The sequence below is a fragment of the Panicum hallii genome, chromosome 5 (genome assembly GCF_002211085.1).
Source record: "Panicum hallii strain FIL2 chromosome 5, PHallii_v3.1, whole genome shotgun sequence".
In the NCBI taxonomy this organism is placed as follows: domain Eukaryota; kingdom Viridiplantae; phylum Streptophyta; class Magnoliopsida; order Poales; family Poaceae; genus Panicum; species Panicum hallii.
In genome coordinates, this window is record NC_038046.1 from 10034971 (window position 1) to 10156866 (window position 121896).

At 47.5% G+C, this 121896-nt stretch overlaps 20 protein-coding genes and 2 pseudogenes across 25 annotated transcripts; 9 read left to right on the top strand and 13 right to left on the bottom strand.

Annotated features, from left to right (window-relative positions):
• The first annotated feature begins 2558 nt into the window (after positions 1 to 2558).
• LOC112893676 (lysM domain receptor-like kinase 3) lies at positions 2559 to 8056 on the top strand. The gene is made up of 11 exons (XM_025961130.1): positions 2559 to 3311; positions 4338 to 4412; positions 4768 to 5058; positions 5289 to 5434; positions 5515 to 5604; positions 5714 to 5819; positions 6716 to 6867; positions 6949 to 7046; positions 7136 to 7283; positions 7457 to 7564; positions 7684 to 8056. Exons 1-11 carry the CDS (start codon positions 2669 to 2671, stop codon positions 7846 to 7848), a joined length of 2022 nt encoding a protein of 673 aa, XP_025816915.1. The 5' UTR covers positions 2559 to 2668; the 3' UTR covers positions 7849 to 8056.
• Positions 8057 to 8398: 342 nt separating this feature from the next.
• Positions 8399 to 9219, bottom strand: LOC112893678. Its single transcript, XM_025961134.1, has 3 exons — positions 9015 to 9219; positions 8773 to 8927; positions 8399 to 8688 (listed from the first exon to the last, which is right to left on the bottom strand). Exons 1-3 carry the CDS (start codon positions 9168 to 9170, stop codon positions 8658 to 8660), a joined length of 342 nt encoding a protein of 113 aa, XP_025816919.1. The 5' UTR covers positions 9171 to 9219; the 3' UTR covers positions 8399 to 8657.
• A 36-nt stretch (positions 9220 to 9255) lies between these two features.
• LOC112893677 (acyl-coenzyme A thioesterase 13-like) lies at positions 9256 to 10750 on the bottom strand. Of its 2 annotated transcripts, XM_025961133.1 has the most exons (4): positions 10352 to 10555; positions 10114 to 10254; positions 9844 to 10009; positions 9256 to 9747 (listed from the first exon to the last, which is right to left on the bottom strand). In XM_025961133.1, exons 1-3 carry the CDS (start codon positions 10553 to 10555, stop codon positions 9848 to 9850), a joined length of 507 nt encoding a protein of 168 aa, XP_025816918.1. In that variant the 3' UTR covers positions 9256 to 9747; positions 9844 to 9847. The 2 variants fall into 2 exon arrangements, with proteins under 2 accessions (XP_025816918.1, XP_025816917.1); XM_025961132.1 differs by having other exon boundaries at positions 9272 to 10009; positions 10352 to 10750.
• Positions 10751 to 13994: 3244 nt separating this feature from the next.
• LOC112895064 (probable glutamate carboxypeptidase LAMP1) lies at positions 13995 to 17936 on the top strand. The gene is made up of 12 exons (XM_025962933.1): positions 13995 to 15106; positions 15209 to 15276; positions 15558 to 15639; positions 15789 to 15881; positions 15974 to 16129; positions 16213 to 16275; positions 16405 to 16492; positions 16683 to 16772; positions 16852 to 16940; positions 17054 to 17170; positions 17258 to 17398; positions 17489 to 17936. Exons 1-12 carry the CDS (start codon positions 14045 to 14047, stop codon positions 17669 to 17671), a joined length of 2232 nt encoding a protein of 743 aa, XP_025818718.1. The 5' UTR covers positions 13995 to 14044; the 3' UTR covers positions 17672 to 17936.
• Positions 17937 to 20254: 2318 nt separating this feature from the next.
• On the top strand, positions 20255 to 25153 carry LOC112895291 (probable glutamate carboxypeptidase LAMP1). Its single transcript, XM_025963241.1, has 12 exons — positions 20255 to 21358; positions 21445 to 21512; positions 22359 to 22440; positions 22749 to 22841; positions 22932 to 23084; positions 23285 to 23353; positions 23606 to 23693; positions 23784 to 23873; positions 23963 to 24051; positions 24158 to 24274; positions 24376 to 24516; positions 24596 to 25153. The coding sequence occupies exons 1-12, from the start codon at positions 20336 to 20338 to the stop codon at positions 24776 to 24778; spliced, it is 2196 nt and encodes a 731-aa protein (XP_025819026.1). The 5' UTR covers positions 20255 to 20335; the 3' UTR covers positions 24779 to 25153.
• Positions 25154 to 32868: 7715 nt separating this feature from the next.
• On the top strand, positions 32869 to 34336 carry LOC112894098 (annotated as a pseudogene).
• Positions 34337 to 34383: 47 nt separating this feature from the next.
• LOC112894099 lies at positions 34384 to 37372 on the bottom strand. The gene is made up of 2 exons (XM_025961702.1): positions 36685 to 37372; positions 34384 to 35324 (listed from the first exon to the last, which is right to left on the bottom strand). Exons 1-2 carry the CDS (start codon positions 37317 to 37319, stop codon positions 34640 to 34642), a joined length of 1320 nt encoding a protein of 439 aa, XP_025817487.1. The 5' UTR covers positions 37320 to 37372; the 3' UTR covers positions 34384 to 34639.
• A 6557-nt stretch (positions 37373 to 43929) lies between these two features.
• Positions 43930 to 45274, bottom strand: LOC112893784 (profilin-A). Its single transcript, XM_025961278.1, has 3 exons — positions 44835 to 45274; positions 44558 to 44695; positions 43930 to 44465 (listed from the first exon to the last, which is right to left on the bottom strand). The coding sequence occupies exons 1-3, from the start codon at positions 44955 to 44957 to the stop codon at positions 44331 to 44333; spliced, it is 396 nt and encodes a 131-aa protein (XP_025817063.1). The 5' UTR covers positions 44958 to 45274; the 3' UTR covers positions 43930 to 44330.
• A 664-nt stretch (positions 45275 to 45938) lies between these two features.
• On the bottom strand, positions 45939 to 49147 carry LOC112894026 (glucan endo-1,3-beta-glucosidase 13). Of its 3 annotated transcripts, none has more exons than XM_025961591.1 (4): positions 48828 to 49147; positions 47181 to 48455; positions 46390 to 46420; positions 45939 to 46299 (listed from the first exon to the last, which is right to left on the bottom strand). In XM_025961591.1, exons 1-4 carry the CDS (start codon positions 48880 to 48882, stop codon positions 46173 to 46175), a joined length of 1488 nt encoding a protein of 495 aa, XP_025817376.1. In that variant the 5' UTR covers positions 48883 to 49147; the 3' UTR covers positions 45939 to 46172. The 3 variants fall into 3 exon arrangements, with proteins under 3 accessions (XP_025817376.1, XP_025817375.1, XP_025817377.1); XM_025961590.1 differs by having other exon boundaries at positions 45939 to 46302; XM_025961592.1 differs by lacking the exon at positions 45939 to 46299 and having other exon boundaries at positions 46386 to 46420.
• A 2322-nt stretch (positions 49148 to 51469) lies between these two features.
• Positions 51470 to 54805, bottom strand: LOC112892386. The gene is made up of 5 exons (XM_025959567.1): positions 54516 to 54805; positions 54314 to 54359; positions 54040 to 54210; positions 53778 to 53897; positions 51470 to 53680 (listed from the first exon to the last, which is right to left on the bottom strand). The coding sequence occupies exon 5, from the start codon at positions 52535 to 52537 to the stop codon at positions 51470 to 51472; it is 1068 nt and encodes a 355-aa protein (XP_025815352.1). The 5' UTR covers positions 52538 to 53680; positions 53778 to 53897; positions 54040 to 54210; positions 54314 to 54359; positions 54516 to 54805.
• Positions 54806 to 54961: 156 nt separating this feature from the next.
• On the top strand, positions 54962 to 55908 carry LOC112891962. The gene is made up of 2 exons (XM_025958979.1): positions 54962 to 55347; positions 55438 to 55908. The coding sequence occupies exons 1-2, from the start codon at positions 55097 to 55099 to the stop codon at positions 55730 to 55732; spliced, it is 546 nt and encodes a 181-aa protein (XP_025814764.1). The 5' UTR covers positions 54962 to 55096; the 3' UTR covers positions 55733 to 55908.
• Positions 55909 to 56119: 211 nt separating this feature from the next.
• On the bottom strand, positions 56120 to 63447 carry LOC112891960 (endoribonuclease YBEY, chloroplastic-like). Of its 2 annotated transcripts, XM_025958975.1 has the most exons (12): positions 62667 to 63447; positions 61471 to 61722; positions 61281 to 61376; positions 60615 to 60783; positions 60409 to 60492; positions 60220 to 60320; positions 59479 to 59571; positions 58774 to 58845; positions 58088 to 58207; positions 57949 to 57999; positions 57355 to 57543; positions 56120 to 56550 (listed from the first exon to the last, which is right to left on the bottom strand). In XM_025958975.1, the coding sequence occupies exons 1-12, from the start codon at positions 63060 to 63062 to the stop codon at positions 56383 to 56385; spliced, it is 1791 nt and encodes a 596-aa protein (XP_025814760.1). In that variant the 5' UTR covers positions 63063 to 63447; the 3' UTR covers positions 56120 to 56382. The 2 variants fall into 2 exon arrangements, with proteins under 2 accessions (XP_025814760.1, XP_025814762.1); XM_025958977.1 differs by lacking the exon at positions 61471 to 61722 and having other exon boundaries at positions 62667 to 63445.
• Positions 63448 to 63598: 151 nt separating this feature from the next.
• Positions 63599 to 66761, bottom strand: LOC112891961 (putative dual specificity protein phosphatase DSP8). The gene is made up of 6 exons (XM_025958978.1): positions 66306 to 66761; positions 65530 to 65652; positions 65221 to 65314; positions 64492 to 64574; positions 64326 to 64415; positions 63599 to 64241 (listed from the first exon to the last, which is right to left on the bottom strand). The coding sequence occupies exons 1-6, from the start codon at positions 66507 to 66509 to the stop codon at positions 63846 to 63848; spliced, it is 990 nt and encodes a 329-aa protein (XP_025814763.1). The 5' UTR covers positions 66510 to 66761; the 3' UTR covers positions 63599 to 63845.
• Positions 66762 to 69169: 2408 nt separating this feature from the next.
• Positions 69170 to 75894, top strand: LOC112893212 (ATP-dependent 6-phosphofructokinase 6-like). The gene is made up of 15 exons (XM_025960415.1): positions 69170 to 69741; positions 70335 to 70381; positions 70487 to 70526; positions 70618 to 70680; positions 70763 to 70900; positions 71356 to 71514; positions 71599 to 71652; positions 71898 to 71966; positions 72078 to 72207; positions 72338 to 72378; positions 72566 to 72790; positions 73514 to 73559; positions 73665 to 73816; positions 74372 to 74561; positions 75119 to 75894. Exons 1-15 carry the CDS (start codon positions 69418 to 69420, stop codon positions 75742 to 75744), a joined length of 2304 nt encoding a protein of 767 aa, XP_025816200.1. The 5' UTR covers positions 69170 to 69417; the 3' UTR covers positions 75745 to 75894.
• Positions 75895 to 76040: 146 nt separating this feature from the next.
• On the bottom strand, positions 76041 to 80161 carry LOC112893213 (clathrin interactor EPSIN 1-like). Of its 2 annotated transcripts, none has more exons than XM_025960417.1 (11): positions 79918 to 80161; positions 79748 to 79799; positions 79580 to 79659; positions 79415 to 79493; positions 79239 to 79322; positions 79011 to 79058; positions 78663 to 78917; positions 78404 to 78534; positions 77967 to 78160; positions 77021 to 77624; positions 76041 to 76628 (listed from the first exon to the last, which is right to left on the bottom strand). In XM_025960417.1, the coding sequence occupies exons 4-11, from the start codon at positions 79468 to 79470 to the stop codon at positions 76423 to 76425; spliced, it is 1578 nt and encodes a 525-aa protein (XP_025816202.1). In that variant the 5' UTR covers positions 79471 to 79493; positions 79580 to 79659; positions 79748 to 79799; positions 79918 to 80161; the 3' UTR covers positions 76041 to 76422. The 2 variants fall into 2 exon arrangements, with proteins under 2 accessions (XP_025816202.1, XP_025816201.1); XM_025960416.1 differs by having other exon boundaries at positions 79011 to 79156.
• A 357-nt stretch (positions 80162 to 80518) lies between these two features.
• Positions 80519 to 84782, bottom strand: LOC112893347 (serine/threonine-protein phosphatase 7 long form homolog). Its single transcript, XM_025960627.1, has 4 exons — positions 84098 to 84782; positions 83078 to 83342; positions 81684 to 82985; positions 80519 to 81527 (listed from the first exon to the last, which is right to left on the bottom strand). The coding sequence occupies exons 2-4, from the start codon at positions 83324 to 83326 to the stop codon at positions 80715 to 80717; spliced, it is 2364 nt and encodes a 787-aa protein (XP_025816412.1). The 5' UTR covers positions 83327 to 83342; positions 84098 to 84782; the 3' UTR covers positions 80519 to 80714.
• Positions 84783 to 86101: 1319 nt separating this feature from the next.
• LOC112892387 lies at positions 86102 to 87744 on the top strand (annotated as a pseudogene).
• A 3634-nt stretch (positions 87745 to 91378) lies between these two features.
• Positions 91379 to 95227, bottom strand: LOC112893348 (proline-rich receptor-like protein kinase PERK8). The gene is made up of 8 exons (XM_025960628.1): positions 94330 to 95227; positions 93841 to 94248; positions 93636 to 93719; positions 93482 to 93552; positions 93301 to 93377; positions 93046 to 93193; positions 91856 to 92017; positions 91379 to 91769 (listed from the first exon to the last, which is right to left on the bottom strand). The coding sequence occupies exons 1-8, from the start codon at positions 95225 to 95227 to the stop codon at positions 91584 to 91586; spliced, it is 2034 nt and encodes a 677-aa protein (XP_025816413.1). The 3' UTR covers positions 91379 to 91583.
• A 7961-nt stretch (positions 95228 to 103188) lies between these two features.
• On the top strand, positions 103189 to 110125 carry LOC112894598 (ubiquitin-like-specific protease 1D). Its single transcript, XM_025962362.1, has 14 exons — positions 103189 to 103619; positions 104326 to 104398; positions 105368 to 105453; positions 105564 to 105862; positions 106759 to 106807; positions 107158 to 107234; positions 107346 to 107375; positions 107460 to 107555; positions 108002 to 108089; positions 108640 to 108734; positions 108914 to 109036; positions 109205 to 109316; positions 109436 to 109543; positions 109619 to 110125. The coding sequence occupies exons 1-14, from the start codon at positions 103284 to 103286 to the stop codon at positions 109811 to 109813; spliced, it is 1767 nt and encodes a 588-aa protein (XP_025818147.1). The 5' UTR covers positions 103189 to 103283; the 3' UTR covers positions 109814 to 110125.
• A 90-nt stretch (positions 110126 to 110215) lies between these two features.
• On the bottom strand, positions 110216 to 112596 carry LOC112893716 (protein NUCLEAR FUSION DEFECTIVE 6, chloroplastic/mitochondrial-like). The gene is made up of 3 exons (XM_025961178.1): positions 111913 to 112596; positions 111704 to 111828; positions 110216 to 110661 (listed from the first exon to the last, which is right to left on the bottom strand). The coding sequence occupies exons 1-3, from the start codon at positions 112077 to 112079 to the stop codon at positions 110642 to 110644; spliced, it is 312 nt and encodes a 103-aa protein (XP_025816963.1). The 5' UTR covers positions 112080 to 112596; the 3' UTR covers positions 110216 to 110641.
• Positions 112597 to 112866: 270 nt separating this feature from the next.
• Positions 112867 to 116082, bottom strand: LOC112893715 (pentatricopeptide repeat-containing protein At4g32450, mitochondrial). Its single transcript, XM_025961177.1, has 2 exons — positions 115815 to 116082; positions 112867 to 115399 (listed from the first exon to the last, which is right to left on the bottom strand). Exons 1-2 carry the CDS (start codon positions 115931 to 115933, stop codon positions 113188 to 113190), a joined length of 2331 nt encoding a protein of 776 aa, XP_025816962.1. The 5' UTR covers positions 115934 to 116082; the 3' UTR covers positions 112867 to 113187.
• A 142-nt stretch (positions 116083 to 116224) lies between these two features.
• LOC112895850 (protein farnesyltransferase subunit beta) lies at positions 116225 to 120399 on the top strand. Its single transcript, XM_025963848.1, has 13 exons — positions 116225 to 116548; positions 116908 to 116994; positions 117092 to 117233; positions 118023 to 118105; positions 118192 to 118245; positions 118347 to 118398; positions 118465 to 118529; positions 118642 to 118698; positions 118775 to 118847; positions 119069 to 119155; positions 119234 to 119375; positions 119723 to 119829; positions 119961 to 120399. The coding sequence occupies exons 1-13, from the start codon at positions 116238 to 116240 to the stop codon at positions 120195 to 120197; spliced, it is 1497 nt and encodes a 498-aa protein (XP_025819633.1). The 5' UTR covers positions 116225 to 116237; the 3' UTR covers positions 120198 to 120399.
• Positions 120400 to 121896: the final 1497 nt, after the last annotated feature.

Genomic DNA, 121896 nt, shown 5'->3' on the forward strand with positions numbered 1-121896 from the left:
AAGGAGCCATGAAATGCTCAGGCTGCCAAACAGTAAACGGCACTATGTAGCACAGATCCTGCACAAAATGGGGGGGGGGGATAACAAATATCATCACGCGAAAACTCATCTGTTTGGACGAAGCCATGGGTGTGAGCCCAAACAGCAGAGTCCAGTTAAGAAGATGGAGCCCCCGACACAGACTGGCGTGACCGCGTCCCGGTCCAACGCGGACATACACGACCCGGCGACGTCTCGGTCTCCACTTGAAGCAGCGCCCGTCCGTCCTGGCGCCGGCCGGCGATCGAGCCGTGGCAGGTCGGTTTTACGCGCGATTGGCCCGTAGCATCTTGCTGGGTTCAGAGTCTCATTCTAGCGCTTGGCTGTATTGCATCCTACGCCACTTGGCTTGGTTGGGGTCGTCGGGGGTCGGGACGTGGTGGGTCTCGCGACCCGTACGTGCCAGGAGGTCCGTCTCGCCGCATTATTGCACGCGCGCGCGTTACGGTCGCAAGCAAGCAAGCCATGTTCGCCACCAAATATGGTTACATGTGCGCGGCGGGTTAGTGGGATAGTAGATAGAACCGTCGTCCTGCGGTGTGGCCCGTGGTAGTATTTCGCCATCTCCTTTCCGTCGCCGCTCGCCGGCCGCCCGGGACCGAACGTACGCGCGTAGTGCACGGTCGGGTGGCGCGGGATTAGCGGGCAGCTCCGGCCGTCCTTGGATCGCGTAGCGCGAACGGCGACCAGTACGCTACCTGGACGGACAATTCGCGAGCCGTCGCCCACTCGATCGAGACCATGCGCCGGCTGGTAGAGACGGGTGCGTGGGGCGCAGCAGCGGGCAGCGGCCCGGCCGACCGGGCGTACGGCGGGCCGAGCAGCGAGCTGGTTGCCGGCGTGGTCCGCGCCGGGGAAGCGGGGGGCGCGCCATCAATTCGCAGCAGCACGTGCCGTCGCTAGTGTTTTACCAACCGAAACTCTGTTCGGTCCTTGACGCCGCCGGGCACTGGCGCTGTAGCTGCAGCTCATCATCAATCAGTGCGCCGCTAGTTGCGTTCCATGCACAGCGCTCATCATTAAGCCGCTGATCGAGCTCTTACACGCACAGACATTCTCTGACCCTGCGTAGCTCTCACTTGGATACGTTGTTATCCACCAAGATCCCCCATCCATGTGGCCGCCACATGATCCACATCCGCTACGATCCTACTAGGCTACTACTATAATCCTGAGCCCACCTGATCCGTGGGAAAATAATTCGGACAGCAAGTACGCGCTAGCTAGCACTAGCAGCTCGACCGCCGTATAGAAACACCAGCCAGAGGCCCGGAGCCAGCAGCGCACGCACGCGAGCTGCCGCTTTGCTGCTCTGCTCAGCAGCAGGGAGACGTTGAGCTTTGCAAAGCGAGCAGCAGGCAGATCCCATCTCTCTGGTCGTCTGGTCGACCGTTTGGGTTGTGCTTGTGCGCGGTGCGCCGCGATCGCGTACGGATCCCCACAGAAAACTCGGAAAAGTATGGGGCTTTTTCGGGCCCGGCCCACCGGCGGGAGTGGCGTGGCAGCGCGCCGCGCGGCTCCTCCACCTCGGCGCTGCCGTGGAGTGGGGTGCCGGGCCGTGTCGGCCACCCCCACGTGCGGGGCGGGGCCCGTTTGGCTGCACCCGGCCTGGGCCTAGCAAGCTGTTAAAGCTGTTAACGGCGACGTCCAGCTACCCCCTGGCTCCCGCCGTTGTTAATGGTGCCGCCACCGTGAGAATGATTTGCCCGTGTAGTGATAAGATTAATTAATTGCTCGAATATCGCCATAAATTTCAGCGTTATTCGCACGCACCTGCCCTATTCCACAGAGAGAGAGAGAGGGAGAGAGAGAGAGAGAGAGCGCTGGTGATAGTTGATGGCAGGCGAGTAAGAAGCAGCGAGGTGAGGAGGAGAAAAAGCAGAAATCCCTAGAGGAGAAGTAGCAGAGCATCCAAGGTGGACCCAGGCGTTGGTTGCCGACGTGGTGGGCCGTGAAACTGTCAGCGAGCAGGAGGCAACAGCGGAGCCATGGCCTTTTCCTGCAGTCCGTCGATCAACGCGGCACAGTATTTTTCTAAATTTATTATATAATTTGACCGACGCTATTTTTTTAGCTAGGCGATATACCCGTTGACATTATCGATCTTAAAAATTTACGATTCAGTCACTTGAAGAAGAGTTTACAGTGTAGAGTGTACGTGCTAAGTGAGTATACCGATTTAAGGATATATAATATACATACATACATACATACATACATACATATATATATATATATATATATATATATATATATATATATATATATATATATATATATATATATATATATATATATGAGATCTGCGTCCGTCTGTTTCGAAAAAAAAAACTGTAAGCCCACGAAAAGACATTTAGGGCATTACGGGCAAATCTAACAGCGCCACCCTCTCCCGTCCCCGTCTCCCCCGGCGCCCGCGCTAACTGCGATTGCGCTTCGCGTCGCGTGGCCGTGCGCGCTAATTAACCGCGTCTTGTTACTAAAAGCGGCGTTCCCGTTCCCCCCAGCGTGCGTCCAGTGACCCGACCACGCGAAGCATCCAGCTTCGCTCAAGTCTGCTCGCCACTGCCACCCTCCATGCCCCACCACCACCTCGCCGCCTCGAGGCCAGAACCCTAGCCAGCCCCCAATGCCGCCCCACCGCCTCCTCCCCCTCCTCGTCCTGCTCCTCGCCGCCTCCGGCGCCGCCGCAGCCGCAGCCGGGGGGAACGCCACGTCGGCGCCGCTCGCCTGCTCCGAGCTCTCGCGCGTCTGCACGGCCTTCCTCGCGTTCCCGGCCGCCGGCGCGGGGGCCGCCAATGCCACCCTGCTCGAGTCCATGTTCGACGCTGCGCCGGGGGACATCACCGCCGACGCCGCGGCCAGCCCCGGGTACGCCTTCGTGCGCAAGAACTGCTCCTGCCTCCCGTCGCGCACCTACCTCGCCAACACCACCTACACCATCCCCTCCTCGGCGGCGGCCTCGGGGGCGCCTAACGCCACCGCGGCCGATGTCGCGGCCGCGGCGTACGCGGGCCTCGCCGTACCGCCGCCGGGTGGGGCGGCGCAGCGGCCGCCGCGCCCCGGTGCCGTGGTGGCGCTCCACCTGCTCTGCGGCTGCTCGTCCGGCCCCTGGAACTACCTCCTCAGCTACGTCGGCGTCGACGGGGACACGGTGGAGTCGCTGTCGAGCAGGTTCGGGGCGAGCATGGATGCCATCGAGGCTGCCAATGCCATGGCCGGCCCGGACCCCATCACCGCCGGGAAGGTGTACTACATCCCACTCAACTCAGGTGAGCGATCCCAATGTTAGCGATCATTTCGGACTAATCGATAAAAAATTTCGCTCTTTGTAGATTACGCTGTGAAAAAAGATTGATACTACTCAGTTTGTTCCTTTCGCCTCAGTTTGTTGGGTTGTTGCAAGCACGGATCTCTACATAATTACTACTCGTTATGAAGTACGGGTTCTCTGGATTTATTGGTCTGGGCTTGTGAGGCGTACCACGGAATTCACGTTTTACTTCTTGTGGCTTCCCTGGAAATTACCAATTGTCCCAGGACCATTGTTGTGGACACGGTGAATGATTGTATCAAAATTGTACAGATAGATGTGCTCTTTAGTGAGGTGGCAGGTACTCCTTACCCAATAATCAGCTGCAACTGGGCTTGTGAAACATCAGTGTATATAAACAAGTTCCTGAAAATGTCTACCACCGCAGACTAGTATAATTGACTTTATTTCTTTGCGGTTACATACAAAATGGAGTAAATTAGTCTCTTACAGGTCTGGTAGCAGCATCTCTTAGTGTGCTGCTATGTAGTTCTAGGTTGGCACAAGGAGGTACATGTGACATTGAGTGATTGCACTTAACACATACTACTCTGCATCTAATCTTCATTAAAAACTGAACCCAATTACACGACACAAATATTACGTATCAGTAATTTGAGATATTTAACAGCAGTGATACATTAAGTTTCTCACCTGGACTGCCGTGTCCTCACTTCTCCTGCATTCGATTGCTGAGCTTCCCAATATTATCGAATGTCAGCATGCATTATTTTATTGGTCAGATAAATTCTTCGATCTAGTTTTCCTACATCGGGGTGTTAACTTTTCTTTACTACTGTTGTCATTCTCATCAATTTATTTTCTTCTTGTAATGTTTAAAAATGAAACCTTACCCTTACTTTCTGTCAACTTTACCATTTTATATTACCTATTATAACTTTTCCATCTAATGTTTGTAATGTCTTTAATTTGGAAAATATCCTCATTGACTATTCCAACCTCATCCACCTGTACCAATTTGCAGTTCCTGGACAGGCATATGTTGCACTACCCCCTCCTCCTGCTCCTGCCCCAGCACCAACAGATAACACATTGCCAGGTTGCTATTATGATTTGCGACTTATTCCATAATGTTTTTAGTATGTATTGATTGTGTAGTGTTTATAATTTACAAGTCATTCCTTAATGTTTTGATTTACATCAATGATATTTATGTACAATTGGTGACATAGTTGTTTTTGATATGGCAATATGCATATTCCACATTTTTTGCTTATTTTATATTTTTGTTTCAATTTTCTTTCTGTTAGTCACTCCTTTTATGATCCTGGTCCTATATTTCTCCAAGTATCAGTGTTGAAAAATTTCAGTTTTTGGTGCCATGGACTATCTGCAATCAACAATATACTTTGTTATTATAATCTAATGAAATATCCTCTGGCATACGATTGCAGAGACACCAGATCACCATTCAACCAAATTTCCTTATGGATGGGTTATTGGCAGTATGGGAGTTGCACTTGCTTTAATTGCTGTTGCTCTCCTTGCACTTGCCCTATGGAAATTCTTTGGACACAATCTCCAAGATCCTAATAACCAGGGAAAGAGCCCAGACCAGCATAAGTTTCAACTCCTTAAAAGTGGTAGTTTCTGTTATGGTTCTGGAAGATACTTGTGTTGCCAATTTGGAAATGCGAAGCCAACAAGAGCAGATGGTGGTGATCATCATACCAGTGTCCCCAAAGGTTAGTTCACCATTTGTTAACCATTCCTAAAAAAGGGAGCAGAAACCGAACCCCTACCTTTTTTTTGTTCTGGAGAAGGACCAAGAAGAAATGGGATTCAATGAAAACTTCAGTTGAGATACATAGTAACAAACCCATGATTATTATTAAATTATTACCTGAACAAATTAACTATTGTAACTTTTGTTTTGCTTGTTTCATTTAGTAACTGATTCAAGCCTCCAAAACAGGTGTGGCAGCAGATGTGTTTGATAGGGAGAAGCCCATTGTGTTTACATATGAGGAAATACTCACATCAACTGACTCATTTTCTGATGCAAATCTTCTCGGTCATGGTACATATGGTTCTGTCTATTATGGTGTTCTCCGGGACCAGGTCTGACATCAAAGCTGCCCTTTTCTATGCATAATATTCCTTTGTTATTGCCTGCTCAATAGTAGAAATGTTGCCTACAGGAGGTTGCGATAAAGAGAATGATGGCCACTAAAACTAAAGAATTTATAGTGGAGATGAAAGTTCTTTGTAAGGTTCATCATGCTAGTCTGGTACGGTACTTCATTGCTATCATCCTATCACAAAATCCTAGTCTAAATTCACTCTTTGCTGTTCCATGTTTACTGAACTTCCATTTTTGTGACCCATGTTTTGTCAAAGGTAGAGTTGATTGGCTATGCAGCAAGTAAGGATGAGCTTTTCCTGGTTTATGAGTACTCCCAAAATGGTTCACTCAAAAATCATCTACACGATCCTGAAAGCAAGGGTATATCCTCATCTGACACTTGATTTCTGAAGATTCTCTGGTTCTTAGATATGACTTTCAGCTTCATAAATTAGTAACATTTTCATAAGCTATTCATTTATTAGGACTGTGGAACTCCCAGTGTCAGATAATGTCTCATAACTTTCTCGTGTAATGGTTCCAGAGCATTATGCTATCAATGTTGCAAATGTAACTTCTAGCCCACTTAGGGAGTGAAATGTTTTCCAAGAGCAAGGAGGGGAGGAAGCCATTTGACTATTTTAAATCTTGATTGAACGTAATGGCACGTTAAAAGAAAAGGGTCAACCACTGGGAGATCGCCCTAGCTTTGCCTGAAGGGGACTACCAAACCATGGCTGTCTTGGAAAATCGTTGAAACCAATTCTTATGGATGTACCCACATTTGAGCCCAGGTTTGTGGCCTCCTCAATGGGAAACTCTATCAAACGAGCCGCTGCTCAGTCCTCATAGTAACATGTTACAACTAGTAGGTTTGCACCACCTTGCCTGTCTGGTATGTGCGGCCTTGGACCACCAAGGTCTGCCTAGGTGCCACCTGAGTCCACATAAGCAGTCGATCATTTAGACATGTCAGTTACTCACAACATGGCTGTCAAGCCACCGCATAGCACAGCAGTGACCTCGGTTGACTTTTAAATACTGGTATTTATAACCCAGTAACCAAAATTATTCTGCAAGCTTTCTTCCTGAGCTTATTTTAGTTTATTTGACTGGTTCTTAAAGTTTACTACTTGAATCTTATTTTCCTCAGTAGCTACAGACTTGTTTGTGCCTCACTTGGTATTATGTTACCATTTGTTTGAACACCTAATTATGCTATCTCAACAGGATTTATTGTGGTTGGTTGATTTATTCCTTGTCATTATTTCTTTCAGGGTACTCATCACTTTCATGGATCTTTAGAGTCCAGATTGCACTTGATGCTGCTAGAGGACTCGAATACATTCATGAGCACACAAAGGATCATTATGTTCATAGAGACATTAAATCAAGTAATATCTTGCTTGATGGTTCCTTCAGAGCAAAGGTTAGCTGCTTTGAATTATTTAGTCCCTGTTTACTTTCATCAACAAATAAACCTTGTGTATCACATCTTTTGCCTTTACAGATTTCAGATTTTGGCCTTGCAAAACTAGTAGTGAAATCCAGTGATGCAGAGGCTTCTGTCACTAAGGTTGTTGGTACTTTTGGCTATCTGGCCCCTGAGTAAGTGCATTTTTGCTCTCATACTTATCATTAGAAGTGAGCTTTGTCTCTAGCAATGGTATTGTAGCAATCTTTCATTGACATCTTAGATACCTGCGAGATGGCCTGGCAACTACGAAGAGCGATGTCTATGCTTTCGGCATAGTACTTTTTGAGCTAATATCTGGAAAGGAGGCGATTACAAGAGCTGAAGGAATGGGCACAAGCTCAACTGAAAGGCGCTCATTGGCATCAGTTGTAAGTTTCTCAGTTCATTATCAGTTGACTTTCTAATATTATAGCTTAGGCCTTTACAGTTATCGTACCACTCAAGTAGCATATGTTTTCCATTTAACTTTGTTCAAGTTCCTAGTTTACTTGTTTTTTCTTACGCCAAAAGCCTTAACCAACTTTGGTTTCATACTCTACAGATGTTGACTGCTCTAAGGAAATGTCCTAGTTCAATGTATATGGGGAACCTGAAAGACTGCATTGATCGTAATCTAAGGGACCTGTATCCTCATGACTGTGTGTACAAGGTATGAATTTTAAACTCATGTACTTGCAATTAGATCTAGGCTTTTCCTAGTCATCTTGCCAGCTCATTTTGTGGCACCTTTCCTCATCGTTCTGAATGCTCTAAAATGCTTCTCCAAAGATGGCCATGCTAGCGAAACAGTGCGTGGACGAAGACCCTGTTCTACGGCCCGACATGAAGCAGGTGGTGATCACACTCTCGCAAATACTGCTGTCGTCCATCGAGTGGGAGTCGACGCAGGCTGGGAACAGCCAAGTGTTCAGTGGTCTTGTGGCAGGGAGGTGATCCGGCCACACTGGCCTGTGATGTTGCTCTACGTGCTCTTCCCTACATATCTTACTGGTTCCTTGTCCAGTTGAGCAGTTTTTAGGTTTCTTTTCAGAGAATATCTACCATAGTGCATTATATTTCTTGGTGGGTGGTACAGTATGTAGCTACGTATGTATACAGGAATCTACCTTGCAATCCAATGTGTGAATGTCACCATGTGTCATTTCGTTTGTTCTGCTTATGCTATGCACTGGCCTGTGTGCTCTCTGCCTGAATTGAAGAGTCAAGTTTAGCAGCAGCGGCTGCAACGCACTTGTGAATTGTGGAGTCCAAAATTCTGTGCGCGTGCATCATCGACGCCGGTGAGCTGACTGAGCAGGTGGCCGTTCCGGTTGCAGCGTCCTCCGGTGCTTCGTGACGCCGCAAGGCGCAGGCGTTGAAGGATGAAGGTGGTGATCGACAAACGACAGGATTCTTCGGGAGTAGATGCTGGCTGAGTATGTTCAGAACTTCAGAAAACGGAAGGCCCTTAGCTTTGTTCTGTGAGAATTCAATGCCCCTCTGCTGTTCGAATGCTCAGAAGCGCCGCATCCATTTAAGAAAATTATGCTAGCATTGAGAACGAATGAGTAATCCAATCCGGCAGCAAGAGGATCCTGGGGAAAGCGAATCAGATAGACGCCTTGCAAGTTCATGATGGGATGCTTTTGTTGCTCTTGGTTGGTCAGGCAGCTGTCACCCACTGCCTCCCGATTCCAACCAGCTCGCCGGACCCTTTCTTGCGCGCACCTCCGCCGCCGCATCCGCCAGCTTCCCCTTCCGGCTCACCAGTCGCCCCTCCATCTCGACTTCGTCCTGCGATTGAGGCCGGAGCAATGATGCAGAATGAGTAGAGTGGATTGGAAATCAAAGATCTCGTAGGGCGTTACTGTCGATTACTCAGCGCGCGCGCGCACGCCGGGATGGGCGGGCGAGAAGTAGGACAAGCTGTAGTGGACGGTGCCCGGCGCGCCCTGCACCGTGAACACCACCGCCGAGCACATGTTGTCCACCGCCGCCGCGATAGCCCCGGCGTGCCACCTACCCTCCGCGTCCTGCGCGCGCGAGCCGTGAACAGCAAGTCAGACCAAGGCTCGAATGCTCGGCGCAAGGGTGTGCAGAGGCTGTGGGTAGACACGCACGCGGAGCAAGCAGACCACGCGGCCGGGCTCGGCGAGGGAGACGCGCGGCCGGCCATCACCATGGAGCTGAGCGCTTGTCGCTCGCTGGCGGCGGGGTTGAGATCGCGTGGTCGGGAAGGGCCTGACTGAAAGATGGGTGTTTGGTTGTTTTCCCATTTGGCAGGAACTGAACCTAGTATGGCGGCCGCCGCCGGCGGCGACAGGCGTGAGGTGGAATACGAATCAGGGTCGTTCTGCATAATTTTGGGTCGCGATCGTAACCAGGGTGATTGTTATAAATATCTGATCTGCTATTTTACAATTAGACCCTCATTTGGATCATCGCGATCCCAACCAGGGGGATTTTTGTAATATCCCATCCAACAATTTACAGTTAGTTCCCTCATCCGGTAATCGCGATCCAAACCAGAAGGCGTTTTGCAAACATTTTGGGGCCGGAGCCGGAACAGCCGCCGTGCCTGCGCCGCCGCCGGTGACCTCCGCTAACCCCGTCTCCTTGCATCCCGGCGTTCAATATTCGAGATTCCCCGCCTAGCCGGAGACGCGGCTCCCTGCGCACGCCGCTCTAGGTCCCATCTCCTCCATAGATGCTGCCGCGGCCGCGCGACGGAAGTGCGGCGGCCTGAGATTGTGAGGGGCATACGGCGAGCCGGCGAGGCGAAGGCGCCCGCACGCTGACGGCTGTTTCTCCTGCCGACGTTTTTTCTGGCGTTGCAGATTGGATTGGGGACATCTGACGGCAGGAATCAGGTCAGTGTCTCGCTGCCATACCAGCAAGAAAGCAGCTTATTTGATCGAAAATGCGTTGAAAACAGATCATTGTTCACACTTGTTCAGAGTTTGCTGCTTTTGTTGCTCTTGATTGGCCAGGCAGGTGCCACCCACTGCCTCCCGATTGCAACCAGCTCGCCGGACTTTTTCTTGCGCACCTCCACCGCCACAGACGTCAGCTTCCCCTTCCGGCTCACCACTCGCCCCTCCATCTCGACTTCGTCCTGCGATTGAGGCCGGATCAAGTGACACAGAATGAAGGGAGAGGGTAGAAAATGGAAGATCTGGTGTTGCGTTACTGTCGATCGGACAGACAGCGCGCACGCACGTCGGGATGGGCCGGCGAGAAGTAGGACAGGCTGTACTGGACGGTGACCGTGGGCGCGCCCTCCACCGTGAACACCACCGCCGAGCACATATTGTCCACCGCCGCGGCGACCGCCCCGGCGTGCCACCTCCCCTCCGCGTCCTGCGCGGGACCCATGAACAGGAAGCAGCACAGCGAATCAGACCAAGGCTCGAATGCTCGGAGCGGGGGCGTGCCGAGGCTGTGGGCAGACACGCACCGTGAGCGGGGCGCGCACGCTTAGCGAGCAGACCACGCGGCCGGGCTCGGCGAGGGAGACGCGCGCGCCGGCCATCACCATGCAGCTGAGCTCTTGTCGCTCGCTGGCGGCGGGGTGGAGATCGCCGGAGTACCCGACGCGGGGGTCCACCAGCCACTTCCTCGCGATGGCGGTCAGCCGCCGCGCCCTCGCCTCGTCGCCCATCCCGTGGGGGATGCGGGACGCCTGATTCCTTGCTCGCAGTCGCACCCTCTAGCTCTCGGTGCTCTGTTGATTTGTTCTGCCCATACAGTACTGAACAAGACTTGGTACTTTATGAGACAACTGCCTGCTTCCTTCCATTTCTTCAGAGTATATTCTAATGGCGATCAAGGCGAGGTGTCCAAGACTTTGCGGACTTTGCAGTAGCCAGCGATTTATTAGAAAGCCGTGATCGATGACTCGTAAAGGAAAACAAAGAATAAAAGTTCATGTCGTTTTCAGATAAGATACGATGACTCTGCAAGATCCATTCACGAACTGCGAGTGCAAAAGGAATCTGAACTCCGAAGAAGCACCGAAATGCTCCTTCCAGCCCCAGATCGGAAAACCAAGGTTCTTAGCAGTCCAGCATTTTGGTCGAGCGTACAAAGAGCAACATGGCTGAAATTCAGCAGAGTACAATGCAGAACAGCGTTTCGATTTCGATTTTCTTTCGATTCCCCCCCCCCCCCCCCTGGCTGCTCATATTGAACTGAACTTGCAGACAGATCACAAGCCATGAAAGTCAGCTCCTGTTACAGAAATCTGACCGTGCCTGAAGCCAGTAATTTACTCGAGCCAAGCTGCCACAGCTAGTTTAGGTCGCCCCCACACTATTTCAGTCAGGTCAATCAATTGGTGCAATTGGTAGACGGTGCATCGGATATTGCTTTGAGACCCATTGGGCCCGGACGCCGTCAACCACTGCCTCCCAATGGCCACGAGCTCGCCGAGATTCCTTCTTCCGGATCTCTACCGTCACCGCAGGCATCTCAAATAAAGATTTTTTTAAAAGGATTCAAACAACGAAATGACCATCAGCATTTTTGCCTAGCATACAGATTTCATTTCTTTTTTGGCAGAATGAGACAGACTTGAGATCTTTCATTTTGCTTGCCTATGCATGGTTGAGGCGGACATCAACACCATAATGAACTGAACTTTGCTTCGAGACCATTTGGGCCTGGAGGCCTGGAGACCGCTAGGCCCAACTGAGCACCGGCTGGGCCACACGCGGTTGGGAGGAAGAATTTGCATTCTGAAATTGAAATGCGAATTTATGTCCAACCGTTTCTTTAGTATATTGTTCACAGCAGTATGTTCCTCACAATTAACTCTACAGTAGTATAAGATCCATGTTGCATGGTTTTCCTGCCAACTGTTTTTTTAGAATAATGCATCAACTAAAAGGCACCATTTTAAGTGTACCCGGTGCTCGGTGAAGCGAGACATCGGTGCGCCAGGCAACTAGGAGGTGGAAGGGATGATCCGGGCTGACCGGCCTCAGCTTCCGGATCGGTCGGCGGCCGCCGAATAGGACGCCGCCGTTTGTTTTGCCCCGACCATCTCCCTCTGAGAGAGAGACGAAGAGCGCGATGTCCTCTGCTCCTTGGGTCCTTCCGAGTTCCGAGTAGGGCCGACGCCGACGCCGCCGTCGACGTCCCCACGCCACCACAGCAGCCCCCGCATGGAAAGCGGCACGCCCGTTCGCGGAATGTACAGCGACGAGACGGCCAAGTTTTCACGGCGGATTGAGCCGCACCCACCGGTGGCTCGGCGGATCGCTGCTGTGGCGTGCAGTGCCGCGGCCTGATTCCTGCGGCATGACGGCACCGGATCCTGGCGCTCGCGACCACGAACGCTCGGCTCCCGGTGATCTCGCGCGACAGGTCGACAGCGGCCAGCTCGTACGGAGACCGCCGCTCCTGCGTGTCCCCGATATTTTTTCCTACGTTTCCGGAGCGCTCGCCAATCATCACCCTGAATTCTCTGGCTTCCCAACCTCGATTTCCAACTTGCACGGAGACCGGAGGCACGCAGCTGCCTCCTCATCGGGACCCCGCATCCGATCCGATCTGATCGGTGGCGTGGCGGACTAGTGACCGGTGACGTATTGCTCGCCGTCTTGGTGAACGGAGGAACAAGACCGGAGCCCGAGCTAGCTGAGCTAAACGGAGGCCGCGATCAGGTCTCTGAAAAGTGAGCTGAGCCTCGACGCCTCGTCCTGGTGCACCATGTTTACCGGAGCCGGTCCATGTCACCATCAAGAAAAAGTCGGAAAGCACACTGCTGTGAAACGTCACGCACAGATCTCGTTATATACTACTCCTGCCCTCAATTATTGGTGCAGAGAGTACGTGTATACTCCTAAACAGAGACTACACGCCCAAGTAAACTGGTGGCCGGCGTTCTGAAAAGGAGAGTTTTAAAACGCCGATCGGTCGGGTGCATATGATTTATAGGCACCCCCACACACGACAGGATAAATTAAAAGGATTGAGAAGGATAGAGAGCAGCAAGGATAAGACCCACTGAGGATCGGGGTGGACAGTGGACTGTAGGATTGGCGGCCTGGACAAAGATTTGGGATCGAGGAGCGCAGGTTTCATCTCATTTTTACTTGATCAAGTGCAAAGCGACATGGAACTTATAGGTTGAAGGTTGGATGGCCGAAAGTTGCACGATTGATTTTGGGCGTGCACGGTAAGCTTGACAATACCCGAATAATAATGGGTAACTCCTACGGAACTAAGAATATATTTACATACACCGAAGTTTATAACTCGTGATCTAGCTCGTGCCCAACATTACACATGAGTAGTAAAGGTATTATATTAGAAGAAATCTTTCGATCTTGTTTGGTTTGAAGAGGATTGGAGGAGGTTGGAGGGGATTGGGAGGGATTAAATCCCCGACAAGTCAAAATCCCCCTCAATTCCCTCCAATCCCCCTCAATCCCCTTAAGTAGGGATTAACCAAACAATGCATTAGACGGCGGTAAGGTGGAGCGTGTTGGAGAGTGGAATTGTTTTCTCTCTACGGATACAAGAGGAGGATGAGCTCAATTTAGGACATTGTTCTAAGTGGATGGTGAGATGCTTCAACACCATTGGACGCGAGTGGTGGATTTAGAGCTTGAGACGCATCACGGTGGCTGTGGGGGAGTTATAACGAGTGGGATGAAGATCCAATTCGCTGCTGGCCCGTCTACGAGCATCTTCATCACCAGGCTGTTTTCCCTCTAAATCTTTTTTAGAATCTCCAAGTACCCCACCTCTAATTTCTAAGCCAAACCCCTGATCTGACCTCCTATCCTCTAATCTGTGCGGAGAGGCTTTATCTCATTGGGAGTCGGAGCTGGGGAAGAGAGTGGAGGTGGGGGAGGGGAAAAATCGGTATGAGAGGAGGAGCAGTACCCACTATAGCTTAACCGTATAAACAGCATTTATCTTTGCGCTTTATGCGTGTGATTAAAAAACTTATGATCGTGTGGCTAGTGGCTACAATTTGGACCCCGTTTTCTACAGGTTTTCTGCTCTCTGCACACCGTCGAACGGAACAGAAGATCCGCTTCAAAAGTTCAGAGGCCGTTTTTATATATATATATAACTAGAGCACTTAACAGTGGGTGTCCGCTCACTGGCCAATTTCCACCTCCAGGGGTCGCGCGCCATGGCCACAGCTGCCATGGCCACGTCTCGCGGCGGCAAACCGCGGGAGCCGCTCCTCCAGTCTCCCACGCTCACCGCCGCCAACGGCGGCGGCGCGGCCGGGAGGCGCAGGTTCCTCGCCTTCCTCGCCGTCACGGCGGCTCTGGTCGCGTCGTACCGCCTCCTCGAGCCAGCCAATTCGTCGCGCTACCACGCGCTCTTCCTTACCCTCGGCTCCAACGCCACCGCGGCCGCCCACCTCCGCGCGCTCACCCTCCGCCCCCACGTCGCCGGCACCGAGGCCAACGCGGCCGCGGCACGCTACGTGCTCCACGCGTTCTCCTCCCTCTCCTTCCCGGCGCACATCACCCCTTACTCGGTGCTCCTCTCCTACCCCGTCCACCGCTCCCTCACCCTCGCCGCGGCGCGCGGCCTCGCCGCCAGGCCCTTCTCCCTGGTGCAGGAGACCTACAAGGGCGACCCGTTCGCCGAGGCCGCGGTGGAGGTCATCCCGACGTACTTCGCCTACTCGGCGTCCGGCTCGGTCGCCGCCGAGGTCGTCTACGCCAATTACGGGCACAACGAGGACTACGCCTACCTCGCCTCCCGCGGCGTCGACGTCGCGGGCAAGGTCGCGCTCGTGCGGTACGGCGACATCCACTGCGAGGACATGGTGCGGAACGCGCGCGCCGCGGGCGCCGCCGCCGCGATCGTGTACACCGACGCCAAGGACTTCGGCGGCAGCGCCCCCAAGGGAGCGAAGCGGAAGTGGTTCCCCGACGCGCGGTGGCTGCCGCCGACCGGCGTGCAGGTGGGGACCCTGTACTACGGGAACGGCGACCCAACCACGCCGCTGTGGCCGTCGTGCGCCGCGGGGGACGACTGCGAGCGGCTGAGCGCGGAGGACCTGAGCGCGAGCGAGGCGATGCCCGGCATCCCGGCGCTGCCGGTGTCGGCCAGGGACGGCGAGACGATCCTCAAGGCGATGGCCGGCGACGTGGCGCCGCCCAAGTGGCAGGGCGGCGAGGGCGCGCCCGTGTACCGGCTCGGCCCCGGCCCCGCCGTGTTGAATCTCACCTACATTGTAAGTGGCTCAGTGGAGCCCAGCGCAACCATCATCTGTCGGGTACTATCCTCTGAATCGGAGTGCGAATTTGTTGACTAGTTTTTTGACTACGATTTTCAGGGAAACGACACCTTAGCAACCATCGAAAATGTGTATGCGGTGATCCAAGGGAAAGAAGAGCCTGACAGGTACTACCCAATCTCTCCTAAATCGTACAGATTTGCAAAAACATTGTGTAACGGCAGCAGCCTGCAAAGTGGAACACAACACAGGGCACCGTTTCTTGTACAATTGGGCATCTTATACTCCACACGGAGTAGTATTTTTATACTCTGCAGATTTGTTTGACCGAGTTCATGGTTCTTTGGTCTGTTGTTTTGTCAAATCTGCCCGGTTTGGATCCCAGCCGTCGTGGCACATGGGCATCTTGAAACTTGACAGTGCAACATATTGTTTGACGTGTGTGCAGATATGTGATCATAGGCAACCATCGTGATGCGTGGACATTTGGAGCGATTGATCCTAACAGTGGGACAGCAGCAATGCTTGAGGTGATTATTCCTGAGCCGGAACAATTTTGAAGACATCTTAGGAAATTTAGAGAAATTTTACTATGCGCATTCAGAAAATTAGTAAACCGCTATCTCGTTTTTCAAAGAATAAATTCTGAAGGCATCAGGTTTGGTTCCATTGTGTACAGATCGCGGAGCGGTTGTCCAAGCTACAAGCCAAAGGGTGGAGGCCTAGACGAACGATAATCCTGTGCAGTTGGGACGCCGAAGAGTTTGCTCTGGTACCTTTTTGCTTACTAGCTACTTCACATATGCTTTTCTGCTCAGATGCCAGATGAACAACCATTCATGCTAGATCCATACAATGTCTCAGATCGGGTCAACTGAATGGGTCGAGGAGAACATGGACACTCTAGCTTCGAGAGCTATTGCTTACCTGAACGTGGACATATCAGTGTTTGGTCCTGGGGGTCTTAGACCCCGTGCAACCCCTCAACTTGATGAGTTGATCAAAGAAGCGAGTAAAATGGTATCCAAGCTGTTCCTGCTTTGCACACATCACTTTGTTACGGAGATAGAGAATTTACCTTTTTATCATTTCTCCGTTTGAAGGTACCTGATCCTGATGAGCCGTCTCAAACCTTGTATGACACCATGATGCGCTATCACCCACCGGTACGTTCAGCAATGAAAATGTCCTATAACTCCTGTTCTGGGTCCAATGAATGATTAAGAGCAAAATTCCAGTGGTTAAGAGCTATTGTCGTCATGCGCTGAAGTGATAGGCTTCTTTTTTTTTTTCAGATAACTAGAGTGGCTGGTGCTGGAACTGATTTTGCAGCATTTCTCCAGCATATTGGGGTCCCATCACTTGACATGTCTTATGGACTGTGTAAGTGAAACTGTATCTGAAGCATTAACATCAATGACTCCTGTCTGTTTGATCGCTTCAGTATCGTGACAAACAAATTCACAAGATTGGAATCATAGCTTCGCATAACTGAAATTTTTTTTGCATTGTTAATATCTATTATTACTAGTCTAGCAGAGTAGCAGTTGATGTAACATAATTTCTCTTGCAGTCGACGAATACCCTGTTTACCACTCGCTGTATGATGATTATGTTTGGGTGGAGAGGTTTGGAGACCCCTTGTTCCAGAGGCATGTTGCAGGTACTGAACCATCTATTTTCTGTCAAAAGCTTTCAAGTTTATCCCAAGCACTGGCAAACCAATTTTCCTGATCATGCAGTGGCCAGCGTCTGGGGTCTGATTGCTCTGAAACTTGCTGACGATGAGATCATACCCTTTAATTATGTCTCTTATGCGTCCGAGCTGGAGGTACCACTTATTCACATTCAGAGACACACGATTCGTGGTCATGTTTATCGGTAAACTTGTGTTTATGAATGCTTGAGACATGAAACGATTATCTGTCATCTTCTTAACTGCAGGAATGCACAAAAGATATCGCAGAGAAATGTAAAGGATTCCCTGTCAGTTTATCTCCTTTACAGAAGTCCATCAAGCAGCTTGAGACCGCAGCCACTAAAATTCACGAGGAGAAGAAGGTAAGACCTAACGTGTCTGATGGTACTCAAATGTGTAACTTTCACTGAAACTCTTTTCAATTAAAACCCCTCATTTCTTGCATATAGTTGCTGCAAGCAGAAAACTGGAGCCTAAAGACAAGGCAGTACACCCTGAAAGTCAGGGAGATAAACGACAGGTTGATGATGGCCGAGCGAGCGTTCACCAACCGAGAGGGACTCGCCGGCAGACCATGGTACAAGCATATGGTGAGTGACAGAGCATCAGCCTATCACAGCTCCAGCCCCGCAGCTTGATGTTGAAACACTGACAAAACATTCATCTTTTTTGTTGGGCAGATCTATGCATCGTCGGATCAGGATGACTGGGGCACCAAAGCCTTCCCCGGTATCGTCTCGGCCATGGACAAGGCCAAGAAGTCCAACACAACCGAGTCCTGGCGGTCGCTGCAGCATGAGATTTACAGGGTCGCAAGGGCGGTGTCCAAGGCTTCTGCAGTCCTGGATGGTGGGCTAACATGACACTCACTGTCCACTGCAGCTCTCATTCTATACAGAATTACAGATCAAAGTACTGGATGGCTTCAGTTTTTATTTTCCTTTTTTTTTGGGGGGGGGGAATTAAAGGGCTTGAAATAGCTGCCAGATACTCTATATTTGGGTAATGGCGTGTAAATCCTGAAGAAACATGCTCAATTTTAGTGGTGTACACTGAATAAGAATAGTGAATCTTCTCTCTGAAGAACTGGAAATTCTCTTGAAAGTACCACCAGCCAGCTTCTTAGGAGCTGTATGATTGTCTTTGCTTTCGCAATCACGGTGTACTTCAGCAAGCAAATTAAGCAGCATGAAAGGATCTGCCTGCAAATATCTGGATCATGTACGTGTGGACCTGAAGCTGTTTGGCATCGTGTGATTGTGTCGGATAGGGGTATATACCGTGTCACCAGCATGGGACCACCAGAATATGTTCAGAATTTTTGGGATCTCTCCCTCTCTCTATCACGGCTTATCGGCAAAAACAGCAACACAGGACAGGTTGCTGGAGGGTCGCCGTCAGTTTACAATTCTAGAAGAGGCAGGAGTGCACGCAAAAGATTCCGCGAAGGCGCAACACCTTACACCTGCAGGCTGAACCAATAGCTTTGGTCCTTTGGAGAGCACCACTGTGAGAACACCTGCATCTGCTGCAGCTTGCCGTTCGGTGTTTTACGCAGCATGTGACCGCGTGCCTGACTGAAAAATGATCCATCGTTTTCCACATCGAGATCATGATGAGAGAAGACATCTAACAAACCGGAAAGGATGGGAGAGAGCGACACATACTTTGGTTAGCCAATACGATCCCAGATCATGCGCGGACGGCATGACGAACCTGAAGACATGGCCGCCAGCATCGCGCTGTGTCATCCGTTGCCGCCGCATTTCCACCGTTGAGTGCGAAGGACCGACCCTTGCGTATGGTTACATCAGGGCACCGGCTCGGTAAGCCTGTTCGCAAATACCAAATAGACCCACCTGGCAGCCACCGGAGTGCCTGTAGGAGGCTCGTCCGGCGATGTTTCTGCTCATACAGATACAGTACAGTACAGTACAGACACGTATGGGTAACTGACTAACGGCATGAGACCTGAGTTCAGATAATCAGATTGTTGTCTATTCCTAAAAGATTGTTGTTTATTCCGCGGACCACGAGTGTGTCACATCCAAAAGTTTGGGTTGCTCGTCTAACAAGGGAGGAGTCCTAGTCTAACACGCTAAAACACGGAGATGATCACATAGTGTCGACACTCTATAGCCTGGACAAGGCCTGCGTAGTGCACGCCCCGGATAGATTCTTAGCGTCTGGTTAATTTTTCTGGTTCTTAAAGATTCAACGAAAACGAAACATGTCGGGCGCGTCCAACCGCTATCGTACGGAATGACGCGATAAGAAAGGAGAGAGGCACGTTTCACCAAGAGAAGAGACTCTTGCCGGGGGGTTGAACCGTGTGTCTGTGTCCAAAATAACTTTTTGATGCCCATCGGCGTCTCCACCCGCTATCAGCCTGTCATAGTGCGTGCTTTTTCCTAAGAAAAACGGCAGTATAGCCACATATAATACTTACCAATAACTCTATTGCAGCTATGTGCTTAAACAATCTAGTTATAGTGGTACCAACCATTCAAATTCAATCTTGAGTTGCAAATTATGGAAAATCAATGTACGCATAGCAGCGCACTTGTGTGTATGGCCAGCCATTAATCTGTGTTTGTACGAGGCAAGAAAGAAACAGCTAGACGTACAAAGAGCATCAACCTCTTGTAAACTCCATTTTTTAGATTAACAAAAAAAGATGAGTAACCCCTCAGGTCAAAAATACATGACGCTTTGGAAATTGATACGGTCTCCGAAAACACAAATTCAACTATAATTTTTGTTATAATATATTTGTAATGCCTAGAAGTATACTACTATGGTACAACTTTTCAGTACAAATATATTTGGATCATCTTCAAATATCTAAACTCAACACATAAAACTAATTTGTAATCAAATTTTTGAGCGATTGAGGACAAAAATTATAGTTGAATTTAGAGTGGCTCAAACTAATTCTGATCGAGGACATTAACGGGGGTCCTCCGGTGTGATTTTAATATCTAAACTTTCAAACAGGGCTCCTCTGGTGCGATTTTGTGTCCCTGACACGTGGGTCCGGACCCACCGCGCCACAATTCTGATCGAGGACATTAACGGGACGGCGATGGCCGGCCGGCCGACCGAAATCGGCGGCTCAGCGGGCGTAGTTGTACTAGCAACCCCGCTGAGCAGTGGGCCACCTTCTTCACAAATCACAAGCTGTAACGGCGCCGGCGCACGCCCACGACGTGGAACAGGGAACCGAGGGGGCACGGCTACATGCATGGGACCATCCAACCGTTGGATTGGTGATCAAGAGTCCTGATCAGGCGCCACGGTGTCAGTGACCCGTGACGGCGCAACGACTCCACTAGCAATCTCAGCTCTGTAGCTTCATACTCGAAACACTGTTCCATCAAACAAACCGTGCCCGTCGTCCGAGGACGAGGAGAGGGCACCACGTCATCACTCCCCGCCGCTTAAACCCCCGCTCATCCTCCGCTCCTCTTGCCGCCAAAGCCGCCACCAGAGGCCGCGCACCGCGCACCCCCAGCCCCCGCCGCGCCATGTCCCGCCTCGACGCGGCCTCGCTCCTCGCCCCCGCCTGGCCGCCGCGGGCCAAGCCCCGCCCGCGAGGCCGCTTCCTGTGCCTCGGCCTCTCCGCCACGCTCGCCTCCCTCGCGCTGCTCCTCTTCCTCGCGCTCCGCCCCGCGCCCAACCCGGAGCCCAACTACGGCGCGCTCTTCCTCTCCCTCGGCTCCAACGACACCGCTGCCGCGCACCTCCGCGCGCTCACCCTCCACCCGCACGTCGCGGGGACCAGGGCCAACTCCCTCACCGCCCGCTACGTGCGCGACGCGCTCTCCGCGCTCGCCTTCCCCGCCCACGTCACGCCCTACTCCGTGCTCCTCTCCTACCCCGTCCACCGCTCCCTCTCCCTCTCGGCGCCAGGCCGCGGCGCCGCCGCAACCTCCTTCGCCCTGAGGCAGGAGACCTACCGGGGCGACCCCTACGCGGCCGCCGCGGCGGAAGCCATCCCGACCTTCTACGCGTACGCGGCGTCCGGGTCGGTCTCCGCGGAGGCCGTGTACGCCAACTACGGCCGCGAGGAGGACTTCGCGTACCTCGGCGCCCGCGGCGTCGACGTCGCAGGCAAGGTCGCGCTCGCGCGGTACGGGAGGATCCACTGCGAGGACATTGCGCACAATGCGCGCGTCGCGGGCGCCGCGGCCGCCGTGGTGTACACGGACCCGCTCCATTACGGCGGCGCCCCCTGGGAGGCGCCGTTCCCCGACTCCCGGTGGCTGCCGCCCAGCGGCGTGCAGGTGGGCAGCCTGTTCCGCGGCGTGGGCGACCCGACGACGCCGATGTGGGCGTCGTCCGAGGGGTGCGAGCGCCTCAGCGTGGAGGAGGCCATGCGCACCGACGACATGCCGCTCATCCCGGCGCTGCCGGTGTCGGCGCGCGACGCGATGGAGATACACGGCGCCATGGGCGGGCCCGTGGCGCCGGCGGGCTGGCAGGGCCGGGAGGACGGCCCCGTGTACCGCCTCGGGCCCGGGCCGGCGGTTCTGAACCTGACGTATCTTGTATGGACAATTCGAGGCGACTTTGTCTCGCTCTACGGTTGGTCGCCTTGGGTTCTTGGATTGACGCCTTGTTGTGGAATTTGCAGGGGAACGATACGATGGCAACGATCGAGAATGTCTTTGCCATCATCGAAGGTGCTGAAGAGCCAGATAGGTAACAAATTATTCATGGAATGCGATGATGTCTTTAGTGATCCTTCGTTGTCACGGATGCTTCTGCCATACTCTCTGTGAAATGTGACGTTGTACTGCATGATTAAGCTGTAGACCTGAAGAAGTGTATCCCACTTGCTGCCTTGCGCATTTCAAAGCACTGCTTTTGGACCATCCATTGACCTTCTAGATGATACAGATGAGGTCATGAGGAGGAGCTATTCTCACCTGCCTTACTCTAGGACTCGTCGTGGTAGCGCTGTAGAAGACGACACTGTTCAATGATAGAGGGTCAAATAAGGAATTTTAGTAAAAAAGTATGATATCTTGGCAAGTTGCGCATAGTACCAATGGATATGGTTCTTGTGCGCTAACCTACAATATCCTATCGAGCTCCACTCTGCAGATCGGAAGAATCTGCAGGCATATCATTCTTTAGGAAAGTCAGAAAGGCAATGTCTAGTTTATTGACCATTCCGACCTCATACACGTTTGAAGTGCCTACTTTTGAAGTTTTGGTGTTGGGCTTTCGGTGCAATGTACTAGCTATGGAAATTCATGTTTCCTTCAGGAGAAAAATAGCATAGAACCCAATTCAAAAAAAGAAAAGCTTAGAACCATTGACTCGAAAGGCCAAACACAATTTTCTCATCCTTTTCGTTTACTGGAAGCCCTTTCCCTGAAAGCAAAGAATTAGAGTCAGTCATGGATCCTCGTTGTTTAAACAGAGATTAGAGGCGTGTCATTCTGCATATTGGCATAGGCATAAGTTAAAACACACAGAACCGTGTGTCTTTTTCTGCTAAGCATGTAACTGAACTGAGAATATACTGCATTTGTGATACAGGTATGTTATCCTGGGTAACCATCGTGATGCTTGGACGTTTGGAGCATCTGACCCCAACAGTGGAACTGCAGCTATGATTGAGGTAATTGTCACTTACAGAACGTCCTCTCCATAGTTGAGTAGGCGCTAGTGTCTTGACCTGCTGGGCCAGAATACTGATTGGCTTAGAATAGGTACCAACCATGTCTGTGTCTTTCACCTGCTGGGCCAGAATACTGATTGTCTTAGAATAGGTACCAACCCATGTCCTCTGTAATCTCAAGTAACTGAAGCTTAGTCCCATTTCATGTTTTCTGTGCCTGACCTATTGTTAGCTCAAATATTGCACATGAAGCAAGATCTGCTGCCTGTCTGGTTCTTGACATGTTATTTCACCTTCTGTCCGTCTAGTTAGCTCAAAGGTTTTCGATGATGCAAAAGCAAGGTTGGAGACCTCGACGAACAATTATCTTCTGTAGCTGGGATGCAGAAGAGTACGGATTGGTATGTATCTGTCTCTGAACCACTCTTGTCCGTCTGTATACATTTACAATGAAACAGCAATGATGATAAAAAAAAATTGCATTTACTCAGACAGGATCAACTGAATGGGTTGAAGAAAACCAGGAGATGCTATCTTCTAGAGCTGTCGCTTATCTAAATATTGACGTTTCAGTCGTTGGCCCAGGATTCCTGCCGTCTACAACTCCCCAACTTGATGAGTTGCTTCAGGAAATAACTAAAGTGGTATGCGCACCCTAACTGAAACTAGTGATAGTAAAAAACCCAGGAGAAAAAAAAATGGAAAAAAACATGGTCATGATAGTGAACTTTGTTTTCTTTTGGTGACCATTTTGTACTCAACAATAGTTTTTTCTTCTGTATTTATAGTATTTTCCACATTACAACACCCAAAAGATAAAACTGCTCTTTGTCAATTTGTGAAGGTTCAAGATCCTGACAATTCATCTCAGACTGTATATGATTCATGGATCAAATTGAATGGTTCTCCCCAGGTGAGTTGTAATAACATGCTTGTCCAATATATAGTCTACTGTCTACATTCTTTTTGAGGACCTGGTTAGCTGTGTTATCAACAAGTGAAAGTAGTACTGCCAGACTACCAGTTCCTTTAACTCAAACAGGCCGTTGAGTTTCTAAGGACTTCAAGTTCTGATTGATTCAGCGACACGTTTTAATTCCATACCTCCAGAATTATGTGTTTTTAATGGGTTAATCAGTTGTACTTTTTTCCCCCCTGCATTAAGGTTCTAAGACTAGGCGATGGAGGATCTGACTACTCAGCCTTTGTCCAACATGCTGGTATTCCTTCAATGAATGTAGCGTTTGGTGAAGGTAAGGACCCTGCTCTTCATCAATTCGTTTATTCTAGCGATTTTAATTTCGTCTTTTAATGTATGTTTCTGGGTGCTTTGGCGTTTGTAGGACCAGGATATCCGGTTTACCACTCCTTGTACGATGACTACGTGTGGATGGAAAAATTCGGAGATCCTGGGTTCCGACGGCATGTTGCAGGTCTGACCTGTTATATTGTTCTTGTGCATAATATTAGTTGAGGCATTATCTGCGCCACCACGTGGGTAACCAAGATGTTCATCTTGCAGCTGCTAGTATATGGGGAATGATGGCTTTGAGGCTGGCCAATGATGAGATCATACCCTTCAATTACATGTCCTATGCAATGGAGCTTGAGGTAAGATGGGTCTCGTGTCCACTAAATGCAACTGCATCTGTAGGCCAGTAGAGCCACTCGGACACAGGGAAACATGACGAAGTCCTAAACTTATTTCTGATTGCAGGCATACACAAAAGTATTAGAGAATGGATTAAAGGGAACAGCTGTTACGTGTTCCCCACTGTACAACTCAATCAGAGATCTCAGAACGGCAGCTACCAAAGCCAACAACGAACAAAAGGTACCTTCACTTGAGAATTGCTGCTCGAGTTATGCAAAAGTTACATTCTACCGTGCTGGCTTTTGTGCACTGTGATGTCTAAGAGACATGGCCACTTTCAGGAACTTCGAGAGCAACTGCTGAGCAAGCAGCTGAGCAAGGATTCAATGAAAATCCGACAGCTCAATGACCGGCTCATGCAGGCCGAGCGAGCATTCACTAGCAGGGAAGGCATCTTCAAGCAAGAATGGTTTAAGCATCTGGTGAGCTGAAACTCATGCGCAAAGCACCAGTTTTCCTCTCTGGAACGCTTATTCTAATTTCAAGTATTACCGCTCGCAGGTGTATGGGCCTTCAGACCAGAACGACTGGGATACTGCAGTCTACCCCGGTATAGCCAATGCCATAGCCAGCGCTCGGAGCAGCAATACTTCGGAGTCCTGGAGATCTGTACAGCATGAGATTTACAGAGTGGCCAGGGCCGTGGCACAGGCATCTGCTGTACTGAGTGGCCGTCTGACATGAAAGAATTGGAATCACCTGTCAGAAAAAAAATGTTTCAGCACTTACAGCATACGGGCCCAGGATGATCTCATGTCCCCTGCCGACGGCTACTGATGGTCCGAGTAATTCGGTTCCGGACGGATACGATACGAAGGATGTATAATAAGTAGCGAAGTTGTAATCGATTCCAAGAGATTTACAGCGAATTTTAGTATGCTGCCTGCAGGAGTAGTTTGTGTATCTGTATCCTGCCTGGTATACATATAGCAGATAAAACATGTAGATTTATCACCTTAGCTTGCTCTTTGAGAACTCGTCGATGTCAATTGTAAAGTGTATGATAGGATATTTCCTGTTTCTGAGAATAACAGTCAAGACGTGCAGGCAGTTGATGCATTCGTGAGCTTCTGCAGAAAGAACGAGTGGATTCATGAAACCGAAAGTTTCGAATTTTATGGTCCAAAATGTTAGGAGTGAAGGAACCACCATTTTAGCCCCAAAATTACATTTTGACTCATAGCTTACCAGTTAATGAACTGAATTTTGTATGCAACATATACCTCTCCTTTGCTGTGCTAGTGTGCGAGTGATGAGGACTGAGGGCGGCTCATTTGTGACTTCGGTTGGCTGGCTGGCTCTCCTGAGCGTTTGAGTCTTGAGTGAGGAACTGCTACAGCATGGGGTTGGTCACATGATACTCGTAGCTTTGCCCATGGCGATGTGTTGCATTGCCGGTTGCCGCCAATGGTCTGGAAAACAGCCACGGCGGACACATACTTTCTTCAACAGTTCACTGGCCGACTACACAGCGACACACGTGTGGTTTGCGAATGCCCTTCCAGAAACGCTGCGCACACGTGGTTTACTCTTAGCTCCCAGCTTGTTTACTTGTTTTTTATCTGGCTTCTGAAATGTTTGTGGCGTAGTCACTTACTTGCGCCATGACGACGGCCACTGACAAGATCGGCTTCATCAGCCGAACAAGTAGTTGTGAGGAAAGTAGTTTCTCCCATACTACATTGATGTGTGTCTTGATGGATCGCCCACAAGGCCACAACGATCAAGATGGACACACGAACATGCAACGCAGCCCATATATCTTCTATTATCTTATAATTATATAAGAGAGTGCGTTTAAAAGTTACCACTTTAATTGAAAAAGGAAATATATATATATAAACAATTGAACTTTATGAAGATTTAATGGTCTAGATTATTGCTAGAAAAGAAAATAAATATACATAGCATAAAATGTAGAAAAGAAAACCAACATACAAGTAATAAGATAAATAACTCTTTCCTTACTCCTCATCTCATCTACGTTATTTTCCAGAGAAAACAACGATCTTTCATCCTCCTCATTTATTCCGGCCAGTTTTGGACCGGGACTAATGAAGGTTTTAGTTCCGGATCCAACGGCTAGGGGACGGCAGGGAGCTTTTAGTTCCGGGTGGTAACACCAACCGGGACTGAAGGATGACCCTTTACTCTCGGTTGGTGGCTCCAACCCGGACTAAAAAGAGTCTTTAGTCTCGGTTGGTGGCTCCATCCAGGACTAAAGGGTCATTCACAGGTTAGTTTAAAAGGAAGGCACCACATTCAAAATCACATGTGCTATGTAGGTGGGGAGGAAAGGAAGCTGTGCGTGAGGCAAGAGGTTTTGAGTTTGAATCACGTGGATTGTAGGGTTGGTTGTGCTTGCGCCAATTAATATTTTTGGACTGTTAGACCCTTTAGTCCTGGTTGCTAGACCCGGAATTAAAGACCCGGGACCTTTAGTCCCGATTTAGAAATCGGAACTAACGAGTTTTAAAAATCGGTACTATTGAGCATTTCTCTACTAATGGTATAAGTATATATGTATATGCTAATCACGCTCAACTATGGAGTATGGAGCATCATAATTTTTTAGTGAACCATTGCCTCTTGATCTAGCACGTCTTCAGTCTATTTGCCTCATTATTTGCTGTGGAAAAGTCCATGGTGAGATCGGTTTGAGGAGCCAGATTTGAACTAGGCTGGTGAAAATCGATACATCATAATTTTTTTTAATGGTCAGCAGAGGGAGAGCATCCCCACCTGAATTGTATTCAAATGATGTGGTAGGTCACAGATCAAAGGTGTTATTTTTTGGAAAAATGAGACAAAATCCTATATGTTCGGTTAATTTAGGAAAACCGGGTTAAACCCCTGGTAACCTATCTAGCTAAACTAGGTCTCATACAACACACCCTAGCACAAGGGCAAACTGTGGCATAACCACGGATAACAACATCATGTCTAGCACAAGGACAAAATTGCACCTTAACCGCGAATAACACAACCACGCTAAGCCCAACCTCCAAATTGTAGCAGCAACCACAACACCGCACCACCTGCAACGACATGAGCTTGATGGCTGAGATTCATCTTGAGGGTCGGCACCATGCACAAGTTCAAAATGTCCATCTCCGAGATAATGCCTCCAACGAGGATTTGACATCAAGACGCCAACATTGCTCGATCTAGTAGAGCCGGATCTTGATTTTCACCAAGAGAAAGCAAGGCTACCAAGAGAATCCATGGAGGTTCTTTGACAACACCTCCAGCAAGAAGGGTGAGAGGATGCCACTGTCGCCGGCCTTAGCTTGAGCTAGATAGAGCTTTCGCCCAGAACCTGCACCAAAATGGAGACTCGCACACAGCCAGCTAGCACCAACCGGCCCACGCTGTCATCCTGACCACCGCAGACAGCCATGAGGTAACTCCTGCCGCCGCAGATCCACGAGGAGCAGCGGGGCCGAAGGGGGAGCGCAGATTCATGGCCGATTCAGCCCCCACACGGGTCGACGAAGAGTAGCGGGGTTGGAGGGGGGCACCACATCCGGCCATGGTGATGCCAGATCTGGCCGCCGATGGCCTTGAGGGCTGGGAAGCCGCCGCCGCTGTGTACTGCCATGGCCATGGCCACCGGGTTCGAGAGAGGAAGACCAAGGAGGCGGATACATTGGTGGCGACGAAGGGCAAGGCGGGGCAGTAGGCCGGCGGCGTGCGATTCCGTCCGTGACGCCTAGTGGGACGACGTGTCTCCGCAGAACATGGAAACTCGCGGCCTGCCTTCCCCACCGTAAGGAGCCACATCAGGTCAAATCGACGGGGGTCAATGTGCTCGCGATCTGACGAACACGGGCCTCATGACCAGCTCCAGCTTGCAGCGGTGAGAAGCGCCGCTGGAAGAGGAAGGGTGAGATGGGAGGGGAGGGGGAGCAGGCACAGAGCAGGGTAGAGGAGGCCTCGCCGCCGCCATCCTTGCATCCGCACGGACTTCCGGCGGGGCGCTTGAGCAGCGGCGAGGTCGGGAGGGAGCGGTGGGGGGAGTGGCGGGGTGTAGCGCTGGGGGTCCACCCGAGCCGCCCGAGCGGGCGACCTACATCACAAATTTAAGGTGATGAGATGCAAGATAGTAATAGCACAACCAACAAGAAGGGAGGAAAAGCTTGTCTTCAGTCTATTTGCCTGATTCAATACATCATAACTTCAAAGTGATGAGATGCAAGACACCAATAGCACAACCAACAAGAGGGAGGAGAAGGCTGTCTTCAGTCTATTTGCTCGATTCGATACATCACAATTACTTCAAAATGATGAGATGCAAGACACCGATAGTACAACCAATAAGAGTGAGGAGAAGGTTGTCTTGAGTCTATATGCCTGATTCTTTGTTGCGAAAGAGTTCCTGGTGAGATTGGCCGGAGCCGCCAAATTGGAATCAGGCAAGTAAAGATCGATATAACACAAACGGAAAATATTTGGTGCCCGCGTGGGCGCCAAAATAGCAACGCCTGTCCAAACAAATGGCGCCATAGAGTATTGACGCCGTGAATTATTATTGACAATTCCGGATTCAACTAGCATGCAGGCTTAAATGATACGGGCACCAGCCCACCACTCCTTTTCAAAATCACAACATCGGGACTCGGTACAATGCTATTTACTAGATGTCGTGTTGAGCCACCGGGTGGAATACGAGAGCAAATATTGCCTGTAAGCAAACTAAATGCTGAGGTGGAGGAAAGAGGAGAAGAGAGAAAGAAGAAGTATAACCCGCTTCAATGCAAGTAAGAAATTTTATGAGAGAGATAAAGTTATGTATTAATGGTGAAGAGATAACTATTGTATAAATAAGCTAAGAAATAGACTGCAAAGATCCTTACAATCAGAAGTTAGCTGTATTATTAACCTTACTCTAAGAAGCATGAGGAAGGCTCATGCGTCCAAGTAACTTCACTTGCAGCAACGGTAAGGGCCAATACTATCACGCAGAGCAACGGAGAGGGAAATCCGCGTGATGGAAGACATACAGAACAAGATCATCTAGAAGCCGGCGACCTCCCTCGCTATTTTAGATTACGTGCAATGTATATATTCAAAATAAAAAATCTATATTTCGTAAACCAATTATCCAAATCAAATTTTGATTATACCATAGTGATCTTTGCGTTTAGGTCTATAAAACTAGATCGCACTTGCCTACATTTGAAAAAAAAATAAATAATTTTTTTTATTCTAGAACATTTTTCTTTATTCTTAGAACATTTAATTTTATTTTTTCAATACATTTTTATCTTCGCAACAATTTCTCTTATGACGAACATTTCTTCTTAGAAACAATATTTTTTAACAATATTTTGTGTTCTAAAACAGATTTTTATCTTGAATTTAGATAGCATATCCACATATGCCGCACATGCGCATAGCCGAGAGGTGGGCTGGCCTTCTGCGACAGCGGCGGCTGCACACGCATGCGCTACCTATAGCCACCCCGCATATGTTGTCTGAGACCTGATCCAAGCAGCTAAGACAATGAACAACGACACTACGGAAATACAGTTGCGTCCATGTTTATTTGGATGCACCATTTTGTTTCAGGTAAAGAGCAAGCAAGGCAAATGCCGCATGACAAAATTTGCATACTGTACTTAGTAAGGTATTGATCTATAATAAGTTACATATGCTCAAAATCCATTCGTGCCAGACTAAGGATCCGTTATTAGTGGGCTGTCAACACAAACTGTTCGTGTTATTATGCTTGTCGCCGAAGCCACTAGGCTTGCTTTCGATACAGAAAACGCAAAGTGCAGATGATGGCAGGTGCACTTTTAAACTACGGTAATGCTAAGGATAGGGCGTCCGGCGACCCATCCACCAATCGGATGCCCTCATCCACCATCCGCTAAAATTAATTACGCCATGTTATCCGAAGACCTCCTCCTTCCAAAGCACGCCGCTTCCATTCCTCACCGCTTCCGCCTCTCAGCCGCCCGCTCCTGCTCCTCGTCGACGTGACTGCCTAGGCTAGCGAGAAGGACAACGGCGGAGGCCACTAGTGGCCGCAGAAGCCATGAGGAGAAGCATGGGACACGTCATGCACCTGCGCTCGATGACCGCGCGACGCTCCTGCTCCCCCGCCGTCTGTAGGAGCGGCGACGGCGCGGCGCGCTCGGAGAGGAGGAAGGTGGTGGGGTTGAGGGGTGGAGATTGGGTGGAGGCGCGCGAGCGAAGGAGCTCAGCCTCGCTGTTGCGGCGCTCAACCCCGTGCTCCATGGAGGAGAGCACCACCTCGACCTGGTAAATGACCTAGCGGCTGAGCAGGCGCGACTCCCGCCTCCGCCTCGGCGTCGTGGAGGACTCGGCCTTGTCAGGCTCATAGCCCCTGCCCCCGCCCCTCCCCTCCCTCGGTGGCGGCGGCGGAGGAGGAAGAAGATGGGACCAGGGAGAAGCCACTGTCTGCAGGAGCGTAGGCGAGGGCGCAAGGTGGCGGGCTCGGAGAGGAGGAAGGAGGAGGGGTCGAGGGTGGAGACCGGGTGGAAGCATGAGGAGCTTGGCCTTGCGAGTGACCCAGCGGCTGAGTAGGCGCGACCGCCGCCTCCGCTTCCGCGTGATGGAGGACTCAGCCTCGTCGGGCTCGTGGCCCCGCCCTCTCCCCCTTCCCCGGCGGCGGCGAAGCAGGAGGAGGAGGAGGATGGGGCCGGGGAGAAGCAACCGTCGAGGTGGTCGCTCGTCGCAGATGATGTCCTCGAGGTCGCGGTGGAAGTCGGCGACATTTTATTTGCCATAATTTTTCTTATGTTGTAGTAAAAGTTTTGGCTGTTGCAACAGGTAATTTTTGATATTATAGCAGTTGTTCCATACCACAACATATAATTATTCGTTAGGATTTAGTTTGTTTTTCCATGTTGCAATTAGTTAACTACTATGTTTCAGCTGATGATTTGGGATGTTGCCATGCTTTGATTGTTTTAGCGGATATCTTACAAAAGATTGTTTTGAGATGTTGCAAGGAGTGATTTGTGATGCTGCAATTATTTTTTGAGGATGTCACAATTTTGATTTATTTTGATTTGTGAATGTTGCGCGGTGATATTTTGAGTGTCCTATTATCATCTTTTAAATAAATCAATGTTGCATGAAACATATCACGATGTTTAGGTAATATTTTTTCATTGAAATCAAAACTCACAAATCCGGACCACCAGTGGTAGTTAAAGTCTAGGGCTTTTTTATGTGCAACCAGTGAAGTGAGATGTTGCAATAGATGATTTGGGATGTCATAATCAGTGTGTTGCAGTATGTGATTTTGTGATTTATCTTTCCCCCCATGTTGCAACAATTGAGTTTAATATTGCTATAACTGGTCCTTAATGTTTGCAATAATATTTTCTATGTTGTAATATGTTGTTGTTTTCCGATGTTGTAATATATCAATTATGATGTTTTAACAGGGAATTTGTGATGTTGCAGTGACTTTTATAGGAGATGTTATAGTACTTCAAATTTATCTTAAATGTGAAACATTCACACATGTTGCAGTGAGATTTTTTTCAAATGTTGAAAGCTTGTTTCGGGATATTTGTATTAGATGTTGCGTGTAACATGAGCTATATGTTGCGGTGGGATTGTTCTGGTAGGTTACAAATTATACAGGAACTTTTAAATTATATGTTTCGTGCAATATGGAACCGGTGTTGCGGTGCGAATTTTTCAACTGCTCAACAGTCCGACGCTAGCGCCCGGATTGGACGTCTAGGCGCTAGCAGCTGTCCACATCATCTTGGGGCGTGCAACTTTCAAAATTGTGTACAGACCATCGAAAATTGAAGAGGGTGTTTGGTTTCTAGGGGCTGTTTGGAGCGCCGCCTAACCCGCCACACCCTGCCTAACTTGTGGCGCTCAAAACGGCCGCCACACCTGCGGCGGAAAAAGTGTGGCGCGCCGTGGCGGGTTAGGCGGCACTCCAAACAGCCCCCTAGCCACATACTTTGCCACACCTAAAGTTAGTAGGTGTTTGTTTGGTAACTAAGCTTAGGCAAGATTCTTTTGGGCTCCACGTGTAAAAGAAACTAAGTTGGCAAGATTTTCTTAGACAAGAAAAAATATGACTTCCAAATTCTTTGCCACACTTGCCACACTTGTCTAACCTTAGATGTGGCAAAGTGTGATTATAATCATGAAGATTGTTGCTGCCCAAATGCCTTAGATGTTTGTCTAACCAAACATGCCTGACGATCAGGCAGGTTGCTGTTGCCCAATGCGCATGAGATTCTTTGCCCAATTCCAAAGTTCGCATCCATAAGCATACAATTTATTAAGAAAGTATACAATTTACTGAGATCAGTCTGCCGGATTATCAAAGCTCGTATCCCGATGTTTCATACATCCGATGGCTACCAGGGTGGTGGGCATGTGCCCCATGTGCGCACGGAATTCAGTCTCTATCACAAAATTAAGTTGATGAAATGCAAGCTAGCAATAGGACAACCAATAAGAGGGTCCATGGATCTTGATCGTTGATGAAGAAATTAGCTTGCTTAAGATAAAAAAAAGAAGATGGTACATTAATTTAGTTACAGGAAGACAATAGGACAAGATAAAACAAAAAAAAGACAAATGTACCTCATGACAATGGAAAAAAAGAAAAATGCTTATAAAAAGTTGCATGTTGTTATTACCTATCACTACAGTAGCTGAAATCATACTGCACTGCTATTCGCGCGGGACACCTCGATGCTTGCTTTTCTCTTCTAAATATATGCACGCCTTCCGAGCCTCTCGGCAGTCGGCACTCACCGTCACAGTGTACCTGTAATCTCTGGTGCCATTGCTCGCAACGGAGCGATGGCCATCGAGAAGCAGAAGACTGCGGTCCTCTACCCCTCGCTGGGCGTGGGCCATCTCAACCCCATGATCGAGCTGGCCAAGGTGCTCCTGCGCCGCGGCGTGGCCGTCGTCATCGCCATCGTCGGCTCGCCCGACGCGATTGGCCGCCTCGCCGCCGCCAGCCCGGGCATCACGTTCCGCCACCTCCCCGTCCCGCCCACCGGCAGCGACCACTACTCGCACCCCATCATGCGCACCATCGACGTGCTCCGCGCCGCCAACCCCGCGCTCCGTGGCTTCCTGCACGCGCTCCCGGGCGTCGACGCCCTCGTGGTCGACATGTTCTGCACCGACGCGCTCGACGTCGCCGCCGAGCTCGGCGTCCCGGCCTGCTTCTTCTTCACTTCCGCGCTCGCCGACCTCGCCGTCATGCTCCACCTCCCATACAACTTCCCCGCTGCCCCGCTGAAGGACATGCCCGAGACCGCGCTGCGTTTCCCCGGCGTGCCGGCGATCCGCGCGATGGACATGGCGACCACGGTGCAGGACGGGGGGAGCGACATCGCCAGAGCACGGCTGCGCAGTGCGCGCGCATGCCCGAAGCGAGAGGCTTTCTCGTGAACAGCTTCGACTGGCTGGAGGCACGGGCCCTGGAAGCGCTCAGGCGTGGGCTCTGCACGCCACACCGCCCAACCCCGCCCGTCTACTGCATCGGGCCATTGGTCCTCCCAGCGAACACGGGTGGTGGAGGCAGCGAGAGGCACGCTTGCCTCGCGTGGCTGGACACGCAGCCGGACCGGGCGTGGTGTTCCTCAGCTTCGGCAGCATGGGCACCTTCCCGGCGGCGCAGCTGAGGGAGATGGCGCGCGGGCTGGAGAACTCCGGGCACAGGTTCCTGTGGGTTGTGCGCAACCCACCCGAGCACCCGTGCGAATCCCTCGAGCCGGACATGGAGGCGTTGCTTCCCGGGGGATTCTTGGACCGGACCAGGGAGAGGGGCATGGTGGTGATGAACTGGGCGCCACAGATGGAGGTTCTGCAGCACGATGCCGTCGGCGCATTCGTGACGCACTGCGGGTGGAACTCGGCACTGGAGGGGATCGTGTCCGGCGTGCCGATGGTCTGCTGGCCTCTGTACTCGGAGCAGAGGATGAACAAGGTGCACATGGTGGAGGAGATGAAGGTCGGGGTGGTGGTGGAGGGCTACGAGAAGGAGCTGGTGAAGGCGGAGGAGCTGGAGGCGAAGGTGAGGCTGGTGCTGGAGTCCGAGGAAGGGAAGAAGCTCAGGGAGAGGCTCGTGATGGCCAGGGAGATGGCTGTCGACGCCCTCAAGGACGGCGGATCCTCTGACGTGGCGCTCGACGAGTTCCTGAACGGCCTCTAGAAGACGTGCAACGCGGACCTGAAAGCGTAAACGGAGCAGTCGATTTCGACAGTATATCTGAAGACATCCAATGTGTATCTTTCGAACTGAGTAAAGAAGAGAGAGGTGTAGAAAGAATGGAAAGAATTGAATGCTGTAATGAAAGAATAAAGGGAATGAACACACCCCGTTCTGTTCTTGTGATCCGACCCAGCCTACACTAAAAACAGCCACAGGGCCTTCAGCTCCACAAGACAAAATAGCTAATGGACTACCTTAACCACACGCACCGTACAATCAATCCACAGCACAAAAGCCAGACCCAAGAGCACTACTAATACACACCCCTCGGGTCCGGTCGGGTCCTCGGTCTCTTTGGCTTCTCACTCGTCCTGGTCCTGGCACAGCTCCTTCCTGAGCCGCTGCGAGAAGAGCTTGCAGGCGTCCATGCAGAGATCGACGGCCGCGGATAGCGCCACGAACAACGCGACGTCGCCCATGCACGTCACGTGCTGCACGCCGACCTGCACGGTGGGCCGGCTCGCGCGCCCCTCGCCCTCCACCGTGGATCCCATGACGAAGCCGCCGGCGAACGGCCACGCGGCGCCGGCGGCGGCCTCCGGGAACGTGGCCGGGTCGATCACGAACTGCCCGCCGCGCCTGGTGCTGATGGACGACTCGGCGATGGGGACGGCGCACTCGTGGGGCCCCGAGTCGAAGACCAGCTCGAGCCGGTAGCCGAGCGCGTCGACGGGGCCGCGCTCGCGCCACGCCTCGAGGCGCGCCCAGGGCTTCCAGCTGGACGGCCCGGCGCCCGTGGCCTGGAGGATGAGCCAGGAGCCCGGGTTGGCGCGGGAGACGCGGCCGGAGCCCGGGGACGGCACGAACGGCGTCACCATGGACGCCGCCGCCACGGGGGAGCCCGACAGGTCGTGGATGGTCACCGTCCACCCCTTGCGCTGCTCGCGCGAGCCGTCGCGGCGGCCGTCGCCGTGGAGGGTGCTGCTGAGCCAGGACCGCAGCCTCCGGCTGGCGCTCCGGGTCATGGACGACTGCGGCGTCAGCGATCTGGTCAAAATTCGGAGCGCTTAGTTTACATGAACGTAACGTGCAGGCGCATGCTTGCATTTCCTAGTAAATAAATCTAGTAAAATGTCACTGCATAATCTTTCATAGCGTACGTGGCGCCAAGTGTGTATGCGACAAGATTAGAAGGTAATGGCTATGGTAATCCGGCCTCGTGCAAGGTTAGCTGGACATGATACATGGAAGATTCTGAGCCAGCTAGCTATATCTATATGAGCTTTGCAGAACAATACTAATAAGGAGCTAGGTTGGTGAGTCCATCACATGCACGGTTGGTGTGTCTCTGTGCCTCAGCATGCTGGATGTTCAGGTTTAAGAGATCAGTTCTAGCTAGCTGTAAGTACAATTACTCTGCTGGTATCTTAAGCTAGCTGGATTAATGCATATATGGGGATCCGAGCAGCACTGACACTGAAGGTTTCTCTAGAGAACCAACTTGGCTGCTCAAGAGTGCAGGACCAATGTACTTTTGTATTGAGGAATTTGATGGGGAAAAAATTGTGGGTCTGGTTTGTTTTTGCTTTTTACAATTCCGAAGACAGCGACATGGATTCTCATGTGTACACCAATTCATTTTGATTCCAACTAGAAATGCTACCTTCCATGGAGAACAAAAATAAATTATGTTCAGTTGCAATGGAGGTTGCAATATAATGCCGGTAGTAGTATGAATGTATGATAAACAACAAAGTATCTAAGAGCTGGCATCCAATATTATGAAAGGTACGAAGAAGAATCAAAAGAAAAACAGAAAGGGGGGATGCTTTTGACTTTTTTTTCCTCTAAAAAAAATGAAGAGAGGTATTGAGCTATCTAGCTGTGCTCACTAGTTACTTCCTTTCCAAAAGAAAAATGTTCGAACTGATTACATGTAGATATGCGGTTATAATTAATTAGCTTATGGCAACTGTCACCGGCTTGTTAAAAAAACTCCACCAGCTATCTGATGACCAAACCCCTTTACTGTAAACCTATTTTGTTTGAGCGGATTTGCTAATTTAAAGTCGTCTGTTTATCCTCGAGCTTTAAATTTTTGACCTCTGGATTTGTATATTAGTCTCTTAAGCCAACTTACTTGCATCCATCTGTTCATTTGGACCAACCATTAATGATCCATAAGACCAGGATCACCCTTGCCTGGTCATGTCTAGCTAGCATTCTTGGTCCATTGCAAGTCTGCAACTATGAACTATACACAAAGGACTTGGGCTCCGGAATCAAGTTCTAACGATGAGTGATCAAACAAATTACCAGTATTAACAACACAGGAACAATGATAACTGAACATGCAAGAAAATTGATGCAAGTGGCACGCCAAGCTAACCAGGTAAGCTATACCAACCTGCTCCTGGATGCCCTCCGTCCGGCGCTGAACCGGCAGGTGAAGACCGGCTGCCGCTGGCCGCCGCCGCCGGCTCCCCCGGGCACCTGGTACACGACGGGCCCGCACTCCGGCTCGCCGCCGAACTGGAAGACGTAGCGCGGGTCGGGCTCGGCCCGCACGACCATGTGGATCTGCGCGCGCGCGGAGGACGGCGCCGGCGCGGACCCCGGCTTCCCCACGTCGACCCAGCCGTCGCGGGCGACGACGGTCTCCCCGGCCGCGGCGCGCGCCACGTCGACGGGCACCCGCACCCGGCCCAGCGCGCGGGCCGCGCTCACGCCGCAGGTGGTCCCCGTCTGGCCCGCGTGCACGGACACGACGAGCTCGGCGGGGCGCGCGGAGAGCCTCCGCACGGCGTCGGCGTCGAGGCTGAGCACGACGGGGTCGGCGTGCGCCGCGGCGGCGCCCGAGGCGCCGGCGAGCGGCAGCAGCGCGGTGCGGGGGGGCGAGGCCGGGTGGTCCTGCAGGCTGAGCGTGCAGAAGCAGGGGGAGGTGGAGGGGTGCACCCCGGCGCCGGAGCTGGGGCGCGGCACGGCGGGGAGCTTGAGGAGGAGCTGGTCCACGGTGAGGCGCACGAACGCGCAGGGGTCCATGGCGGCCTGGCGGGCGATCGCGAGCTCTCTCGGCTCGCCCGCTCGCGCTGCTTTGTAACCGATGACCGGGCAGGTGCCTGGGTGCCCCCGACCCGGCGCGCGGGTTATATGTAGCCGCGGCCGCGCGCGGTTGGGCTGGGGATGGGTCCGGCGGCCGGCCGGGGCCTGCTGCCTCGCGCGCGCGGGTCGATGGCGCTCGGGACCGGGGGCAAAGCGTCAAATTGGTGGTTTGGGTGCGGTGGATTTGATTTGGTGGGCAAAGTTGGACGCTACCAAGACATGCATGTGCTCGCGTGGATTGGATTAGCCTACTAGAACTATACGGCTCGTGCCTACAGTGACCGCGCGCGGCGCGCTTTTTGTCTGCACCTTGGTGTTTTTCCTCCTTTTACCAAACATAATGTAGGCTTCTCCCCATCTCCAACGTTTCTCAAAGCAACCCTCTTGCTTGGCGAGCCTGCAGTACGTCTCCACATCCAAGGATCAAAGTCAGCAGCAATTCATCGTCCTCCCTAGATAAACAAAACCGTTTATCCCTAAGACGAAAGCTGAATCGAGAGATCAGCACCAAACGAGCTAGATTAATAAGGAGAGAGAATAAATTCGATCGATCTTAATTCAGCTACCGATCACCATACCAACAACGACACGACAGATGGGCGGGATTACGACCCCTAATGATCAGATTTAGGAGATGATGATGATGATGATGATGGCATGGAGCCGGCGGCGTGACTTGTCGCGGGCCAGGACACGCCGCTGGTGCCGAGCTGGACTCACATGCAAGCGAGCAGTACGCTAGCTCCGGCGCTCTTTCCGGTACCTGTACGCATGCATGCGCCACCGGACGTGATGGCTACCCGGATAAAAATGTGCGACCGCTCCCGCTTGGACGAGCTAGCTTTTAGCTTTATGTATCCGCCGTCGCCACCAGATCGGTCGCTCTCCGTCCATCGGCCGGAGAGACCAGCTCCCAGATCGGCCCGGCTTTAATTCTGACGGAACCGGTCACGGCACTGCTCGATCGTGCATTGCAGGAAGCTAGCAATTAGCTACCTCGTGTGTGCAAGACTGGCGTGAGCTAGTGTGACATTTGCGTCTCCATTACTCGCGGAATTGGTGGTCGTTCTCAACAACGAGGGCCAAGTGCCAACTATCTGGACATGTACGAGTGTTCTTTCTAGATTCGGTTGGCGGGATAATCACATTCCTGGATGCCTAAGATAGCTGGGGGGATACCTGAAATGATCGAGCAGTGTATCTGACGTACTCTATCCGTCCCATGAAAACTGCAATTATACGTTTGAAAAAAATCCCACAAAGAAAGCAATTCTAGAGATTGGATCTCAACTATCTGCTTAATTTAATTAAGTGGTCAGATTTGATTTGCATGCTAAAACTAACCGCATGTGGCAAACAAATGAGGGTATGAAGTCTTTTTACGCCATCACTGATCTATCTAGAAAAACACTAAAATTGTACTTTTCATAGGATGGAGAGAGTAGGTGTTTAAGCTTAAGAAATATAGAGCCCGCCAGTTGGTTGCATATATACATACTCCGAAACTAGTACCGAGGGTCCATTCATCAATCTACTCGATTTATACTCTCAGTTGTTCCTCCTGCCAGAAGACGGTCCGGCCAGAACTCCAGATCATGCAACGAGTACCAGACATTTAACTGCGTGCGCAGCAAGTATGATCAAATACCAGCAAGCACGCACTTATTAATCCATGCCTAGCTAGTACGTACAGTACGCGTACCTACCGGTCCTACAGTACAGCCAAACGGATGTAGCGGCCGGCTGGGCTGGACCGGCTCGGCGTACATGCATTGTACAATTCGTTCTAGTGGAGCCGGCCATGCGCTACTGAATTATTGAAACTGTATAGTCGAGCACATGCAGCCATGCAGGGAGCGTTGCAGTTCATTGATCTCTCGCTCATGCATCTTCTGACCAGCCGCACCAGCAGCAGCTCGCTCTGGGCCCCCGTACGTACGTGCACGACGCATGTCCAGTCGTCCATCCAGAGCTCGCTCGATCCATCGGCCGGCGACCATGTTGTTATTAGACACGTTCACATGCTGCGCGCCCACCACCACCTAGCAGCTCTCACTGCACGTCGTCCCAAGCTCCACCCTGCAGCGAGCGAACGCCGGCGCGACGGTCTCCACGGCGAGGTTCAGCGCTCCGATCGACACGAGCCCGCGCCCCGGCGGGCTCCGGCTCCACACGCATGGCCCCGGCCCAGCCGCGCGGACCAGGACCCTTTTTCTCTCTCGTGTGGACGCATGCATGCATATGCATGTGACGCAACGTCTCACCTAGCGGCCGACCGATCGATCGGTATTTACGCGAGCCGGCCGGGGGACCCCGTACGTGGACGTGGGCTCAAAGCTCAACCAGTGTGCCGCTGCGGCTTTCGCATTCGATCTGCAAGAGGTTCAGCACCTCATCCGCATCCCGTTACAGCTTCCATTATTTATTCCGTCTACCGCCGGTGGCTGGCCGGGTTGCTGATGAGGCACGAGACTGTAGCTTCGCTTCATGATGAGTTCGTTACTACGCATGGGCTGTGTAGTGAACTAGTGATCATGAGGGCATCGCTTGCACCGGTCGATCTGATCGAAGTTGCTGATAAGGATCGCGTCGTTGCTTCTTTTTTTAGGCCGGCCCCAATAGCAGCATTACGTGCTCTCTCGATCTCTGCAGGAATATATGCAACACATGCATGGCGTGGATCATAGTACCTGCTTTCCCGTTGTCATGCGTTACCCGCTGATGGATGCCACTCCAATTGCAAACTGATTTTTCTTGACCTACGAGATGCCAGCCATCTTGCGCCTTCCTTTCTTTCTTTTCTCTAGCTAGCTACTACCTACCTAGCTAAAAGGGTACGTGCTCTTCAGGCAACTTATTACGTCTCGCCACGGAAGGCGCTGCGGGGTGAGGTGACAGCACGAGATGGAGCTCACATGGCAGTATCTCCCCGGAGAACCTAATCTGATCTCTGTCCTTGTCCGGTCTTAAAGCGGGCCTCCTTGGATGCGGACATGGCCTATCTGGCAGGTCCCCGACCGATGTGACCCTACTACAGTAGGAGGAACACCACCAAACACTAGTATAAACAAATCCATCAGACTAGCTACATATAATCAGGAGACAGTGCAGGGTTAGCCATTTGTCAAACCGATTTAGTAGGAAAAAAAACACTTGCCAACAATAATACGCACCGCATGGCGTGACTGCATCACCAGCTAGTCTATCAAGGTCGGATCAACAGCGGGGAACCATGGTGGCAGACAGCGACTCGGGGCCAGTTTACGGTAGCTGTAAATGTAAAAAAAAATTTATAAAGGAATCTTGCTAATTTGATGTACTAAATGAAGTCTATTTATAAATTTTTTTGCACAGATGGGTTGTAAATCGCGAGACGAATCTAATGATGCTAATTAATCCATAATTAAATAATAATTAACGGATGGTTACTGTAGCGTCACCGTTGCAAAATATGGATAGAATTCTAGAGGCAAGCGGAGCCGGGAACCCAGAACCCGATGCTGCGTGCAGCCGTGCAGAGCGGAGCTGGGGGAGCAGCAGGCAAACCGCAAGTTGCAACGGTTTTACCGGCCGGCCAACCGACACGCACGCGACCGGGCTGAATCACCGCGCGGGCGCTCCGACGTCGCGGCGTCGCGAGTTTCACGGTGCGGCCGCGTGCGTGCACCGAACCGGACGCACGTCCCATTGGCTGGTAGCTGGTGGCCGGTACGGGTACTATTCTACTCCTAGTATCCAATGGCCGCGGGGGCACGGCGCTCGTGCGCGAGGGATCGCCGATCGCGTGGCAGGGAGCCAGGCGCCGAGATCCGCAGCGGGGATACGCCTGTCTCGTCAGCTCGCCGCTCATGCGTCCGCCCCGCGACCTCCTCGGCAGGAGGGCCCCCGCGCGTGGGGTGCTCGACTGCCGAGTAGGACGGGGATGGATCGCCTCGGCATGTGGGGGCGTGGCGTTCGGCGCCGCGCGCGCGCGCGCGAGCCCGGGCGCGGCGCAGGTACACGCGCTGGGGCTGGGCATGTGCCCCGGCCGGTTGGCCGCCGCCTGTTTGACCCGCTGGATGGGACGACGGGTGCCGCTGCCGGGCGGCATCTTGGACCGGCCGGCGATGGCCGCGGCGTGCGCGGCGGTTGGGGGTATCAGGTGGATGGACCGGCAGGTGGTAGTGGTACCATCGTACCGAAGTGGCTATTGGCTTCCGTTGCCGCCGGTGGTTCGCGGTCGATCCGATGATTTCAGGATGCTGGATGCGGATCGCGTTGCCCGTTGTCGCTGGACGGCGGGGCGGACGGCTACGCTCTCCCATATCATGTGCACGAGAAAACGTAAGGGGCGGATGGATCGGTACTGTCGAGATGATCGTGCATGCATGGAGCCGTCAAGTGGTCTACCCTGGCGAGGCTGCAGGATGCTGATTTGCTGAGAATGGGTGCTTGATTATGTGGATCCGATGGCCTCACTCTGAGACGCTGTTTGGATGCCGCGGATCGGAGTAAAGTCCAGCCACGTCAGAGGTTTGGACATTAATTAAAAATATTAAATATATACTGATTACAAGACTAATTGTATAAATGGATATTAATTCGCGAGATGAATTTATTAAGAGTAATTAATCCATCATTAGCATATATTTACTGTAGCGCAATATGGTCAAATCATAGACTAAATAGATTTAATGGATTGGTCTCGCAAATTAGCCTACATTTACATAATTAGTTTTATAATTAATCTATATTTAGTATAATTAGTGTTCAAACATCCAATGTGACAGGCACTAAAGTTTAATCAAGCTGATTCAAACAGCCCCTAAACTTATGAAATTGCTCTTGATGCGGCGAACAGTACCGATGCCTGTATTTTTCACTGTATCTTCGCCGCCTATTCGAGAAACCGGTTGAGACGGTTACTCTGTGACACTGCATGCATGGTGCAGTTAGATTATACATATATTACCACAAACCAAGAGTAGTTAGTGGGGCGGGCTAAGATTCCTCCAACTACCAGTTTGTGCCTTGGTTGAATAGCTGAAGCTTACTTCGCTCTAAAGTTCGATGCTCTACCACCTCTGAGAATCAAGTGCAAAGTCCTAGAATTCAACTAGATCGACTTCGTTTCCAAATACTACTTCCTCCATTTCAAAATATAGACTGTTTTAGTTTTTTAGATCACAATATTTGTTATGCATCTTAGATATAACAAAGATTGTTTCAAAACTTGCTGGATCTTATCATACAGCATAACAGCCACCGAGGCCTCCTTAACTGCCACTCTAACTACCACGCATGATCCGGTAATGATACGTTGCTTCACCAAAATGGAGCAACCACTGGCAGCCGATGATCAAACTTGGATTCGCTTGCCTTGCACACTTGCTCTCGCCTGCTGCGGCCTTCAGAGCAAACATGTGAACCCGGCTGCCATTTGTACTAAACAACCGGCTGCCATTTGTACCAGAGGAATCAGCAATAACTGTAAAAATGTGCCATCCTCCAACTTGCATGTCACGCGCAGTGTAAACAAAGAACAAGTTGGGCTACTGGAATGAGAATCGCATCGAGGACCTTCTGTTCTGGTGGTGCAGAGTATCACATTTCGGAGATATCCTGTCGCAGAAACCGAGGTAGCGCAGAATAGGAAAAGGTTTTAATATATACGCAACAGTGTATTTATTTGAGTAATGGAGTTAACTGCATAAATACATATTCTGCGACCAAAGTTCCTTTTTTTCCCTTCTTTTTTTCGTAAAAATACAGGGACCAGGTTGGATTGCATGATACAGAAAAAGAAAAAGAGAAGAAAGCATGGAGAGTTTATTGTGAAAATAAAAGAAAGCAAAAGACTAGGCTCGCATTGTCAGCCCACGGTGGAATCATGTGATAAGTCGGCCCAGGTTTTCACCAATTTGGGCTGATGGGCTGGTGCGGTGTGTAAGGGAAAAGTTTGGTTTACACTCTCGAACTATCGTAAAAGTTCGATTTTCAACCTTCAACTGTAAAATCGGATAACATAGGCCATTCAACAATCAAAACCGTATAAATTTGATCCTTTGGGTAGTTTCAAAGGTGGTTTTTTATTCGGATCCACTTTTTTTATGTTCATAGTATTTAGTTGCTTGTAGTTATGCCTATTATTTTTATATAAATAAATTTTAAATAGAGCAATAATAGATAGGTTATATTTTTAGAAAAAAATTTAATAATAGTTTCATATTTTTCTAATTTAAAATGGATTAGTTTTGATTTTTTAATCTGACTAGAAATTTTTAAACTTTTTTAGAAAATACAAACCACCTTTAAAACCATCCAAACGGCCAAATTTGCACGGTTTCGATAGTTGGATGGCCTATGTTACCCGGTTTTATAGTTGAAGTTTGAAAATCGGACTTTTACGATAGTTCAAGGGTCCATGCTCAGTTTGCAGTTCAAAAAGGAATGTTCAGCCCAGAATTTTGGATATATCGGCCTTTATGATCCACGATCACAACAAAGTGGCTGGAGCGATGATGCACAAGAAGAAAGGGGAAGTTTCTGTTCAAACGATTCCTTCCAAAAAAAACGCATAACCAGGTGTCTTCTTTTCTATATCTTTCATGTGCTTTGGAAATCTGGAAGAGATTGCACGAAATACATACACATTCTCGCATTACAAAGAATAGGTACCAGTTCAATCACATATATATATCGTTGTTCACAAATCAGACGACAACCGAATTCGGGAGGAAAATCACAAAATTATTTGCCAAAACGACACCAACAAATCAAAGAAAGAAAAAGAGCCTCTGGTGATCGGCGACAAGGGCGGGGGGAAGAAATGCCGGAGGTAACGGATCGAGCCACGCACAACCCCAGGCGTGCGTCGACAGAGACTACTACGTGCTGGCGGTCGTATTGTTGCTTGGGCTTCGTCTTCTTCGACCGCGGACGGGCGGCGGGTCGAAGCGAAGGCGCCCGTTTTTACAGGCCTTGCTCTACGAGGTAGTCGCCGAGCCTCTCGACCACCATGTTGCACTGCCCGGGGGTCATGGGCTCCTCGTAGATGCCGATCACGAGGGCCTGCCCGGTCTTCTTCACGGTAATGCCTCCAGATCCCTGCAGAGAAGATTAGGATCAGGAGGGAGGGAGATGGATCGACCGGGCGGGCGGGGCGATGCGATCGAGAGGGCGGGCGGATCGGCGCGTACCTTCTTCCCGCGGATGACGGCGCCGGGCTCGCCTTGGATGACCATGTACTTGGTGGGGCCGAGGAAGAGGCCTGTCGGGGCCAGGAACCCGGGCTCGTCGAAGTCCTTCATGATGTTGGACATCTCCTCAGGCTTGAACTGGGTGGGGGCGCGCGGCGCGGATCACACACAGAATCGGAAACCGCGGGTTAGCCGTGCGTGATCGATCGATCTGATCGGGCCGTCGACCGACGCAAAAGCAAATTGAGAAGGAACAGGTAGAGAGAGAGGCACTCACCGACGGGAAGGCGGCGCTCTGAGCCCAGACGGTGCCGTCGTGGCCGATGATGGCGGCGCAGGTGAGGTGGTGGCCCTCGGTCTCGCACATGAGGTGCTCGTCGACGTACGTCTGCCACGACATCCTGCCGCTCCGCTTCCGCTGGTGGTGCTGCTGCGGCCCGGGAGATCGATCTCTCTGGTGGTAGCGCTCACGTACGCGGGTGTGCCGGGGAGGGATGGCCGCGGTATAAATAGAGGCGCGGGGCGCGCGGCGAGGCGGAGGACTGGATCGCCACTACTCGCGTCGCGTCCGACCCCAACCGCAACCACCCGTTCCATCTTTAGCTCGCCCTTCAACCTCGCGAATCCCCCTCCCCTCCTTTGGTGCGCGGCGCGCCACCGGTCGCGCCGCCCCCACCGCCAGCGCCGAGGAGGGGTGGACGTGCGTGCGGGGTAGGCTGGACGCCGGGCCCCGCAACCCGTGTACTGCCCCAGTGGCTGGCGGGCCATCCGAATCTTACTTTCCAGCCATCTGCCTGCACGGTGCAGACGACCCACCCTGGCCGAAAGCACTCGCCAAGCTGACGGGGCTGGGCTGGGCTGGGCTGGGCTTCCTAAGCCTGTCCACCTAGTTTAGACCTTGTCGCTCCTTTTTTTTTTGCCCATTTTCCTGGCTACTTGATTGTGAAGAGCTGAGAAAATTCTACTACATCCAACATTCAGCAAAGTCAAGAATTTAATGTTTACATCAGATGGGGGTGCATCGGCATCTACTGCTTCAGGCTTACCTCCTGATTTCACATGAATCATCGACAGCGGAGAAGCATCTAAACAGCTGAAAAGGAGGCATCAGAACTCAGAACACGCATCGAGCATAATAATGAACTCCGGGACCTCTATCTCTGACAGCTGAACCCGGAGCTCCCTTCTACAATCCTTTTGATGATCCAGCTCCTCAACAGGGATCTGGCAAAGTACTTCTCACCTTATCGTTCTCATCCAATAATGCAGTCCCCATATGCGTGCATATTCCACGCTTGCAGAACCATAATCTCACACAGCACGCCAGCGCCTATTTCAGAAAACATCATGCAATCTAGTGCAGCAATGTTACTATCCGACGATGAAAAGTGAGAGGCACCAGAAGCGGATTTTTCAAGTTATTAACGCCAGCTGATATATATATTGTCTGCGCAACGATGTACATCTTAACTGACCAGGGAATACCTACTGCATAATACGCCTCTCTACTACTAGTCTACTACTCATGGGCAAAACAGAACGTTGCTGATTACCAGCATCAGGATTCACCTTCCATCTTACACCTGAAGAGGATTGCTGGAGTGTTCTCCATACATCACAGCATACCTGCAGCCATAGCAACGGACAGCACGAAGAGCAAGGGGGTGAAGCATTTGGCTGATGGGTGTGGACTGGAGCCGCTCCGAGCTGGAAGAGATGTTGAATTCGTGGTGCTCATCTTACTGCTTCAGGATAGAAGAAAAGTAATGTTAGTAGAGTCTCACTGGAATTGTTTCTTAAACTAGAAAGAAGAAATGAAAGTTTTTTCTTACCCAGCAGCCAAATAGACACAGGTGTCGTAACCTGCAAACAAGCGATACTTGAAGCATGAGAAGCTTATTAAACTGGTAAGCATGGAACATACAATGGGCCTTGCATGCCATTACTGTACAATGAGGAAAATCAAAGAAGCAAAAGAGTAAAAACAACTTATTGAAAGAACTCACAATGATCTCTAGAATTAGTCAGCTCCTGAGGAGCAACTTGCCGATCTATAACCTACACTGATATTCTTATTGCAACAAGGTATCTTCATTTTTTTCTATATTTAATATGCATGACCGGGGCATAAGTTGAACAATCCAAGGCTCAAGTCATCGACAAAAAGTTAAGATAGTTAGAAAATTATTGCATTATCAGCAACTCCAAGTCTTTTCAAAGCTTGAAGAGTTAACTGTGGGAATGCCATCAAATTTAATAACATACTTGCTACACAAGAAGGAATGCATGGGAACTGACAGTGCCTGCCTATATCCCGAACAACAATGATATAAAATAGAAAGCCACAAGTTGAGGATGCAAACTCACAATTGGGTGCATGTAAGCTATTGTTTTCTCCTAGGCGTATCAATAGTCTAAATGCAAATGGGAATCATCAACGTGAAATTAGCTGCTAGAAAATAGTACAGGCGTGATGCCATCTGAGCAGCTAATCAGTCACTGCAACATCATTTAAAGAACTATACATGATTGTACTGCCGCAGTTAGAATACATGGATATTATCAAATGAAACCATGCATAGCATCAGGATCATCATAACTGTAACAAGGAAGGGATGCTTACTTGGATCTTTCGTTGTCCGTATTCCGGCACCACCAAAGTCACAGGCCACAACGTTGGCCCCATTTTGCTGGTAATAGCTATTGAATGCATATGAAGCATGGGAAGCCAAAGTGTCTGGCTGATAGCAGGGTTGGCTCGGTTGAATAGCAGAGCAATCTACGTTGCCTGGACCACATGCCCAGTTTAGGGCATTCTGCAGATCTGTTTCTGATGCATTAGCTGAAGCAATACACCAGGTTCCATTTGCACTTGTAATGTTTGCTCCAGTCATAACATCCACATTGCCTCGGCCAGTCCAATCAAGGCTGTAGATCGAGCTCTTGTCTGGAAAAAACAATCCCCAGTTCCTCTCCGACTCAATGCCAGGTTTTCGGTTCTCATTGAACAATGAAAATATGTAGACATCAATTTCTTCCCCTGGTTTCGCCGGTGTACCGCTGTCATTAACAACATGGCGTATCAAATTGGTATTGTAAGTCTGAGCATTGTCTGGAGTGGCTCCAGTCTCCTTGGCTGCCCCTTTGTTTGGCCACCCTGACTCAGTGACCATAATCTTCAGAGTCTTGAAGTTCAGAGCCATGAGCGCAAAGAAGATGGAATCAACCTGAGCATCGAACATGTTACTGTAAACCAGTCCGGTGTTTGGGTCGATCACATCCTGAGACTGCGGCGAGAACAGCGCATAGTTGAGGGACACATTGCTGGGCGAGTTCTGGTACGCATAGTAGGGGTATAGGTCCACCATGAACGGCGCCTGGTTCTCCACAAGGAACTCCAGCATAGGCTTCAAGAAGTAGGCATAGCTGCTATTGAACGCCCCAGCAGACGGCGGGAACGACCGGGACAGTATCCCGAGCGAGTGCGTGCTGGAGATGGTGATCTTCTTGTGCAGGCCGGCCTTCTTGAGTGCAGTGTGCACATTTCGCATGGCCGGCACGACGAGTGCCGAGACGTTGACGGGGCTCTCGGTGACCTCGGCGCCGACGGTGATGTAGGTGATCATGGTGGCCGGGTAGTAGGGGAGGATGCTGTTCTTGAGCCAGGTGTCGACGTTGGACTGGTACTGCGCGAAGGCGAGGAGGTCGGAGTTGGGGACGCCGACCATGAGCTCGACGCCGGTGTTGGCGAAGGCCTTGATGACGTCGATGTTGGTGTCGTAGATGCGCACGTACTTGATGGACTGCTGCTGGATGAGCTGCGCCACCTTGTCCGGCGCCGGAAGGTCGTCGGCGTTGCGGCCGTAGCAGACGCCAATCTTGCCGCCGCGGCAGTGCCCTGCGATTTCGTACGCGCCGTTTAGATTACAGTATTACACCAATGCAAACAGAGCACAATGCAGTGATTTGGCTTTGAAAGTTCCTTTTCCCCCTTTTCCCAATACAGTGATCAATCTTTGGTTCTTGATTTTCGATGGACAGAATAAAACACAATACAAGGAAACATACAAATGGCGCGATACACATTCCCCCCAAACAAATGCTTAAGAACATGACGCACACCATCCAGACCAAAGAACAAGAAGAATCGAATCGTATCCCTTCCCTAACAAGCAAGGCATCTTGCGGCCCACACATTGCGGACAGTACTCACAAGCGAGCAACTGAAGAACCCGCAACATTCAAGAACGACAAGGTAGCAGCGACTCACCGACGAGCAGCAAGAAGATGAGCGCAGGGAGCGCCAGCACAATCCGCCCCGCCATTGCCGACCGCGCGCCGAGCTCCAGCACCGCCGCCACTTCCGGCCCTCGGTGCCCGCGCTCCCGGTAGCAATGCGTCGATGACCGTAGGGCTGCAGCCTTGCCGTCCGTTGGGGGGAGAGAGAGAGAGAGAGAGAGAGAGAGAGCACACGAGGAGTGGAGGGGTGAGGACAAAGACGATACAGGCACGGCTGGCGGGGGCAGCAGCGGAGCCACGCTGCTTGGAAGCAGAGCCAGCCAGAGCACAGGCCACAGGGGATGGAGTGAAGTGCGTGACGGCTGGTGCAGGCGCGGACGCGAGGCGGGGGGCTATGAAATGGAGTTGAGGGCGTTTGAACAAGGGCGGCTCGAGTCCGGAACAGGACACGCAGAAATGGAATGCCGACGAGGCGACGAGTAGAAAACGGTAGCGAGAATGTCTGCTGGTAGGGACCGACCAGGACCACTCGAACAGAAGCGGACCCGCATGTCAGTTGGGCAGGATGCTACTCCGAGACATGTAAAAAATGACTTTATGCGAGGCGACTCTCAACGACATGCAGAGCAGTCAGATGACTTTAAGAACGAATGCAAAGCAAAGATATTTGCGGACTGCGAGTGGAAAAACGAAGTTGTTCGTGGTACTCAGTAGGGGAAAAAAATAGACGGAGCACCCATATTTTAATTTTTCTCCTTTCCTCCATGGACAAGAAAAGGAAACTAGTATACTGGGGCTTCGAACCACAGAGAAAAACGAAGAAATGCGTTGAAGGATGCTTTGCGTAAGCAAAGAGCTTAATAGCTTTAGGATCAGTGGTGCGGTCGCCGCCGCTTCGTACTCACCTGGCTTCTTGCTCGACACGATGGATTTCGCATGCTTTGGCGTAAGCCGAGCGTGGGCACAGGGGGCTACGGTCTTGTTGCTCACCTGTTCTCGACGTGAGAAAAGCAGCATGGAGGAGCTCCGTATTTTTTTTGAAAACTAAAGGAGCTCCGTATCGTACTCGGCCCACGAAGCAGCCTGTCTCCTCCACCACGGAGCGGGGCCCGAGACACAGGGGTCGCATTCGTGCTGATGACCCACGTTGACCGGCGGGTCCACACGTCAGCGAGAAATTTTGTCGTCCGGGGAACTGCGCCCGTTGGAACACGCCGGACCGGTTACCGAGGCAGGGTGACAGCAACGACAGGTCGCGTCGGGAAGCCCATCCGCACATCAGAACGCTGCGGGGTCCCACGACGGTAAAGCTGGCGCCGCGCTCTCTTTCCTGGCTTGTTGCGCCTGTGGCGTTTTCCCTCGCTTTTCTTGCTCACGTTTTCGGGAATGCAAGAGGTGGTACTCCGTGCCAGCGAATAGAAGTGCTCGCGGATGTCTTTTCTTTTCTGGTACTCCTACTCACATAGTCACATTGGAGTCGCGTTTCAATTTCTCAAAAAAAAAAATCATAATAACATTGGAGTGAGGCACCATTATCTTTCGTAGAATTATTTGATGCAGGTTATATTTCACTTTTTTTGCGAGGAAACGTTTCCACGTACCGTAGTTTGCATCAAAAGCTCTGTGCCACTACTTGGTACACAGTAGCAGACACCATGAAGGTCTGACATGCAACGTCACCTCGTCTGGAAGACTGAAAGAAAGAGAGCAGCACGTCCGCGGATCGGGAGAAAAGAGAAGTACACTAGCAGAGCATGGGCTGCAGCCCAGCACTGTTTGAAAGCGGAAGCTGGCTGGCGAAAATATACTGGGCCTAGCATGCACGCGCGAGCTCCCTTCCCACCGGATAAACCGGCCCATGTCGGTACGCCTCCTCTCTTGTCCTGCTTCTCTCTCTGCTGCTGGATTACGCCCACGGACCCATCTGAAGTTGCTACTGAAGAAAAAGATTCCCAGTTCGGCAGCCTGGTTCGGCTCTTGTTCTGTCCATCACACGCCTCCCCCGATCTCGTTAGGCAGGTAGCCACATCTCTCACCGCACGCGACATCTCTCCGTCATCAGATCAGTTCATAGCCCGTCAGGCATTGATCCGGCTGCCAAATATGCCGAACTACTCCGTGCGACCTAACCATGGCCTGAATAGTCAAATTCCAAATTCCCGATCCAATTCTGGAGTCGCTCCACCCACTTCATCCGCGCCATGCTCGTTGGCTGCGGCACAGCGGCCGGTCATACGCTTCCTTTCCTGACCTCTTCCCGGCCGTCAGTTGTAACCGCAGCCACCACTTGCAGCCTTGCGAGAAACGTCGAGGGCTTCTGGGTAACGGCGTGACAGCGGCACCCGGGTAACGGAAGCTTCCGGACGTTTTGCAAGGCAACTACTCCGTGGCTAGGAGGAGCGAGCTGTATCTCTGGTCTCGTGGGTTTTGACTCCAGTTTCGTGACGATCTTGCACGCGTACGTCGCCTGGATCCTTCGTTTCACTGATTGGGAGAGAGGAGCTCCTCAAGTCCGCGACGCCTCTTCGTGTCGCGTAGATTCAGACATGCCCTTAACCCGGGGGTTCACGAACAGCAGCAAGCTCGGACTCTTGACTCTGTCCAGCCGGCAGGAAGCTAAGCACGACCTGGCAATTTGGCATCCGACCATCGACGGTTTTCAAAAATGTTAGCCTACCACGTACTCGTAGTATGCGTCATCGTATTACTTGGTGTGCCACGTACCCGGCGAGGCTCGGGGGTCGGGCTGCGATCGAGCAGGTTCTTCTCCAGGGAGACGGCTGATTCACTCGTCCACAGGACACGCACGGCGCATGGGCGCTCGCTAGTGTGTACCAGAGAGGCACACGTAGTAGCACGCATATTCATACGCAGAGAGGCGGATATACCTCGGCATCCATCCATCTGTCGGCCGGGCCTACGCGCCTTTTCTCGCCATCTTTCCTGTCCCCTTTCGTTTCGTTCGTTCCAAAGTGCCGGCCCGCTACCGTCGAGGCGGCTCCCACGACAAACACTACTAGCGCTGGCTGAAAGCGAGAGCTCGAGCGAGATTTTACAGGTCGTCCAATCCGGAGCTGCAGCTGCAGCTGCTGATGGCCGAACAAGTACAAGGTGCTGCTCCGTACACCGGGCCTGGGTCGGATCTCTGCAATCTCCCAACCTGATAGTAAACTCGCCCCAGCAGACAGCTCTGGATTTTTCTTCTCCCCCCAGGCCGCCGGCCCTCTGGCTCACGACACGACGATCCAGCTTCTTCATCGGGCAGCCAGATGAGAGAGAGAGACCGATCCGGCGCGCCAAGGGACGCCGCCGCCCGCGCGCGTGAAGCGGCAGGTCTCCCGGCCCAAGGCCGCCCGCCCGGCACGGCATCCATCCAAACCGGCAGGCAGGGCAGGGCGGGCGCGGCGAGCAGGCAGGCGGTGGGGGAGCGCCGGGGTGGGGGAAAGAAAATCGTCCGGACCGAGCGACGCGACGGCGACGCGGGCGCGTATCCGCGGACGAGATCGCGGGGTTCACATGCGCCCCCGCCGGCCACGTTCCCGCGGCGCCTGGCGCGGAGCGAGCAGAGCCGGAGACAGAGGCAGCAGGCAGTCCACGCGTGGTCCACCCGACCCGAGAACACTGGCAGCGCACATGATTTTTCTGGGGCGCCGCGCGGCCGGGCGGCCGGCGAGGCGATCGCACCGTATCGTGGCCGGTCGCTGTCGCCGGATCCCCGCGCGATGCGGCCGGGGATCGCATCCCATTCCCATCATCCGTTTCCGGGGGGCACCCGCACCCTTATCTGCTCGCGCATCGGCGGGATGCCTTTTGGGTGATGGCCTCCGTCAGGCGGGCCTCCGGACGAGCATTCTTCCTGTTGGATGGTGACGGATGGATGGATAGAAACGGGGTGGAGGTAGCGTTCCACGTTCCACGCACGAGCTGCGCTCGGTCAGAACACGGCCGGTTCAGCAGGTCGTCGACGCGTTTCGGCGTGTGAACGAACGCACCGGACACGAACCCACCTGCCTGGCTTGGGTCGCCGTCCGGGCGCACAACGGAGGGAGCCAGCCGGAAGAGTCGTACCGGTCGTCGAGCTCGGCACCAAGCGTGTTTGAACGGTTCGAGCAAAGAGAATGAGAGAAAAAAAGGGACCAACAACTAGTCTAAAGTTCCAGCAGATGGTCATCAACCAATTTTGCTCCGGAGTGAGGCGGGTGGACCACGCATGCCGGGAACAACTCCGGAAGATTTTCGAGCTTGTCCACCACGGACAGTCCACAGGGCTTGAACGAGTCCAGGGCTGGATAAGGATTAGCGCGGCACGATCCGAAGCACAGATTCTTAGCAGCCACCCCCATTGACCCCCGCAGAAAAAGCACCGGCATTATTCTGGACGAGAAAACAACCAACAAAACTTAGTGTTCGAGCACCTGGAATTCTTTAGGCGAAAAGCACATAATTAGTGTTCGGATTAGGCTGCGCGCAATTGGTTTTCTGGCTCGAGCGCCTTAAAATAAATAAGGGGGTGGATCGAAAGCAACGGAACGGTGAGACGGAAAAGGGGACGGCAGGACACGAGCATATGGATGTCCGCGTCGACGGGACTTGAAGCCACGTTGGGAAACACATGCGGACACGAGGGTCTGTCGCCGGCGGCAGGCCGGTTCTGTTGGCCCGCCCGACCTGCGGCCGTGTCCCCGGAAACGCTGCTCGTGCCATGTGTCCCCTGACATCTTGTTCACACTCGCTGAATCTTTGTGGTGTCCGCGTTGTTGTTGGCTGTTTTGTGTTCGTTCACTGAACCAGCCCGTGGCTCGTAGCTGGATCGCGCGACGGGTGTCCAGCTTCCCGCAGCTCATCAGGCTAGGGCGACTTCCTCGCGGTGCCCCTCCGACACCCCTAATCAGCAAGTTCAGGTCTTAAATAACGCTAGCACAGTACAGGCGGTTAAGGCTAAAAACAAGGGCACCTTTTCTATCAGTAAAAACAATAGTACCTTGATACTAGTACTGTAGGAACACAATGGTGCCAGATGCCACACCATCACCACCACGTGCCCTTTCTAGGAGAATCGGCGACGTCACCAGCACTGGTGATTTTTGTAGGTGACCTGCGACTTTTACATTTTGAGCAAGGCATGATCAATCGCTGTTTACTTTTAAACACTTTCTCCCTTGCAGGGGAAGCCAAGGAAGGAACAACCTATGTAGTGCTGAGACAGATGTGATGCGGAGAAACCATACACGTGTTTTACTCACCTGCTGCTGCGATCGGCTCCATGGATCCTGCTTTTGCTCTGAAGACGACATGGCGAGCGGGAACCAGATGGTCCGATCGGATCCCCACACTTGCAAGATTGCGCCCTAGCTAGCTTACGTAAATTTGCATCCGACTCTCCCGTTGTTCGACTTCAAGACGCACTTGGTGTTCTGTTCCAAGTGAGGAGACAGGTAGAGTGTTACCTGGCGCTAATTGGGGATTAATGTGGCTGTGCGATCAAGATTCAAGAGAGAGCAGCATGATTGTCATTACCACAGTACCAAATTCCAAATGTGAAATGCGCCCTTCTTCAGGCAGCCTGTGGTAAGAACATCGCAATGTGGATTTCCCCAAACGACACGATATCCAAGATGGTTTCGTGAAAAATCTGCAATCTATCTGCTCCGACCACCCCCACCGACTTTACCCTGCGCACAAGAAAAAAAGAAAGAAAAGATCGATGATGATACCCCACCAACAAAGGCGCGCCGCGTGTCCCTGGGCTCCCGCACAAACAAGAGCGCCACGATGAGGCATCACGCCCAGCCTGCCAAGGAGATATGCGAACAAATCCTGGTCACATTCAGCAAACTGAGAAGATAAGATCAGATCAGGGGGGGACAACAGCTGCAGAATCTGGGCAGAGGCATGTGGAAGTGGCCAACCAACTTTCACGCCCTCTTTCTAAATTCCCCACATTTTTTTACTCTGGGAAAACCGAAAACCATGAGGGGTCCATGCCGGTGTCCTCGAGGAACCTAACAATTAGCCGTGTAGAGGCAGCAGGATGGTGATGTCACTGATGCAAATGGCTAGTCAAAGCGCACTACGCCGTGTTTGAATTTTGGAAGAAGGCTCCTAGCATTATCCTCTTCTTCCAGCTAGAGCTGGGTTTGCGTGTGTGTCTATATATATACCCCTCCCCTGCGGCCCTGGCAAAGGTCGTGAAAAGAGAGGAAGCAAGAGGAGCTGAGGAAGAATATAGGGATCCATCCATCCATCCGCTCACCACACGCACCTTGTTCTCGCAGTTTCTTGGGCTCCAGAAAATCAAGCATGGGCGGGTTCAGCGGCGCTACAGGTCTCCCGGTGTACCGTGAAGAAGACGATGAGGAGTTGTTCGAGACATCGTCCTCCATCTCCGGCGACTCGGACGACGAGGACCAGTTCTCAGATGGCGAGGGCGCCGGAGCTCTGGAGCACCAGTTCATGCAGCAGGCGGCTTCCCCGGCGCAGCAGCCGGTCCGGAGATTGAACTCCGATAGCCTCTACGATCTGTCATCTATGATGGCACAACTCCCTGTCAAGTAAGTTCCTCGATTTTTTTGTTCTTTTTTCTGCTTAAGTAAATCTACGCACAAGGGGAACAAATTCTCACCTCGTCTTGTCCTCTGCAGGAAAGGGCTATCCAAATACTATGACGGCAAGTCTCAATCGTTCGCGTGTATGTCTGAGGTGAGATGCCTGGAAGATCTACGGAAGAAAGAGACCCCCTACAAGAAGATCAAGCCATCCAGGAGCTATGTAGCATTAGATGAAGAGCAGGAGTGTTACATGCCTGGTCCTAACAGCAGGGGAATAGCCAAGAAGCCCTCCGGAAGTTCTTGCGCAAATCTGGCGGCTCGGAACAACAGCAAAAACATGTACAGACCTCCCCCAATTCCTGTCAACAAAAGTGGATACCATCAGTAGGCGCTAGGACATCAGTGAAATGTTTCTGTCCAGGGTTTCGGCTCTGTTCTCTTTCCTCCATTCTTTCTTTCTTCTTTCTTGAGGGATTTTGTTGACAGGCGTATTGGCCTGTCTCAGATGTAAGAGGTTTTCCTTCTCTGCAGTCAATAGAGTATCTCCTTTCATCCTGGTCATGAGACATCGATTCTTGTAAATAACATGATACTGTACTGAACATTCCTTTTAAAAGAAAGGGCTGTAGATATTTGGCTGCATGTCTGAATTCTTAATTATATCACACCAGATCTAAGTAACTTAGTCATTTGGGGTCCAAGTTAAGAGGCACAAAGTAGCGTTAAACGAGAATGATTAATTGCCAATTTGAGACAAATAGCAATTCTGGTTATATATTCCAATCAATAGTGGGCAGAGCTGAGTTCCTCTTTCTTTTTTGAATTTTGGAAAGAGAAGGCAAGGCTGGATTTCAATGCCTGCCAACAAAAAATGTCTTGCAGCTAACAATTCAAAAATTCTAACCCCAGAGTGGGATCACATTCCAGAATAGTGTGTAATTGGAACTACTTGTCTTGTTCTGTGTTGAATCTAGGAAAAATAGGGAATCAGAAGAGCTGAAATTAATCCAGTTCCAGCCCAAGTGACTTCATGGCTGGTTAGAAGGCATATTCATAAATAGCCTGTGCAACTCCGTCATCATCATTAGTGGCACCAATCACATTTGCCACTGCTTTAGTCTTCTCAGATCCATTTGCAAGAGCAACACCCAAGGAAGCTAGTTGCAGCATTTCAATGTCATTTTCTCCATCTCCAATCGCCATTACCTTGCAGAACAGAAATTATATTAGAACAGTGCAAGTGGGTCAATACATAATGGAATTACATCGCAGTTGGTCCTTTTTGTAAAAAAATCAGTAGGTTAAAAATAGTATTAGTGCTTGCGTAAGAAGCTTTCATCCATGCCAAATTTAGTTTTATACTATGTTGTTTTATTCTGAATAAAACTACTTTAAAACATTAGAACCAAAGAAGATTTACTTTATATGACACAAAGAAGCTCAATCACAAAATGGGCTTGAGAACAAATTGCAGTGATTAGTGATGTGTTTCATTTGAAGAACTCATCATAAACCTAAAATATTTTGGTCCGTCATGAAACCATGCCATGATTTTGGTAGGATAACACCATTATTCTTTTCATGCTAACATGTGATTATGAGGAATGAGGTGGTGATGGACTGGAACCAACCCACTAAATTCCTGCATCCTCGGACCATGGGTAAGACGCTCGTCAGCTGCTTCACTGGTATCCATGTTTAACAGTTTTTCATGAGCAAACGCTTAAATGACCAGAACTTGAATGCAAAATCACATAGCTACAAACATTGATATAAAACAACAATTAATCTGAGTTGCAAAAATTTTTGTAGCACTATATTTCTTGTTCTGCGATCATTTCTTGCACCAGTTCAGAGGTAAACTGATGTAATTGTCCTAGAAGAATGCCGCGGTAAAACTTATCCTATTGAAGTTTTTTACAGCTACGTCAACCTTAACCTGAGCTAAGGCTAGAAACTTTTGGCTAGTGTCGTCAAAATATATTTAGTAGGGAACTAGATTGCTTATACCTGATCTGGACTAATGGAAAGGTGGTTCATCAGAATCTGCACACCATTGCCCTTCGAAGTTGCAGGTGGTACAAGTTCAAGCATGTCAGGTTGTGCCTGAACGACATGTGCCCTTCCCTCTATCGCCTTTGCCCAGTACGGTCTCAATGCAGACGAAATTCCCTCAGGAGTTTCAAGGAACAATACTTTCTGAATATGAAAAATATGACATTGTTAAGCTGCAACTTATCTTAACATCACAGATTGTAAAAATCCTGGCATGTGAAGTGTAATGTGCCCTCAATGATGTTCTAAAAACTAGTAGCTATCTGTATATAAAAGATGGAAAAATTCAATCAAAACCAGCATGTTTCTTATAACATATGAATTGGTCTTCGATGCAAAAGTCATGAAATTATTTTTGGACCCTAACCTTCCTCCATGCAACTCAAAAAACCTTGTTCCGTTCATATTAATCAGATAAAGAACCTTACAAGCCAGCCACTTGAGCATGGATAGTTCTGAAGCGTATTGTTCAAGAGAAGGAACACTAAATGGATTGTGCAATAATCTATTCAGGAAAACCATTTGATACTCGAGAAACAACAAACTTACCTGTATATCAGCTGTTCCTAAAAGATGGTCGATTGATGGCACTATTTTAGCCTGCAAACAAATCTCCAACTACATTAAAAAACCACAAGAATACAACAACCAGAGAGTGATTAAAAGAGGACTGAAAACCCCATCATACCTTCGGTTCATGGTATATGTAATGGAGGGAATCAACCAATGGGTGTTGAAACATAGAATAACAATGATCCTGGCTAAATGCTACTAATGGTATCTTGTGCTCCAAAGAATATAAGAGTGCCTGCACCATGCAAATGTTATCACTAATTTCACAGTTATAGAAAAATAGTTATAAGTTGTTTAACACAAGGAAAAAGTAGGGATATGCCACCAATCAGTAAGGAGCACAGCATACAGGAGCACCAAGAAAAATTGAACTAGTGATGGAGGGTAAGATTAGTTTACTCGGATAAACAGTACTTCATCTTCTTTCGCTTGAGCATTCAGGTATAAGAGTTACTAAGTTATATAAGCTGTTATGTTAGCTAGAATCTTCTTGGATTCGTATAGCACATGACACTAATACCAGTATGCAAGCAAAAGCATGAAAATGAATCACCAGTTTTGGTTGCTGTGATGCACAAATGCAATCTAGCTAGTTGGAGAAATATTTGCTAATTCCAATAAGAATTTGTTGTTGTCGCTCTGAAAAAGATATCCGCAACTAATTATTTTAACTAAAAGTAAAAAAAAAGTTAGTTACCAAAAGGCACAAAATTTTCAAGTTTCAACAGAACCGAAATCATTCTACATCTATACTAAGACTTATGTCCGCATATTTTATCTCGAACAGGAACAGTCCCTTACCTCTCTACATACTTCTTGATCCAAATTTCTTTTATAAATCTGTCTCCCTTCCGAACCATAAACCAACAGCCCCTACAATTTGAAGTATGCACTTGATGAGAGTGGGGATAATGCTCACAAGGATAGTCAATGATGCGCAATTTACCTTATGAGGATACAAGTACATTCTTGACAAAAAGAGTAATAAACTACATCAAACCACAGGATGAAGAACTAGAGTTGAAGCAGAAATTATCATGGAATATAAACAGATGTCTAACATTTGTATATCCAATTGTCATCAGTGTATCATCTCAACCTTTTAATTAGGCCCATGTGGGGTGGGATGGGGGTGAATTGGTTCAAAATAACAGTCTTTACTTTTGAGAATATATAGACAATAAAAACCTTCAGTCCTTCACATATGATTGGGGGTCCTTTCTCAACCTTTTCTTTACCCTACATTTTCTCACTTCCGTCACTCTTATCTGTTACATAATTGGTGGATGCTGTAAACAAGTATACACAATAATCACTCTCCAATAAGATCTTACTGCCTTGCATATTTGGTCAGGGTCCAATAAGGACATGTTTTAGGCAATGCATAATTTTCAGTCAACAGAACATATTGACAGGATCAGGATGTTTAGAGGTGCAGCACTTTCATCACACAAGATAGCTAATATCGAAAAGATTGCATTTTCCACTATTGTACTTTATAACAACCTGAAGGAATACGCCAGGCGACGATTCTGAGACAATGCCTGTTCGTCCAGATAAGTCTGCCATACTAAGAGCATCAATTACAGCAGGGCGTGCCTATTTCCAAAATGAATGGAGGCAGAATAATCATCAGCATCATCAAAAAGATTCAATTGCTAAAAAAAAAAAGTAACCAGGGAAAAACAACTGTTCATTCAAGCTTCATACAAATCTAGTCCAAATATTAAGGATATGTCCAGAATGCCTTGTTTTTGTCCCATCAAGAATTTAGCTGAGTATTTAAGTTCGTTTAACTTTAGAAGAGTTTGGTTTTGCCAAAAGAAAAATTGTGAGTATCAATGAAATCACTGATGAAAGAAAAAATAACAGTGTTATTTTCTTCCCCTACCCTACGGAAAGACTAGCTAGTGGATTAGTGGACAACCTCTCAGCACATAAATTCTGCAGCAAACCCTGCACTTAGAAAAGTCTGTTATCCAGTGTGGCGGTTCCCTAGACCCTAACTCTAATCAAACTTCACTGATTATTTCCCTGGATCCACACTAGGTAACTTCTATCGAATCTTTTCATGATTGCACAACTGAGCTTAATTACTCTAATCCTCACGATGATCAATTTTGGCACCTTGATACCCTAGGATATACCAAGTTAATCTAATGGTTTCAGTTAAAACAATTAAATAATCATATAACACCAAAGATCTTTAAATAAAATAGTTCACCAAGAACAAAGAACATATAATACCTTTCCTGTAGCAATAACTATGTTTACTCCTCTTGACCTAGCTTCCCTTAGAGCTTCTGCGTTCCTTGCTGTAATTTGACTTTTACTGTTGAGCAGTGTACCTTGTAAACAAAGAAAAAAACACTAGCAAAATGAAAACTGTAACACATTTAGAACTGTAAAGATGTGAAAGGTGCAAAAGGTATATACCATCCATATCACAAAAAATATATTTGAACTTTGGTCTGTAAAATCTTAGGGTGACAGCTCTCTTTCGACTATTTGTCACTTGCCCTGTAAACATTCTTAGACAGTAAGAGCTAGATTAGATCATGGGCACATTAATCATTTCTCTACCATAGCAACTTAAAGATAGTGGCAAGGAGAACAGCTACAGAAATTTCAAAAGAACATACCATCAGATGAAACTGTTTGAAGCTTGCTCGGATCCTGAGCACCCTTAGTTAGACCTTTTCCTCTCCACCTTAGACTTTTTAAAATGAGTTGCTCCTCCTTCTCCAATTCCATGACAGCCTCATCGCTTGTCTCATGATGAAAACCGAGAAGATGTAATATGCCACGAACCTAACACAGAAAAGAGTCAATAAACAGTCCGTTTGTATAGAATATCATCTGAAGCAGTGGTTGCAAGAGACGGTCCAGTTATGCAGTTTGGGAGACAAGATTTGTTCTCATTTGGATAAATACAGCAATATGATACTGCAACCTCTGATTCCAAGTACAAGTTCATTAGAACTTGTGCACAAAATTATGGTGGGTGGCATGCTAACTCCATTGATTATGGTCTATTAAAGTAGGAATAAAAAGTGAACTAAAAAAGGTGCATTGCAGTCATTGATCATCTTATATTTGGAGAACTGGAATGAAGGTTACAAGGATTTATTTTGGAATCACTGGGAGTAATTTACAAGCAAAAGGGCTTGGGAAGCCTATAAGGAAAACTTAATATATTGCGTTAAAAAAAGTAATATGTAAACTATAATCAATACTTAAAAACACTGCAAGAAATGCAAATCGTTAAACAAGTTCAGGAAAGGGGAAAAAATTGGGAAGACTCATACCACTAGCACCCGCACTTCATCAAGAAGTGTAACACCTTTCTCCTCAGCTTGCCTTGCAGCAGTCTCAACAGATATAACTATGTCACCTAACATTAGCTGCATAAAAGAATATAGAAAGAGGGAGAAGAGAATTAGATGGCATGGTCAAGTTAAGAGCATAACAGCATTTAAACAAGGTATGTTTACATACAATGGGAACATCAAGATCTGGAATGTACTGTGACATCGAGAGCATATCAGCAGTGCAGTCCTCGCCTCTCCATTCTTTGCTAAGATTCTGAATGAAGTCATCATTGCATAGCAATACAGAAACCTCAACCTTATCATACTTCCCAACATCAGTTATTGAAGTATCTCGTGTGCTGTAGTTTGAATCCACAAGTCCATCAAGCGCAATTTTCATCACCATCGGAACATTTAACTTTAGGATTTCTACAATATTCTGCACGAGCACATGTTAACAGATTTTTGACTAACATATCTGAACAATTTGTCACCCTGAGGGAAATGAACCACTGAGAAAAGCCATATCACACTAGAACACAACAATTAAATGTAAACAGAGATAGTTAAATTTAAGAAACAAACAGGTGCCCAACTGTCCATTACCGAAACCAAAGCCAGAACAAAACATCAATTACAGCTATACTCAGCTATGACCAACATTTTCCCAGGCTATTGATTAAGGACCAAAGAGATATTACTAGGACATGCTGAGAAGAGACACAAACTTCCTTATAATGCAAGGAATTTTTAAGGATGTGCATTACCAGAAGAGCATGTTAATAAACACTGCGACAACATTACAAAATTACCCAAACTATACATTGCCATGAGGATCTGAACAACTCAAAGCCAAATAACACCAGAACTCCACAGTATATAAGCATAAGCATATGAATTAACTTAGGCAACCAACACACATCAATTACAAAAATCAAAGTGATAATTACAAGTCAACTAGAGGACATACATAGTTGTAACCTGCATTTTCCTAGAACTACTTGCGTCTTCGTGAAAGAGATCTCTAGTAAGACTGGTGACGATCTACGTGAAACACGAACTTCCTTGACGCAGACATGTTCTTCAGTATGCGCCAGTCCAAATATTTTTATTCAGAATATGGAAACACAACAAATTCAAAATGGCCAAACATGGTTTTTAATCAGTCAATTACCACAAATGAACAGCTGCATTCATCAAAACAACAAGGCAGCAATCTTGCAGACAAGTTTTCTGCAATATCTGGGTAAACATGGTGCATCTAATGGTGCCCCAAATATAACAATAATTTCATTGGTGTTAATTTACAACAAGTCAACAATGACACTTCCAAACCAGCAGTAATATGGAATACAGAGAAGGCTCATAAAGCGCGATGCTTACCAGAACTTCTGCGTCGTCGGGCATGTCCTCCTCGACGCCGATGCGAGCGATGAGCTCGATCTCGCTCTCCTTCGGCGGGGGAGGGGGAGGCGGCGGCGGCGGCGCGGAATCCTGAGGCTGCGGCCGTTTCGCCGCCGCCTGCCCGCGCCGTATCTTGCGCAACCCGCGGATTCCAGCGAGAAACCCCGCGAACGGCGGCGTCGCCGCTAGCGAGGGCTCGTGGGTGGCCGTGAGCCCGCGCCAGGAGAGCAGCGATGCCGCGGGTGCCGCGGGGGTTAGGGGCGGGGCGGCGGCCGCGGAACGGAGCAGCGCCGCGCCGGGGAGGGGCGCCGGGGGCGGGATCCGCAGGGGCGAGCGCGAGGCGAGCGGGAGCGCGCGCGACACGATGCGCGCCATGGCCGTTCTCGCGCTCGTGCCCGCAGTCGTGTGGCGGCGCGGGAGCGAGGGAGGGGGAGGAATGGGTTAGGGGGGAGGGGTTTTGCTGGGTTTCGTTTGATTTTTGATTCGTGGGGTACCTGTTTCCTACCCTTTCCACCCTCCCACATTGCTGTGTGTTGCTTGCTCGTGCACTTCAGACTTTCGGTGCACAAGCAAGTTCTAACACCTTTCCATTGCTTCATACACGCTCGCTCATCTATTCCGGCTCCGGTCTGTCTGGATATGGCTGTTTGGCGTGCTCGATTGGTTGATTCGTCGTTTGGATATCCCACGGAATATATCCCAGTGAGTGAACAAAACGCAAGCATGGAATGTGCAGAGAAACAGCGATCGCAGTACACCACACATTGCAGTCCAGGCATAACTTGGCAAAGTCGGACGCAAATTCACAATGAACCAAGAGACGACGTTCAAATCCTTCAAGCTTTGGTAACACGGGTGCATCTCACGAGTCACAGATGGCACAAAATTGTCAAGAATTAATGGAATTGAGGTCATGGTTGGCTCCCGTTGGCTGGAACCTGGAATTGCCTCTTTATTCCAAGGGAACAATGGTGCAACTGAATCACAAGTTTTCGAGGAAAAACAAGGATAGTCGACGCATTCACAACTCTACACTCAAGGACTGCAACCTCTATGTATATGCACACAACTTTCTTACCGATGGCATTGGCATGGCTATAGATACTCCGCAGCTTCTACAAACCTATTTGGCTGATGGCCTATCGGGGAAGACGTTACCTAGCACGCGCGAACCTCTGTGAACCGGCTTGGTGCTGGCACACAGCTGCTGTTATTAAGTTTCAGGGAGCCAAAGAGACAGGACAATCTCCTCATGATGGGCCTGCGAGTGGCTGCTTCCAATGCGTTCGTTCTGATATCGACATACTTATCATAGCCCTCAAGATCTGCTTCTGTTATAAGGACCGCATCGATGCACTCAGTGGGGCTGGCTGGTCTATGTAGCATAATTTGGGTTAGTGGTAAACCGCTGTCTTCGTAATCAAACTCCATTGCATGGTACTCATCATTTTCTGTGTTTGCGCGACAAGCTTCAACGGCTTCTAGGAAAGTGCCCAGGTTTGTACTTCGTACTGGAAGTTGTCCAGTGACGAGAGTCCTAAATGTGTTAATAGCCTGCGAATTGTGTCAGTTGTCATGAAGCATCTTAGCACGTCTGTTATAATTACTTAGAATGCAATCACAAAAGAGACTTCATACCTGCCACTGCGATGGTGCCAAAAGTACTCTAGGCCTAATGGATCGGACATGATCCAAAGCTGCTTCAGGGGTCATGCTCCTGTATTTAATCTACAACAAGAGGATTGTCATCAGGAAACTAATAGGGGGCATTATTGAGTCCAAATACAAATGAAGTCCATCCTACCAAGTAGCACAATACAATAGTGGTGCTACGTCCTCTTCCAGCTTTACAGTGGACATAGGTAGTGCCACCTTGTGATGCATTCCCTGAAAAACAGGCAGCTAAATATTGAATCTACCGATTCGAGATGCACGTAGATTGTTGTTTGTCACATACAAATTAAGAATTTTGGTCAAGAAAAACACAGATGTGCTTTGGTAGGATAGAGTTCCAGTTTGTTTGAACGACAGACAGACACTATGTAATGGCTAGCCTACTTCCAATATTTTCATTGGCAGATGTACGATAATACCTAATTGTCATGCATGACGTCATATACAACGACATCTAACAGAACCTTAGTACTCCTGAAGTTGGGGAATGCGCTGTGCATTTAAAGATAGCGATGCAATTTCTGTGTAGCCATACCTACTACATCAGAATCTAGTTGGCAATAGATATTTGATTCCCCAAATATTAGTTTACCATTTGCTCATAAGATATAACCCGCTTTCCTTATCAGAGTTAAGTGCCACCTGCTCTGCTTCCCTAAATTTGAGTCTAGCTCTCCTTCCTATAATTCAATATCTACTCATTGAAGAAAATATTCCATAATAAAATGTAGCATAGATACCAGGCAAAAAAGAATGTCAAACTAATCAGGGCTGGGGTTATGTACTTATGTTTAAGGAAGAGTGAATTTCCCTCGTGTACTTTTTTCACAAATGTAAACAAGAAAGGCTGATAACTTACGGTGGATGAAATCTATGGCTTGAGAAATATCCTCGAGCGAAGGTGCAAACAGATAATCTCTTGTTGGAATTACCAGGTGCTCAATCTCATGGGCCTACAAAAAAGACGTGTGTTGTTACTCATGGCGTATACTTGTTTTGCTCCCTGCATATGCACAACAACTCAGTTGACAGTGCTCTAAACTCTGAACCAGCCATAACACAGATGTAATTGCACTCTAGTCCAAAGATTCGAACATGACAACTCTACCAAACTTTAAACACAGACGAAGTCACGCAAATGCAACTACCAAACAAATGGAATAGTTACCTGGAATAAAGATGTTGGGACAAGAGTCTCATAAGGTTCACTCAACGTTACAACTCCTTGAACTCCAAGTTGCTTCAAACGTGGAACATCACTTGGAAACGGGACGGCGCCAAGTAAAATGATCTGGATGGAGCATGAAAAACCATGTGGCATTTTTAGAGTGCACAATACAGGAATAGAAATTTAGAATACTAGGTTCTGTGAAACAAAAATGAAACAACTAACAACACCAATCGAGGTCATAACTGGACATTTCCTTTTGCTAATAGTGTTAAGGCAGTGCTCTGTGGTCCTAGCTATGTGCATATCCATCCAAGCATTCACGGTGCCAAATAGGGTACCAAAATACTATGGGATGAGCTGACACTAACATACATGTTGACGGATAACTACCCACAATCTGATTACAACCGGGTTGAATTGGAAAACTGACAAAGCACGAGAACAATCACTGCTCACAGGAGGAAATAAGGCGCTAGATTTCCCAACTGTTGAGTAAAAATTATTCTTAAGCGCATTACTACGAGGCTAACGACGCAAAGGCAAAAAAAAACATAGGAGATGACACAATTTCAGAGGGGAAATACGATAGAAAAAAAAATACCCAACTACCCAAGCATGACAAATCCAACACCAACACTCATTGTACTGATTCCACAGAAACAGGTCAACAACCACACTGCCACTCGCAAGCAAATTAAAGCAGAGCCTATAGTAATAACATCCAGAATAACCACGCAATCTGCGCAGAACAAATTGAAGCAAGGAAGGACTACCTGGTCGACGCGATCCCACCACCGGAAGTCCGCCTCGAACCGGTTGCGCAGGACGTTGTACAGCAGCGTCGGGTAGAACAGCACCCTCGCGCCGGCGCCGACGAGCGCGCGCTTCGCCTTCAACCGTATGACCTCCTCCTCCTCCTGCTGCTCCTGCTGCCTCGCCAGCACCCCGTCACCGTCTCCCAATTCGCAAATCCTCATTTCCCGCTACCAAAACAGCTCGCGAATCCTCGCCGCCTCCAGCGTCCTCCTCTCCTTCCAGGACGAGCAGATCCCTGGAGGCAGGGAGATGGGTGAAAAAAACGTGGATCGAGAGGGGAGGGGAGTGGCCGGCCTTGCTCGTGGTCTCTTGGCCTGGGGACGCGAGAAATGGGAAGAGCGATTTTGTCCAAAACCCCAGCAGCAGATGGCGGAATGCGGAAACAGGTGGCGCGCTGGCGCTGAGTCGGAAGGAAGCAGATCTGGCTCGCTGTTTTTTGGTTGGTGGATTTATTGGTGGGCGCGTTTCCTTCTCAGGTCCTCGTGGATTTGCGTTTTTGAATTATTGCGCCCGTTTCTTGTTGGTATGCATGTTGGTGAATAGTACACAGTATTGGTATGCAGAGATTTTTTTTTATTAAACACACACACATTGTTTGCCTTAATTCAGTCCCATGGAATGCCAGAGACTTTTTTTAGAGTTTTAGGGACGAGCCCGGCCTTTTTAAACACACATTGATATGCACCTGTTGTCGTGGTAGCGCGCCGTAAGAGGAAAAAAAAGAAAAATTAAGGGTGTGTTCGTTTCTAAGGTCTAAAGTTTAGACACGTGACATCAAAGAGAATCATATCATTTAGAAGTATTAAATAAAGTCTAATTACAAAACTAATTGTAGAACCCCAGGGCTAATTCACGAGACGAATCTAATGAGGTATATTAGTCCATAATTATCGGATGATTACTGTAGCATCACTGTGGTAAATTATGGATTAATTAGGCTCGTTAAATTTGTCTCGCGAATTAGCACACATCTATGAAAAAGTTTTATAAACAGATTTTATTTAATACTTCTAAATAGCAAGATTCTCGTTTGATGTGACGAGACTAAGGGTGTGTTCGTTTCCTGAGGTCTAAAGTTTAGAGGGGTCACATCAAAGAGAATCTTGTCATTTAGAAGTATTAAATAAAGTCTAATTACAAAACTAATTGCAGAACCCCAGGGCTAATTCGCGAGACGAATCTAATGAGGTATATTAGTCCATGATTAGCGGATGATTACTGTAGCATCATTGTGGCAAATTATAGATTAATTAGACTCATTAAATTTGTCTCGCGAATTAGCACCCATCTGTGCAAAAGGTTTTGTAATTAGACTTTATTTAATACTTCTAAATGATAAGATTTTTTTTGATGTGATGGGTCTAAAATTTAGAGGGTAGGAAACGAACAGGCCCTAAACCGGCTGTGACACTCCGTTCGCCTGATGGATGGATGCTGCCGGCTGTTGCCTTTTGGCCCCAAACCTGGGTAGGCGCGCATTTGCATGTTGTCTTTCAATGGGCGGACTATACTTTGATATGGTTCGTTCCGATCCGACGGTAGTAACAGCAGAATCAGGTCAGGTGGGTCCGTTGCCATGTTCTAGACTCTCTAGATGCTCGTGTCGCTCTCAATTTCCTGATTCCAGAAGCTTTTAATTTGGACCAAACACCTTTTCAGTTCTGGACTCTAGACGAATATATCATCCCTGCTTTTCCTGCGCGCGAGAAAACTATCTAGGGAAAACTGCGACCACGATTCAGAAGAAACACGTTTGGGCCTTCTGGCCACCGCCACCGTGAATGGACTCGATCACCCGGTCAAAAAACTAGTTCCAGAATTTGAATATCCTACGCGGCTCGCGTCCATCCGTTAACATGAACCTGGATTATTTTTTTTAACAGTTTTGCTTTGTACTTCCCGGCAGCGACATGGTCATGCACGGTGAAGCCGAAGCACGCGCACCGTCGATCTCTGCGAAACCACGTAGTGTAGCCGAAGCTTTCTGAAAAGCTAAAGGTCATGTGCCGAGATGCGCGAGAAACAGAAACCAGCCACCCGGCTCAATCCACGCGCACGCTCGTGAACTCCAGCGCCGGCTGCCCGTCGGTGGCCGGGCCCCGTCGCCGTCGGTAGAGCAAATCCGGGACAAGGCCGCCCACCGGATGACCGTACAGGTTACAATCCGATAGGGTCCTTGTTACATGTGCCATTGTCCTAGGTCCTATATATATCGTCTACTTCGCCTCAGTTCAATGTGCCTTACGTATTTCTCCCGTCGATAATCGAAAATATAAGGCCACCGTTGGAAATAGACCACAAAAGTCAGGCAAATTAGGCTGACTCCTGCTGCATCGTTTTATAAGCGAGACTAGTATGGAAATACTAGATAGCTTGATTGTTTTTTCCTTTCTCTTTCCTCGGCATAGGGCACACGACGGCGTTTACATGTAATTGTTGGATGATGCCTAATATACTAAACACTAACATAGTTTAGGTAACACTTTGACCAGCAACATTATGAAAAATATATATTATTAAATGGAAAAGGTTATATACATACATGTGCAATATTTTTCATAAGGAATCTAGTAATACTTTTTTTATACCATCAATCTATACAAATCTAGATATAATTAGTCACGTTAAAAAGATTTGAATTAGGGCGAACCTAATGAGCTCATATTTTACATCGGATAAAGTATTTATTTGCAAACCACTAGTAGTCGACAAGTCGACCACAAACAATCCTCGCAAGAGGAAAATCACAGAAACAATCACGCCCTGTGCGGCCATCCCATTTCATCACCAGCAACACCGGCGGCGTCACCGTCACCCCCGCCATCGTGGACAGCAGAAACCACCCCCCTCCCTCCAAAGCTCCGGACCCTTCTCCCCTTTCCCCTTCTCCACGCTTCGCTTCCGCTCCACTTCGCCCCTCGCCGACGACTATTTAAACCCGCGCTTCTTTCCCGTCGCCTTTCCGGTGAGAGGAAACCATTTTTTAACCCCCGCGAGCGACCCACACACCCACAGCCGAGAAGGGGGAGCTCGATCGAGAAGCGTCTAGTGACTCGGGGGAGTGCTCCAATGGCGTCGTCCCACATCATCCTGCCCAAGGAGGAGGAGGAGGAGGGGGCGGAGGCCGGGCTCGGCGTGGCGGTGGAGGCGGACCACGACTCCCCGGCGCAGCGCCCGTTCCAGGAGCACGCGCCCGGGAAGCCGGCGCTGCCGTTCTCGGCGACGTGCGTTCGGATCTCCCGCGACTCGTACCCGAACCTCCGCGCGCTCCGCAACGCTTCGGCCCTGGACCTCCACGACGACGACGCCGCCTTCGTCAAGCTCGAGGAGGGAGACTACGGATACGTGCTCGACGACGTCCCGCACCTCACCGACTACCTACACGACCTCCCCGTGAGCGCCGCAGCCCCCCTCCCGCGCTCCCTGCTTGCTCCGTTGCCTGATCTGTTGTTCCTGGGTGAAAATTGCTACTATGAATAGCAACGATGCGTGTGATGGGATAGTTTTGGGCTCGAGGATCTCGATTCAGCCAGCTTTCGCGTTGGTGCCATTTCAAAAGTTATTTAGATGAAGTTTTTGTTTGTTACCCGGCGGTTTTTATATTTGGAAATATCTGAGGATTGCTCGAGGCGCGAGCTGCATTTTCGGGTACTTTGGCGGCTCTTGTCAGGTGGAGGCAGCTCATGAGCTCATTAGAAATGCAATATTACTTGCCGACTTCGTATCGAAACTGAGGTTGTCGTGCGGATCTCATGCTGCTCCCTTGCGTCTGTGACTGTGTTCGTATTTGACACTTTGGCGTCTTATTTACATGCTTCTGGAAGAGTGGAAGGAATTACTTGTATTAGTTGACATCCTGTCCCTGCTGTTGCAATACTTGTCCATTCATAGGACATTCTATTTAGTTTTAAGTTTAAATGATGTCGTTTTGAAGGTGACATCACGAGCATTAAGCTAATAGTTTCCCTGTATGAATTTCCTGGCAGACTTTTCCTAATCCTTTGCAAGATCATCCGGCGTATTCAACTGTCAAGTGAGGATTTTCTTTCTATTTGACTTTTCTATATCTTTTCGATAACCTCTAATTTTGTTCGTTGTGCAATATGTAAACTGAATTTTCTGTTCACACATTCACCAGGCAGTATTTTGTCAATGCAGATGATACAGTACCTGAAAAGGTATAATGATATTGCATTTGAAGGTTCCATGTGTCAATATTGTTTGTTTGAGTGGTGTCGGTGAAATGACATGTTCTTTGTGCTACTATAGGTGGTTGTTCAGAAGAACAGTCCACGAGGAGTCCATTTCCGACGTGCTGGACCTCGTCAGAGAGTATGATGCCTTCGATATACACCTATTCCTTTTTGTGAGCAATGCATTAGACATATAATCTAACATAATATTCAAATCTCAGGTATATTTCGAATCAGAAGAAGTGAAAGCTTGCATTGTAACCTGTGGAGGCCTTTGCCCTGGGCTTAATACTGTCATCAGAGAGTTGGTGTGTGGCTTGTCTCACATGTACAACGTTAACAATGTCTTCGGAATACAGGTTTGACTTTTGAGTCGTTCCAGATTACCTATATAGATTCTGGATGATATAATGTGTCACAATTTCTTCCACAGATTTTTTAATTGGTCCTTTGTTTCTTTCTTTCTAAAAAAGATGGCAAGTCTTGATATTTCGCCTGTTAGACTCTTGCAATAAATCAATAGGAATTTTGCAAATTTGAACTCAGTTAATAATTCATTTTGGCTGCACTGTGCCGTACTAGTTGAAGGTTGGGAACTTCAGATTTTTTGTGTCTGAACATAGGTGCACAATTTTTGTGATTCACATTACCAACTGTTATGAATTTTTTGCCAGCTAGTGGTTTTGCCATGATAATGTACACATCCTGATTGCAGTGAATCGGAGAGATGAAACTTTAATTTGTACTTGTAGTCTATGCATGAAATTTTTCTGCTATCGACGTATCGTGTAACAAGCTGTAAGCAATTTTGCAGAACGGATACAAGGGTTTCTATTCGAGCAATTATCTTCCCATTACACCAAAGAGTGTGAATGATATCCACAAGCGAGGTGGTACAGTTCTTGGAACATCACGTGGTGGCCATGATACCAAAAAGATTGTTGACAACATTCAAGATCGTGGAATTAATCAGGTGTGTGCTTCTGTTGCTGATCACTAGTCTTTATATAATCCTTATTATATTGAAGGTTGAGTAAATATCCTCTGTGCCATCTAGGTGTACATTATCGGAGGAGATGGAACTCAGAAGGGTGCATATGAGATATACAAGGTAATTCCTGTCATTAGTATATCTGCGATGTGTTGTTCAGAACTTCATATGTTGTCAAACTGCACATAGAACTTCTGTACCATTGGTTCAAGTATGCTCAAGCAGTACAGACCTCAGGTGGTAGTGTTGAATGTGCTCCAAATATATGTATATGTATCATCAAAAGTCTTTTATAGATGTATATCGTGAAGAATTTGAATCCAGAAGTTATTTTGTATTATGTTCTATTTTTACAATTACTGCAGGAAATTCGAAGACGTGGTCTACAAGTAGCTGTTGCTGGTATTCCCAAGACAATTGATAATGATATAGCGGTAATTTTTTTGGTGCCTTCAAAGAAGCTTTTGCTGCCCACATCTTGATTTGAAAGATTGTAGTGAAGAGACCTGGATCAATGCTGATTGTTTGTAAACACCTATTGTTAGGTTATAGACAAGTCATTTGGTTTTGATACTGCTGTAGAGGAGGCCCAGCGTGCCATTAATGCAGCTCACGTGGAAGCTTCAAGTGCTGAAAATGGGATAGGGTTAGTGAAGCTTATGGGTCGTTATAGTGGTTAGTTTTCCTGCCTACGATCTGAATGTTTACCCCTTTGTGCAGCATAATGGATTCCTGATTATCTTTTCTTTTCGGTTTCACTATTTCATTGCATTATCCTTACTGTGATACTTCCTTGCTGATGCAGGGTTTATTGCCATGTATGCTACTCTTGCAAGCAGAGATGTGGTGAGTTAATGGCTTCTATTTCTACCTAAACTATTCCAATCATTCTTTACTTTCTTCAAGTGTCCTGTTTTATGTGCCCTGTCGCCCTTCTGAATTCTGTTAGTATGTGAATACAACCACTAATATTCTGATACATCATTTATCTTTTTTGTAGATGGAACTAATTATTCATGTCGATCTTATGTAGGACTGCTGCTTAATTCCCGAGTCTCCCTTCTATTTGGAAGGGGAGGGTGGACTATTCGAGTATGTAGATAGGAGGTTGAAGGAGAACAACCACATGGTTATTGTAGTGGCTGAGGGAGCAGGACAGGATCTTATTGCTCAAAGTATACCTGCTGCAGATCAGCAAGATGCCTCTGGAAATAAGCTGCTTCTTGATGTTGGTCTCTGGTTGACTCACAAGATCAAGGTACATTTATATTAGTCATTTTTCATCAGTATATCCATTTTGATTCCACCTTTTATATCTATGATTGCTTGAAATGCCAGTTTGACATGCACTTTGTGCACATCTTTCTAATTTCCACTAAACTACAAGAATGTACACATGGTTCTCTTGGGTTTGAAACAAGTCTACCATATGCAAGTTCGAATGATACCCGGTATAGGTTTTAATATCCAAGTACAAATATTATGTGAACTTGTATTCTGCCATATCCCCTCATTTCTAAAACCTGCACTTCTCTTGTGCTAGTCAGTTAAATAACATATATAAGTCTAGGTGGAGGTTGGAGGTTCAGACTTCAGAGCGTGGTTACTTAACTAGCTGCATGAATCATCATAAGATGTTTATGAGTTTTCACAATCCCTGTTCACAACTTATTTACAATGCTCAAAACTTTAGCAGCAGGTCAAAGTTAAATTACTTAAATATTTCACGCCTTGTATGCAAGTTATGAATTTATACACTTTATACTCTAGATGCATCATGCATGTAAGTATCTGTAAAGCTTACAAGGTATGTATAGCTTAGAAGCTCGACAACCTCATGGTGTGGAGCCATGCATGCTTTATGGTATTACTATTATCAGTGGAACCTTCATGTTTCTTGTTCTTCCTTTTGGTGTCTTGCTGATTAGTTTTTGCATGGTGTTGCTCAAAGCTTATTTAATGTTGCATTGTTACTTTGTAGGATTATTGCAAGAGCAAGAAGATGGAAATGACTATTAAATACATTGGTAATTGCTCATGTTCTCATGTTTACTTCTTCAACATGGTGTTAGTTTGTACTTACAGCGTGTCAAGGAATATGACAAGAACATTTTTTTTCCTTTCCAATGCAGATCCAACTTACATGATCCGTGCTATTCCAAGCAATGCATCAGACAATGTTTATTGCACACTGCTCGCACATAGTGCCATTCATGGTGCAATGGCAGGATACAGCTTTACAGTCGGAATGGTCAATGGCAGGCATGCATATATACCATTTCATGTGAGTATAACTTCCACTGTATCCTTTCGTAAACAGGGATAGTGTTAGTATGCTCCTTCCTGCCAGTTGAATGCAAGTTTTAGGAAACGAACATTCGGGGTTGGGGCCACCAGTATCTCCTCCGGGCCAATGAATTTCTAATTTAGTCTCTTTGTGGCAGAGATAGCTGTCATCATAAATCATGCTAAGATGCCCAAACTTTTTTGCTTGCTTCATCGCTCGACACAGTTTTGCTTGCTGCATACCCAAAAAGAAATGAATTCAACTCCATATAGTTCTGAACAAGCCTTGTGTTTAAAGGAGCACATATGGAGTCAACACCTCTACATTGCACTGCATTTGGTCTGAAAATTTGCAAAGTACCTAGGTAGACATTGAAGCTCAACTAAAATTTGTTCTGTACTTTACTTTCACAAGAGATTGGATTTGTCTTCTAGAAGGAAAGAAAGTTCTGGAGAAATTCATGATTAGGATTTCTGTACCGGGGACAACAAGAAAATTCTTCCCTTCTTACCTTTGCAATTAACATGACTCCAAAATTTATGCTGACAACAGAGGGTAACATCAACGAGGAACAAGGTGAGGATAACAGATAGGATGTGGGCAAGGCTGCTGTCTTCAACCAACCAGCCGAGCTTCCTGAGCAAGGAGGACATCGACGCAGCCAGAGAAGCCGATAAGGCGGCCAACAACAGGAAGAACGGAGAGAATGTGAAGAAGCAACCTGCATCGCTGTTGGCAAATGGTGAGAAATAGTATGATTTTGACGATTCGTAGTTGTGTACAGTACCTATTGCTAATTGGCTGAGGTCCATAGGCCAAAACTGCAAATTCAGCGAGTATTGTTTTCATTCGCATCGTTCCGATTCCTTGGAACGGAGCACATTCGAACTCCCGGAAGACGTTAATAAAAGAGCTATATTTTGTGAAGTTGCATCAGAAAACAATGCAGACCTCTGCAATTTGAAAGCTACCTGCTGGATGGCCGTGTGTTCGTCGTATGTGCCGCACTGCCGGCCTCCATTGCATCCGCTGCAACTGTGAGCGGCAGCTCTTCTTCCGCTAGAACTTAAACTTCCTGTGACCGTGTCGTCGCCGCAGCGACATTCAGCTGCTCAATGTTACGTCCCGTGTACCACCAAACTAGCAGTCAATCGCCTATGAACTGTTATCCTCTTCGTCTCGGCTGACTTGGCATCAGGAGAGGGGCGGGCATACCGTTGTTTCTTATTTTCGTCCAAGTGCTCTGCACGTCGGCGGTTGTCCCTGATGTCCCTACCTAACATTCTTGCATGGGGGAAGGCACCAACGGCGTCGAGGCTCCCCCTGCGGCGTCGGCACCACCGCAGCAGCCGGCGACCGGAGCTGCGCCGCCATCTTCATCACCAGACGACGACGACGACGCGAGGACCCAGGACCCGGACAATAATGCGAAGAACGAGGCAGGTGCAGCTGCGGGTGATCAGGATCAGCAGCCGAACCAAGAGGCAGAAGCCGCCGAGAAGGCTCACGGTGCAGGTGGAGCCGTAACACAGGCGGAGGAGAAGCCTACGCCCGGAACAGGCGCCTCGTGGCCCGCGACACCACCGGGGGCGCGGACGCCACCACAGCGCGACGTGGCGCCGGCGCCGCGAACCGGAGATCGTAACGCGCGGGCAGCGACCGAGACGGAGCCGGACGTCGAGGCCGCAAAGCCCGGACCAGGCTGCACCACGCCACCGCCACCGCCGGCGCACGACTCGGAGGCGTCCGAAGACGGCCGCGGAAGCCCGCTGCACCAGGGGAAGCCGGGCGCGAGCGTGGCTGCTGCCTCCAGGTCGAGGCTGCTCGCGTTCCGCTCCTTCTCGCGGGACAAGAAGGCGAACAAGTCCGACACGGCGGAGCACAAGGAGAAAGGCAAGGAGAGGCGGAAGAGGTTTTGGAAGTGATCATCGATCAAAGTCGTGACGGGGCGCTTGTTTTCGCCGTGCACGTCGCGCGAGCGCGGCACCAGCACGCTTGTAGAATATGCACACCGGTGGTGCACTTCAATCCCCCCCCCCCCCCCCCACACACACACAAAGTATTCTGAATTTGTGGTACAGCACGAGCTTGCATTTGTCGATCGACTACATCTTCATGTAATAATTTGTCAAACAGAAGGCTAGCCCATATGCAGCCATTTGAATCCTAGTGTAAAACTGAGAAATATATAGTGACATTCCACAGATTATCACTCTGGATATTTACTAAAAAAATGAGTGATATCATATTCATCCGTAGCCAACGCGAAATGCCTAATTTCGGGTGTACACTATACAATAGAGGAGGTAAAGTTACAGGATTCCTGCTTGCACTATCTGTGCGCACATACATATTTACTTTGGATGAGCTAACAGATACAAAACTAAAGAACATCAAGGGCGAATATTTTTTTCTTGAACACCACGATTCCACGAAGATGACAGTTATTTTGCAATACCAGAACTAGCCATCTCAGAAACACCTGATCATTGGTGAGATGTCAGGAGAAATACTGCATAAATGATCCAGGAAGTCGGGTACTGCAACTCTGCAAGAACCGTGGATAACGATACACTCTCACCCAAGAACATCCGGAGTTAGGATCACTTGAAGCTTCCAAACTGCTGCTGCTGGAAATTACCGGTTCCACCCGTGGATCCTGCGGGCGATGGAGAACCAGACATGCCTTGCAGGCCTGATCCGGTGCCCATTGTTGTCCCCGTGCACCACGGAACAGCTGGGCCTTTATCCTCAGATCCGTCGCTCAATTGCCCAACAACCCCTACATCTGAAAGATCGATCTTCTTTGCTGCATATAATGATTAAACAATAAACACTCATAAGCTACAAGAACATGTACTCGTAAGCTTGCTCAACTCCTTTCTCCTGCAGTCTTACTGTACCGAGTGTAATGTAGCCTCCAGTTTTTTTGCGAACTGATTAGGGCATAATAGGCATCATTTATGTATAAAAACACACAGTACAGTCTTAAAGTATGTTTACTTGAGGCAAATTTTGTTCCTACTAATAGAGAGCGTGTGGCACTTGGACTGCAGCTCATGATATGTATACTCATGCTTTGATACAGCTAATAAAGTTTCTATACCAGAAAAGTGAAATGCAGGGAACCACCAAAAGCATGCTGCATGCATAAAAAAAGAGCAGATACTTTTTTTAGTGGAATAACGTAGAGATACTTACAGGCAGTTATATTCAAATCGATGAGCCCACGACTCAAAGAATCAGCCCATATGCCAGACTTGACCTGGAAAGCCCCTTTCTTCACATCTGATTTTGATTCTGACATAGAGGCCGGCTCCAGCTTTGTGGGGGACTTATTCATGAGTTTGGTGGCAATTGTTCTAGGCGATTCCCTATGTGAAGTGAAGGCACCAAAATTCAGCTCCTCAAAAGGACTACGATCAGAACATTTTACACTTTCCGTTTTAGTTTGACCTGAGGCTGTATTTGAAGAGAATGCACTGAAGGAGTCAGATTCATCAAGAGTCTTCACTGGAATTGCAGCAAAAGGATCAAAATCTGCAGCGCTGGAATGCTGATGCGAGTTTTTTTTGGATTTGCTTGGGGTGTTATGCACTGAGAACTCGGTGTATGAAGGGAATGATGTCACAAAGGATGGTTGAAACAGATCAAAAGCAGAGGCATTGGAATGTGTAAGGGAAGATAGATTAAGGTCTGAAGATTTATTAGGGCTACCGCGTACTGAGAATTCTGTATCTGAATTAGCAGAACCAGCAAATGATGATCTGCCCGCAAATAGATCAATATTTTCATGTGATAATATCTGGAAAGAAGCAGAGTGTTAGAAAATTGATGATAATATAAGAAGCAATGGAATTGTAATGTTACCAAGGGTTTCGCTGATTAAGTATGCAAAGTGTCAATCATGTAGATCCATACAAAATAGAATAAATTCCTCATGTACCAATGCAATGTTGTGAAATCCATTACTGTGTCATTAACAAAGTGTGTCCCCATAACTTACAGTCCTTTTCAGTTATTATTTTCTTTTACCATGAGAAAATTTCTGTACCATATTTATGTAGGATAAATCATAAAGAACTATAAGAGACGTAAAGTAAAATGAATTAGTAAAAATATCACTGGACATTAGGCTAGGATAAACCTGAGAGCGAGAAGCAGATGCTGACTCTAGTGGAGCATTAGCAGACTGGAAATCTGTATCAGCAAATAAATCAACTTCTGGCAAAGAAGCAGTTCCAACATTCGGCAGTGCTCTTGAAGTAGATGCAGTCGTGTCAACAAGGTTATCCATTAAATTTTGTCCAAAGAGATCCACGTGATTATAGCTTGCAGTAGCTGTTCAATTCATTTCAAAGATAGAGATTAGTAAAATGTCCAACAACAAATGATGTATGTGGGCACATCAAAATAAATTCATAGAAAATTCTGTGCGTCTTATGTCACTATCTGATAACCAGAAGCAGTGTGACGCCAGCATCAAAACACACATTGCAAAATAACAAATGGCTACCAGCAGAAAGGAACCACTCTAATAATACAATCACAATAGAATGTTGGAGATGAAGTAGGAATACGGACCAGATGCGGAAGGCCCTCGTGGGTTGAAGTCTTTGTCATCTTCGTTGTTCACTTTCTGTGAACTTGGGCCTCCAGATGTGGAGCTAAGATTTGATGATGATTTTAGGTGTGATGTTGAGGAAACTTGATTTCTACAACATACCACAATGAAAAGAATTATCTTACCACAATGAACACTTAAGAGTGAATTTGATGATCTTTAATTCATTGCTCAGTAAGTAGACAAAAAAAACACCAACAATAAGGATTAGAGAGGTACATCCTGCGATGCCCTTGTCCCTTTCTTGACTTATAGTCAGTTGTACTGCTCGTGTGTCCTATCGACATTTGTCTAGTGCTTCTAAAATCCGAAATTGGTTCTTTACGGATGTTGCCTCTGTAGCTATCCCTGGATGCATCAGCTTCCTTTGAACTATGTGTACTCCCATAGCGACCACCAGACGAGTGGCTGCCACTGCCAAATGATGTTGCGCTTGACTTGTATGTTACCCCAGTCGATGACAAACCGAAGTACCTACACATGAGGTCCATCCATGTCAAGATGAGAATTCTGCTAATCTGCTAAAAGAACGGTGCTGCGTCAGTAAGTCAGACGTGAATGCCTTACTTATCCCTCGTAGCAGCAGCCTTCTCCCTGACTTGTTGAAGTTTCTCCCTGTCATCTACAATGGATAGAACTGTTTCAGCCTTCTTTCGCACGTTGAGCCCAACATCTTTTCCATTAGACTCCAAATACTCGAAACTCGTAAGTTTCTTCCCATAAAAAGCAAATGTCAGACCAGGTCAGTTTTTATAAGCAGTGAAACTTCACAGAAAGCAAGCTGATGGCACATACCGCAATCTGTGAGCTATTGTCAGTAATTTCATCGACAGCACGTTCAGTACCATTAGCAAGGAGATACTCAATGACAGCCAATGCCTGTAAAAGAGATAAAAGAACAAGTTGTTAAGAACAATACAAACAATCCATCAGCAATTAACTCCATATTATCATCTCTCTAAAAACCTGACCTTATACACCTGACGCCAATTCGCACCAGTGTCCCCCAGCCGTCGCCACAGCACATTCATGATCATTGCACATTCACCACTGCAGCCAAAATCATAATATAGAATGATACACTATTTTTTTAAAAAAAAAGTGAGGTGGGGTGAAAATTGAGCTTTGGCGCCCACTATCTTTTGGTGGCCCGGGCAATGTCCGCCAAGTCGGACCCGTGAGGTCCCCATGGTTCCTCGCTTGTGGCATCAAGAACCTGCAGTTAAAGAAACACTCGTGACCCAAACAAATCGAAACAAGAAATTGACGACATCGGGCAGAATCCGGAGAAGAAAACCCCCAACCTTTTGCTCGATTTCCGGCACCTTGAGGACCTTGAGGTTCACCTCCCTCTTTCTTCACAAATAGAAGGTAAAAAGGAAAAGTTGCTTAACCAAAATTCCTTTACATAGGAAAAATTTCTCTTCACAAAGCAGAGGAAAAGGAATCGGAAGAGATGGCGGCTTGCTCTTACATCTCCCGGACGGTGTTATCGAGCACCTTCCTGAAATCCATGGCTGCGATTGGACCAGGAACAACCACGATCGCGGGCTCGACTCCAGCTGCTTATCTGCTCGTCCTCTAGGGTTCCGTGGAGGGAGGACGCGCGAACGATTCTCCCTTCTCTATCTCTCTTTCGCGAGGCCGAGACGGCGAGAGGCGTGTGCGCAGAACGGACGAAGCGCGGGCGTAGCGTGGCAAACCGGAGAAAGAAAGAAAACGGTGGCGCCGTGGACCGGAACGGAAGCGCGCACGCGGAGTTTTATCGGCGGACTGCTGGCGCGGCTGACACGTGTCCTCCGGGAGCACTCGGACTCGGCTCGGTAGTAGCACCTCGCCAAGGTTGGACTGGACTTGTCTCAGGCGGCCTCTGGAACACTTCCATATTGGGCCATCATCCCCATGAGCCATAGCCCACACGCCGGTTTCAGTACTGTCGATAAGCTTTATTTTATTTTATTTTTTACAAAAAACATAGCTACCAACTATGACCATTGGTCCTGCAAAAAGATGACGACGGATACATAAGTAGGGTGGTCATTTCGCCAACGTACAAGTGGATTGGCTAGTGTAATTTTGCCTGTAAAATGGATCCGGTAATAACTAATAAGAACTCAAACGTATTGTCCAAATTACCAGGCATCCACAACAAAAACAAGTCACAGCATCAACCCAGTACTGCTAGCAACAAAACGAACTAACATCTCATGTTAAATCTGCAAATAAATTGCTAAATCGCATCTAATCCCTACATAGGTAACACAGGGATGATCACTGCTTGATTTGGATGGGATCAACTATGGCAGATGACGCTGGGCAGGAAGAAGAAACACCATTACAATTGTTGTTGTTTTCCTCATCCGTATGCTCCACCATCAAGCCATCATGCTCAGCTGTGTCAGTGTTTTCCTGATCCTCGGCCTCTCCTTCAAGGCTCTGTTGTACAGTACATGATTCAGTACCTAGAACAGCCAAGTCGCCCTGTTCCTCGGCTGGTGAGTCGCCCTGCTCCTCCAGCATCAGTTCTGGAGGACTCGATGGGAGCACAAAGTTCGAACCATCATCTTCCTCACACTTTGGTTCCACCATAAATATAGTCTGCTCTATTTCAGGGTGATCCTCTAGATGTTCATCCTGCTGAAGATCCTCGCTGGGCTGTACCAAGTTAGTCGCAGCAGTGGCTGTATCATAGTTCTCAGTGGCTGGGGCAGCTGAATCACAGTTTTCCTCCACTCCTAGTGAAGGATGTTCAGAGAGCACATTGTTTGATAACTCGTTTTCCTCATCCATAGGCTCGAGGGTCAACGAAGCGTGCTCCAATGTGTTAAATTCTTCATATTCTTCATCTTCCTGGTGTTGATCTTCTTGGTTGGCACCTATGTTTTGTTCTGCTCCAAGTAAAACCTGAGGTGTCTGCTGACTGGCAACTCTGTCAACATGTGGACTAGTACTGACCTCACTAAGGTCTTGCAGGACATCTTGAAACCCATGCAGAAACTCAGCAACCAAGGCTTGGGTGGTCGTATCAGCTGTAGATGTCATGGCTCTCTTGGCCCTCTCAACCATACCTTCCAGTTTATCGACCTACAAGAGTTAGGAAAGACTTGAAATTGAATATTGATTTGACAATATGTATATAGTAATTGGAATGAGAAACTATATTCAAGTCTTGCAAATAACTGCTTGAACATCAACTCCAGCAAAATGATATTATGAACTGAAAAGGTAATTTTAGTTTACCGCTTTGCGGATCAATGGAGACTTGTCTTGATTCTGAAGATCCAAGGAATCACCAGCTGGAGGCAAAGGTCCTGCTTCAGCATCATCACTGGTTGCTGGGACAATGTACCGTCGTGTGGCTCCTGAGTACCAGCTCAGGTACTCCTCATAAGAAGATGGATCATATTGCTCTGTATCTCGAAATATGCGCTGTCGTCGAGCTTCCCATTCCTGGATATACTCATGGTGTGTTTCTTCCCAGTTCTCGCGTTCTCTGCCACGTCGACTAATACGATGCAATGACTGTAGCGTAGGCCGAAAAGGTGGTGGAATGCACTGACGAAGGCCAAATTGCCGCATCACTCGCTCGGGCAAATACATCTCAACTATAGGGAAGTTTATTAGTGGAGCTTGTGTAAGCCACAGGTCTGTATCTCTTGTACAAAGTGGGGGTAGGGCTGAGGACTCTACAAACAGGTAGGGCTCCCACTTCACCTGATCTACTCGCTGCAGGTTCAGCTCATCTCTGTACTGCTTAAGGGAGCGAGTAGCATTGTCACTTTGTGTGCGAGCTCCCACCCAACGGAAGCCAATTGGGGGTAAGTCCTGCTCGATACCTGACTCTGCGCATGGAGACCGAACCAGTGGTCTGCCAACATGAAACCGCTCCCAACTCCAAAGCTGCAATAGAAGCAATGAACCCCCAATGTTCTTGATGTTGTGGGAGGAGGCAACAGAACAAAGAGACCGGTATAGGAATGCCAGAACTGCAGAACCCCAGCTGTATGTGCTAACACGTGAAAGATCAGCAATCAGAGGAAGATATATCAGGCTCATCCTTCCTGTCCCATCAGGAAAGAGCACCCCACATAACAGGCTCAGGATATATGCTCGAACATGCCTTTCGACTGTCATGTCATCTGCCTCCTCTGGTAATTCATAGAAGTTCTTCTTAAGCCATTTATAATGCAGGAAGGATTTTCCAGGCATTGCTGGCCCCCTTGCGTCCTGACCAAAACAATCAAGGACCACTTGCGCATAATCATGATCAGTGGTAGAACAAACCGGACGGCCATCAATAGGAAGAGCAAACAACATTGCAACATCCTGAAGTGTAACAGTGATCTCCCCACAGGCCAAGTGGAAGCTATGGGTCTCTGGCCTCCAACGCTCAACAAGGGCAGTAATCAACGCTTTGTCCAACTGAGGCATCTTGTGGCATACTTGTGAGAGCCCAAGCAAACCTGCATCCCTCAGATAAGGGCGATATCTCTCATGAAATTTTAAAGGCTTGTGATGACGTAACTTTAACTGCTCCACAGCCTGCAATATTCATATTTCAGTAATATTGTATAATTTAGTCTTACGTAACTTCTTATGAGCTATATAACGAAATTCAATGTCATCAGACGAACCTGATCCCCAAAAATCGCATCGGAGCGGTGGTTAATCTTTGGGTTGAGTAATGTGCTGGATGGTTCTGATGGTCCTACATAGCAAGCTGGGGATTGTCTTGGAATAAATGTAGCATTCTCTTCTCTATCAGAGGTAGTACTTGGAGAAGAAGGTGCAGAGGTTTCGAGATGACCCATATCATCTTTTGCCGCAGCACCTCTTCCACGTCCACGTCCACTGCGAGCACCTCCTCTCTTTGTAGAAGACATGGCCCCCTACCTGGCCCTGTGTTATCAACATTATGAAATCAGCAGGCAAGACAACATAGATGATTCATGATTTACACCAAAAGTGCAACAGAGCAGCTGTTGTTTAAGAAGACGTGTTTAAAAGAACAGGCATTCATCCCTAATCCTTGTCGGAGAATCGTTTCCCTAGAGATATAATTCTAACCTATAATTGAAACACTTATTTCCTCTCAGTTTCTCCACAGAACTCTCATCTTTTGTGCCTAGAAATTGCTTTCCAATTGAGACTTAAATCAAATCACACCCCATCAATCATTCGCCATTCGACTTTAATGCCAAAACAAGCATATGGACTTGATTACGAACAGTTCGTCCTTGGTTAAGAAAACGTCAAGGAAGGGCAATGGCGCATGGAACCCTCTTTCCGTCTTCCAAGCTATGTATACGTAAATACTGAAGCCGAAGAGGTTTAAAAGGTGGGTTTATAGTGGAGTTTGAACCCGCTCAAAACTATCTGGAGCATAAAGCCGGTCACACTAGGGATGGCAACGGCCAACGGGGAATTCCTCGCCGAGGATCGCTTCCCCATCCCCGTCCCCGCGAGTCAGATAATTCCCCGTCCCCATCCAAGCCAACGCTCGCGGGGGAGGTTTCCTCCCCAGCCCCGCCCCCGCTCGGGGAATCTATACCCGACGGGGACCTCGTACACGGCTCGGCGGCACCAGGCAGCCATGGAATAGACGAAGAAAAGGAGAAGAGAAGGAGCATCAGGGAATCATGCCGCACACAAACCTCGGCGCCTTCTCGGCCGGTCGAAGGCGCCGCCACTGTCCAGCACCACCCGCTCGGCCGCCGGCCTGCGCTGGTGCCCTCCTGAGCGCCTCCCTGGCAAGCAGCCCGCGCCGCCGCTGGCAAGAGCCGCCGCCGGCCAGCGCCGCCGCCTTCCTGCGCCGCGCCTGCCTGCTCGCCTCCTCGGGCGGGGGTAGGATAGCGAGCGAGAGGGGAGGACCGGAGGACGGTGCTCTCCTGTTTGGTGACGAGGGACGGGGACGGGCGACGGGGCGAGATGTGCAGCGGCAGCGGCGCCTTGGGGGTCTCTCCGTGCGTGGGGGAGCAAGAACGGTCGGACAGTGGCCGGATTGACGGATAAGCCCAATTGGTTTCATCTCGGGCTAAATTCATGTGAATTGCTGGGCTAAATTCCTGATAATTGCTGGGCTACGCGGGGAAACGGGAAAACGGGCTCACTTGCAGAGGAGTCGGGAAAAGGCACAAATGCATAACTTCGTCAGGTCATCAGCACCAAATCCGCTACGTCGAAGACCTGTTCACCTCAAGGCATTTGGGCATAGATTGGTGAAGGGAACTTACAGATACCTACGATCGATGTACTGATCCAGTCAGGTGGTCTGCTGTGAGCTGGGCTCCACAAACTCTATCCTAGTTATTATCTACTACTAAGCAATCCTGCTCTGGAGTTGTTTGTGATGGATAGTTGAGTAAACAATTTGCAAGTCTGAACTCAAAATTTCATGTATGTGACAACATCCATCGATGATGAGGAAATATATCTGCCGGCTGATTGTTAAATCGGAGCTACTGGCGCTCCAACGTCCGATGAGAATTTTTTCATCCAACACTTCGTCGCAATATTAAAATATAACTATTGCAACATTAGAAATCACCGCATGCCACATAAAAATATCATGTACAGAAAATAAAATAACTCCTGCCATCCGATTTTAGGAGAAAAATTCCCACCGCAACATGCATATCATGTTGCATGCAACATTCAAAATTTTCTTCAGGCGATCTTTCGCAACATCTAGAAATACAGTATGCAAGATCAAAACTTTATTTAGTAACATATTTAACATATTTAAACATAGTTTGCAACATCAAGAAATATGAAAATAATTGCTCGCTTTCTAGAGAGAAAAAATCCAGTGGAAAGTAGCATCCTTCATGCAGCAATAAAAAAAAGAGCATGACCTTAGAAAGAGCTTTGCACCAATACAAGTCACCCGTTGTAATATCTGGGAGAAAAAAAATCTAATAATCATACATACAACTTCAATATTCACCGATCACAATATTTAAAACACCAATTGCAACATCCAATCTGCTCCTTGACTCTGCCATCAGCAAAGACCCGTGGTGGACATCTACCTCCTCCATGATAACCAACGGAAGGCCGGACTCTACATCCTCTTGCTGAGGATGGTGCGGAAAGGAGAGGATCTTTTGGATTCCACCATTCCTTGATGGACTTGGCGAAGATGGAGGTAGCGGTCGGAGTCCTAGCTCCTCTACAGATTAGAGAGAGAGAGAGTGATGGAGGGAAGGGAAAAGCACATAAATACAGAGGATGATCTCTCAGTTCAAATCTCATGCATGAAGAAGATCTCGCAGCTCTGCATTGCAGCTGCTGCCTGGTCACGGAAAATCTAGCTATTTGAGAGAAATAGATACGCTAGAGTTCAAAAGGGAAGGAGAGAGAAGCCATAAGAGTGGGAGACGACGATGGTGAGAGAAGGGGACAAAAGAAAAAATGAGAAGACGGACTTGAGGCGATTTACTCGTAGGAAACATCAGGTACTCAAGGTCTAGTGTGCGGGGTAAAAGTAAAATGCGTCCGATCTCGTGAGGTCGCGTCGGACGGCCCGTCTGAAGCATTTCCTTATTTCCTTGCTAAATTCTAGATATGCTGCTTCATGTGTGCTCACCTAAGATGATCTACCTTAGTAAACATAGAATGATAGGTGTCTGATACTGAAAGATTCGTTTAGAGCAGCGATGGCACTGAAAGATTCGTTGACTAGGCTCCTGCCGCTCATGCTGGCTGCCCGTGAGCTGAAACGACCAGGCGTGCCGCGGGGCTGCTCCTCTTCAGTCTGCAGGCCGGATCGTCGCCTTGCAGTTGCTGGTCCCATGCGTGCCTGCTCCAACGTATCCATCCTCACCGGCCGCCTCGGCATCGCCTTGAAGTGCGCTGAGCTGGAGTGTTTCGTCAAGGCAACCTCCTCCCTCTCGCCCGTCTTCTCTTTCCCCTCTAGTTTCTGGACCAGTTCCTGCTGCGCTCTGCATTCTTATCGGAATTGCAGTGCTGAACTGCTGATTGATCTACTGGTGTGATTTAATCCAATATATAGTTTGCTCGTATTTGTATGTCGTAGTTGTGACGATCAGTCGAACTTAGAGTTTATTACTCAGAATAAGGCACTTCTATGTGGATAAGGCACTACCCCAGTCGATGTTGTGTACAGCTAGTTTATTGCGCAGATCTCTTCAGTTAGGAGTGTACATTTTGACAGTTATCGCTCAGAATAAGGCACTTATATGTGGATAATTCACTACCCCATTCGATATTGTTTGTGTACAGCTAGTTTACTTGGGTTGGGTGGTTGATAATTGTTCTGCTGCTTTTGCTTTCTGAATTTGTGCCCATTGTTGCCTACTTGCCTGGTTAGCTATATTGATGTTTGAGCATTATTTTGGCGTTCCTCTCTGACACATTCATATGGACTGGTTACAGGTTGATGATTTGCTTTAGGCATCCAAGTCAATTTCAACATTTTTTTGGAGGAAAGTCAATTTTAACATTGCCTCGATGGTTGAGTTGGACATTCAGAAGGACACTGTCAGGCCACCAGGGAGCCATACAAGGAATCTGCTTAGAGTGAGGCGGGGTATTGATATGGTTAAGGTTCTGCATGAGCAAATTCTGGTTATAGAGTAAGTACCAGTTCACAAATGACAAGGGCAATGTTGTTTCACTGAGCTACTTACAACTTTCACTAGTGAGCTGTCATGTTTATTTTCCTTTCATGCACATTTAGCAATTGACTGAGATCAATTGTTGGTATTATACGCTTAGGGATGCAGCATCAGTAGTTCATGCTCAGGTGTTGACTTCTCACCATGGATGGGCCATAAGGAAAGCAGTTGCTGCTAGAATGTACGCGTTTCTCTCAAAAGTCCCAGCTGTTGAAGAAATTGAATGAAGATGGTGAGTGACCATGATATGTTTTTACTTGTTCTGCACTTTAAATCTCTAGTTTGTTTAAGCTTTATCCTATCACAAAGTAGCAAGCAGCTAAATTTTATGCTGAAATGATCACAGTACAATGCTATTCAGGGTCCTTACAAAGCATGAATGCAGCTGTTTGTCTGTGAGAGAGCTAACTAATATTCATGTACGCACATTGTCTGATGTGCGCGCATCATAAAAAGAAGAGAGGATGGAACAGATTTATGCAAACATACTAAGATATCTAGGTTTCTCAGAGTGATGTAGCTTCATTCTGACCGTATTTCTTATTTCACTTGCAGAGGAGTCGGCAAACGCTCAAATGTAAAACTTCGTCAGATCACCAGCACCAGTAATCCGCTACAACTAAGGCCTATTCACCTCAAGGAATTTGGGCACAGATTGGTGAAGAGAACTTACATGCACCTATGCCCGAGGTATTAATCCTGTCAGATGGCCTGCTGTGACTGAGCTGGGCTCCAAAAACTTAATCCTGGTTTCGATGTTTGCAAGTTGTAATCTAATCGACAAGCTTCGGTTTATTACTGCTTAGGAATCCTGTTGTGGAGCTGTTTGTGCTGGGTAGTTAGGGGCTAAGTAATTTGCAAGTTTGAATTCAAGTTCATGTATGTGACGACATCCATTGATGATGAGAAAATATATCTGCTGGCTAATTGGAAAAATTTCTATACATGCTGCTTCATGTATGCTCACCAAAGATGATCCGTCTTAGGAAACGTAGAATTATAGGAGCCTTGCAGAATAATTTCCCAATTTCGTTTTCTGAGTGACATTTCAGGAATTCGATGAACTTGGTCTCAATATCTCACAGCATCTTGCCAATTTGGAAGCGAATTTGCAAACATCCAGCATTAAACTGTTGTATAGTGAACTTATTTACGAATCACAAATAAATGACATTAGCACAATTATTCAGGTATATTTTTTTGAAAAAACACAATTATTCAGATATCACTGAGAGCACATACCGTAGAAAATCTTCATCTGTGATTCCTCCATGATGTCGCAGCACCATAAACAAACTCACGTGTAATAACCTTGCGTACGAAAGTTTTTCATACCCTAACAAGTTCTGAGCTTAACACAAATTTAACCGATGACAAGCACCATCGTTTAAACGCTCCAGATACTGAAAATTGCCTCTAGTGTCGACTTGGCATGTTCCTGCGCTATGTAAGGACCTCTGATTCTTCATCATAATCCTAAACTTGTTCAGAGGAAAAACAGCCAAATGTCATCTTGGATCGCCGTAACTCTGCATGCGCAGATATTCTCCTGTTTCAATCGGAGCACGTGTTGCTCTAATGTTGCTCTTGCTCTAGCTCTGGTTGGAATTAGCACGGCGACAGCAGAGCTCAAGCAATTGCTGGCGTCAAAGCATCCATTTTCTAGGCGGGGGAGAACACGAGATGAGAGGCCAGCGCTGTGTTTGCAGCAATGGCGTTCGACGAAGTCGTGCTCTCTCATGGTGGAGCCAGCAGCCACCGTCACGGTTGCGTCAGGCACACCGTGTGATTCGGGGAGGAGACGGAGATGGCGCTCGCGGCTCGCTACGAACCAAGCTGCCAATTCCGGTCGCGTGGAGCTCGAGACCGCGGGTGGCCGGATTTCCTCATCGGGCGTCCCTCCTCTCCGCTCCTTGCAAACAGCCGGTGATGGCGACGAAGCGGGTAGTGGGTAGAATGGAGCTTTGCGTTTCCGGCAGGAACGACGGAAGCAGGCGAGGACGGTGGCGGAGCCGTCGGCGGATGCGCCGATCCAAACCAGGGGCCACCGGGCCAGGGGTGCATATGCCAACTTAGGAGGGTTTCTGAAAAACTTGGGGGGCTATATGAGAAATAATCTGCTTGGGCCTCGAACAAAAATTCTGCACAGACGACATGGCGGCCGGCGGCGTCGCGGCGCCGCCGGAGATCTCCACTTGCGACGTCGCGTGCGTGTAGCGCGATCCTCCGTCGAATCCTTGATACCTGCTGCTGCCTCCGGGATCCGGATCCCCTCGCGGGCCGCCGCCGCTCACGGCCCTTGCTCCTTAGGACTCAGGAGATGCCGCTAAAGCAGCGCCGCCACAGGTGGGTCAGAGAGCGCGGTGCCCATTGACGGGGAAGGCGCAAAGTAGCCGCGACATGGACGATACCATTGGCTGCAACTACAGGCTTACAGGGTACCTCCGCTGGCTGCTCGGCGCGCGGCGGGCCTGCGCAGCTCTGCACGGCCGGCACCACTCCTCGTCGCCGCGCAGACCCCATGCCTGCTCCAACATCTCTGTCCCCTTCTGCTGCCTTGGCATCGCATTCAAGTTCGTCGAGCTGGAGTACGTAGTCAAGGCCCTCCTCCTCGGGTCCTCCCTTTTCGCCTTCTCTTCCCCCTCTAGTTTCTAGACTAGTCCTTGCTCTGCTCTAGCACAGCATTCCTCTCAGGATCGCAGTGCTGACGGAGTTTCTGTCGTGATCTAATCCAATGTTTACTTTGTCCTTGCATTCAAGTAAACTGGGATCTGTGCATCAGAATCAACCAATCAAATTCGAAGGTCCTGTTCACTATTGTGTGCTTGTTTGGTTGTTCCGATTCAAAGGTCCTGTTCACTATTTTCTAGATATGCTGCCTTATGAAAAGTACATAGAATGAGCACCGTGTGGAGCAATTGGTCCAATTCCATTTTCTGAGTGACATTTCAGGAATTCGATCAACTTGGTCTCAATATCTCACAGCATGTTCCTGATTTCAAATCGAATTTGCGAACCGTCAGCTAGCATGGTACTATTACATATAGAACTTGTATATGAATGAGCCACAAATAAATGGCATTGGCACAATTATTCAGATATCACTTAGAACACAAAATGCATAAATCTTCATCTTTCATCCGTCCATGATCTCGCAGATTATGAATTGAGAGTCTTTTGGGTCATCTTGAATTGCTATGAGCCTGTGACTCTGCCTCCGCGGAGCCTCATGTTTTAGTCGGAGACTCGGAGCACGTGTTGCTCTGCTCTTGTCTTGCTCTGGCTGGAATTAGCAAGGCGACGGCAGAGCTCAAGCGATGGCCGGTGTCGAAGCATCTCTTTTTGTTTGTTTTACGGAAGCATTCTTCTCGGAATTGCAATGCTGATTGAGCTAATGGTGTGATTTAATCCAACATTTAGTTTGCTTGTATGTTGTAAATTCTGACTATCATCAGTCGAAGTAGTTAGGACGAAACAGCCTCAAGCGGAGCAAGTGAATTATCCTGTGTTCTTTTTCCTTTTTTTCGGTTACTAGTGAATACTTGAGGTATTAGAAACGTATCCACTGTACTTGTTTCGTAGTATTGTTTGTCAGATACTCAGATCTCTCCGGGTATGTGTAGGTATAGCATAGCACCCAACGCGGACTTTATTTTGGGCTCTTGATAATGGTGTTGAGTTCCTTTGGTTCCTGATTAGGTATTCCTTTTCTGGCTTGTAAAATGTGACCAATTTTACATGAATTTTACTAAGCCTGATCTGCAGCGTCCTAATGCCAATTTGGCCCATAAAAGCCCACCCAAAATAAGAGGGGCAAAAAGAAGAAGAAAAAAGGAGGAGCGACACCGACCGACAGGCGTGCGGAGTTGCTGGCTCCTCCATCCACGAAGGTCGTACGCGTATTTCTTGGTAAGACATTGCCATCTGCCACCGGTTCTCCATCATGTGGCTGCCGCTCCAAATCATTGCGGCCGCGTCGCGGCGACCGACCGATCCTGATCGACGCGCGAGAGGTGGGGATCCATGCAAATCTCAACGATATGTGGCCGCCCCGGGCCTTTTGACAAAACGTAGGGCGCGGAATAATTGAGCCACGAATAAAATTAGCACCGCTAATCATTGCACTTGTGCTCATAACTGAGCCTGAAGAGTCTTAAGCAACCAGTGAGCAACTTTACAGCCCCGTGCCCTTTATATCCTTGCAGTGCAAGGGCAGCAACTGGACTGGACATTGGCCTGCTCCAAAAAGAGCAGTAAGAGAGCATTGTAAGGCACTGTTAGTATTTAACCAGAGGATGCCAGGAACCAAACTTTCTGTATATTCTTCACTGGAAAGAAGAGGATTCATTTACTTATCTCCTGAAAGAATGCAAAATTTATTCCGGTGGGGAACAAGAATTGCCTCAGGGAGGAGGAACAAAAAAAAAGAATCATGTAAAAGAGATAATTACATGTAAAGAATGGCCAAAAAAGAATGTTAATGATCTTGTACCGAATCTGTTTACAAATCTCTTCGGCTTCTCCAGCTGGTTTGGCTCAACTCGTCGCTACAGTCCCGGCTGCCGAATTCCCTCAGCTGGAACAGTCTAATCTCCTCCGACTGCGGCTCTAAGAACACCTCGCTGCGGCCGGGTTGAAGGCCATTGTTCAAGTTAGAGTCTGCTAAACTATCTAGTGCTCTAACCACCTGGGAGATGAGGACACTCGGTCACATTTTGGTCCTTTGTTGTCGGTCATTCAGAAATGGGGAGAAAATGCTGAAAGGTATGTTACCTGCCCCATCCGCGGTCTCATCGCTGCAGAATGACGAATGCATGCAGCTGCAGCTCCTATCATATGAAACATCTCGTTTTCATCGAATCTGTTTTCCATCCTTGGGTCGGGAAGGTCCCCAAATTCCCGATGCTCGATTGCCTTCAGCAGAAGGGGGCGAGCCTGAAAATTTTCCAGCAGCACGAAGTTTTGAGTTAAGATCATAAAAACTCATCGGGCAAAAATAGTCACCATGGTATCCGTTACAACCTGTCTCAATGATTGGATATGGCATTCCTATTCTTCATTTAAATAGACGTAGCAACTTTCCAACTATTTCAAACAACTATGGATTAGAAACCAGCATCTTTTATTATGCACACAATATATGAAGCTAACATGAAACCCTTAACTCCGGAAGATGGCCAGAAGGAATGTTTATATCAATTAGGTGTCATTTGTGTAACGTATCAGCTCCTTGCATGATCACAACAGTTATTATATGATAATTCACGTCTTTGCTTTGGTCCTGCGTCAAGCTGCTTGAGTCATTGCCAAGTTCACATCTAAGATTCTTTCATGCGGAGCCGCAGTATGAAGACTGCATTCAATAAGTCCCTAGCACTCTATAGCCACTTTTTGTGTGCCACTCTGGAAGAATAATCAGGTTGCCTACTTTTATTAAAGCTACAATCCCTGGAACTTTTAGCAACTGGATTCCCTCCAGATCACTCTCTTGGTCGACATGCTATGCAAATGGGACCAATGAAAGGATTAAACATCTTATGCACAGCCACAGCCAGAAGCAATGCCCATGTCACGAAAGAAAACCAGGGGTCATTCAGCTTCTAAGGGAAAAGAATAAACTAGCGAAAGCATCAGCAGAGCTTAATGCTTTAGCTACAGCATGATAGAACTGAAAAGACATTCCACCTCAACTTATTGTATATTAGTCAACATACTGTGGAACAGGAAATCAACAGCCAAAGCTTGAAGAAGTGTAGACATATCCATTGGAGTTTCACAACACAATCATGTTATTTATTAGTAGATCTCTATCTCATGACTATGAATATCATGCACTTGTAAGATGCCCTCAATCAAACATATATAGGTTAAAAAACTGAAAATCGACGCACCCTTTAGGACCTCACATCAGCGAGACAGCGACAAACAATAAATCCATACATTATTAAGAAAAATGAACTCACCCATTCGACCAGACTTTCATCTCCCAATGGCTGAGAAGCATCAACAGGTTTTCTTCCTGTAATAAGCTCCAAAAGAACTACTCCAAAAGAATATACATCAGATTTTGCTGTCAACTTCCCTGACAATGCATACTCTGGAGCCAAATACCTGCAGAGGATATATAATAGTTATGTAAGCTACACTAGAATTTGGGCACAGATTAACCAATAAACTCTGAGATTTGCAAGATGGTGTGGATTTGCTTGAATAATTACCCAAATGTCCCCATGACACGTGTGGTGACATGTGTATTGGAATCAGCCGCTAACCTTGCAAGCCCAAAATCAGAAACCTGGACAGTTTCAGATAACAAATTTAGACAACAAACATGATCAGAATATCACACTAGAACATGAAATTGTAGATTTATGAGTCATACACCAAATAACAGCATACCTGAGCTTCAAAGTTGTTATCCAACAAAATATTGGATGATTTAATATCTCTATGTATAATACGTGGATGACCTGATGAACGAAAACAGACAAATGCTAAGAAAACTATCGAAGATTAGGGGACCTCTGAAAAAATAGTTTAGCAAAAATATTACAATCTTCATGCAGGTAAGCAATTCCTCGGGCTGCTCCAGCTGCAATCTTAACCCTTGTCCGCCAATCAAGCGCTGCTTCACTTACTGCAGTTTTGAGACGTAATGATTGATGATCATATAAGTGATGAATAATTAGAGTGTGCTAATGAATGTGACATTAAATAAAAGTTAGAAGACAATAGATCCGAAGGAAATATGTTCTCACCATGGAGGTGGTAATAAAGTGTGTTGTTGGGAACAAAATCATAAACAAGCATCCGCTGGCCATCCGCAATGCAATAGCCTACTAACGAAACCAAATGTCTATGATGTACTCTGCTGATAGTATCAACTTCAGCCTTGAACTCACGCTCGCCTTGCCCATTCCCGACTTTGAGCTTCTTGACAGCTACAGGGCGACCATCCGGCAAAATGCCCTTAAACACACACCCAAATCCACCTTCTCCCAAAAGGTTCTCCTCTGCAAAGTCATCTGTGATTGCTGCCAAATTCTCTGGCGTGAACAGCATATGGGAATACCCAATCCCAGAGTCAGCCGGGGAGTACGGAAAACCATGGCTTCCAGTACTGTACCTCATGAAAGGATACCCTGGTGACCTTAAGTAGAACCCGTCTGACCAAGACAAACAATTAGCATAAGCTTGATGCCATAAATTGGGAAATGCGTAAAACAATCCAGTGTTTATGCTCTTACCTGATGCTAGTGAGGATCCGGCTGAAGATGGAATGTAGTTGGGCGGTGGAGGAGGAGCTGGTTGCTGTGTGGGTAATGTCGCCGGAGGCTCTATCCGCCGGCGCTTTTTCTTGACGAACCAAATGGTGGCGCCAATAAAGCTGAGCATAGCAAGACCAGCAAGTGCTACAATGGTGGTGGCCGCCTCCCTCGATATCTCAATGTTCTTGCCGCTGCCACTGGCTGCATGGGTCGAGTTCGAATGCGACTTTGGGGGCGACCGTGGCGTGTAATGTGGCTTGACGTGATAGTGCGGAGGCGGTGGAGAGACGGTTCTCGGCGGGGGTGGCGAATGGGCAGCAACACGCGCGGGGGCTGGAGCTTGTGCAGCTGGAGCAGGTGACGGCGATGGTGAGTTGGATGGAGCGGGTGATGGCGGCGAGACGGCGGGAGGCGGCGGTGGGGGAAGTGACGGCGGTGGCGGTGATGGGTATACACGGGGCTGAACGCGCGGTTGGTCCGACGCCAGCGGAGGAGGCGGGGCTTGAGGCGGCGACGGGGGTGGTGACGGCGACGGCGATGGCGGAAGCGACGGAGGGGGAGCGTCAGGCGGGGGAGGCGACAATGCCGGCGTCGGCGGCAATGGTGTTGGCGGCGGTGGCGATGACGGAAATGGCTCCGGTGGAGGGGTCGCCGGAGGTGGGCTGCTTACCGGAGGAGGCGACGCCGCCGGAGGCGAAGAATGGTAAGACGCCGAGACCGGCGGCGCCGAAGCGGACGACGAGTACGGACAGCCCGGCGGCCGCGGAGCCGGCTGCGCTTGCGGCTGGCCGTAGTCCCCCTGCGGCGCGACGTGGTACGCCGCCGCCTGCAGCGGCTGCTGCGGTGGCAGGAAGGGATCGACGTGCCCGTAGCCCATCGGCGCCACCGCCCGCAAGAAGCTCCACAGCAGCAGCGACCGTTGCCCGCGCAGGCAGGGGATCTGCAGGTCCGCGCCGTCGGCCAGATCTCCCACCCGCCGCGCGCAGTCGGCGGCCTCGAGCGCACCGCTGGCGACGGAGCCCGCCGCGCCCTCCCGGAGCCTCGCGGGGCAGCGACAGGCGGCGCCTCAAGATCCGGGCCTCCCCGCGCGAGCGGCGTCGGCGGCGCGCGCCAGATCACGCGGCGCTGGACCGAGGCCGCCCGCCAATGGGCGCAGCGCCACCGACCGAAGGCGACCAGCAGCCGCAGGCCGAAGGACGCCGAGATCCGAGCCTCCCCCGGCGGCGGCGAGCCCTCCCGCCCAATGCAGCGCAATGCAGCAGCAGCAGCTGGCTTGTCTCCCTCAGCAGCTTCGCCGAGCTCGTCTCCTGGCTCCCCCCTGTCCGCCTGCCTGCCTGACCTGCCTTGGTGTCCGGGGTTGGACAGTAGAGGAGGGAGGAGTATAATTTTCTCTCTCTCTCGCTCCTTTTTCCCACGAAAAAAAATGAATTTTTTTTCCTCTTTGGTGTGTGCGAGGGGTTGGTGCGAAGTCTATGGGGGATAGCTGGACTGAGAAGAGCGCGCAGTGCAGCTACAGCGGCATCGGGAGTTGGGGGGCGAGGGGAAAACGCTAAAAATATCCGGTGGTATTTCTCGTGCATGTTGTCGCTAGTGGCTCCGCACCCACCGCTGGCTCGCCGTCCGCGTCCGCGTCCCGTCTCGCGGGGCGGCGGGGCGGTGGTGTCTGGTGTGGTGGAAACTGGAAACCGTGGGAGCGAGCAAGCGGCAGGAACTCCGAACCCGCCTCGGCCGCGCCCCGTGTTGATGGCGCCGCGGGCTGTTCGCCGGGGGCAAACGAGCCGAACAAGTTGCGGGTTTGTTTGGTTGCTCGCGGCGCGGGAGAGCTCGAGCTCGAGCTCATCCTGTAGCGCGAGGGCCATGGGTTCGTTCATAGTTCACGGCGTACGATGGATGACGGTGAGAGAGGGGGTAACGCTGCTGCTGCCTGGATTGTGGTGGGCTACGTGGAGTTTGGTTTTTAAAAAAGGGTCCAGCCTCGCGGTGTTTTCGTTTGAGGTGAGGTGGGTCCCGCCGGGGATCTTTGGATTTTGGGTGCCTTTTGATGGCTAGGTTGGATTGGATGGCTGTGGTTTTTTTTCTTTGAAACACCATTTGGCTTTAAAAAAAATCATGGATATGGATTTGATGATTGTGTTAGTTATTTTCGCGGTCATTTTGGTGTGAACCAGTAACGGCGACATGAGTTTGCATGCAATAAACATGAACTTCTGGTGTCATTATTAGACTTAAAATCTAAAATTCTAGCAAATCTACGAAACATACTGCTTTCAGAAAAACCTTTTTTCAAAATCTATATTTAGAATTGACTTATCTTGTCCTTTTTTGGAAAAAGATTATTAAGACTAGGATGTTTTATTGATAAAAATATCATTCTGGTTAGATCGTAGTTATTACAATGTAAAAGCAAAGTTAATGTGGACGGTAACTTCAAACACGGAGTATAAAAATCATGTGATTTATTTTATAAGTTGGCTTCCACCATTTTATGTGACTACACTCTGTTCTTTATCCTCTAAAGATGATTGCTGAGTCATGCGTGACATTCTGGATCCCATTGCATTTCCCTCTTTCGGATTGTTCGGTGTATGACGTGACCTCGCCTTGCCCGTGCAGTACGTTCTTGGGCTGCTGTGTGAATTCTAAACTCACCGAAACAAAAGGAAAGAGATCATCCAGTAGATATTCCCCCTTTCCCACCGTACGAATCACCATGACATCGACAGACCGGACCAGGCCATCGTACCATTCGTCCCCTGACCCGCAGCGCCTCAGACCTGCCAAACAATACCTCCTGAGTTTTTTTTTTTGATAAGTATCTTCTGAGTTTGAAACTGCCATTCGTATCTACAGGCACTGTGAGAGTGTTTAGAAGATGCTGACGGTACTATTAAAAAACCGGAGCACGTCGCCCGGCTTCGACCACCGAACTAAAGATCCATTTGAAGAGGTGCCTTAGTACAGACTTCCTCTTAAAAAAAGTATAAATTTACAGGCATAAACGAAGCCTCTCTGTATGTTCAGCAAGTGCCTACTCTACACTCCATATAAAAGCATTGTCTTGGTTTCTGCCAGCCTCGGTTAGATTAAATAGAACTCAAACCGTGCATGCCCTACCACCAAATCAAGATACGAATAAATCTCGCCTCTATCATATGGTACATCATACACCGTGTGAAAGGAACACGTATTTTCTACAGCCTTTTTGAAAGCAGCATGTCAATGGTTTTCTTTAGCAGAAAGGCGTGCCACCGTCAGTAGGAGTGCATAATACATTCTGGCCCAAATTAAAGGACCCGGTGTCGTCAAGAGAACCACACTGTATTCCGAAACTCAGCACCTAAGACTAAGAAGAGAACAATATTCCTCATATATTACTCGATTCCTTCCATTAAAAAAATAAAAATATATTAGCGTATATTTCGAGCTGATTGGATACTTGTCCGCGATGTGTTTAGCTACGGAGTACTCCTTCCGTTCTAATATATAAGCCGTAACCACTTTTTACTCATATTCTATAATATAAGACGCTCTCTCTATATGCACGTACATCGATACAGTAATACTGTTGTTAGTATTTAGTAATACTATCGTTGATAGAGAGAATTAAATACGTTTCTCGGTCTTTAAACCAGAGGTGATTACGTTTTATATACCAGGACGGAGGGAGTACTAGTTTAGTTTAGTAGCTACACCAACGGCATATCGAACAATCACGCGTGCAATGTAGGGGATGCAAAGCTACTAGCTGCAGGTACAAACAATGTACCCGAGCTGAAAGGGAATAATGAGCAAACAGCAAGCAGAACAACTACGGAGGAAACAAAAGCGTGGTCACCAGGGCCCCCGGTGGAGCCCCAGGCAGCGATGTGGCGACCCCGATGGACGGCCGTTTTACTTGGCGAACCAAAGCCAAGGGAGCGGACGCCCCCGAGTCCCCGACCGCCACCAAAAACCGCGTCCATTTCTGACCGTGGCCCGCATGCCGCATCGCAGTGCCAGTACAGCACTCAGTAGTCACCAGTCACCACGGTTGCTAGCCAGCCAGGTGAGGCTGAGCTGAGCTGACCGCCGCCGGATTCCCAGGACTGGAGCTGGAGGCGAATCGAGCAACGCGTGCGGATCGAAGGAAGGAAAGAGGTCAACGCGCCGTCGATCCATTCTTGTTCCTGAGCGAGGACGTCATCAGGCAGGTTGTTGCTGCCCAATGCCCATGGGATTCCCTCCCCGCCCCGGCTCGCTTCACGTTCTCCCCACCCTACCAACCAATACCTTTTCATCTCCTCGGATGCCATCACCTGCACCGGCTTGCTTGCGTAAGGCTGGACTGGAAACCATGGGCGCCTTGCGATAACATTACACTAACACTCTTTCATGCTCTCTCTAGCGGTCTAGCCTGGGAACCGCGCCTCGGAGCAGCCTTCTTGAAACACTGGACAAGTGTAGTGCGGTGCAGCACCGGCAGTGCTGCTGCTGCCGCTGCATGCTTCACTAGCATGCATGTCAAATTGTCAACCAAAGCATTCTTTATTCAGACCTTTCCTGCTCCTTTTTTTAAGGAAAATCTACTTCATTTTTTTATCCTACTAAAGCCTTTCATCCTTTTTATCGCTCTGAGTTCAATGAATGGAACAGGTAATAATGCAAGTCCAGTTCCGGCGGCCATACGTGACGTGCACGAACAATCAATAAGCGAGGCACCCGACGGCTCCTCCACGTCACACCGTACCAAGGACTTTGTGCGTGAGGACAGTGAACTTTCGTTTCATTTGGGAACATCTGGACCTGGACTGACGCGAGACCGGCCGGTCGTCCCTGTTGGCCGCCTAAACTAAACTCGGCGATCAATCACATGACGAGTGCGTGCGCAAGCGAGTCAAACAGTTCGGCACCGCGACCTGCGGACAGGGCCAGACCACCGCTGACGTGGCAGCTGGCCGGTCGCCCGAGGATGTGTGTGTCATCGAGTGCTAGGATTAGGACACTAGGTCATCCTTTTCACACCAGGCCACGAGATCTGCTTAAACTAGTGAGGGCGTGCTAGTAGTGACCAAGCGTGCCACACTACACTCCCGCGCAGGATTCTTTTATTCGTGTGCAACTTGCTTGAGCTGCCACCCTAGAGGCACTTGCGGCGGATGCATGATGCCCGCGCGGTGACCCGTTGCTCGGAGCATGTTTGGTACAGCGGCGTGGAAGCTACTAACTAGATGGCTAGATCCAGCCTCCAACCTCCGGTTTTTTTTTTGTACCCTTGACTCGGTCAAGTCAATAACTCAATATGTTATAAAAAAAGTCAATAACTCAACATCAATATATAACAAGCTTTGAACTCATAGGACAGTAGAGAGGTACCAGAGAGTAAAATAGAGAGAGAGAGAGAGAGAGAGAGAGAGAGAGAGAGAGAGAGAGAGAGAGAGAGAGCGCGCGCGCGCGCGGGGCAGGTTGGCCGCACACGACAGGGCCCAACTTGAGGTTTTAGCCCAACCTGGAAACCCAACTTCTGGGCCTTTCCACTTTCCCCCACCTCACGCCGCCACCCGCCGAACTGTGAGATCTAATGGTGAACTGGAATTCAGTAAAATTCACCGATCACGATCACAAGGTCAGTTCTCAGGATGTGTAACAGAAGAAACGAAATACTCTCTCAAATTGATTGATACTTTCTTGGTGGCATCAATCAATTTCCCTTCTTTCGACGCAGTGGAGTGCGCTTGGAGCCTTCACGCAGTGGTGGAGCCCTGTAGGGGCCATAAAGGGCTCGGCCTCGCCTTGGCGCGCGAAATTTTTTTGAACAAAATGCAGAGAGCTCCGCAATCCATTCAATATATAAATCCAGATGCAGTCCGCTCAACACATAAGTACATGTGTCTCTCTGATATACTTATATTTTGTTAACTATAACCTACCTAGTCATTAGTAGTTCATGAACCAAAATTTATTTCGATAAAACTTTTGTATATATTAGTTTCTATATTTTAATTCACTCTCCACCGCTTCTTGGACGATTATGTCATTGGGCCATCTTTTCCACGCCGCTAGACTCCATGAAATCTGCTTTAAGCTAGCGACAAACAAGAAGCCAGGTACGGCGCTCGTGATGCCGTGTCATTCTTTTACGTGCAACGTGAACTCGAGCTGCCAGCCAGCCTGGGGGCATGCACCTGCGGGGAAGCCGTCATCCTCCTCTCGCCTTAGGGTTGGCAACGGGTCGGGTTCAGGTCGGGTAAAGCAAATACCCGCCCGCGAGCGTACCCGCGACAGCAGGCTGGACCCGACCCGAATCGTACCCGCGGGTACAAAATCCTACCCGTACCCGTACCCGACGGGTATCGGGTACCCGTCGGGTATGACACAAACAGCAGTTTATATAGCAGTTTATACAACAATTATGCATGTGCCATGTATATACTTTCAAAAAAAATTCTGCATATATACAATTGAAATTTATGGCTGCCCATCAGCCCACAATTCACACAAGAGACTTATAATGTATGGGCTGTCTGAGGCAGTGGTCCACTGGGCTGTTAGCTTTATGGGCCAAAAAAAATATGCACAGTACTATTCGGGTACCCAACGGTTACCCACGGGTAAGAAGTGATACCCGCGCCCGACCCGAATTGAACTCGGGTCGGGTACGGGTACTGCCCGCGGGTAGATTTTCGTGCCCGAACCCGTACCCGACGGGTCGGGTACCCGATGGGTACCCGTACCCGCGGGTAAAATTGCCATCCCTATCTCGCCTCCACGTTGCATCTTGCAGGCATGATGCCACTTTGCGAGCACGCTGGCCTGCTGAATGGAGCATGCTTGAAATGAAAGAGGTACTACTAGCTAGACGGCTAGATCCAGCCGCCAATCTGTGTGTCCATACTTCATCTGTGGTAGGCTCGTCGTGTAACTTCACCGCAGCCAGGTTAATCGATACAGGGAGTCAGGGAGGGAGGCAGCGATCGGCAGGGATCCAGATTTTGTACCCTTGTACTAGCAGGGGCACACGGACACTGTAGCAGCAAAACGCTAGAGCGCAGAAGGGGGCCTGCGGCAGGCTGGGCCGTGTGGGGGCCTTTTTTCCGTGATAAGAAGATATAGACAGGCCCAACCTAAGGCCTTTCCACTCCAGATTTTGGCCCAAGTAACACCCTGCACGTTTGCTATTCTTTCTTTCTCTTGACACGTCACCTGCCGATGAAAAGAAGATGATGATGGCGGCCAGGGCGGAGCCACAATTTGAGTTGGACCCGGGCTACACCAATGAAAATTGATCTAATGTATGAGTTATATGGACATAATTAAAGATGCATAGGCTAATTTTCACTACTCACCACATGAAGATTAATAGAGTTTTGAGGCTGGACCCGGGCTGCAGCACCCCCAGTCCGGGTCCTAGGTCCGCCCCTGATGGCGGCCTTAATTCTTGAAACATTTTCCGGTGAACGCGAGTAGTACACGTGCTAGGTCTAGAATTCAAACTGCAATGAATAGATTCTACACGTAAATTTATGGTTTCGAATTAATAATTTTATGGAGATAGGCGACATGAACTTTACATCACAAACATATTTTACAATCTTTTGCCATTATTTTATTTGGTCTGAAGCATTTGATATGATATGGTTAGGCCGTTGAGATAAAAATAATAAAAAAGATATTAAAATGTTTGCTATGATGCAGTCCATGCATAACTTTTTGTACATAAATATGGAATTGCGAAGTTGTTGATAGGATGCCTCCATCTTACGATGCAGGGGTAGTTAAAGCATGCCCCGAAAATAAAATTGGAGTAGTTATTTATTAAAGGTGGCGGATTTAATTCTCACTCACTAAAGACTCACTAAAGATCAAGACTTATATCTCATTAATTATAGCTATTTTTTCAGCAGTATGCGACACTTCAATACGAGGGTGCATTGATTTTCTGGTGCAAGATTTGCCCGCCCCATCTTGCCCTCAATTTGGCGCGAAAATGAACCGGCATGATCTCAAACGGATCCCATGTCTTGCCGCTGCAGGAGCTAGAGCAGAAGGGCCAGATTTGGAGAGACGCATGACAATAAAATTCCAGACGTGAGATAAGGGAGAAGTACCCAAATCTGATATATTCCTTTGCAAAATTAGCTGGCGATAACACATTTCCCTCTCCAGCAGTAGTATTTTTTTTAGAAAAAAATTTACTCCATTCAACAATTCACTTTGTCCGCTTATCCTTCTAAACAAAATTTAGGTTTAATTTACTCCCCCAACAATTCCAATTAGTCCAATCTACCCTCAATGATATTTCTATTTTTTATTTCTCCGTGTATAAATTGAATTTTAAGTTCAAATTTTGTGAGTATATAGGGAACATGATGTCATATGTTAAAAAACACATTAAGAATATTTTATAATTATTTTTATAATCTGGAAACATTTAACATGAAATTTATCAAAAAATACAGTTTTGCATGAAAAATATTCATAAAAAGTTATAATATATTTTTCTAACATAGGGCATCATATTATAAGTTACATTGTAAAATTTAAAGTTCAAATTCCACTTGTAAGTGGAGAAATAAAAAAGAGAAATATTATTAGAGGGTAGATTAGATCAATTGAGATAGTTCTGGGTAATAGCTCGAGCCTAAATTTTGTTTAAAATATTAAATGGATAAAGTGAATTGTTGAGAGAAGTAAAATGAATTTTTTCTTTTTTATCATAAAGTAGGAGCACACACACCTGCACCAGCAACGCAGCACGGCTACGATCGCCAGGAAGAATTGAACTCCCAACTTTTCCGTTCTTCCGACTCCCCCACTTCACGCCGCGTCTCCTCCCTCCGACCCTCCCCTCCCACAAGCCCACACCCCTGTTCGAAAAACCCTCCCCCCCGTCCCGTTCGATCGCCGAAACGGAAGCCTCCCCCTGTCCCGCGCCCACCCGCCCGGCGGCCGCGGCAATGGCCGCGCCGAAAGGTGGGATGATCATCGATTGGCAAGCGATGGACCCCAACTCCCCCGCGGCGGAGTTGGAGGTCGTCGGCTCTCTCTCTCTGCCCTTCACGCCGCATCGCCCGGCGGCGGCGAGCGCCCACCGCGACAGCGATGATGGCGGGGGCGAGGTGGAGTTCTCGGACAAAACCGATCAGGAACTGGGGGCGAAGATTAGATTTTGGGAGGGGGAGTTGCAGCAGGGTGTACTCCGGAAGACGGAGGATAATGGTAAAAAGATGCGGGCACTCGTCGGCCGGATGAAGAAGGAGTTTGAACGCCGGATAGCCGATAGGCAGAGGAAGGTGAGCAAAATCTGGGCTTTGCGCAATCATATAGGGTTCGAATCCGTGTACTTTTTCCCCCTTTCTGTTTTGGGTTTGGTTGTATAAAAGGCTTGAATCATGTGTTAGGATGTCCGATGGATTTCCCTTACTGACAGTTGGGTCGGTGATTTGGCTGCATGAATCATGTGCTAGATGTCTCATGGATTTCAGAGTTGTGGGGTTTAGTGTTAAGTTTTGGGTAAAAGTTGGGTTTTTAGTTGTTTTCAGGAAATGCCATTACATATCAGTGTAGTGGATGAAGAAACAAGATCATCCTAGGAGGAGATAGGTGTTTTTTTTCATTAACAAGAAATAGCCATTCAAACTGGAGATGACATTTTACTCCTCACCAACTGAGCTTAGTTCCTCACAGTAGATAGAAATGAGATGTTGTTGTATCTGATCCACAAAAGCATAATATATATATTTTTGCTTAGAGAGATCTAAGCGATAGTGTTATCAGTTAGCAATTACATATTAAGTGGATACATAAGCAGCTTTCTTCCCATGATGATGTTTGCTTGGACTTGAAAGCAGAAATTTTGTCTTTATGATCACAAAAGTATTTTTTTTGAAAGACTCTGCAATTACATGTTGGGTTTTTCCTAGATTGCACCAAATACATCCCTATTTTTAGCATATTTCATTTGCACCAATGCATTACGTTTCCTTTTCATTATTTTAGGATGACACAGTTCGGAGACAGGCAGTGCAAGCTAAGTCTACCTGTGGTAACGGGGGAAATGTCTATGACTTCAGTAAGATTTAAGCATTTATTTGTTGGTTCTGGTCCGTTTCTTTTTTAGGCCTTGTTGGTTATCTTCCTTATAACCATTGCTCGTCATTAATAAGGCCAGATGGACATACTGTTTTGTCGTGGGTTTATGATCTCAAATGCTTAGTGTTGTTAGGATAACAAAAGAGCATCCATGCATTTTGTGTCTCTACTGCAATCATGGTTAGGTAAAAGGAGGCATACAAGTCTGTTTTTAACCAACATGGCACTGTACTTTGCAGTTTCCATGTTATTCTGCTTTGATTAGTTATCTGCCACTTGGCAGATTTTGACATCTGAAAGGTAGAAACTGAAAGCGGTAATTTAGACATATGTCATCCCTAACGCCCTATACAATAACCTTGCAGAAATGTATCCTAGTTCTATTAGAATGCACACTATTGTAGTGTGGCCATTTGGCACCTGCTGACTGAGATAACTAACTGAACATTTGGTGGCATATCTGTCTAAGTGTGGCACCTCTCAGATATGCCCAAGCCTCAAACTTGTAAGCAACTTCACCCTAAAGGATAGGAAATAGAAGTGGATACACTTGACAGAAGTGATCATCTCATTATATGCTACTAGAACACACAGTAGAGCTCATGGGAGTTATATCTTCCTACTTCATTTCAGGGGATGGAATAAGTGTTTTTGTCTGTGTAAGAGGTCAACAATCTACCTTCTGCTTGCTGGATCACTGCAAATTCATAAATATCATGAGTTCAATAGAACTGTACAAACTTCTAGATCTGCCTGCTTTATACTTTGAATCTTTGTGTTGAGTAGTTCAGCTGATCTGTAAGGATCACCGCTTATTTGTTATGTCTTATGGTGTTGTTAAATGAACACATTTTAGTGTTGGCTACTCCAATCCTCCTTTTTGTTGCCTCCTGTCCGGAGGAAGTTTGTTCTTGTGCAATCAGTCATACTGTTGGCCTTTCTTTCGCAGATCATGATGATGAAGTTTTGGACAGTACGGCTGGCAAATACTATAAGAAATTAAGTTGTACTTCATCTACAAAGACATATACCCAGGCACGCCTTTATAACTCCGCAAGTTTTAATGATATGTTTTTCAAATATTCTTTTTTCTTAAGATTTACCTTTCTACAGACGTTGTGACTACCTCTACTGATTGTATTTAGGTTAAGGGCGCAGCATGTAAAGAAGGAAATTCTTTAAGCCATGCCAAATGTGCTTACCCTGTCATGGGCCCAAAGAAAGATGGTCTAATAGCAAAATATTCAGTGAATCATCAACTGAAAACTTCTGCACGTCTCCCAAAGAGTACAGATTGTGAGCTTTTAAATACGGATATTGACACAACAAAGAAATCAACTTTAAGGAGCTGCACCACAAATCCTCAGGAAAATAACACTCTCGACTCAAAGGGCATATGCACCAAATTTCTTGAAGAAAATGCCACATGTGGTAGTAACAGGAGGTATGTACACCTTTTTCTTGGTCCACTTTCTTTTTGCTTTTCATTTTTATATTCTTCTGTATCAACCCGTTTGTGTTTGCCAACTGTAGATGTTTTACTTTATCCTTGGTGTATTGCATTTGCTCCAATGTTTGTCCTTTTAATCTCTCCTGTTTCTTTCCTTTGTTTATTCTTACTGTTCACGCTTGCACTGGGTTTATCATTTACAAATTTTCCCTCCCTTTCCTCTTGTAATTCATTTATCTATCACTAAAATTGAATCACTGTGCCCCAAAGTTAGTATCTTCTCTCATGTTCAATAACTGTCTCAGATTCTCATTAGAAACAAGTTTTGGTGGGAATTCCATCTTTGGTGTGTTTCTTTTCTACTCTTATTTTGTAGACAAGGAGACCTTTTGTTTTTCCCCCAAGGTTATTGTAATCGGTGAATTCGAATAATTACCATTCATCTCATTGCATCTGTACGTGTTAAGTGCATTTATCTAAATGCTATATTTGTTCTGTAGTCAATAACTTGTTACAAACAAGCCAGGAAAATTGCTGGTAAATAGTTTGGCAGTGGTGCTGTAGCCTGCATATACTGTTATAGTGCCTCTTGTTCAGCCCTTTGGATTAACCTGATGGAGTTTGTAACCTTAACCCTATGGCAATTAGACTGCCATATCTTTCAAGTTCATTACTACAAGTGATACCTCTACTATTTACACCCTCTTTTCTTATTGCTTTTGTTGGGTTTCATCTCTAGTCTACCGCAACTTGCTTGGGACTGAAATGTGTTGTTTTTGTTGTTATCATTGTTATATGAATAATGAAGTGGCATCTTGATATATCATCGAAGTAGTACATTTCATAAAATCAATGTGTTCCTCTGACAAAAAGAAAAATCTCATTTGCAGGTCAAACCTTACAAAAAACAAGGCCTCCGCATCCTTTAAGTGTAAAAAGGTGAATGTGCTGGTTATTATTTTCCACTTACTGTGATTCTTAATATTAACTCCTGATGAATCAGTTGTATAAAACTATAAACAATATTTCGTATTACTCAGAGTTAGAATTTATGGTCTAATCTTATTAGTGCAGATGCATTTTTTATTATTTTATCCATGTGTAGTTTTTTCCTAACAATAAATGCAATGATCTAAATCACAGAGCTTTTTAAGTAAGAAAAGAAAACATAATAGAAAGAAAATCACAACTAATGTACTCTTGTATATTGGTTAATAATTGAGACTTCATTGATTTTGTCACAATTTTTGTTTTTGCTACACTTGCAAATTCAATTCTTCCCATTTCAGGATGTTGTTCTCTTGGATGATGATGATGATACAGAGCATGCTAGATCTGCTGCTGATGTTGAGATATCTAATAAACGGTGAGCCTGCAGTGATAGTATCTCTACATGTTACATTTTGTTGCTATCAGTTATAGTGTAAGATGGCGAGCTATTATAGATTGTTCCATTAATGAAATTGCGCTTGTGTAGGGATGAGTCAAAGATCTACTATCCTTCAAGGTCGGAATCATTTTTTGTTATTGAGGTATCTGTACATCGGGAGATTACCTCCATCCAGTCTGATATCCTTATACTTGTCGACAGAATTGATCCAGAAGCTGTTGAGCTGACTTACTCTGACATGAAATGTCTCGAACCTGAAGAATATTTGAAATCACCTGTTATAAATTTTTGCCTTCAGTAAGTAATCTTTTCCATTTTCTGTACTGTTTTTTTTTAATCTTCTGCTTTCTTCAGCATGCACGGCAGATCTGCGCTCATGCCTGTGCCCCCTGAGATTTCTTATAGTTTTTGGAATGTAAGACTTTAGATTCCACCTTTCTGGCTAAGCATCATTTTTGAAGCGAAGTATATTAACGTTGTCACTCAGCTTCCACAGGGAATAATTGGTAGCCTCAAACTACTTGATATGGCTTGACTTATCAAGTGGTTTGAGGAAAAAAAACCTACTTGATAACTTGCTGAAGTTCAATGACTGAGATGTGTGGAAGGTGTTCGTGACTTTACAACATTTCATACATTTATTAGAGCTGTTTCTTCCATGGTTTATAAATTCCAGTTATATCTGCCATGTTGGTTTCAATAATTGATATCTATTCACTCCAGCCTGACTATGGCCATGTCAGGTACCTCAAGAAATCAAGACATCGTGGAGACTTGTACATGTTTAACACATATTTCTATAGCAAACTTCAAGAAGCACTATCCACACTGGTATGGTTATTATGTTTCCATCCTATATTGATTGTTTCCAAACTCAGAAACACCACATCCATGCCTTTCCAGCTTGATATGCATGAGTTGGCTTAATGTGATAATTTCATTGTACCCCATAGAAAAAGAAGTCATGTTTTTGGTATGTTGCACTGCAGTCAAGCATTGTGTTTTAAATGCGCCATATCATCCTTTGCAGGTTGAACTATAGTACTATACCATCAGTTTGACCTTTTTGACACATGTAAAGTAAAATATGCAGTAGATGAATTCTTAGTGCACAGAATCGAGATAATTTTTCCTTATCGTGAACAGTGTTCCTATCACACATTTCCAAGAAACTGTATAAGATGCCTTAATGGTCCTTAGTAATTTGGAGGATGAATCCACAAAATTGCAAACTCTGGTTAATTTTAAATTCCTTTAATCTTGAAAGCAGGAAATCTGCAGTTTGCCAAAAAAAATTTCATGTCATTTTCTTTGGAAACGGAGCCTATTTCTTTTTTTGCAAACTGGTTCAATCATTCCCTCACCTACACCTCTGTTTTAGGGTGACCGTGACTCACAATTCAGCAAGTTACGGAGATGGTGGAGAAATGTAGATATTTTTAAGAAAGCATACATAATTTTGCCGATTAATGAAATGTAAGTTGCTTCTCGGGATAATACTTAAGTATGAAAGGGCAAGCTTTTCATTTGCTTCTCAGCAAGAAGGATTACCTTTGTATATAGTTGACGGATTATGGTCAACAGTTAAGAAAGAAAGTTTTGGTATACCATGTCATCATATTTAATGGATATTACATTATGGTCATGCAAATTAGGATGCACTGGAGCTTGATCATTGTTTGCATGCCTACAAAAGAGGGAGATTCAGGGCCAATTATGCTTCACTTGGACTCTCTTGGGCTTCATAACAGTCAAAAGCTTTTTGACACAGTTGCGAGGTATCTAATCATCACTGATACAATGCTAAGAGTTTGGTTTTGATCCCAGTTCTGTAGACTTTAAGAATGGAGCTAGTAGTCCGTGTTACAAAGCTTATAACTCCACTTTTCCAACTGTAACCTATTGTCAGTCTCGCTGCAACTTTCATGAGTTTCATATTATTACAGATATCTTGAAGCAGAATGGCGGCATCTACGGAAGGATTCTTCTTATGATATTCCATTTTCAGGGATGATATGGAAGCGTCTTTCAAGAAATATAAAGGGGGAAAAGGTTGAGGTAAGAAGCCTGGAATTCTAGTTATAGTTCTCCAAGTACTTGTTATGACTGCAACAACTCTTGATTGCATTTAGTTTTTCTTTGATGTACCTTGCCACTCTCTATTTTTCATCTGCCAGGTGCCACGTCAGCGTAACGAGTATGACTGTGGCCTCTTTATGCTTCATTACATTGACAAGTTTATTCAAGAGGCGCCAGAGAGGTTTACAAAAGAGAGTCTTGGCATGGTACAAGTTAGATTGCTCCATTATTTTTGTTTACTTAACATGCTGATTCCTGATACTAATGCCTATCTGGCTTAGTTTGGACGCAAATGGTTCTGCCATGAAGAAGCTTCATGGCTACGAGAGGGGGTACGGGCACACCTGTTCGATTTATTTCAGAGTGCGGAAGAGGATGATGGACCATCAGAGCCAGAGTGGCATCCAGGCGATCATTCTGAAGGAGAAGACAAGGATGCGGACACAGTCATGGCTATAGCACTTGAATCTGACTGACAAATGAACGGCACGTTGCCTCCTCTTTCCAGCGACGTGGGGATCGGTGAACTCTGATCTTGAGATTTTCAGCAAACACCGGCTCTGTACAGCTTGGAGAGCTTCGCGTTGGATCAGAGATGCTATGCTGCCGCTGAGGGCGCGAGTGCGCTGCTCCATAATTATGCTGTTTTGGTCTTTTGGATATGGAGCGTTGGAAAAGAGGGCACCAAGTTGGTTTCCCTCTCGTTTAACCCTCGTTCATTCAAAGTGAACTTGGGCGGTGGAAATGTACAGTGTAAAAATTATGCTTTAGGCATGCAAATTGCAAATGGAATCTATCTCTGCATACTTTCAGTTGACTGCTGTTCCAATAGCCTGTTATCATGTAAAGAGCGCATAGATCAGAATAAACATTATATCTTAGATTGCAACGAAGCGTCCGAACTGCAATTGCGCACGAACAGGTAAATATCATTCTCAAGCAGTCAGGAAGCCTACAGATTCAATCGAGAGAAGCAGAGAACTCTGGAGGACAAAAGGTTGGCACTAAGCTAGAACTTGTATGGTCATGCTGCGAGACATAACTTTGCACTTCTGATTGATGTCAGGATGTCACACTATAATCCCGTGCCACACTCAAAACAAGAAAAATTGATAATTCGGTTGATATAATGGAAAATGAGATAGCTAGCACATGAGACCTTAAGTTTTAGGCTGCGAATTTTAGTTCAGATCGCATCAGCAAAAGTCCAAATGGTGAATTCCAAAAGGCATGCAGCTACTGTTATTGGAATCCTGTAGCAGAAAGGCGAAAAAACAGTCTCTTGGGATTGAAGCACCTTCCTGTTATAGAGGCGTAGCAAATCCTGTGGAAGCAAACCAGAAAAAACAAAGGATTAGAACAACAAAGCAGACAAATGGGATGAATGGAAACTTGTTAGAAATACACAGAAAACAGTGGTCCAATGTTGAACTAAAACTGCTGCTTCTAAGCAGTTCAAGGGTAGTGCTCGCTGAATATAATTTACTGAGGTACTAAACACGACTTGCATCTTTAAAACACAGGCTTATTTAGAGTAGAATGGAATCATTCGGTAAGAAAATATAATTTCATCTAAGCGATCCAAACAACATTGTGCCCAAACTACAAACTGCCTGTAACAATAATTTGGTCTTGTAGACACCTTAAATGACCTTTGAATATAATTTATAGATATATAATTGTTTCAGGATCTCAGCAAATAAAATAGCCAATCTTTATTAAGTGAAAACACTCAGGTGGGGAAATGTGCCAATGCATAAATAGCAATTGTATGAAAGGATAAAGATGATAACAATAGTCATGAAACATTTATTTTGGTAAAAACACTATTTTAATAAAGGACATAGCAATGATCTGAACTTAGCCAAATGATATTGTCAGGACACTAAATGAGTTACACCACAAACAGTAACATGTGACTAAGTGCATCCTAACCGTTGTGGCAATAATTTTTTGTTAGGAAATGACATACAAAGAACTAAGAAAACAGATGCAGATTATAACAAAGTTCTTCGATCCCATCCACCAAAGATTACTACTAAAGAGGCAGCAAATCAAGCATTTTGATATAATTTTAGACACTGTCACACACATAGCACTAGCCAGTAGCCTATTTTAACACAATACTTCATTACTATTTACTTGTACTTCAGGCATACTTCCATTCATATCTGAAGTTCCCTCGATTTCTAGCCTATCCTCGAATACAGGGGCGGAGTATCCAAACTGAAGGGAAGAACATATCAGATTCCAATCTGATCCATCACGGTTCATTCATTCGAACTCTTTCTAACTCTCTACCCTGTCTCGATGGCATGCATCATTTACGGGACAGAAATGGAGCAAACAGAGTGAGGTAAATTTACCTTCGGAGAGCCAGCCCCAAGAGCCAGGCTTAAGCCCGAGCATGGAGGTGAGCAGCGCCGACGCCGTGGCGCTGTGCATCGGCATCAGCGAACCCTGCACGCAGCCGAGCGCCGCAACCGGCACCCTGCACACAACCAGCACACCGAATCTGAGCCAAGGATCAGAACAAAAATAGACCACGGGAGATTCAGAAGCGCCGCCAGGCTACCTCGAGATCACGAGGCGCCGGCGAGAGGCGCGGGGGAGAGACGCGGCGGCCAGCTCCGGAGACCGAGACGCCGCCTGGCGGGAGAGCGTCGCTGAGAGGGTCGACGGGGAACCGGAGCGCAGTGCCGCGAGGGCCCGCCGCGCGCCGCCACCAGCCGCCGCCGCCATCGATGTTGCGGTCTCCGCTAAAACCCTTGTCGGGCTGCTGGCAGATGCGAGAGGATGCCGCCGAGGGGCATGGTGGACCTGGTCTATAACACAACCTGTGGACGCCTTGCCGTCTGCAGGTAGGAGTAGCAACTAGCGCTACTGCCGACGATTAGTTTAAATCTACTAGGGCTACTCCATGCGAAGATTTGAGTAAATCAGAGATACTACATGTGGCTTCAAAAATTTGGCCTTGCACGGTAGCATAGCTTACTCGTATTTTGTAGGGTTTTACAGTTTCTATTTGACGGTGCTCATTCTAGTTCCACGTTTAGAACATAAGATTTCTTAACCTCTGTAAAATCAAAGAAAAATTGATGTGAAAACCATTCGTTCGGAAGTGGCTAGGTTTTCAAAACCGCAAGGGGGGAGTTCCCCGGGGAAGCAGTCACGCAACTTTGTTTCTTAGGTTTCGATATTTTTCATCAAAGCGAGCCAAACAGAATAGGAAGCATTTGAAGGCAAATACATAACCTTTTCTTATCTGCTTCTCTAACTGCAAAATACTCAAATCCGTTCCAAATCATAGGTTATTTTAGTTTTTTTTAGATATATATAGATTTTGCTATTCACCTAGATATACGCTATGTCTGGATTCATAGTAAAAACTAATGTATTAGAAAAGGTAAAATAATTTTTATTTTGAAACAGAGGGAGTAGGCTCCAGGGCCAAAGGCATAACCTAAGCCAGAGCTGAAAGCCAAGCAGGCATATGAATCACACCCATGGTAGCCAGGCAATGTGTACAGAAAGAAGTTAGAAAGCTCTGTAGTCAATTAGTCATCTGAATCAGAGTCCACTTACCACCAGGGGTTCGTAACCATGTACACTCAAACTGTTTATTTTGCTGTGACAAGTAACAAATTAGGGATAACAGCAGTTAAAGAACGTTTCAGGCCTGTAAACGCATGAACAGAAAAGCAGAATACTAATAAGGGCCTAAATTACACCAATGACAGCATACATGTCCCTGATATAAAACTAGTGGTTACCTAAATGTTAGATAGGCAACAGCCCACAGTACTCTTGCTCCCATCAAAATTAACAATGTCGGCTTCTAATATCTTGTTTACCAATAGTCTTTGCAAGAGCAGACACCATTTTCAAAATGGTGGAACCTCTTTGCATCCCTTGCAATGATCAGACGGCCAACAAGTTTTGAGATTATCTTGAAAGCCGTGTGACAATCTCCACAGGAACGAAGATTCTTTATAACCCGAATGGGAGAACGAACAGCGCTTGTTATAAGACCATAACTGATAGCCAGCCTCTCGCTGTGAGCTAGCAAAGCTTCCTCTTTTGTTTCTTGATCAACGTCGTGAAGCACGAACCGGGTGTCAGCAATATATCCAGCTTCCTTCATATGAGCTGACAAGTACCTCAGCTCTTCATAGATCTTATGGGTGTCAGGGTGGGATCGATCTCCAGCTCTATATTCGTGGACCTTGCTCCTAGCTTCAGCCACACTAGCCTTTTTCCTTTCCTTTTCCTTTGCAAGGTCTGAAGCGTCGACAGGGAAAAGACCCATTTTGGACTGTTCATTCAGCCTAGAAGAATCCAAATGTTCTATTATTTGAGCGCAACGATCTCCAAGCTCTAAGAAGCCATTAAGTCGACACATGTTCATCAAATTTTCCCAGACCTCAATGCTTGGTTCCACAGGCATCCATTCCACAAATTCATGAGCTTCAGCAATGTAGCCCGACTGCCCAAGCATACTAACAATACTGGCATAATGTTCCATGGTAGGAATTATACCAAAATCCTTCTGCATTGCTTCAAAATGCAACATTCCCTCATCAACAGATCCCATAATTCCACAGGCCAGGAAAATATGCGTGAACATGACATGATCTGGCTTATCCCCTGTCTGCTTAAACTGATCGAAAAAATCAGTTGCTTCTTCACCATGACCATTTTGCACAAAACCTGATATCATAGTGTTCCACGAAGCCAAGTTATGATGATCCATAGTACTGAAAAGCTTCTTAGCATCTTCCATTGAACCGCACTTAGCATACATCTCCAAAATTTTGTTTTGAACATCTGTGTCCACAGTAATTGATGATTCAGATATCTGACTATGTATTACTCTTGCTTCTTCAAGAGCAGTTGCATCACCGCATGCTTGCATCAATCTAAAGTACTGATAAGCATGTAGCACAGTTCCATTTTCCTGTAGCAAAGCCAGAACCTCCATCGCTTCTTTTACATTGCCATCTTCACATAACTTCTCCAGTTCTTCAACAGTACCTTTGTGTTTGCTGCTGACTTCGTTAGATACTTCAGAAGGTGAGCTATCATTTGAAGGGTTGCCAGGCAGTGGTTGATAATATACGCCACCTTGATGAGGGGCACTGTTCAAGTGATTCCCAAATGATGTAGTAGGTTGAACATGTGAATGTTTTTCTTGATGAATTCCATTAGGGAGGCGTTGCACATCTGTATTTAGGTACATGGAATATACTTGAGTGCTCCTTGTGTCAACTTGGCTAGTGACATAAGGGCTCTGATTTGCTTGTGGAGCATTATATCCATAATTGCTATTGCTGCCTTGCTGAAACCCTGTAACATGCTCCTTATTGAAATGAGTTGGATTTGCATACTGGGAGGTTGGATTACCAGGTCTATCTGGATAACCGCCCCTAGATCTATGATCAACATATTGCTGTTGCTGAAAGACTTGCTGACCATTTCCAACTGAGTTTGGACCTTGTCCTGAAGGACCATATCCATACTGCGCAGTAGTAGCTCCCTCTCCTTTATAGGTCTTCCGGTTACTTTGGGTGTTATATCCAGAGTCATATGTACCATATCCATTAGGATGATGATAAGTTTGCCCTTTACCATACCCAGCTGGGGTACTTTTACCATATCCATACTGCTGATGGGCATTTGGAAGATGTCCACCAAGGCTTTGCTGGCTGTATGCACTACTAGTTCTATAATAAGGTTGTGTTGCATTATATCCAGGTTGCTCATTATTTGCTCTTGCACCACTATGTGTCTGATTCTGATTACTGTTTGGAAAGCCATACGATGCACCACTTCTGTATGGTTGCTCGGAACTACCACCAATATTCACACCACTTGTGGAACCAGCTGAATGGGCATCTCTCTTAAGCTGGTGGTCGAAGTGATTTGAACGGGAGTTCCCATAGGACCTTGCGTTGTTTTGTCCCCACTCGCGGTGATAGTCTTCATCAGTACGTTCAGATGCAAGGTTGCCAGCTGCTCGATGTGGAATCCAAGACTGCACACAACTTCTTTCAGCTGGAAGCCTGCACGATGTAAGAAACGTGTTTTCAGGATGACAAGCAATTGGAATATTTTAGGAGCATCATTGCTCGGATCAGGTAAGTACTGAAGCTATAGATTAGTAACAAGCATTTTTTTTGTGTGTGTGGGTGTTGGGGGGGGGGATGAGCTTCATATTTTGCATTTCATGTTCTAATTGGACCTCAATGAATTGCAGCAAGACTATTGGCTATTAGGAAAAATGGAAATATCTGCGATTTGTTTTCTTTCATATATATAAAAGAACTTAACGACTCTGTTCTTAGCAAACGAGCAAAAGTTCGCAGAGAACCAAATAATGAGCAGATCTCACAACTCTAGGTAAGAGAAGATACAAATAAGATTGGCAAAAGGAATAGCAAGGCGGGTTCAACGAGACACAGAGGAAGCGTGGAGTACCTGGGCGGCGAATCCGCGAGCCGGTACGGGGGGACAGGCGTTGCCGATGCCGCGATCGCGCCGCGAGGGGAGTAGCGGGCGGCGAGGAGCGCCCTGCGCGCTCCGACCATGGCGGCCATCTCCTTGCGTCCCTCTCTCGGCGCGCTCCCTCCTGCTCCCGTGTGTCTTGCTCGCTAAAACCCTCGCGAAGGCAAAGGCGGCGGCTGAGCTCCCCCTAGCCGCCAAGCAGAAGCGCTGCCCTGTGAGGTACTCGGCCGTGCGTTGCTGGTGTGGCTGGGGAATGGGGTGGCGCCGTGCGTGCCGGGTGGGTGTTGGCGGAATTCAACCGGGCCGAGTAACATTATCTGGGCCGGCCCAACCCAACGCGTTAGTTGGTTAGGAGGAGGAGGAAGCGTCCGGGTCCACCACGACGGCACATGCCACATGGTTCGCCTGCTAGGAGGAGGATCCGCGCGGCGGCCGCAGCACACTGCTCGCAGCCGAAACCGCAGGCCGCAGCAAGCGAGAGCCCAGCCAAGCGGCGGCGACCCGCCTCCGACTCCGGCCCCCGCCGCCGCGCCCATGGCCTCCTCGCCGCAGCCGGCGCCTCCCACCGGAGGCGACCCGGCGGCGCCGGCGGATCCCGAGCTCCCCAGGCTCACGGTGACGCAGGTGGAGCAGATGAAGGTGGAGGCCAGGGTTGCCGACATCTACCGCGTCCTCTTCGGGGCTGCGTCCAACACGAAATCCATCATGTGAGCATCCCCTAGAGCACGGCTCGTTTTCGTACTTCTGTTTGCACCGATAGTTGAGTGGCGGATCTCTAGGCATGGATTTGGTCTGGGGATTGGATAATTTGATAGACTCTAGCTTCAAATCGCTAGTTCGCCGACAACTTTACCTATTGCACCGGCATAGTTGAGGGCGGCTGCGTTCCTGATTTGGTTGCTTTGCTAAAATTATTGCTTACATAAGCATGATGCTGCCAGTTTATGTGTTGTGTGCTAGCGTCTTTGAGGAATGAGAATACACAAACACTCGCCTGAGCTTTGAGATTACCATGTTTGCTGCCTCCTCGTCCTGAGCTTTGGTTATTGAGTTGTTTTCTGTGCAGGCTAGAGCTGTGGCGTGATCAGCATATCGAGTACCTGACACATGGGCTGAGGCATCTCGGGCCAGCCTTTCATGTTCTCGATGCCAAGTAATGCTTCTACATCGTTTAGTTCTATTTCAGGACATTCTGGGGAATTTGTACCACTGATGCATAATTGTTCTCGTATTTTTTTTAATTGATACAGTCGTCCATGGCTGTGCTACTGGATGGTTCATCCACTTGCTTTGTTGGATGAAGTACTTGATGATGATCTCGAGGATGATATCGTGGACTTCTTAGCTCGATGTCAGGATAAAGATGGTGGATATGGCGGTGGACCTGGGCAGGTTAGGTTCAACCCTAAAACTTTTTGAGCCCCACACTTTTTGACTGGATAATTTCTTCGAGTTTGCAATTTCCATTGATTTTTTAAAATAAGATTTAGATTTACGCAGTGCATGTATTAAATTTGAACATGTCCAGTGAAATGCTGAGGACAGAGATATTTGTTCAGGCATTCACATTAAATGCCTCTTTAGTTTGCCTGCTTGGAACAAGTTAAACTGACCTTTACATGTCCATGCAAATTTAAAAAAGAAATCTGCTGCTGTCAAATGATTAGAAATTTCAGAATAATGGAAATCTTTGTTTGTATGAAATATCCATCTATGCTTTGGTTTTGTATACTCTAAGGATATCTTTTCGATAGCAATTACTCCCTCTGTCCCAAAAAGAATGTCATACTAGTGTTGTCGTAAATCAAATTATCTTAAGTTTGACCAAGTTTATAGAGAAGAATATCAACATCTATGACACCAAATGGGTATAATATGAAAATATTTTTTATGATGAATCTAATCATACTTATTTGGTATAAAAAAATATTGGCACCTTTTTGTGTAAACTTGGTCAAACTTAAAATAGTTTAACTTTGGACAAAACTAGAATGGCATTCTTTTTGGGGCAGAGGGAGTACATTTTTAGGACGCTTTCATTTGTCCTCCTCTTCATATTTTTATTTATTAAACCTTTTTGCTACTGGATTTATCAAATTTGAGTTCATTGCTGTTGACTTATTGATGAGGATTAAATATAAAGGTTTTCTTTATGCATTCTTTTGCCCACCTCTTTTACAGTTGCCTCATCTAGCTACGACTTATGCTGCTGTAAATACACTTGTGACTATAGGGAGCGAAAGGGCACTGTCATCAATAAATAGGTAACTCTTATGGTTGCAACAACAAGATCTGCTTTACATATAACTGTACGAGTCATTTGGTTAGTGACATCTACCTTGTTGTTCAGGGATAACCTATACAAGTTTATGCTTCGGATGAAAGATGAATCGGGTGCTTTCAGGTACACATCCTATCGGCCTAAAAAATGGATGAAAATCACTAGTTTCTCATATATAGCTCGTCCTGAGCTGATGCCGGCCACTCATTTTTTCTTCACCATAGAATGCATGATGGTGGTGAAATTGATGTTCGGGCTTCCTATACTGCTATATCGGTGAGTTTTCTGTAGTCCTTCACGATTTCTTTGCAATTATCTGAGATATCCTCATGTTGACACTAGGTGGCCAGCCTCGTAAACATTCTCGATGTGGAACTGGCAAAAGGTGTTGGTGATTACATAGCAAGGTTCTGTTTGTTTAATACGACCGTCAATTTTTCAATTGCAAAAATTGTTGTTGCTTAGTTGCAGTCCCTTTTTATTGAATGATTGCTCAATCCATGTACCGTATGACTCCAGATGTCAAACTTATGAAGGTGGTATTGCTGGGGAACCTCATGCTGAAGCTCATGGTGGGTACGTTTCTGACTATTTCTGTTACTTTTCTAATTTATCTGTTTAGAACATTAAGTGAAAGCTGCTTTCTATAAAGGTACACGTTCTGTGGGTTGGCTGCTTTGATCCTGCTTAATGAGGCAGAGAAACTTGACTTGCCTTGCTTGATAGTAAGACAACCTCTTCCTCCGTCTTTATTTAGTTTTACTTCTACTATGATGTGTGTAGTTATGTGACTGACTTTATTGTTTTTAGACCATGAAGTCGTTCATTTAGGTCCTTTGGTTACTAAATGCACGAAATGTAGTTGATATGTATGTGTTTGGTGATAAAACATTTTTTTTCTATTACAATACCAATTGGCATTGCTGCTGACGACTTCACCACTTAGGACTGGGTGGCCTTTCGTCAAGGAGTGGAATGTGGATTTCAAGGACGAACTAATAAATTGGTTGATGGTTGCTACTCCTTTTGGCAGGTAATGGCTTTCTAAGGATATTCATTTATCTTTTCCACATGTTGCATTCCATATGACAGAAATATACTGTGTCACCAGGGTGCTGCCATTGCTTTAACACAAAAGCTAGTTATGATTATTGACGAGCAATTGAAATTATCATACTCCTGCAAAAAGCCATCAGGAGAGGATGCATGTGGCACTAGTTCATCTGGGTGCACTTCAGAAAAATCTTCCTCTGGTAAGACTCATGATTGTCCATATTTTTTTTCATGAAATGAAAATAGTAGTTTATTTTTTTGTTTATGGTAAGTTCAAAACTACTTTATTGTTCCTTGCCAACAAGAGAGAGGGAGGGCATACCATGCAGCAATGCACTTACAACTTAATCCGGCAATTTAGGCTGTATGATTGCTATTAGATTGGTGATCAAATTGTACCAGTAATCTATTTTTAGAACCTTGATCTACTTACTACAGATTAATGTCAATGTCTCATACTGTTTATACAATTTTGTGCATTTCAATGTCTTTATATGCTCCATTTTGTGTCACCGTTCTCATGTATTTTGCCTTTTCTTCCCCGAAGCTGTGGATTATGCAAAGTTTGGATTTGATTTTATTCAACGGAGCAACCAAGTTGGCCCACTTTTCCACAACATTGCCCTGCAACAATACATCCTGCTTTGTGCTCAGGTGAGATAAACTAATGCAATGCCTTTTTTCTGATATGCAGAGTTCTCACCAGAACATGAAATTTGTAATGCCGTGTTATCATTTAAAGTTTCCTCAAGTAACATCTGAATGCAACCACTTCTGTAAATCAGGTTCTAGAGGGAGGATTGAGGGATAAGCCTGGAAAGAACAGAGATCACTACCACTCATGCTACTGCCTCAGTGGCCTCTCAGTTAGCCAGTACAGTGCCACGACTGATTCTGATTCATGCCCCTTACCGCAGCATGTGCTTGGCCCATACTCCAATTTGCTGGAGCCCATCCACCCACTCTACAATGTTGTACTGGATAAATACCATACAGCCTATGAGTTCTTTTCACAAGAGTGATGGTCTGAAATTTTAGAGCAAATTTGGCTGGGGCAAATGTGTGATTGTATTGTTTGCACGGATAGGATTGGCCCCAAGTATTGTGACATTATATTTTTGGTATGCATACCTTAGTCATGTTCTATCAGGCTATTGTATGCTTGGTCAGTTGCATTGCCTGGTTTTGATGATCTTATCTCAATTTCGGTTACTAGTTTTTTTTTTAGTATTGGTGTATTGCCTGGTTTTGACTTTTGATTGCCTCATCTCAATTTCTGTTACTGGCGTTTTTGAGTATTGGTGCATTGCCTGGTTTTGATGATCTCATTTCAATATGTTACTGGTGTTTTTTGAGTATTGAAAAAAATCTATCATCGAAATGGGACGTAGATTGGAGTTAGAGTCGAGCCGTGTATATTTTACATACAATAGACTTGCATAGACCCTTGGTGTGGTACAATTGTACAAATGTGCCAAGACGCGCGAGTGTTGCTAGTCTGCTAGATGGTAGTAGGCGGGTTAGTCAAGCAAAACATTGTCAATGGTAGATAGGAGGCGATTTCGGAGACACGATGTTTAGAGGCCAGCGACGCTGCTATATTTTTGCGAAGGATGAGTAGGTATCTGAAGCTTCAAATTTTCGTACTATTTAAACCCATCAAACTACCAGCAGCATCTTGTGATCTCCGTCTCGCACAGACAAGCTTGGGCACTCCATCGGTACATTGGCAGTGAAGTTCCCAGCGGCTCCTTTTCTTTTCTTCTGTTTTAGGTACCGTTCGGTTTCGGAGGATTAAAGTTTTCTATCATATAAAAAGATTTATCATTTAGAAGTATTAAATAAAATCTATTTAAAAAACTTTCTATAAATAGATGCTAATTTGCAAGACGAATTTAATGAGCCTAATTAATCTATAATTTGCTACAATGATGCTATAGTGACCCTCCGCTAATCATAAATTAATATATTTTATTAGATTTGTCTCGTGAATTAGCATAAGAGCTTTACTATTAATTTTTATAATTAAATTTTATTTAACATGTACCATTAAATAATAATTTTTTTGATGTATTAGGATTAAAGTTTAGACCTTCGAATCATTTATATATGTAAAAAATTACCCAAGGATCTTGACGCCTGAGCGAGAAGATCAGAAGACGACTCGTGGGCGTTGGCTGCCTCGAGTAGTACACAGCACTGCGGCGGACAGGCAGGTCAACTTGTGAAGAAAGTCTTTGCGGTCAGAGAGACACAGACCGATGGCGTGACTTGTAGAACAAAGGTTACTGCCACGGCTGCAGGGTTCAGGCATCAGTGGCGTGTAGCAACGAGGCGACGTGCCTGCCTTCTCGACTTTTTCCTGCCTGTAGGATAAGCAGTTAAGCACCAAGCTGCCAGCCTGCCATTGCCGCTTCCACTCTCCCTTTTTTCCTTTAGGTACTGTTTTTAGGTAGCGTTTGGATTCAAGCGTAAAAGAGTAAAAATTTTATTATTCGCCAAAAGTGGCAAAAGTTTTACTATTACAGATGTTTGGATCTAAATGGCAAAAGTTTTGGCAAAAACTCATTTAAACCTCTTTTCTCCTTTTTACCATAGAGTGTTTGGATCCAAATGGAAAAAGAAAGAGCAATTTTTTTCTGTTTCCTTTTGCTATCTGTTGTTGCTGTTTCCTTTTTGCCACAGGGTGTTTGGGTCCAAATAGAAAAAAAGAGCAAATCT

Coding starts and splice junctions, on each gene's coding strand:
- LOC112893784 (XM_025961278.1), bottom strand. CDS start 44,957: ATGTCGTGGCAGACGTACGTCGACGAGCACCTCATGTGCGAGACCGAG. Junction 44,696..44,834: donor AGAGCGCCGCCTTCCCGTCG/GTGAGTGCCTCT, acceptor GCCCCCACCCAG/TTCAAGCCTGAGGAGATGTC. Junction 44,466..44,557: donor CCGTCATCCGCGGGAAGAAG/GTACGCGCCGAT, acceptor TCTTCTCTGCAG/GGATCTGGAGGCATTACCGT.
- LOC112893677 (XM_025961133.1), bottom strand. CDS start 10,555: ATGGGCGACGAGGCGAGGGCGCGGCGGCTGACCGCCATCGCGAGGAAG. Junction 10,255..10,351: donor GCGTGCGCGCCCCGCTCACG/GTGCGTGTCTGC, acceptor GGTCCCGCGCAG/GACGCGGAGGGGAGGTGGCA. Junction 10,010..10,113: donor TCTCGCCGGCCCATCCCGAC/GTGCGTGCGCGC, acceptor CCTCAATCGCAG/GACGAAGTCGAGATGGAGGG.
- LOC112895850 (XM_025963848.1), top strand. CDS start 116,238: ATGGTTCGCCTGCTAGGAGGAGGATCCGCGCGGCGGCCGCAGCACACT. Junction 118,399..118,464: donor CTTCCTATACTGCTATATCG/GTGAGTTTTCTG, acceptor TGTTGACACTAG/GTGGCCAGCCTCGTAAACAT. Junction 119,830..119,960: donor ACATCCTGCTTTGTGCTCAG/GTGAGATAAACT, acceptor TCTGTAAATCAG/GTTCTAGAGGGAGGATTGAG.
- LOC112893347 (XM_025960627.1), bottom strand. CDS start 83,326: ATGTCTTCTACAAAGAGAGGAGGTGCTCGCAGTGGACGTGGACGTGGA. Junction 82,986..83,077: donor ATGCGATTTTTGGGGATCAG/GTTCGTCTGATG, acceptor TGAATATTGCAG/GCTGTGGAGCAGTTAAAGTT. Junction 81,528..81,683: donor CTCCATTGATCCGCAAAGCG/GTAAACTAAAAT, acceptor TAACTCTTGTAG/GTCGATAAACTGGAAGGTAT.
- LOC112892386 (XM_025959567.1), bottom strand. CDS start 52,537: ATGCGATCCCCGGCCGCATCGCGCGGGGATCCGGCGACAGCGACCGGC.
- LOC112895064 (XM_025962933.1), top strand. CDS start 14,045: ATGGCCACAGCTGCCATGGCCACGTCTCGCGGCGGCAAACCGCGGGAG. Junction 16,130..16,212: donor TCAAAGAAGCGAGTAAAATG/GTATCCAAGCTG, acceptor CTCCGTTTGAAG/GTACCTGATCCTGATGAGCC. Junction 17,399..17,488: donor GACCATGGTACAAGCATATG/GTGAGTGACAGA, acceptor TTTGTTGGGCAG/ATCTATGCATCGTCGGATCA.
- LOC112893348 (XM_025960628.1), bottom strand. CDS start 95,227: ATGGGCTACGGGCACGTCGATCCCTTCCTGCCACCGCAGCAGCCGCTG. Junction 94,249..94,329: donor CGGATCCTCACTAGCATCAG/GTAAGAGCATAA, acceptor TGTCTTGGTCAG/ACGGGTTCTACTTAAGGTCA. Junction 91,770..91,855: donor TGAGACCGCGGATGGGGCAG/GTAACATACCTT, acceptor CTCATCTCCCAG/GTGGTTAGAGCACTAGATAG.
- LOC112893213 (XM_025960416.1), bottom strand. CDS start 79,958: ATGGATTTCAGGAAGGTGCTCGATAACACCGTCCGGGAGAT. Junction 79,494..79,579: donor GCCCGGGCCACCAAAAGATA/GTGGGCGCCAAA, acceptor TTTTGGCTGCAG/TGGTGAATGTGCAATGATCA. Junction 77,625..77,966: donor CATCTGCTTCTCGCTCTCAG/GTTTATCCTAGC, acceptor GCTTCTTTCCAG/ATATTATCACATGAAAATAT.
- LOC112893212 (XM_025960415.1), top strand. CDS start 69,418: ATGGCGTCGTCCCACATCATCCTGCCCAAGGAGGAGGAGGAGGAGGGG. Junction 69,742..70,334: donor ACTACCTACACGACCTCCCC/GTGAGCGCCGCA, acceptor ATTTCCTGGCAG/ACTTTTCCTAATCCTTTGCA. Junction 71,515..71,598: donor AAGATCGTGGAATTAATCAG/GTGTGTGCTTCT, acceptor TGTGCCATCTAG/GTGTACATTATCGGAGGAGA.
- LOC112893716 (XM_025961178.1), bottom strand. CDS start 112,079: ATGGCGGCGGCGGCTGGTGGCGGCGCGCGGCGGGCCCTCGCGGCACTG. Junction 111,829..111,912: donor CGGCGCCTCGTGATCTCGAG/GTAGCCTGGCGG, acceptor GGTTGTGTGCAG/GGTGCCGGTTGCGGCGCTCG. Junction 110,662..111,703: donor TTGGGGCTGGCTCTCCGAAG/GTAAATTTACCT, acceptor TTGCTTCCACAG/GATTTGCTACGCCTCTATAA.
- LOC112891961 (XM_025958978.1), bottom strand. CDS start 66,509: ATGAGGATTTGCGAATTGGGAGACGGTGACGGGGTGCTGGCGAGGCAG. Junction 65,653..66,305: donor GGTGGGATCGCGTCGACCAG/GTAGTCCTTCCT, acceptor TGCTCCATCCAG/ATCATTTTACTTGGCGCCGT. Junction 64,575..65,220: donor AGCCATAGATTTCATCCACC/GTAAGTTATCAG, acceptor CCTGTTTTTCAG/GGAATGCATCACAAGGTGGC.
- LOC112894026 (XM_025961590.1), bottom strand. CDS start 48,882: ATGGCGGGGCGGATTGTGCTGGCGCTCCCTGCGCTCATCTTCTTGCTG. Junction 48,456..48,827: donor CATCTTCTTGCTGCTCGTCG/GTGAGTCGCTGC, acceptor ACGAAATCGCAG/GGCACTGCCGCGGCGGCAAG. Junction 46,303..46,389: donor TGTGTCTATTTGGCTGCTGG/GTAAGAAAAAAC, acceptor TCTATCCTGAAG/CAGTAAGATGAGCACCACGA.
- LOC112891962 (XM_025958979.1), top strand. CDS start 55,097: ATGGGCGGGTTCAGCGGCGCTACAGGTCTCCCGGTGTACCGTGAAGAA. Junction 55,348..55,437: donor ATGGCACAACTCCCTGTCAA/GTAAGTTCCTCG, acceptor TGTCCTCTGCAG/GAAAGGGCTATCCAAATACT.
- LOC112894598 (XM_025962362.1), top strand. CDS start 103,284: ATGGCCGCGCCGAAAGGTGGGATGATCATCGATTGGCAAGCGATGGAC. Junction 103,620..104,325: donor TAGCCGATAGGCAGAGGAAG/GTGAGCAAAATC, acceptor TCATTATTTTAG/GATGACACAGTTCGGAGACA. Junction 108,090..108,639: donor AAGAAGCACTATCCACACTG/GTATGGTTATTA, acceptor CCTCTGTTTTAG/GGTGACCGTGACTCACAATT.
- LOC112893715 (XM_025961177.1), bottom strand. CDS start 115,933: ATGGCCGCCATGGTCGGAGCGCGCAGGGCGCTCCTCGCCGCCCGCTAC. Junction 115,400..115,814: donor CTCGCGGATTCGCCGCCCAG/GTACTCCACGCT, acceptor TACATCGTGCAG/GCTTCCAGCTGAAAGAAGTT.
- LOC112895291 (XM_025963241.1), top strand. CDS start 20,336: ATGTCCCGCCTCGACGCGGCCTCGCTCCTCGCCCCCGCCTGGCCGCCG. Junction 21,359..21,444: donor TTCTGAACCTGACGTATCTT/GTATGGACAATT, acceptor TGGAATTTGCAG/GGGAACGATACGATGGCAAC. Junction 22,441..22,748: donor GAACTGCAGCTATGATTGAG/GTAATTGTCACT, acceptor CTGTCCGTCTAG/TTAGCTCAAAGGTTTTCGAT.
- LOC112894099 (XM_025961702.1), bottom strand. CDS start 37,319: ATGGACCCCTGCGCGTTCGTGCGCCTCACCGTGGACCAGCTCCTCCTC. Junction 35,325..36,684: donor CGGAGGGCATCCAGGAGCAG/GTTGGTATAGCT, acceptor AATTTTGACCAG/ATCGCTGACGCCGCAGTCGT.
- LOC112893678 (XM_025961134.1), bottom strand. CDS start 9,170: ATGGGAAAACAACCAAACACCCATCTTTCAGTCAGGCCCTTCCCGACC. Junction 8,928..9,014: donor GCGTGGTCTGCTTGCTCCGC/GTGCGTGTCTAC, acceptor TCGCGCGCGCAG/GACGCGGAGGGTAGGTGGCA. Junction 8,689..8,772: donor GGCGTGCGCGCGCGCGCTGA/GTAATCGACAGT, acceptor CCTCAATCGCAG/GACGAAGTCGAGATGGAGGG.
- LOC112893676 (XM_025961130.1), top strand. CDS start 2,669: ATGCCGCCCCACCGCCTCCTCCCCCTCCTCGTCCTGCTCCTCGCCGCC. Junction 7,284..7,456: donor GGCGCTCATTGGCATCAGTT/GTAAGTTTCTCA, acceptor CATACTCTACAG/ATGTTGACTGCTCTAAGGAA. Junction 7,565..7,683: donor CTCATGACTGTGTGTACAAG/GTATGAATTTTA, acceptor GCTTCTCCAAAG/ATGGCCATGCTAGCGAAACA.
- LOC112891960 (XM_025958975.1), bottom strand. CDS start 63,062: ATGGCGCGCATCGTGTCGCGCGCGCTCCCGCTCGCCTCGCGCTCGCCC. Junction 60,321..60,408: donor TATTTTTTGTGATATGGATG/GTATATACCTTT, acceptor TTTGTTTACAAG/GTACACTGCTCAACAGTAAA. Junction 56,551..57,354: donor TTTCCATTAGTCCAGATCAG/GTATAAGCAATC, acceptor CTGTTCTGCAAG/GTAATGGCGATTGGAGATGG.